This window comes from Sminthopsis crassicaudata, chromosome 6, assembly GCF_048593235.1.
Source record: "Sminthopsis crassicaudata isolate SCR6 chromosome 6, ASM4859323v1, whole genome shotgun sequence".
Classification (NCBI taxonomy): Eukaryota; Metazoa; Chordata; class Mammalia; order Dasyuromorphia; family Dasyuridae; genus Sminthopsis; species Sminthopsis crassicaudata.
This window is the reverse complement of record NC_133622.1, coordinates 147,617,397-147,761,575: the sequence shown is the minus strand read 5'-3', so window position 1 is coordinate 147,761,575 and position 144,179 is coordinate 147,617,397. Positions and strand designations below refer to the sequence as shown.

General features: G+C 36.0%; 3 protein-coding genes across 3 annotated transcripts in view; 2 read left to right on the top strand and 1 right to left on the bottom strand.

Annotated features, from left to right (window-relative positions):
* C6H4orf54 (chromosome 6 C4orf54 homolog) overlaps positions 1-17,366 on the top strand; it is a 24,260-nt gene extending 6,894 nt beyond the window's left edge. The window contains exon 2 of the mRNA XM_074272648.1: positions 12,002-17,366. The gene's annotated coding sequence lies outside the window, so the exon portion shown is untranslated. The remainder of the gene's footprint in view (positions 1-12,001) is intronic.
* A 20,212-nt stretch (positions 17,367-37,578) lies between these two features.
* Positions 37,579-116,445, bottom strand: MTTP (microsomal triglyceride transfer protein). The gene is made up of 20 exons (XM_074275084.1): positions 115,917-116,445; positions 112,990-113,109; positions 102,457-102,685; positions 91,666-91,853; positions 87,867-88,010; positions 80,700-80,807; positions 75,606-75,722; positions 75,108-75,247; positions 73,366-73,516; positions 70,152-70,309; positions 65,672-65,840; positions 64,478-64,585; positions 62,348-62,560; positions 57,706-57,917; positions 56,082-56,179; positions 55,810-55,931; positions 53,865-54,092; positions 47,695-47,819; positions 42,164-42,334; positions 37,579-39,367 (listed from the first exon to the last, which is right to left on the bottom strand). Exons 3-20 carry the CDS (start codon positions 102,515-102,517, stop codon positions 39,196-39,198), a joined length of 2,685 nt encoding a protein of 894 aa, XP_074131185.1. The 5' UTR covers positions 102,518-102,685; positions 112,990-113,109; positions 115,917-116,445; the 3' UTR covers positions 37,579-39,195.
* Positions 116,194-139,580, top strand: TRMT10A (tRNA methyltransferase 10A). Its single transcript, XM_074275085.1, has 8 exons — positions 116,194-116,331; positions 125,977-126,183; positions 127,499-127,661; positions 129,693-129,764; positions 132,823-132,897; positions 136,461-136,610; positions 138,232-138,337; positions 138,898-139,580. The coding sequence occupies exons 2-8, from the start codon at positions 125,993-125,995 to the stop codon at positions 139,149-139,151; spliced, it is 1,011 nt and encodes a 336-aa protein (XP_074131186.1). The 5' UTR covers positions 116,194-116,331; positions 125,977-125,992; the 3' UTR covers positions 139,152-139,580.
* The last annotated feature ends 4,599 nt before the right edge of the window (positions 139,581-144,179 follow it).

Here is a 144,179-nt window from a genome sequence, read left to right as displayed (position 1 = left end):
AGACATATCCCATGAGTTTGCTAGCAAACAATGCTTCTTGTTCAGCCTCTCAATTAGGAGACCATCCAGGACTCTGTAGGGAGCAAAGGGAGCATTACACACAAATTATTCTTTTCTTTGAATCTAGGACATCTTTACCCAAACCTCATTTTAAAGGGAGAGGGGAGAAAGTGTGTGCAATGTGGAGGGGATTGGGGAAAAGGGGAAAAGAGGAAAAGCTGTCTTTGCCTTGTGGACATTTGGGAGAAAATATAATTCTCTTCCCTCCCTCCCTATATGTACAAGAGTACATACATCATCTATAAAATAGGACACTTTCATTGATTCAGATCTGAAGGTTTTTCTCACTCCTGGTGACCAAGAAAGGAGGTGGGCATTGCTAAAATGAAAATTAGAGTCACCAAAACTTGAGTTTACATCCTGATTCTATCATTAGCAGGCAAATCACTTGAAACCTCTGGACCTGAATATTCCTCTTTTCTAAATAAAATGGAGGTTGTTGGAGCAGCTAGTTGGTGCAGTAAATAGAACATCAGCCATGAAGTCAGGAGAAGCGAGAGTTCAAATCTGGCCTCAGACACTTAACACTTACTAGCTGTGTGATCCTGGGCAAGTCACTTAACCCCAATTGCCTCAGCAAAAAATTAATGAATTAATGAATAAATAAATAAAATGGAGATTTAGATTGGATGTTCTCTGAGATTCTCTCTCATTCTATGATTCTCTGATCCTAAGAGGATCATATTTAGGGTTTAGAGTTATGAGTCTATAGTTGAATACTAGCTCAGGTATTTAAATTTTTAAAATAAAAATATATTAATATCTTTTTTTCTATATCACCTTTTTCCCCTCAAATATATTCCCAACCCCTTTCACCTGCCTTGTGGCTGACACTAATAAGTGCATGACCTTGGACAAACACCTAGACTATGGAATTTTTTTCTGAAGATCTATCTACCAGGAACTTCATAGAAGAATTGGGAGGAAACCTTAAAACCTTAAAGAGCTATATTGATTTTATTTTATTTGTATTTATTATAGAGAAAGGTAGTGATAGAGATGTCATTATCTCTGTAGAATGTAAACTCTTTGGATTTCCCATATTTTAATAGCATCTCTGTCACTGCCTAGAGGGGTAATCCCAGGGGCAGGTTCTGGAAGCTCTCAGCTGCACTTTTCTTATAATGTTGTGAGGACCAAATGAGATAATTAATATATACTGTGTTATTAAGTTTAATAATTAATATATATAACACATAATATATTCTATATCACATATCACATGTAATTTACTATACTCTATTATATTATTATAATCACATTAATATATCATCTATTATGACATATATTAATATCATCTTTTTGTAATGATTAATATCATAATATACTAATATATTATACAGTATATTTAATTATTTTATATTAATAATAATAATTTTATTTTATATTTCCATTAATGTAAAATTTGATAGGCTAGATTAAGATATCAGATAGAATGTATAAAGTTTTATAAATATTGAAAAATGTTTTCAAATCTATATAAAGTTATTATCATTATTATTAATTTATTTTTATACCTAGGGTCTAATAGAATGCCTGACACACAGCACACCTTGAACAAATGTTTTTTGATTGATACATGTGAGTTCTTACCTCCTGTAAATTGAGGAAAAGGGAAAGGTACCAAAGAATAAGAATGTTTCTCTATTCAGTGTGAGAAATCCCCTGGATTAGTAATCAGAAGATTTGTGAATTAGAGACCATGTATTGTATAGTAGACATATGATAAGTTTCTTATTGGTAAAATAAGGACATTACTACCTATCCAAACCACCTTTGGTTTTTTTTTGTTTGTTTGTTTTTTTGTGAGAAGAAAATGAGATGATGGCCATTAGTCAATCAATTAGCATTTATAAAGTACCTACTAAAGCACAGGTTAATTCCTAGTGATACACAGACAAAAGTGAAATATCAATTTAGTAATTCTATGGAGGATGAATTGGTGTAGGGAGAGACTAAGACAACAAATGAGAGGCTATTACAGTGGTGCATAGAGCTGGATGAGGGTCCAATCCTAATTCTGAGTACTTGGTTTGGAATTTAGGAGCTTAAGGCTTTGTTTGGGATCTTAGAAGCCATCAGGTACAAGTTCTTCATTTTATAGAAAACTGAGACACAGAAATTTAATTGACAAATCCAGAATCACATAACTTGGCCCTGCATCCACATCTCTTTGTTTCCAATTCTAGTTATCTTTTAATACACTATATTGCCTCTTTCCTGAGATCTTAGAATGTGCCCAAGTTACAGAGAACTTAAGGGATGCCTCAAGATTGCTCAGTTATTAAGTGAACTCTGATCTTTCAGACTTTGAGGCAGGCTCTCTATATAGTCTACCTTGTTGGCTTTCAGGTATTTAATATTTATGATAAATAAAGAGAGGAGCTTTGGTTTGAGGAAAGGGAGGCAAATAGGGAAGTTGACTTGTCCAGCTATTAAGTGTCTGAAGCCACCTTTGAACTCTAGTTCAAATGTTACATACAGGACTTGTTTGATGAGTAAAGAGATTATTACAAGTTAGGAGAAGAGCAGTCATTACTCAAGACATAGCCCTGCATCAGCAGGTCCAGTGCTCTATCCATTGAATCACTAGCAGCCTATATGTAAATGTAAATGTTCACCATTATTAAAATAATTATTTTCTTCTTTGGTTTCTATAGTTAGAAAGATGTAGTGATTTAGGGTATGATTAATACCAATTTGTTTGTTGTTCAGTCATTTCAGACCCTTTTTGGAGTCTTTTTAGTAAAGATACTGCCATTTCTTCTCTAGCTCATATTGCAAATGAAGAAACTGAGGCAAGCAGAGATCAAGTATCTTGCTTATTATACAGCTCTTAAGTATCTGAGGTCACATTTGAACTCTGGTTTTCCTGACTCCAGGCCTGGATCTCTGTCCACTGTGCCATCTAGTTGCCTGGCGAGCACTAGGAGCTTTAATGCATGCTTGTTGATTTGGAACTCAAAATCTTACAAAAATGAATGTTGAAAAGTCTCTTAAGTGAAAAAAATACTTGTTGACTTAACTTGAACATAGTACAAACATTGAGGAAAGATTATAATTTTTTTCAGGACTTGAGTGATATTCTTATTAGCAAAGATAGTGATGGTCATCAGCAAATGCCAAAGAACCCAATGCTACCCATTCTAACATTTGTTGGCTACAGCAAAAGCAAGTCACTTAACCTCTTTGAAAGTCCCCTTCTTCTCATGTAAAAAGAGAATAGTGATTATGGAGAAGAGAAAAGAGCATTTTTGATAAAAGCATTATACAAAAGGAAAAGAGCTATAGGCTCATAGCCTTTGCCTGACATATATTCTCTGATTTGATGTCTCTGAGATATGTTTTCAGCATCTGTGCTCTGCTTCTTACTGTGCTCTTATCTTCTCCCACTATGACTGACTGCTGCTAATTTGTAAAATCTGTTTACTCATCAAGCAAATCCTGTATGTAACATTGGTCTCTTGACAGGGAGGCACAGCTTAAATAAGGATTTTTTTTCTAGAAGTCTGTAAACTTGTTTAAAAAAATATAGATATTCTATAACACTTTAAGGTTTGCAAAGTACTTTACATATTTTTCACAACAATCCATGAGTTAGAAGTTATTATTACTTTCATTTTACAAATTTGGAAACTGAGGCAGATATAAATTAACTGATTTGCTCAGAATCGCATAGCTAGGAAGAATCTGAGGCCAGATTGGAACTCAGGTTTTCCTGATTCCAGGTCTAGTGCTCTATTTACTGGACCACCTAGCTGTCATAAGTTTGAGAAGGAGTCCATGTATAAAAGAACTTCTGGCCTAAAACTCTAAAGGGTGTGTTCCTGAAACAAGATTGCTTGACTCCTGAAGTAAGACGGCAACCTGTCAGGAGCCATTTTCATATTCCCTTCAGTTGTTTTCATGTATTCTTTTCTCTCAGTTTCAGCTACTTCTGTGCTTAATTGTCCTTATCTTCTATTATCCTGCCTCCCCTCTCACTCTCTTGTGCTTCCTCTCTTCCCTGGCAAATTTTCCTACATCATGATGTCAGCAGTAAAGAATTGGTATCAAGGTTGGGAAGAACTAATTCTAGTCCTTCCCCGGGCTGTTATGAGCTGTCACACAGCTGAGAAAATCATAGATCCAATAAAAGAAAGGAAAAAAAAACACCTTATTTTTTTCCTCCAATTGATTAATATTGTTTTGTGACCCTCTCTCTTGAGCAAGAGAGAGAGAGAGAGACAGATGGTCAGAGGATGCTTTAGTAACGTCTTCTCGGCAGCTGTGTGGAGGATAGATTGGAGAGAGAAGAGATGAGGCTATGTGATTCTGTAGCCCATGAGTTAGTCTGTAATTTGCATTCTCTCTTCTCTTCCCTTTCCTCTAAACTTATTACAATTTAGGAGCCAACCCCACTCCTCCATCATCCAACTATATCTCCACATCACCTTGCTCTGGGGCTGCCAAGCAATGTCCAAAACCTAGGGCCATGATATCATATAAAATCCTTCCAAGTAATTTTGCACTGGGAAGCTCACTTGTGGGCTATTGGCTGGACTTTTGTACATAAAATCATTAGTCAGTCATGGTGGATCTAATCTTCTTGAGGAGTAACCATACAAGAAATGCCTGAATGTTTAGATTAGACTCCTTAGAACCTTCCTTGAAGGGATTAATTTAAAATAATCTCTGTAATCCAACTACAGATGGAAGTTCCTAGGAGGAAGATTTTCATTCAGTATAAAGAAGTACTTTCTAGTAATTGGAGCTGATAATGATAAATAGAGGTCATGTAAAGTAGTGAGTTCCCTGTCATTGCAGGAGTTCAAGGAAAGGCTGGGAGATGCCATAGAGAAGATACCTTCAGGTAGGGATTCAGCTATTTACAGTTTGCCAATGAGCCTTTCTAGATCACCAGAGTCAATCTATCCCTAAAACAGAACTTCAGGGGAAGCACCAAGTTATGTGAACCCAACCTAACCCTGGGGTTGCCCTGGTGTGGAGTAAGACCTAAACCTAGCAGGAATAGTTACAGTGCCATTCTAGATGACCGATTTCCTCACTGTGGCTAGTTGGTTGAAGGCCAGAATATTCTGATACCTCTTGGGAACTTTCAAAATATCTTATAATCCAAAGCATGAACTGTCAGCTACACATGACAATTCTCCCCTCTACTTGGGTATAATTCTAAGCAAGGAGAGATAGGAAATGATTTTTTAAAACTAGATCTATGTATAAGAACCTCTCAGAGAGGAAATTCTTTCTAGCCAGTGCAAATTAACTCTGCAAATTTTTATCTTAGAGAATTGCCAAGATCCTTGAGAAGATAAATAACTTGTCTGGAGTCATACAACCCATATGTTTCAGCGGTAGGATTCCAAGGCCAATTCTCTGTGCATTACATCACCACACCTCTCAAACAGGAGGATATATATATATTAAATACTTCCATGTACTAGGCATTGCATGAGACATTAGAGATGAAAAAAAAAAAAAAGAAACAGTCTCTGCCCTCAAGGAGCTCATGTTCTACTAAAGGAAGGTGACACAGCATGTAGGAAATCTCCAAGAAGTGGGGGGGGGGGGGAAGAGAGGGAGTTTTTCCCATAGGAAGAGACGTGAGTTAAGGTTTGAATGAAGACAAGACTTCTGAAAAGCAGATATGAGGAAAAAAACATTCTGGATGAGTATTCTACATAAGCAATTAGTCTATACTAGGGTATTGATGTTATGAGTAGAGGGAAAAAAAGAGATGTCAGAGATGTTCTGTGAATGGAATAAAAAGATTTGACAAATGCCTAAATGTGGGAGGATGAGAGGAGGGAAGAGTTGAGAATATCTTAGAAGTAATAAACTTGGGTGACTGAGAGAATGAGTCCTTAGCAGAAATAACTCTAACTCTTTACCTGTAATAATGATCAATAATATAATAACAAGCATAACACTTGTTCCTATCTACTTCACAAGTTGCTTTGAGGAAAGCATGCTGTGAAAGGGCAGGTACTAGATTATTGTTACTATCATTGATTTTGATGTTCTTTTTAAATGAAGAAAAACATTCTATAAAAATAAAACTGGATAAGAATGACCAGGAAGGTATGTGAGGCAACTGGCATAGTGATAGAGAATTCTTGGATTTGGGAAGACCAGATTCCAGCTCAATTTTGGACATGTCCTGGCTATGCAACTCTGGGCAAGTCACATAAACTCAATACCCCGGGAATTCTCTAAGATTTTAAGAAGTGGTAGAGACAATGGTAATCTACAATAAGGGAATTGATTACTTATAACAGTGAAAGCAAGGATCCGTTGGCAAAACCAAAACCAAATTTAAAAATTGACTAGAAGTTGCAATAAGAAATATTAAGAATCTGAACTTGGAACTTCCAGAACAGATATTCTTAACAATATTTGTTATTAGTATTAATAAAAATATTCTTATGCTCTCTTCAATGGAAAGCAGAAAAATAACCAACACCTACAGTGACTTCCTGCTGGACAAAAGGAAGGGACAAGGAAGAAGAACTCTTTATGAATCTTAAAAAATTTACTTCCTTGGGAAAAATCCTTATTTCACTTAATTCTATTATATTTTGTCTACAATTTTCCTCTCGTTGCATTTTTACAACCATAGTTTTCGATAAGCGGAATACTAATTAATCTACCAATTTTCTTCCAAACTTGGAAGAGACCTTCATGTTATTTAATTCAACTTTCTCATTTTAAATGTAGCTTTATTGAGGCCCTCAGTTAAAGAAGTTAAGTGAGTCTGTAAGTCTAATGAGTCTGTGAAAATAGAAGTAGTTCATTACTGGTGAAGTCAGTCATTGATTCCAAGCTTCTGATATCCCAGGCAAATGGTTTTTTTCCACCACAATAAACTGGCTATTAATACAAAGATACAGTGAATTGAATGGCATATTGAATTTGGCATGAGTTGCCAAAGTATTTGATCCTTAAGATAAGAAAACTAAAAGGAGAAAAATTGGGAATAATGGGAATAATTTGGGTATTTTTTGTAATCTTCATCCATGTAACATCTTTCTTTTCTGTTCAGTTTATTTCAGCAAGTATTTATTAAGTTCTTACAAAGAAGCAGGCACTGAAGAGAAAGTATAAAGAATGAAACAGTCCTTGTTTTCCAGGAGTATACATTCTCATGGAGGAGATATGTACATATGAAAATAAATACAGTATAATTATAAAGTGAATAAATAGAAATATATACAAGTTAATCAGTTAGGGAGCACTAGTAATTAAGGGAGATCAGGGCAGGCTTCCTAAAAAAAGATGGTGCTTGAAATATATTTTAAAGGAAGACAGGAATTCTATGAGGCATCAGAGAAGGGAACGAATTTTAGGCATGTGGGATGAAAGTGTAAAATAAAACATTACATGAAAGAAGAAAGAGAAGGCTCATTTGGCCAAAATGCAAAGAAGAGATAGAGTTATGTTCAATGAAGCTAGAAAGACAATTTAAAGCTAAGTTGGGTGGGGTTTTAAGTGGTAGAGGAGTTTGTTCTAGAAGCAAAAGAAAGTCCTTGAAGTGAATTGAGTCCCAGGAGTTAATTAACCAGGGGAACAGGGAAGCAAGGGAGCAGGGGAGTGGCAAGGTCAGATCTGCACTTACAGAATTTCACTTTGGCAATGGAGATAAAAGGAGGGGGGTTACTTAGACTGGGTACCAATTAGAAAGATGTTATTATAATCTAAATGAAAGGTGAAGGGGGCCTGAAATGAGGGATATGAGTCAGAGAGGAGGTCACGTAGTGAAGGTATAAAAGGCAAGATTTGGCAACTAGTTAGATTTGTGGGATGAAGGAGAGTGAGCAGTCATGCAAAATGCCAAGGTTATGAGTCTGGAAGACTGCTGGGATAGTGATGCCTTAGACAGAAATAGAGAAGTTCAGAAGAGGGAAGAGTTTAAGGGGAAATAAATGAGTTCACTTTTTGAACTGGAAATGACTACAGGACTATTGAAATGACCAATAGGTCATTTCATGTGGGATGAAGCTCAGGGGAAATTATGGGGTTATATGGATCTGCATAGATAATGTTTAAGCCCATGGGAGAGAACATTGGGGAGCATTCAGTTAGTGAGATGAGAGTTGCTAGATGATTCAGTAAAGAAGACTGAGAAACTGCAGTCAGACAGGAAGACTAATAAGAAAGAGTAGTTTCATGAAAATCTAAAGGAGGGAGTAGTCAAATCCAGCAGCTGGATACAGAAGGATTAAGACTGAGAAAAGATCATCAGTGTTGGCAGTTGTGATAATTGAAAACTTTGGAGAAAGCAGTTGAGTGACAAGATTGGGAACCAGCAAAGAATTGAAGAGTGAGTGAGGAGAGAAAATGAAGGCAATGAATGTATGTCTCTTTTCCATGGAATTTGATTGAGAAAGGAAGTAGGTGTATGGGATAATAGTTCAAAATGATTGCAAAGTCTATTGAAGGATTTTCAAGGATTCGGAAATCTTGAGAATGTTTGAAGGAAGTTGGTAGGGAATGGTCGAACATCAGAAGGGAAGGGAGAATTAGGATTTGATCTGTTAGAGAAGACAGGAGAAGTGATCAAGTGCACATATAGAAGAGTCGGTTTTTAGAAGGGAAAAGGCCACCTCATTGTCAGAAACTCAGGGAAAGGAGGACAGAAAAGGAACCAAAAGATTTTGATATGGACAAAGAATGAGAATTTCCTTTCCCCCCCAAAAAAAAGAAAAATAATTTCTACATTCTTGGAAATAGTTGATGAAATGGTTGGACTGATTTTGGTAACAACAACAACAACAACAACAACAACAAAAAAAAAAAAAACCACACACACAGAAAAGGAGAAATGAAATAATTAGAAATGTGTTCATTTTCTGACACATACAACTTATGAGATAGATGCCATATAAAATTTGGAAAATGATCTGTTCCTTAAATGAAGCAATTTTTTGTTTTTAAAAAAGCCACACAAAATATGTATAGAAGAATTGCACATGTTTAAGAGATACTGGATTACTATATGTCTAAGGAAGGAAGTAGGGGAAAGGGAGGGAGAAAAATTTAGGCACAAGGTTTTGCAAAGGTGAATGCTGAGAACTATTTATTTTGAAAATACAAAGCTAAAAAAAAAGCCACACACACAAAACTGAATTTAAGGTACAGCGACAGCTCTCTGCAACACAGAATGGCTTCTCTGAATTTCACAGGAGTAAGGTCTGGAGTAATTTGAAATGCTATTATTACCCCACTCTAAATCAAAGAATTAAAATGCACAAAAATATAAACACAAACTATGAAGCTATAGACGTTTTCACAGTCAATTCACATGCACTTTTCTGTTCTTAAATAGCTGTTGTTCTAATAAAGAAAAAAAGTAGTGTCATGATCAGTATTGCCAAAGGGCTGCTATTACAGTATGATTTGAAGACCACTTGTATGTGAAATGGGATTATATCTACTAAGATAGCTAGCAGGCTTCTCTGTTTCTTCATAGTTTCATAAAAATACATATATATCACACACTGGGAATTGGAAGGAAGGGACTTTGAAGGCCATTCAATCTGACTCTCTCAATTTATGGTTAAGAAAACTGAGGCAAACAAGGTCACATAGCTTCTAAGTGCCTGAGATAGGGTTTGAATTTAGGTCTTCCTGCCTCCACATTCAGAGCTCTGTCTACCTCACCACCTAGATGCCTAGAATTGGCAGGTATAAGAGAACTCATTTGGTCCAATACTTAGCTGAAGCACCCTCTACTATATTCTAGACAAGTAAGAATGTAGCCCCAATTTAGAAGTAATGGAAAACTCCCTGGGGGGTGGGCAACACATTCCATTTTGAGAGAGATATAATTGTTAGGTCTTTATAGTAAGCTCAGTTTACATTTGGTCCCTTCAAATCAGAAAAAAAATTCCTTTTTTAGAAAAAGTACAGGTAGACATAGACACAGTTTATTTTTAGTTGCTAGAAATAGTTTCAAGTTATGCTTTGCCACATCCGTGCCTCTCTTGGAATGGACTCAGAAGCATTGCTCACTGTTACTAGTCTGTGCCTCATTTTGAGGCATTCAGAAATCCAGGTTTGTAAAAAAGCAAATGCTACTCAATGTAATTTATAAGAACACTACCTAGAGAGTTCTATTAAATATCTAACTCCACATTCATTCAATCTAGAAAAATTCAATTCAACTTTTCAGGGATATCACCTGGTGTGTAACTTTGAGCAACCAACTTTCTCTAGTTTCTTCATCTGTAAAATTGTGTGGGGAGGAAGTAGTGGATTAAATAATCTCTAAGGTCATTCTGGTTTTCCATGGCTGGAATGACCTCTTAGAATCCCTGTTTCACCCCCCCCCCCCAAAGCTCATCTCAAATGCTACCCCCTACAGAAAGTTTTTTTTTTAAATTTCTCCAATTACTCAGTATTTTACCTTACACATATTTTGCATTTACACATACAAGTGTCCCAAAAGTACTAGTGTTTAAAGTTTCAACTTTTCATATATTAATTGGCTATGTTAAAATTAATTGTATTATGTTAAAAATGAAGTAAGCCTCTAGTCTGAATAATAGGAGTAATAATTTTTAAATTTTAATGGCTTAAAATTATACTAAGAATTTTAGGATATTCTGAATATGTATATATCTTCCCTGACAGAATTTAAAGCTACTTGAATGGTGGACTATTTCAACTTTAGATTTCTATCCTTAGTACCTAGCATGATACCTGGAACACTATAGGCATTTAATAAATACTTCTGATCAACATTTTCTGATTCTGTGATGACAGAACAAAGTAAAATACCTCTATTATCTTTAGTATGTGGTTCTAATATGAATTATTTTAATCTATTAAAATGTTTTATTCTCACTGTTATCCTTCAATTATTTGTGTGATCATGGTAAGGATGAAGTATGCCTTTGGTCCTAAATAAATAAAAGATGATGATGATGATGATGATGATGATGATGATGATGATGATAATTAGCAATGGTATATAATTTAAATATTTACAAAATACCTTACAAATTTTATCTCATATTTCCTCACAACTACTCTAAGTGGTAGGTGCTACAATAATTCCTATTTTTACAGATAAGGAAATTGAGGCAGGCAAAGATTAAGTGATTTAGTAGAATTTATATAGCTAGTAAGTATGTAAGGCTAGATTTGAACTCACATCTTTATGACTCCAGGCTTAATGGAATATTGCAATAGTCCAGTATGGCCCATTAAATATATACATACACACCTGACAACCCAATGGAGGCTTAACTCCATTCCACTCTTAAATGTAAGATCTAACCTCACAAAACTTTGAATTGCTGTGATACTAAAAATTAGTTCATATTTATATAAATGTGAAATAAAATTTATATAAATTCATTATGGTTTGCATATTTCTTTCAAAAACTTGGTAAGGGAGTTTACATATATACATATATATTAGTTAAGTTACTGAGGCTTAGAGACATAGCTAGTAAGCATCCAAACAGGTGCTGGAAACCAAGCCTTCTGACTAAAACCATTGCTTTTTCCACCATACCATGTTTATTGACTTTGATTTGAACCTAAGATACACAATAGATACTTGATAAATGCTTGCTGATTGATTGAGAAGTTAGCCTTTGCTCAACATTTTACTGAACAGAACATGGATTCTTATATTGAACTGGAAGGAAGGCCATTTAGTCCACTCTCATTTCATACCGGAGCAAACTTTGGCCCAAAGTGACATAGGTAATGAATAGGTAGGACTTGAATCCATATCTTCTGAAACATTAACCTTTCTATTACTATTTGTCAAAGTAAATGGTTAAAATGTTGAACTTTACTACAATAACCATCAGACTCAACCTTTTAAGGAAGATTTTTTAAAAAAATCAATATTTAGAGGGTATTTTATAATTTTAAAGAAACAAGATATATTTTAAAATTAATGTTTTCTTTGGATATGTTTTTATAGGAACAAGGTGGAAGGAATCTCCTCATTTAATCTGGAAATCACCTTGCAGCAGCCCTGAGAATTCATCTGTAAAACCGCTTCTAACTTTTTTTCTTATTTTTTGCTCCATACAAACCAAGTGTGTAAGTTTCTTGTTTTCCAAGCAATACATTATTATAGTTTTACACAGCAAGTTGAAATAACACTATTTTTTTTCTCTGTAAAATTGCTTCTTTTTATATTGAATGCAGAATGTAAGCTTCATATTTGTCCCCAAGGTAAAAATCCTTGAATTGTTCACAGGGTTCAATTAAAACTTGTAAATGAAAGGTGCTAGTCCTCCTATGGGGCTTATGAAATAATTCGGCCAAAAAAAAAATTATACTTTTGGATCAGAGGAGCATTTTTATTGGTACTTGGAATTTTATGGGATTCTTGGGTGGAGTCAGAACACATCTGGATTTTAGATGGGATAAGGAAGTATTTTGGATAGCCCTACTAGAATGCATAGTTATTCTCCAGTCTTTGTTTCAAGAGTTATTTTTAAAGGATTTGGATAATCTCAAAAGTGATTATGAAAGGAAATAAGGGTTTTATTTTTCTCCTTTGTACTGTGCTATGTCACTTGAAAATGTTGAAAATATGACAGGTTGATCGTATTAGAAAGTCAATGAGTGAATTTGAAATTAAGTTTTTTGTCCCATGAGGGAGCATTTTTCTTTCAGAATGCAGGCTTTTGATACAAGTTTGTGATGTCTGGGTTGTTGTTGTTTTTTCCCCCTTCCCGTTTTCATGATTCCCTTTGATAGCTGCTTGCTTTTTTAGTACATTGAATAATAGAAAGTTTGGGGGAACAGAATAAGTTGTTACTTGGAATTCAGGTGAATCTGATTCACTGTGGCCAGTCTGCATGGTTGCAAAAATGCCAGAAGATTCTCTTCTTGGTATTTGCAAGACTGCTTTTCCAACAGCATTATTACACCTGCAGACTCTTTCCATTATGTCTGATTATGCCTTGGTTGTACAGACACTGACTTAGTCTAGTTATTATTTTGAGGAAGACTATCCTACAAATCTTGAACAGTCATAAAATGACAAGAGAATATGGATTGCTTGCCCTGAGATAGTATTAAATATTTTATTGAGAAAAACTGAATTTAAATGCTTCCTAATCTGATTTTTGAGATGCCAGAACAAATATTGCTATGTATTTCTCTTAAAGAATTTATTTTCCTTTTCTGGTTTGTTCAAAATTAGAGTAAAACAAACCAAAATAAAACCTGGTGATTTAAAATATTACCCTTGACTTGAAAATATGATCCAGCAATATTTTTTCCTTAAAACTGCTTCTTTTTTTGCCATAGGAAGTGAGGTTGTGTGGCTCATGGAGATTATAGTCACACCTCTTATCTATTAGATCTGCTAATCATTAATGAAAAGGATCCCACTATGTAAATGTGGGGGCTCTCTTGAGAGATCCTAATCTAGAAATAAGTGTGAGCATGGAAGGAATAGGAGCCAACCCTCCCTGGCTGAGAATCTGACTATCAGAGAAATAAGATTTAGAACGTGGTCATGGCATGCTCTCAAGAATCCTCTGGAAATAATGTTGTAATATGTTAGGGTCTAAATGCCACTGGATCTTTATTTGCCTTTTGCTTTTAAGTCCTGTCTGAAAGCATCATTTAATTCTGATGTGCTCTTACACAACTTATACCTCTTGCTGATGGCAGTGACTAACACTGAGGTCATAAGTAGTTTGCCCAAGGTTCCTCAGTGAGTCACTTTGCTATATCTGGACCCCTTCATCTCATGAAACATTAGTGGAGAAGCCGAACCTGGACTCCAATTGCTGGCAGCACTTACATGACTGTCCATGCTAAAGAATCAAAACTTGCCCAGTTCTTATTGTTTGCCAGAGATGGATGCTGACCTAACAGGAGAAAAACGGATAAGATCAGTGAAAAGCCACAAAGATAGCTTTGGAGAATGTAGTTACTGTGTTGAAGAGATTATAGGATCATAGATTTAATATAATAATGGATATCTAGTCCATCTCCTGCCTTTTACAGATAAAAAAATTGAGACTCACCTAGAATGACTTAATCACTCACATAGGGTCACACAGAAGGCAAGTGTCACAGGTAGAATTTTAACTTGGTCTGCCAAACCCTGAGCTCCATTCTCTATTTCCTGAGACCACAGAAGAACATAAAAGAATGTTCACACTAGATGGGGCCTGTGAAGTCTTATATAACCCAATTCAATCCACTGAAGTGGAAACTGAGCCCAAAGAGTTCATAAAGAGATTTTCTCAACATTGCTCAAGTTATTGGTAAAGAATCTTAACTCCAGGGGAACAGAGAGGTAGCCTTCAGTGCGATTAACAACCTCAGAAACTCTTCATGGCACATTTAAGCCTTGACTTCATATGTTGGGAAAGACCTGAATTCTGTAGAAAATGAGGATATAAGAAATATTGCTTCTTTGTTTTTATTCCAGACAGATATTAGGTGCTGGAGCTATTCCACTTTATTGAATTCTATAGGATATAGAATGAGATGGATAATAAGAGGCAAAGTTATAAATCTGCTGACTTCCAAAATTAATTTTACACTAGCTATTATCAATCCAATGCTCTGATTTGAATATAAATAAATGCCTTATACCAGAGTTGCAACTCAATTCTCTACCTCAAGTCAGAGGGTAGGAAAAAAAAGTTTTTTTTAAAAAATTTAATATAAACCTATTCTTGATGTTGTATTGCTTTGTCCTTTCTTGCAGTTGCATTAAATAGTAATGAAGAAGAAGCCCTATCCATTACTTGGAGTTTAATTGCAGCTGTCTTTCCTTCATGTTAAATAAAATAAGATTGCGTGAGATCTTCTGATACCAAACCCAGTTAATACTAGGTCATCCCTTAAGACATCCATCTACCATTGCATAAAATTTCTTTAATTCTCAGTCTTTTCAAAAGAATGGCAAAGTCTTTGTCTTTCTCTACCTCAATACTGAGTTAGAAGAGACTTTAGAGGTTACCTAATTCAGTTCTTTCCTGTTTTAGATGAGGAAACCAAGTCACAGAGAGACCACACAGGTATAAGATATAGATCTGGTATCAGAACCAGATCATTTGACTTGAAATCTATTTCCATTTAGTCTGTGTCTACAAGTAACTTGGAGTTTTCCATGTGTGTACCAGCCTATACTTTCTTTACTTTAATATGCTTTCTTTTCCTATTGATAAAATGGCCAGGCTTCAATCAGCCCCATATTAAGGGGTTCTAGATGGCCTAGCTCATTTGATGAGCTACTTCCAAAGGTGATTTTCTTCATATCACCAAAGTAGAATGAATTAGTAGAAGGCTTCATTAATTGCTGTGACCTAAACAAAAAATCACCCTCTTGTCATCTCTTTGGTGAGAAATGCATTCATCCTTAGCTAGATTGGTTTCTAGATAACAGTTTATCAAAGGAATTACTTGTACTTATTAATACTTGTTAGGATTTGTTGATAGAATGGAAGCTCCTTGAGAGCAAGGAACTATTTCATTTTTAAATTTGTTTCCTAAATCCCCTAACACAGTGCTTGGCATCCAATAATCATTTACCAAAATGATCGTTGATTAAGATTTTGAATGCTTTCTGCTGACCTACCCTTTGAGAACCAAGGGTCACCACCCCACCAAGAGGTACCCATTCTAGAGTAAGACTTTAGTCATGATCATTGTCAATGTAAAATTTTAATTCACCAGAATGTATTCCCTTTCCCCCAGGCACACACCTCAGGATGAAATATATTAGGACATTTGTGGGCATGATGGTGTAGATAGGGGAAAAGAACAAACTACACACTGATGTATTTATCCTAACTCAGATTTCCAAGTTAGCTTTCATGAAAAGTTCACTCCTCTATGACCAGAAATCGGCATTCTGGATTTCCTTTTTCTTACACTTAGATTTTGCTTTCTTTCACCAATGCCTTATAGAGCAAGGAATTTACTTTAGGTGTCTTCAGATTTAATAGCGATAAAAGGCCATTTTTGCTGAAAGTTTTTGGTACCAGAAATTATTTTTGGATTGTAGGAGAATACCGATATCTAAATAGCCTAATAGTGATCATGTCAGAAAGCAAATATGTTAGGATACTCGCATCTGCATTTGCAAATACCAATGGCATACTTTCTTCTATTTGGTGCTCAAGGAGGAGTTTCATATTACAGTTTACAAAATAGAGGTATGCACCAAACATGCTCAGGGTTTGCAGTTTGGCTAAATATACTTGAAAAACAAACAAACAAACCAAACCCCATTTGAGGTGCCCTGAATCTCAACAGCACTGCTGAGAAAAACAATATATATATATATGTATGTCATTTGTTGTTGTTTGTAAAACTTCCTATAAACATGAAGTGACTAAAACAAAATTACTTGATAACTTCATTTCTTAGGAGAAGTAGATCTCATAGTGTCCCAAATGTATGCTGAGTTGTTTCTGATATTAAGCAGACTTTAGACTAGTGGTACAAATATTTAATGACTATGAATCAGTGCCTTATATTTGAGTCTACTATGAAAGATTTGAGTAGTAGGGGTTCTTCCCACCCTTGATTGTGGGTTTAGGACAGGTTTTGAGACTGAACAATTTCATTTGTCTCAGGAATACCAACAGTCACAGGAAAAAAAAGGGGGGGGAGATAATACTACACCCATGGAAACTAAACTTATCAGACCTTGTGCCATTATGGGGCAACTCTTATATTACACCATGGCCAGGTTTTTTTTTTCCTATGTCTGATTTGGCAAGTGGATGGCCAAAATGTCCTGAGAATACCTTCAATGTTTATATCCATGCTATGATGGATGATTCATTCTCTATCCCCTCCTCTGAGGAGGTTGGTGCCAATATTTCTTTGGTTCTACTTGTGAACAATAAGGTTAAAACAGAATGTGAGTATTGGGAAGTTATATACAATGAGAGGAACATGTATGGTGTGACAAAAGGGACTAAGGCATTGATTATTGATCAGTGGCTTTCCTGGTGATGGGGGAAAATGAGGAAAATGGAAAGAATGGGAATATATAACCTGCTTTCAGCATAAACACGGTGGAGAACACTTTCCTCGCTGAAAGCTGGTGCTACAATAAAGCCTGGTCTGCAATAAACCTGGGACAAGAGGACTTCAGGTCCAGTCTGAGAATTGCACTAATGGTGTGTTGCACATGGAAGAAACTACTTTAGAAAGGATTGTGTGGGAATAGACTATTTACCTTTAATTACCAACATTTGAGATTGGTTGTGGTAGCATTTGTACTGTGTTGTTTTGTGAATGTTCTTAATGAATTTTAAAAAATGTATTTTTCAATAAAAGAAACTGCAAAGAAATGTATACTTGGTTTTTATTTAAACCCTCAATGTACATCTGTTGCAATTTCATTTCTTTACTTTGGAAAATAAATCTAAAGCTTTCATCCCTTGGAAGCATTGTTTATTAATAGTGCACTTGCTAATCTTTCCAAAGAATAGTTCTTAAAATAGCCAACATAGGAAAAACATATTGCTTTAAGATTTGCAAAGCACTGTATATATGTTATCGCATTTGATCCTTACAGCAGCTCTGTGAAGTAGGCACTATTATTAACCCTATTTTTCAAATGAGGAAACTGAGGTAGGCTGAGGTAAAATGACTTGCCTAGGGTAATATAGTTAGTAAAAGGCTGGGACCAAATTTCAACTAAGATCTTCTGACTCCAAGTCCAATGCTTTATTCATGGTACCATTTAGCTGTCTTTCATTCTTAATAACACTGGATTAAGTACTCACCCTGATCTAATACTATTAATTAATATAATGATGGTGATGATGATGACAATGATGTGGTTCAATAGAAAGTGAATTGGATTTAGAAGCAAAAGATCTGAGTTCAAATGCTCGTCCTGCTACTTGCTGACTTTGGGCAACAACTCCCTCCTAATCATATTTTCTTCATCTGAAAAAAGGGCTTATAGATAGCTTTCCAGCTCTAGATCTGGGATCTTGGCTCTCCCTGATGTTGTACTTGGTCGTTTAGAATGTACTTTTCATTTTTATTTTAATTAATTTTCTCATTATTAATTACTTAATTTTCTCAATCATCTTGTGAGGTATGTAACCAAAGAAGTATTATTCCCACTTTACAGATGAGGAAACTGAGATACATAATTAAAGTGAGTTATGCAAATTAAAGTGAAATATGCAAAATTAAAATGACTTGTGCAATAACATGATCAAAAATAATCTGACATGGAGCCTTTTCCATAAAAAGAGAGAGAGAGAGAGCTGCTGGTCAGGAAAAAAGAAAACTTATACTATAGTTAGAAGAGGTCAAGGCAATACATTTCACATACACAACTTCTATGACCAGTGGAGTAATGGATGGTTCTAAAGACATACAGACACACTCACCCTTCCTTTCTGTTAAGTGGCTCACAAGCTTTTTTCAGTTTTAGGCTGATTGAATTTATAATTGGAAGAGATCTCGAAATCTACCTAATGCAATGGTTTCACTTTACAGATGAGGAAATTGAGACACAGGGAGGACTGTGTAACTGTCCCAAGATCACTCAGGAAGTATGCAACAGAAACAAGATTTCAATCATGATCTTGTGACTTGAAACCCAGGGTGTTTTCCACCATGCCACTTTACTTCTGGAAAACTCATTTCAAGGGGTTATTCATTATGGGGAAGCTAAGTGGTGCAGGGGATAGAATGCCTGGCCTGGAGGCAGGAAGACCTGAGTTTAAGTGAGGTTTTAGGCTTCTTAGCCGTGTGACCCTGAGCAAGTCACTTAACTCTGTCTGCCTCCATTCCCTCATCTGTAAAATAAGCTGGGAAAAGAAATGGCAAAACACTCCAGAATCTGCCAAGAAAAACCCCAAATGGGGTCATGTAAAATCAGATGTAAATGAAATGACTGAACAAGAGATCTATATGTGAAAGACCATTTTCTTCACTTCTTTCTACATCTCTAACTTGCCTATCCACTTATAATAAATAACACCTTTTTGTGAAGCTTTGATAGGCAAACATCCCGAGGAAGGGATGACCCTTTAGCAGGGCTGAGCTTCCCTTGACTGATGTTGTTCTGTTCTGGCTGAAGTCATGCTACCCTTTTCCCCCTTTATGGGGGTCCACTGGTCTAAGGAAGTGGCAAAGAAGTCCTAGGCCAGAGAAACAATTAACCTTCCATAATATACAGGCTCATGTCCTCTCAGAGCCTGGAGTCTCTAAAGTCTTCCTTGTAGACTTAAAGAGCAAACCATCACTCATGGTTTTCTTTCTTCCTTCCTTCCATCTGTCCATCTTTCTTTCATCTTTTCATTTCTTTCCTTCCATCTTTTCTTCTTTCCTTACTTCATTCCAACTTTCCATCTTTTCATTTTTCCTTCTTTCCTTCCAAATTTCCATCTATCTTTTCATCTTTCTTTCCTTTCTTCCACTTTTCCTTCCATATTTCTGTCCATATTTCCCTTCATTTATTCCATCTTTCCTTTCTTCCTTCTTTCCACACACTCTTCTTTCTTCTCTTCCTTTCTCTCTTTTCTTCACTTCTTAGCTTTTAATTTCTCTTTCTCTCACCTTCCCTACCACACTTTCAAAGCATGAATTATATGCAAGATTCATGCTGATTCCTTTCCATGGTTCTTCTTCAGAGGACATGGCTTCAAGATCTTTCACTGTCAAGGTCATTTTCCTCTCTACTCTCAGCATTCCATTCAGATTACCCTATTTCTGCTTTTGAATCTGATATACATTATAAAATCACTTCCCTTCAACAGATGTCCATGGTCCAAGGTTACATATTATTTTCCATGAGTTACTTTTTCAAATTTTTGAATAAGCTTAGTGATAAAGTGGAAAGAACATCGGTTCTGGTGTCAGAGGATGTGGAATTGAATCCTGACTCTGACTCTTACTGTTTGTGGGAAATTGTGCGAATTAATCATTCTGGGACTTGGTTTTTCATCTTCCAAAATAAGAGATTTTGACTAGATGGTCTCTAAAGTCTTTTCCAGTTCTGGATCTATGATCCACAATCCAAAACTCAGAAATATCTCTATCTGATGTAAATTTCCCTAACCTCTTATTCTTCCATCTTTCTCTCTGCCCTAGTTTATAAATATTTTAATATGAACCTGTATTTGTAGGTCTTTTTGTATCTCAAATAATTTTTTTAAATTCAAGGGTGAATTGAATTTTTCAGGTTAATAAGTATTTTAAAATAATTTTAAAAGATTTAATGTTTAATTGTATGTGTACAGTTAATAAATACCATGTATATTGACAAAAAATTCAAGGGTGAGTATTTATTACCTTTAATATCAGAAATCTAAACCGAAAGTTAATTGACTGAGATACTATAATTGCTAAAAGGTATTTGCTCCAGAGCATCCAAAAGTGACTGATGGTCACTAGTAGAAACCAGGTACTATGACTGAAGACAGCTACTTCTACTTCAGCTTGTTTTTTTTTTTTTTAACTTAAAATAAATATTAAGCACCTGCTATGTGCCAGGCACTGTGCTGGGGATACAGGATACAGAAAGAGGCAAAAAACAGGTCCTGTCTTTAAGGAACTTATTATCTAATGAGGTAGATAAAATATAAACAGACATTGACAAAGCAAGCTATATATAGGAAAAATAGGAATATTAACAGAGGGAAGATATTGGAATTAAGAAGACTGGAGAAGGCTTTTTAAGAGGCAGAATTTTAATTGGGACTTCAAGGTAGCCAGAGAGATCAGTAGTTGGAATGGAGGAGAGAGAACATTCCAGGAGTGGGAGACAGTCACAAAGAATGTCCAGGGCTGAGAGATGGAGTGTTTTATTTGTGGAATAGCCAAAAGGCCACTGTCATTGGATGAAAGAGTACTTGTTGGGAAGTAAAAAGAGATTGGAAAAGTAGGAGGACATTAGATTATGAAGAGGTTTGAATATCAAAAAGAGAATTTTGTTTCTGCTCTTGGAGGTAATAGGGAGCCACAGGAATGTGTTAAGTAGGAGCCTGAGTCACCTGGAAGGGAACCTTCACTGCTTACTTAACATTTGAGGAAACCTACCCTGCATTTTCTCCATGAAGTCACTTTAGCCTCTTCAGGACCCACCTCAATTATGGCTTTGCTGTCAGGCAAATCTTACTCTCAAATAATCTGATTTCCTAAAGGCAACACACCCTAATATTAATGACATTTAAAAGTTTTAAATTGAGGGAGAATAGAAGGAGAGAATGGTAATAGCTATCAGCTGAGAATCTTGACATTGTTTTATAGTACTCCTAAATCATTGTCTCCTACTACCAGTCATGGAAAACCCCTTTACAATAATTATTTATTGTATTGTCAACTACAGCAGGTGCACAGTTCCCAAAGGGACTACATGCTAAACCTCAGCCAGAATGTCAGTCAGCCCTTGCAACTCTTTATTCATATCGCCCTCTTCATGGAAGTTCAGGAGCTTTCATGCAAAGTTATAATTAGGACTTGAAAACCACATAGGCAAAACTGAAAACAGAATTGCAGAAAGGAAAAATTATAATGCAGACTCTTTAAAGGTCCCATCTCCAAAGAAAAAAAGAGTATTATAGACTTAAAATAAAAAACAAAACAAACAAAAAAGCAGTTTTTTGTCTATAAATTGACTTGCCTATATGGATATTATATTCTAGAAATAACTGAGGTACAGAAAATTGGGATTATGGATTTCTGGTTTTGAGCTTTCTATTTCTGATTTTAAGGGTTGTTAGCTCAGTCTTAGACTGTCTTATTATGTATATCCTCCATATGTGAGCAAACAACATTAGTCTAAAGCAGTGGGAGAACTGTGAAACTTGAAGGGTGTTGGTGAATGCCTTTGAGGAACTGAGGGGGCAAAACTTACTCTGTAGAGATCAGTTCTATATGATTCATAGTCATCAACATTCAGTGAAATTCTTCTATATGTAGAACCTTGTGCTAGGCAGAAGGAGACAGGGAAAATGCATTTATCCATCAAGTCACTCTAGAAATTAAAAAAAAAATGCTCTGGATTTGGAATGAGAAGACCTGAGTTCAAATCCTACCTGAATTCAAATCCTGTCTCTGACTTCTAAATAACTTTGGCTTCCTTAGCATCTCTGGGTCTCAGTTTCCTCATTTGTAAAAATGGGGGTTGGATTATAATGACCTTTACTTTCCCTTCCAGTTCTCAGTCTATGATCTTATTAGTATCTGCTTTAGAAGATTTTATAATCTACTCAAACAGATATGAAAAATACCTAAGAGACCCCAGAAAATAAACATAAAGATGCAGATGTCTATTTTGGATAAGGGGTTCACCATTCTTCTGTCTAGCTTCGCCTGGGAGTCACCCTTATCTCTTTATTCTCACTCATCACATGATCAATGGTTTTGTTGATTCTATTTGACATCTCTCACCTACCTTTCCTTCTCTTTACCTACATGGGCTATCATTCTAGTGCAGAACTTCACCACTGCTATGGCCTACATAGGTCTCCCCATCTTAAGGATATTCCTGACAATATTTAATGACCTACTCCATTGGCTCTTTATTGTCTTTAGAGTAAAATCCACATCTGGCAATGGAATCCATTAAGCTCTGACTCTACTTATCCAGACTTACTATACATTGCTCTTGTTCACATACTCTATAATGCATTGAGACTGGCCTTCCTGTTGATTCCTTTATACATCTCCTATTGTTTTATTGGCTACTACTCATGCCAAAAGTAGTTCTTTAGCACCTCCACTTCTTATAAACTCAGCCCCCCAAAGCTCAGTTCAAGTCCCCATCTCTCACATGAAGCCTTTTCTGATAAACCCCAGATGCTAGTGTACCTCTTCTTTTTTCACCCTCTTTGCCTCAATGCCTTGTATTTATATTGTTTCTGTTCTGTTATGTGACTTATACAAAGTTCAAGAGACATAGTTTCTGGGTAATTAACCATTTTGTTCATCATGCAAGCAATAATTAATAAAAGGGGTCTGCTCAGACCTGGCTGAGTGGAACATATTGGGCCAGAATTCATTTAGATTAATTTTTTTTTGTAAAGGGGCAGATAGATGGCTCAGTGGATAACGAACTGGCACTGAAGTCAGGAAGATCTGAGTTAAAATTCAGCCTCAGACACTTAGTAGTTAGTAGCTATGTTACCCTGGGCAAGTCACTTAACTCCAATTGCCTCAGCCAAAAAAAAAAAAAAAAATGTAAGGTTCTCTAATTGAATGGGTTTTCCCACCCAGGATCAAAAGGCTTTTACCTTGAGGATTTAAGCAATTTCAACCATCTACAATATCCTTCAGTTCAATGTAATTCAATAATTGATTGTCATATAAATGAGAGAAATAATTTCTCAATAAATACTTCTATGTGAGCATTCCCTTTTTCCTGACACACATTAAGTTCTTTGAGGTCAAGAGATATTTAATTTTTGCTTTTGTCTTCTTAACATAGTGTTTGGTACATAGCAGGTCCTTAAACAGATAATTGCTGTTTGATGGACTGTGATGGAAATATAACTTGGGCCAGCTGAAACAATACTGTCTAATTTACCAACAAAATGCAGAGATGGAAAACTATTCATTTAGACAAAGTTTTAAGAGTATAAGCAGAAATTATAGGATAACACAGAGACCAGTTAAACCTCCCCTGATTTTTCAGCCACAGTCATATGTGGTAGGAACAAATTTCAAATTAAGCTTGTCAGGAAGAATGCAAGAGTTCTCGCTGGGTCATCTACAAACTGGCTCCTTTTTTAAGGGAAAAATACTTACCCAGCATCTGGTTCTAGAGACACCTTTTTTGGGCTGAGTGCTGTTCTGCAGCATCATGATAAAGTGGGAAGAACACTAGGATTTGTAGTCAGAAGACTGACTTTGAATTCCAGCCTTGACACTCAATTTCAGTAAGAGCTGACATTTGCACAGTAATCTATGCAATAAAATAAAGACAACGGACAAAGCAGTTTACATATTATCTCACTCAAAAGTCAGTGGAACCCTTGGTAATTCAACTAAAATCTCGCGTCTCAGTTTTGGCAATTATTAAAGCTATAATGATTTCAAGTGATTAATGTGAGGAAAATGCTTTCTACCAGCTCTTAGGGCATCCAGATAAAGGTGATGAGGTGCAAATGATGAGGCTAGTGGTAGTGAAGAGATGGGAGAATTGGGGTGAGGAATCCCCTCTGGTTGGTGCAGGTCCAATGCAAAAGAATTTGAAAACCCAAAAAGTCTGTATGGCATAAGGGAATTTTATTGTTTACTAAGAAGCCAGCTTGTTAAGAAGATAAGACTTCTTAGTGGGTAAGTCCTATCAAGGAAATAACAAGAGTTAACACTGAGAAGAGAATATCTTCACAGTGGGCAAGAGTCCTGGCAGGCAGCTTTGCCAAAAAGAGAGCTTCCTTGGCAAAGCAAATTCCCGTTTCGGACTTCTGCAGAGATTTGGGGTTCAGAATTGTCTTTTATTATCAGTCTGAGGTTTGGGGCTTCAATTGTTGTCAATGCCCCGGGCTTAGATCTCCAATTGAAAAGAGATCACTTATATTGGAGTTTAGAGCCACTCATTAGGAATATCAGGCCAAGATCTCCAACTGAATGAGGCCACTTAAGAGGGCATTGTCTGGGAGAGGTATGCTTTTCCCAGGGGAGAGCTTGAGGCCCCAATCACCCTTCTTTTATAGATTAAAGGGACACAGTTTGAGGGTTCACCCCCATCAAAGGTAGGACCTTCTTATTTCATTTTTGTTTTCCCTATAGCAGTGCATGCAGTAGTAATCAATGTTTGCTGGAAATAAATTGAATTGCCCTGACTGGGATCCACAGCTGTTACAAAAGGCAGCAACCTGACAATTCTTAGAAGTTTGATTCAGACATAACAAGTAACTTGCTGGGGGGAGAGAGGAGAAATACGTTGTTCCTGAATGAAGGAGCAAGTATTTATCAAGCGCTTATTATATATGGTGTGCTAAGATTCTGGAACAAAATATGTGGAGAAAGGTGAAAAACAGTTTTTGCCTTTCAGACAAGAATGCAATACTCCTACAAGAATGGGCCCAGGGGAAGGGAATTTTAGTCTGGGGATTCTCATAGAGGAGTGGAGTTGAAGGCCAGTAAATTATTTGCCTTCATGAGAAGTTTCTCCCAATAAAGGAAAACAGTTAAATAACAATGAAGTAAAACCAATATTTTACATCTTTGGCATCCCCAACCCCCTATTTTAAAAAAATGAACAAAAATTTATTTTCTCTTCTTCCCACTTTCTACCATTAAAAAAAAAAGAAAATTTTATAATATTTTAAGTCAAATAAAAAAAAATTTCTCAAAAGCCATATACAAAAATGTTTCATTTTATACTCTAAATATGTTCCATCTCTATAATGAATAGCATTTTTATTAATCAGTCCTATTAATAATATTGATATTACCAAAAAATGAACAATTTTGAGGACTTTTATATAGTAAGAATGAAATGAGTAAAACCAGGAGAATAATTCATATAATAATACACTATAAAAACAATTTTAACACTCATAACTTTTCCTGTAGCAATGGTAACATTGAGTTGATTACTATTCCCAGAGCAAGAGTGAAAATCTGGGGAAAGACTATAGGGCAGATGGAGTTTTAATCATGGCCTGTGCCCATTTAGATAATAGTATAGTAGGTGAATTTCCACTCAGTGGGCTTCACTCATCTATGAGGACTTTTGGCATTTAACTAAGAATTGAGTGGATTAATTCCTTCTGAATAGTGGTAGTGAGGGGCATAGTCTCTGGAGGTCCATATTAAAGTCTGAAGATCTGAGATTGAGGCCTAGCTTTAAAATTTACTAGTTATATGACCATGATTGGGAAATTTAACCTTTTTAAAACTAGGTTTTTACATATGAAAAAGGTATACCTTGCCTCACTCAGAGGAAAGTTGTAAACAGAGCCATAGCTGTACTTTTCTATACTTCTTAAAGGCCACAACAAATGCCCACAAAAATGATTACAGAAGGCATCTTTAGCTACAGAGTGAAAAGGTCAAGTCTCATGGCACTTCTTTGGGAGTTTGCCTTCTCCTCCAGTTCTGGCCCATGCTGGACTCAGAATCAGGAAGAGTCAGTCCAAATCTCACTTCGGAATCTATGCATGAAACCTTGGACATATATACCACTTGATGAGTTTGTGCCTCGGTTTCCTTATTTTTACAATACGACAGCTTCTAAGTTACCTCCCAATTTTAAATCTGTGATCCTATATGTTAATTATTCATGACTACTAAGGGCTAAGGTAAATTGTTTCTTTATATTTGGCATCTAGAATCTTGACTCTTGGAAATACTGGGTGGTGGAGCTGTCTCTCTTACAAAAATAGATGCTTTGAGGATAAGATCTGAAAGACTTCTTGAAGCAATGCTTCTAACCATGGGAATCATCAAATCAAGTATCTTTACTAGAGTGGGAAACTGAGACCCTTAAAAAGGGAAGAAACTTGTCCCAGTTCTCAGAAGATGGCAAATTAAAAGTTAATTGAAATTTATATGACTTGGAGTGCAATGGAGATCAAATTTCATACTCTTATAGAACTTAGAGATACTTTTTCTATCTCCCTCATTTTTTATAAGAGGAAACAAACAGAGGCAAAAATAAATAAAAGTCAGAGCAAGGACCAGACTAGGTCTCTTGATTTTTAATCTAGGCTATTGAAATCTGGCCTCCTCTGGAGACATTGGTCCTTACAGAGTGATGGGGGGAACCCTGAAACTGTCCTTTTACTTTGGGGGAGAAGCCATGAGTGAACTCTTGAAACTTTCCTTGAACTCTGAGAAACTCTCCTCTGGGAGAGGCCTGCCTCAGGGAATCAAAATAAAGTAGCTTCATTCTGTTGGTGGGACTAGCTATACTTTCTATTTGCTAGCTGCACACTTTATTGAGTTGAAAATTAGTCCAGTACCATTTCTACTTAGCTTGAATTTGTGATCTTATTCAACTGGAAATCTAAGCCTGAGAGCAGTAATCTCATTCAATTGATCTCTTATAAAAAAGGGCAATTTTAAACTCATAATTTGCAGAGGCCCAAAGCAAGATCATGTTTTGTCAAGGAACCTCTCTCTTGGCATAGCTGCCTATCAGGACTCCTGCCTATTGTAAAGACATTCTCTTCTCAATGTTAACACCTCTGTTTATCTCTCTGCCAGGATTTCTCTGCTAGGACCTTTATCTCTCTGCCAGGCACTGATTTCTCAGTGCCAATAAAACTTTTCAGGTTTGTGAATTCTTTCACGTTGAACCTGTGCCGACCAGAAGGAGATTCTCACACCTCACCTCTCTGCATTGCCACTAACTGCATCATTTGGTTCCCTAACTTCCTCAAGAGCAGTAGTTCCTTGTCTTATAACTCAGCATAGGCAACTGAACACCATGGCCCCAAGCCCAGACCCTTCCCTCCCCTAAGCATTAGTAAAAAAGTCAGAGAAGTAAGGGAGGGCAAAATTTAGAAGGCAATAAAGTCATCCAGGATGGGAAATGTATGCGAATATAATGGAATACTATTGTGCTGTAAGAAATGATGAAGGAAATATTTCCAGAGGATCTTGGGAAAATTTAATGAACTGATAATGAACTGGTACAGAGTGAAGAAAGTAGAACCAGGAGAATAATTTATATAATAACAACAATATTGTAAGGACAATAAACTTTGAAAAATCTAAGGAATCCTGATCAACACAATAATCAAGATTCGAGGGGACTCATGAAAAACCAGGCCACTCACCTCTCAAAAGAGGAATGGTGGACTCATAATGCAGATTGAGACATATTTTTTTTTTAGATGTAGCCCATGTAGATATTTGGTTTTTGTCTATACATATTTTTATCAAGAGAGTTTATATTTCTTGCTTTCTCAATGGGATAAGAGGAAAAGAAGAAAAATCTTTGTTTGAAAATGAAATAAAATTTAATTATAAACAACAACCACAACAAAAAAGCCAAAGTTTCAGCCATGGAAGAAATCGTGCCTCTAGTTCACACTGAATCTTGTTGCTTCCCAAGACTTAAAATAACATAAATCCCTGGATCCTGAGTGACTTTATCCTGCTGGAGAGGTAGCCAATTCAAGAGTCACTTATTTAGAGAGCACTTGTGGAAAATGGGAAAACTTTGTTAATTTTTCTCTTCATTTTTCACCACCAGCTAAGAATAACCAGATGCAAAATAACAATTGTTGAATAATAATAACATTGTTTGCAAAGTGTTTTCCCCACAGCAAGCACCCTATTTTGAGTAAAGATGTTTAAGGAGCACAATTTAGTCTTTCTTGAAGCACCTCATTAGGGAGTTTTTCTATACAACAAACCAAAATGTACCTCTTTGCTCCTTTTCTGCTCTTTGGGGGCTAGCGGAACAAATCAATCCTCTTCCATTTTACAGTCTTTCAAGAGTTTTGAGACAGCTATGACATATCTGAAGTGTTCTTTTCTATAGTCCAAACATCCCCATTTCTTGATGACGAAACCTTAATAGAGACAACTATGAATGTGTAATATGCGTTATCTGATAGGGATGCTGAGTCTGCTGGTTTTACATAAATGCTTTTCTTTGTTATATGAGTATTTAATGGAGAGAGGGACCAGGATGGAAGGATGGAGAAATGACTGTGGTGGGGGAAAAAGTCATTAACAAAATTAAAAAAAAAAACAAAAACAAAAACATCCCTAGTTCTTTCAATGAATCCTTATACGGCATGCTGAAAGCTCTTCCCCATCCTTTCTCTCTCCTCTGGACATCCTCCAGTTTATTATTGTACTTCCTAAAATGTCATGCCCAGAGATGAATATAGTATACCAAATGTGGTTTGACCTGAATAGTGGGACTATCACTTCTTCAGTCCTGGACTTCTGCCTCTCTTTTAATACAGTTAAAGATCAAATTAGCTTTTTTTTGGCTGCCCTATTGTACTGTCAATTCATACTAAGATTGCAGTCTACTAAACTCCCTGACTTTTTTTTTTCCATACAACTGTTGTCTAACCTTGTCTTTTCTATCTTATACTTCTGAAGTTGATTTTTTTAAGCCAAATACAAGTGTCTCATTAAAATTTCTTCTTAAGCAATTAAGCTTAATGTTCTAGTCTATGAGAGACTTCTTGGATCCTGACTCTGTGATCCAAAGTGGTAGCTCTCCTTTCCAGTTTGGTGTCCTCTGCCAATATGATAAGCATTCCATATATTCATGATATCTACGCATTCATCCAAGCTATTGATAAAATATTAAACTGCACAGAATCAAGCACAGATCCACAGAGTTGTCCACTGCGGATCATTTTCTATAAAGACACTGTCACTGTCAATAAACCCTTTGCTTGTCAATCAACCAGTTTTGAATTCATCTAACTATGCAGTCACCTAACTATAAAGTTTAATCCACATCTTTCCTATTTTTCCATAAAGATATGAGAGATTTTGTCAAATGCTTGGTTTAAAATAGGTAAGATAAAACTATATTATTCCTCTGATCTGCTAATCTATGAAGGTTTAGGGAAATTATATGGTTTCATATTCAAGTTCACAGTTAATAGATGTCAGTGTTGGATTTAAACTTTGTCTCTAAGTCTAGTGCTTTTTCCTTCATAATACATATCTTGTGAACACTTTCAGGGCAGAGGAATATATCAGAAGTTATCTTTAGAGGTGAATAGGAGGCAACTGGGAGCTTTTAGCACAATTGTATTCCCTTAATTTCCAGTGAGAATGGAAATGGAAAAGGGAACCACATATGCATACCTAAGAATGGTACCTAGGATAAGAGACTTGTATTTGTCCAGTTAAAAGAAATCCCAGGGATATTTAGCAAAATTCCTTCATTTTATACATAATAAATCTGTATCCCCGAGAAAGAAGTGATTTGCCTAAAACACATAGGCAGTAAATGGTGTACAAAAGCCTCTTTGTGGGATTAGTCACCAGAGGTTATTGAGATCTTTCAACTGTGGTTCTAGTTGGCATCTTTCGACTGTGGTTCTAGTTGGCATTGACCTCCCTATTCCTTTACCTCCCTTCAGGACAGTCCTTAAACCATCCTATATGGTGGCAGACCTGTTGAATTATTGTGCCTCTGTTTTCTCTCCAAAAAAAGTAAAAGAAAGCTCTGGGAATTATACCATAAGTCCTTAAATATTTGCATGGATTTCATGTGGAAGAAATTTCTGTTAGATGGAGAAGATGGTAGTTGGAATAATGATTGTTAGTTGCCAAGACGAACATCTAGATTTGATGTTAAGGGTGAAAATTCAACTTCCTATCATTGAGAGTTATCCAGGAGTATAAAAGGCTGCCTTCAGAAAAGAATGGGCTCCTTCTCACTGGAGCTTTCCTGGAGCTCTCCTAGCAAGGAAAAGATGACCTTTTACTCTCTGTTGTTGATCTCTAATCTTGCATCTCCAAATCCCTTTCAGACATCACAAACTTGATGTCCAATAGACATCTTAAACTCAATATACTCATAATGGAATTCATTATCTTTCTCCCTTAAGTCCTCCCTGCCTCCTGTGTTCCCTATTAAGGGCAACACCATCTTCCCAGTCCCTGAGTTTTGCAATCTAGAAGTATCTTGGACTCCTCTCATACTCCTCACTCTCACATCCAATCTCTTGACAAAACCTGTTGATTTTGCCTTTAAAAAAAATTTGCCTTTTCAATATCTCTCTAAGATATTGTCTTCTTTCCTTTGGTATTGCCACCACTCTAGTTTAGGCCCTCATCTTCTCATCCCTAAATTACTGCTAGAGTTTCCTATTAGGTCTGTCTGCCTCAAGTCTCTCTTCATTCCACTCTATCCTCCATTCAGCCCACAAAGTGATTTTTCTAAAATATAGGTCTGATCATATAAACTTCAGTGGCTCCTTGTTGTTTCAGGATCAAATACAAAATGTTTTGTTTGTTATTCAAGGCCTTTCATAACCTAACCTCATCCTCTTTTCTACTCTTCTTATAACTTACTACCCACTAGGTACTCTTCAATACAGTGATACTGGCCTCTAAGCTATTCGACAAACAAGACATTTCATCTCTTGTCTCCAGGCATTTTCTCTGTCTGTTCCTCCATGATTGGAACATTTCCTTCTCCTTTCTGACTATTGACTTTGGCTTCTCAACCAAAATTCCATCTACCAGAAGTTTCCCTTAACTCATCTTAATTCCAGTGCTTTCCTTCTCTTGATTATTTACTATTTATCCAGTACAGTGTTTATTTGTACATATTTTGTTGGCTGGTTGTCCCTCCCAATTAGACAGTAAGCTCCTTGAGGGCAAGGGCCCTATTTTTGCCTCTTTTTGTATCCCCAGTGCTTAGTGCAATACTTAGTCTATAGTAAGCATTTAAAACATGTTGATTGACTTGTTGTTATTGTTGCCATTGTTTTTCTGCATTCTCAGAAGACCATCACAGGGGCTATATCTTGATTTGCATGTGAATTGAATTTAAGTGAAGTGAAGTTGGGCAAAGCAGTCAGCCTCACTCTCTCCTCCAGAGTCATAAAAGTCCAGAGACAAGACAAAAGTCAAGAAGATTGTTGATGGCTTAAGGTGACCTTAGCCTTTCTAACTTAAGGCCTTTCTCAAGTCTGCTGAATATGATGTAGAAGAGATTCTTATTCAGGTGGAGGTTGGTTTTGATGGTTGTTAAAGTATTAAACTATTGTGTAGAGAATCTGGGATTGCTCCTGGTTTATAACAACAACAATTAAAAAAAAAAAAAAACCAATCTTACTAAAAGAATCTCCAATATAATTTCCTAGTTTTAGAAAGTGTTATGGTGTCTTGAACAGGACAAAAGCACAAACTGCATTCACACCAGCCAGAATTGCTATTAAAAAATCCAAAGAACTCTGAGGTAGTTGTATTAAATTTTGACTTTGCCAAGAGTTGGAAACAAAGAGGGACCACCAACAATTTTGTTGTTTTTAAAATAAAGTTGCTTTTGCAAAAATGGAAATAAAATTTAGAAAAGCCATTCTTTTTGATAGAAAAAACCCCACAAACCTTGTAAATGGACTAGTGGTAGTTTCTACAAAGAGGAAAAGCCAAGAAGAGTAAGCTACCTGTTGACGTTCTAGAGATCAGCACCTCTTATTTACAGCAGAACATTGGCATTTGAAATGATGTTGAAATATTGATGTGATATCAAAGTACACCTTAGGGTTTTTTTTCATTTCTAATGTTTATCTGCAGCATCTTATATCAGCAAAAGATCCCTATTTTACAGAAGACTGCTAAAGAATATGAAGATTCTACCTGCTGTCAATCCCATCTCAACCATGCCTTCATCTCTGCAATTCTGTAACTAATAATGAACATCATTGTTGCTGTTTATCTGAACTCCTAAGTTGTTATGGGCCAGAACTCTGAAATAAGGATTCTTACAAGGGTGTTGAGTTAGTAGAATTAATGAGACAATGGTTATCTAGTTTAGCATGGTGATTAATAGTTCTCTAAATTCAGTATGATTGATTTAATCTTCCAACAAATAATGGTTTCCTAGTGATATAATGATTGGTTTATACTCAGTGTAGAGCATATAAACTGGGAGCCTCAGACAGATTCATTCAGAACTGGAGGAGACAAGCGGACTGGAGGCTGAAGCATAAGCCCTTAGATTCATTCATCCCATCTTCCAGCACCTTGATGGCAGGCTCTCCTCTTTCATTTTCTCCACTGAAACCAAGTCCTCCCTGAAGGCCATGAGAAAGCTAGCTGAGCACCAGGCAGAAGGACATAATAAAGAAATTTAGATTTTAACACCTGGCTATTCTTGTGGTGATTACTCTGTTGAAAGGAAGACTGCTTCAAGACCTCCAGAAAACCAAACTAAGAACATTACCCTATCTACATTTTTAACCCTCATCTCTCTTACTGCCCTCAGACTCCTTTCTCCAATTGCATAAAAGAAATCTCCATTTGGGTTTTCCACACCATATCAAGGTCTCTGTGTCCTAAACTACTTACTCTTCTTTTCTCCTATTTCTTTCTGTTCCCTTACTCTCTGTGCCTCCTTCTGAGTTCATTGTTTTTGCCTATCCCAGAAATTCCCCAGCTGGAACAGTGAATTAATATCCACTTAAAACTCCTTGAACTCTGATCCAATTTGCAATTATCAAATCTTTGAGAAACTTTTTTTTGGTGTTTTTGGTGGTTGCAAAATCAATGGAGAACAGCAAATGAAGGTACAACAGTGTCCAATCCAGTTCCAAGGTTTAAGAAGTTGGGCAATGCTTAACTGATGCATATTATCCTATTAGTAATTGTGGTTATTTGAGAATGAAAATTTTTAAAGTAATTTTAAAAACTGTATGTGAATTTTTCAAATTATCATTAAATTGTTAGGTCACCATAACAACTCATTAAACAGAATTATTAGGTATTTTACTGAGACACTAATTCCATGAAATAAGAAATTTTGGGAACCTCTGATAGAGCAATCCCCCATGTTTCTGCCTAGAGCTTACCATGTTGAAACCTTGTCATTATTACTGACTTCCCTTTTGTATTTAATTGATTCCCAAGTATATTTAGTTCCCTTTCTACAACATCTCTCAAATCCATACTTTCCTTTTGGTTCCCATTGCTATCACTGTAATAATTGCAAATGCAATTTTAAAACCTTCATCACTACCCATCTGGACTATTCCAATGGCATCTTAATAGACCTGCATTTCTCTTCCCTCTGAATCCTTCTTCACACTATTTCCAGAATAACCTTTCTTATTTACAGTTCTTATTATATCTGCATTTTCAGGGATTCCCTGTTGCTTACTGAGCATGAAGAATTCTATATGTTTAAGCCTTATTCTACAAAAGTAGTAGCAAGTGTCTAAAGTCAGTGGCTTATAATCATAACGTTGGATAAGAAAATAACTTTGTAACAAAAAAAAATTTTGATACAGCAAGTCCCCAACTTATAAATAGGCTTTCTCCAAACGTTAATTTTAAACTCTGTTGCCTGAAACTTGCAACATATTTTCCAATAAAAATAATCTTAAAAATGCTGTTGGGTTTTCAAAGCAGCTTACAAAAGTTACCTAATTTTTAATGCCCTAGTAATATGAAATCTAACCACTATGTATAAAATAAATTTTCTGAGATAATGCTTTCTGATATCCAGTTTGTAGGAAAATAACTTTCTTTTATGTCCTGCCCATCATGGAGGAAGTAGCTTCCATTCATGTCAACTTCATCTTTTTCTTCAACTGTAGAGATGAGAATGGGTATAGTTATAGGTTAAAGGGCTAGAAACAGGAATTGAGAGACCTTAAGTTTCTGGGGCCTGAGACAGGGTTTCTACCAGGAAAGGGAGTAACTATAGATTCTGATAATAAGAAGTAGGATTTGGATAGTAATAAGGATAATATTAAGTAGGATTTGGAGAAGTGTGGACCAAGCCTTCATGCTGCTGTAAATCTCTTGGGAAATAGTAGCTAAATCGGGGATTACTTGTAAAACACACTCCTAAAATGATTGGAAAGTAGTAAATTACTCTCACTTGTAGGTTAAAGGAAGAATTGATTAAGAAGTAGGTTATGAGAAGGGAGAAAGATGGAAGAGGTATCAGTATGCAGTGGGAGAGAGAATATTGAATGTAGAAACTTATATTACCATGCTATCTTGTCATTTACTATATTTTTGGAAAGTCACTTAAGTCTCTCTAGGTCTCAGTTTTATCATTTGTGAAATAAAGGGGTTGGCCTCTCTGGTGTCTTCCAGATGTATGGAATATATATAATCTAAGCTCACGAAATACAACTTTAGGTGGTAATTTCTCTTCATATGATTTCATTAAGATAAGGAAATGGAATTATATAACCATGAAGATACTCTTTATTACTTCTTATAACCTTGCTCATTAAAGGATTCCCTTAATATTTAATATTGGAGTTTCCAGAAGTGAAAATGATGGTTTTCTTCTTTTCCTTCCTCCTCTTTTCTTTTTTTCTTCTTCCTTCCTTATTCATTTTTTTTTTCTTTCCTTAAACTATAATTTCATTGGTAGAAAGAGCTACTACTAAAGAAACTTACTAGATACTTAACTATTCTTAGGGAGTTGTCTTAAGGGCACTAAAAGATCAAGAGACTGTCTGGGATCCCACTACTAGTATGTGTCAGAGATGAAATTTGAACCCAGCTCTTCCTGATTTCAGATGAACTATCTATGTCTCCACTGTGATAGTAATATGTGGTTCCAATCATTTATTGTTTAGAAATCAAGATATAAGATAAAGATTCAATTTTGCTGATATCCAAGATATAATCACTCATACTGAAAATTCTAACAACTGAGCTGATTTGAGCTAGCGATAGAATACCCTTAGGTAGTTGTAAATAACTCAAAGCAACTTTACATAAAATTGACTGAAATGAATTGGCCCTGATGCCAATCCAATAGTTAAAGCTGACAGGACTGTGGATCATTGCTACCTTTGTTCTTGCATGGGATATCTCTGAGATCTTGGTAAAACCATTTCATTTCTCTTTGCTCCATGTTTTTCTATTAAAACAAGAAAGACTCACACTGGACTCTGGCAATCTTGTTTCCTTGAACATTTTATAAATAAATGCTAAGTATCATTTGTTGATCCAAATTCTCCCAAGGAGTAATTTAATCCTTCCACCATACCCCCACCCTTAATGCTAGATCAGCACTTTCTCTAGACAGCTCCCTGGATAGCCTGCAGGAAGATTCCAGAATACTGCAACTGCTATTTTGAATCAAATTCTTATTATTCCCATTTTAAAAATATAGAAACCTATGTTTCTGCCTTCTCTTTCTTCCAAAGAACAAAGCTTTCTTACTACACTGAGTCCTCTGATTTCTAATTTTAGGTGAGGGATAATTGCTCTCCTTACTTCCCTGCCCTATCCCACCTCCAACACATGGACACACACACACCACACATACAACACACACACACACCCATCCCATCACCACCATTACTACCAATTCCTTTTTCTTCATTTTTAAAACCACATTTCTTGTTTTTAATTATTTCAGCAGTGGATTTGGCACAGGGGTCATGGGCTGTAGTGTCAAAGGACTTGCACTCAGCTTCTGTTTAATCCAGGATCTCATTTATCTAGATAAAAAGTGCTCTGTGGTTTGGATTCTATTGGTCCTAAGATTTTTATAGACTGCAGAATATTCAAATAGTGCTTACATTTAATCTTTAAGTAAAAACAAAAGATATAAAGTAATAAAATCCAAGAGGGTTTTCATATATATATAAAGTCACATCTCATTCTAAGTATGTATAATTTGATCAGTAAGTATTTATTAAATGCCTGTTGTATTAAATGCATGTATGTATTGAAAGTACACTAGAATAGTCACTCTCCCTTTATTTTGTTTCCCTCTCCTTCCCCATTGCACAGAGAGACTTTTGTTTGTGAGGCTAATGGGATGGAGAGATGAGGCAGCAGGACAAGGATGTCAAGATAAGATCAAGGAGTTTAGAGCCTGAGAAAGGGGATGGAATGTACCTCTTGGCCTCCAGGAATTTAACCTGGAAGACTCAATAGAAAAGAGGGTGGGGCAGAGAGTTTTTGTCCAAATAAGCTCTGCCCTTGTCTACATCCCCTTTACGGTTGGGTGGGATGAGCCAGCTGTTATAAAGAACAATGAAAGTCACCTCACAGCAAAAGTTAACTGGCCTTACTAAATAACCGTTAAACACTATCTGGGAACTATGTTATGTTGGCTATACTCCTTTGCCTTCTTGTAAGACATGTGGAAAGAAGGCTTAAATAGACAGGATTGTGCTTTCTTTGAGATGGCCTTTATTTTATCTGGACCTTTCCTGGCTCTGATGAGACTGAAGGTACACAAGTGCACAGTAAAAAGATCTTTTCCCCATGCTTCTTATTGCCTTGTGAAGGGTTCCTAAGCAGAGTTAACTAATTTAGAATCTTGGTCCTGTATGACCTCAGATAAATTACTTATCTGAGCCTCAGTTTCCTCATCTGTAAAATGAATTTGGTGACTTTTGAGAGCACTTCCACCTCCAATTTGATTACTCTATGAAGCATTGCATATAGTTAAGCAAGTTTGTCTGTACCTCTGGAGAGGTGATTCCATTGTTCCAAGATTATCTAAGATGGACAACACTCAATGAAAGTGAGCAGGTTCAGAGAAGATATGGGTTTTACAGCAGAACTCAGTTCTGACTGGGTAAATCCACAAGAACCACACTGTTTTAGACTGATAAACTGGACTAGCTGCTGAGCCAGAGAAGGAGTTAAGGAATAGGTCATTTTATTTTTGAGAAACATAAAGACCTTTGCAGAATTTACATTTCAGGATGAGAGTGGTACTCTCAGAAATTGATGAATAAGATCGGCTTATAAAGTCCGGGAGTCACCTGATAGCTAAATGCTCATCCACTAATACAGAATCCCATTGGCTGTCAAGAATGCTTCTTGTTAACATTTTTGAAATCCCAAATGATACTAGTGCTGGGACTGTGCTTTTCTATCACTGAATACATGGGGAGTTTATTACAATTACAAATTTAAAAGAAAGAAAGAGACCAGTTAATGTTTCCTTTTTATTCTTATAGACAGATAATTCATTTTCTAGTCCCATTGTCCAGAAATCCAGCTTCTTCAGTTTTTTATGTCTGTAGTTCATATATGTATAATAAAGTGAATTCTCTGACCACTTTTGGAAGTCTGCACCTTGTGGCAGCAAACTGCTGTCAATTTAATTAGATTCAACAAACATTTAATAAACACCTACTATATGTAAGGCACTCTGCTGGGATACTGGAAACCTAAAGACAAAACTGAAAAAAAAATAGGCCCTGCTTTTAAATTGTTTACATACTATTGGGGGATACAAATAAACATATATAAGCAAAGACAAGATAATCTGAGGAAGGAGACAGCACTAAATTAGGAAATGCTTCTTATGGGAGGAGGCACATGAGGTGAGCCTGGAAGGAAGTTAAAAGTCCTTAGAAGATGAGGCAAAGGCCAGGAGGGAGTGCATTCCAGGCATGGGAAGAAGGGGGACCATGCAAAAGTATAGGGTAGAAGATGGGATCCTGAGTTGAGAAAATAAGCCATTTTGGCTGGAAAATGGTGCATACAGTAATAGAGTGTTTGGAAAGTTCCACACTGAGTTTGGACTGCCAGACTTAGATGGTAAAAGGCATTATGTGTCAAACTAAATTATCTGCTTTTTATTCTAGAGAGTCATTAAAGATCTGAGAGGTAAGTAGCGTTACATGATCCTGATTAGACCCAAGTCTCAGTAAAATTATTGTGATAGTTCATAGAGGATCAATTGGAGAAGGGAAAGACTAGAAACTGGGAGTCCAATTGGGGGCTGTTGAAAGACAGGCAAGTGGCAATAAGGGTCTTTTAAACCAATGTGGTTTCTCTGTGAGTGGAGAGAAGCAGATAGATGCAAGATGTTGTGGACAAAATCAAGTGAAGCAATGAAATCAAAAGGACTAATGTAAAAAGATTTCCTTTTAAGAGGACAGTGTAAACTGTCCATTGTTGTATGAAAAGAATAAAGGATAACAACCAAAGGGGCTCCTTTGAGAAATAATCATCCATTGTCTACTGAGACATAAAACTTCATCATTTAGCTCTTTATGCCTACTACCCATAATGTTTTAAATAAAAAATAAACTTAAGAACCAAACAGATAAATATTAATTAGTAAAATAGGCCACAAAAAATCTTATAAAAACAGCAGCCTGTTCCTTCTTGATTGGATAATTTAGTTGCTTAAAAAAAAGTTGTGAATTTAATATGTCTTTAAGAAAAGGCTTTGTGTTATCTTAATTGAAAATTGCTTGAAAAACTGACTCCTTGTAAGTGCATTTACAAATAGCACATTTGCTTGTGGCAAAGTTCTTCTTATGGCAGGCGAAGAGCAAATGAGTATTAGGAAAAGGTCTAGAAAACCAGAAAGATGTGGAAAATATCACCCTTTTGTGGTTCTTTGATCTAAAATAACATTGAGGGGCCACCAGAACTGACTGACTCAGTTATTTTTCTCCCATTTCTTTTTACAAAAATCTTAAATACACGTAAACATGTAAACATTGTGCTCTTTGTGAACAGGTACTGGGCCATGCCACCCCGTGCCTCCCACAAAGACATACAGATTCAAGTGAAATCTATCAGGCATCAGATTCAAAACCAGCCATTTGAAGAGTTCTCGGTCTGAGGAGCAAAGACCACCTTGCACATGTCAGAGTTCTCTTGATGAAGAGGGAATTCAGATCCTGGGAACAGCTTTTCTTTTCCTTTTCTGTAAACATAGCCTTTGCCCGTAGAGAGTCTTTCATACTTAGTCACGTATCGCCTGTAAAATTCACATTAAAGTTACATGCCAACATGCAAATAGATGCTCATTCTCCATCCCCACCATATATTGATATAGGTTGTAGAGCCCAGATCTAACGTTTCAACCCCAAAGTGATTTGAGATAAAGTATCTTTTTTCTTCATTGTATTGGATCTTGAAGTGGGGTGGTTTTGAAGAGGAGAGTTGAGTTTGAATCCTACTTAGATACTTACTAGCTGGTTTGATCCTAGCAAGTCATGAAACTTCTACCTCAGTTCCTTCATCAGTAAAATGGAGATTAATAGTATGCATCTTCCCAAGGTTGTTGTATCAAATAAGATAATATATGTAAAGAACTTTGCAAACTTGAAACTGCTATACATATATATAAGTATGTATGTAATATATGCAAGTGTGCACATTTGTACAAATATCTATACATATATATACATATATATATGTATATGTATATGTATGTATATGTGTATATATATATATATATATATATATATATATATATATGTATATGTATATGTATGTATATGTGTATATATATATATATATATATAGAGAGAGAGAGAGAGAGAGAGAGAGAGAGAGAGAGAGAGAGAGAGACAGTCCTCCTACACTACTACATACATATATACACAGGTATAACTATTATACATATGTAAGAAACTCCTATTACTAATGCAGATTGGCAGGGCATAAACCTAGGTCCTGTTGTCTACCCACTATGCCATGATGTTGTCTCTCAGAATATCAATATATGAAATAAATCATCAAGAAAGGACTGGTTTTTCCCTTTCCTTCCTCGGCAATATATGCAGACACACACTGTCTCCAAGTATTGGAATGTCTCAAAGCTTTGAGGTCTCTCATATTTCTTCACCCTCATTCTTTGAGCTCCTCATCTTTAGCTAGGTGTCCTACTGTCTCAAGAATACTATTCTGAGCTCTAGGGCTCTAGTTTTTGGAAATTCTTGGGCAGAATTCTGAACCAGCTTGCTTGACTGGATTGACCACCATCATCTAGCTATTTTTTTGCTTTTTTAACATACTTAAAAGAAATTCACACCAAAACAAAGTGCCCAGTGACGATGTTTTACTTACAATGTCTCTTTTTACCATGTAAAAATTAAATATAGTTAAATCCATGTTTATAATTGCCCTGACCCTGATATCTGCCCAACTCATTTTCCTTATCTAGATGACTCAGGAGAACCTCTATAACTGCTGAAGAATATCCATTAAACTTAAACATAAAAGGTTTGGCTTACTTGGAGTTTAAAATAAAAGAGAGACTGGTCCCAGTCTCAAGAGCAGTAGAACTACTACATTCAGTATTCCCAAGAAGCACAATAGCAAGGCAGCCTGAGCCAGCAGATACAAAACTGACCTTGACATTGGCAAACTTGGATTGGAATCTCACCTCTATCATATTCTGGCTGTGTGACCCTGTCACTGACACTCTCTGGTCCTCATTTTCCTTATCAGCATAATAAGAAAGCTGGGCTAGCTGACCTTTCAGGTACATTCTAGTTGTAGATTGAAAATCCTTGGATATAATGTCTACTTTCTCAGAGCTCCCAAGCATTTCTCTAATACTGTAAAGTTTTTCTCTACATGCTCTTTACCTTACGGGGAATTTCCTTACTGGAGATAATTATTCCAGTGAAGCCACAAGTCTAGTCCAAAAGTCCAGAATCAAAGATTGGGTTACAAAGCAGAAGAGAAGGAAGAAGCCTATAGACCCTATCAATTTAAAGAGCCCAGCTTCTAGAAAACTAGAACATGAAGAAGGACCGGACCTTTGAATTCCCTGATAGAGGGAACTCCTACCCTGGCTGGGGAAACTCCCCAGGTAGCTCCTTCCCCTTTCTGCCTCCAATAATCTGGGAGCAGTACCCAGAGCACTAGTGTCCAACTCCCATAGAAATAGGGGATGGCACTGAACCTGCATCCCCTCGGGCCAAATATTGACTTAGTGAACCACATATTAACATTATCTGTGTTCTATTTTATTCATTCATTGATTCATTTATTTTTGCTGAACATTTCCCAATCACCTTCAATCTGATTCAGAGGCCAAATGTGCATATTTGATACCTTTGGCTTAGAGCTCTGAAAAATTAAGTAGTTTACCCAGGGTTTTTCCTTAGAAAATTAGGAATGCTTTTCTCCTCTCCGCCAAAATTCATAACTTGACTTAAAATATAACCCACAGGTGCATGTCTTAGCTATGAGGCATATCACAGTAAAGAATGAACAATTCTATTTTTTGAGGATGGGAAACCCGACTTTGATTTCCTTATTAAGATCTTTAGGAGTTAACAAGGATATTCCCCATCTACAAAACTAATTACTGGAATCAGTTAATCAGTTAAGTCCAAGGCTTTACCTTCAACCACAGAACTAACCAATGCCTTCCTCTCTTCCAAGGCAATTCATGTTCCTTAGAGGAGTTGTGAGATACTTTGTGTAGACCCCATTGACCTTTAGTTCTAAAACCAAGAGTTCAAAACACTGAAATTTCTTGTGTACATTTCAGTGTGATGTACTGAATAGAAAACGGGTCTCTTACTCAGGAAGACCCAAAGTCAAGTCCTACCTCTGACCCATTGTACTGAGTGTGTGACTCTGGACAAAAATCACTTAGTCTCTCTTTCCTCTAAACCACTCATTAAGAATGTAAGTTGCCAAGCTGAAGCTGATGAAATATACTTTGTTTGACAGAGTTTTTGTGCAATGTCCCTTACGCTAGTGAATTCACAGCTATGGAACCAAGGAAATGAAAATCTCTCTTGCTTCTTACCTGAAGGGTGCCTCCTGTTTATCCATTTGCATGCAGACTAAGAAGGGATACTGAGAAAACTGTACTGTGGATATAAACTCCAGTCCTGCTTCAGTTTCAAAACTGGCTTCTTGGCCAGCCTTAACAAAGGTAGAATCCACTGTGATGTCCCCGGTCACTACTACAGCCACCCTAAAGATTAAGAAAACAGGACATAACACTCAGCAGCAAAGCTCATTGTTGTTCTCCAGTTGTATTTGATACTTCATGACTCCATTCAAGCCCTTCATGACTCCATTCAAGGACTTATGATCATTATTTCCATGACACTGTCAATTTATCTCATTCTCTTGCCATCCCTTTCTCATTTTGCCTTCAATCACAAGCAATTATAAATTCTTCTGAACTTGAAGAATTCAGCCTTTAATGATCAGAAGGGAAGGATGTTGGTGAAGGCTGGTGTTTTAGAGAGATGTGATTAAAATGTATCATGATAACCACAACCAGGACTCATGGAAAATGGGAAAGGGAGCTTTTAAATAAACTTGGGGTTTCTCTTTCCCTACCACTGACAGGGTTTTAATTCTAAGCCATTTAAAAATGGGCCAAATCCCAGCTGTAGGAATTTCAGGGAAAGGGAACTAATTGCTGAGTATGGGAAAACTAGAGTATATGTGGAAGGCTATCTATCTATCTATCTATCTATCTATCTATCTATCTATCTATCTATCTATCTATCTATCTATCTTATTCTTACCAGACTCAAGAATTATTATTGACCAGACCTGTGATTTCAAGATAATGTAAGTGTTTCTAGAGTAGGATTAGTATCATTCTTTTTCTTTGTATCTCAGCCTAGCACAGTAAGTGCTTAATAAATTCTTGATGATTTACTAATTTCATAGATTTAGGTAATTCTCAATGAGCAACCACACCCTACCAATGTAGCTTAGCAATTTTAGCATCTTAATGTTAGAGTTGCTTGGAACATTGAGAGGTTGAGGGACTTGGGCAAGGATTACAAAACTAGCATGTTTCAGAGACAGGGCATAGAATATCTGATAGAATATAAGCTCCTTGAGGGCAGGTATTATTTTCATTTTTTGTTTTTGTGTCCCCAGTGCTTAGCTTTCCACATAATAGCTACTTAATACATATTTGTGGTTTGAGTTCTGATTCTGAGGAGAGCTCTTCATTCATGATGAGGGGTTCATTTATTGAACTTGTGAAAAGGACAGACATTTCTGTAGGAGTACTAATAAAAGGAGTTCCCTGATCAGTTGAGAATTTACACGAGACTTTGTATCTTCCTGTGATATATATGGAAAGTCTCTTGGTGTGTCCTAAAACAGTATTTGCTGATGTCTTCCCTGAGGAAAGATTTTTACAAGAAGAATTGGTTTGCTCATACTTTTATGGGACAGGCTGTTCTTGGTGCTAATCTATCAATGGGAGCCCACAAATCTTTTTAGCTGTTCTGGCTTTTTGCCTTTAAGTAAAGCTAGGATTAGACCAAGGTCATGGTAAGGTAAGCTTTTTTTAGCCATCACCTCCGCTAATAAAAGTGTGTAGTTAGAGTCAATATAAAATTGCTTCTTGGGAACAGTTACTTGGATCTGCTTTTTTTTTTTTTTTTAAATTATGAATAACAATTGATATTTGAATAAATATAAAATATCATTTATTTTTCAACTTTCTAAAGTAGGGACAGAATGGACTGTTTTAAAGAAAATGTATAAGTCTGGTAAGTTATATTGCTGTGGTCAAATATTCTGTTGTCTTTTATTATATTTCAATTATTACTTCTAAAATAAAGAGATTTAGGGGAAACTGAGGAGACTTCAGGCAATGTCTTGCCTCTTTTCCACCATCTTGGCTCGACTTCATCCTAAAGCAAAGAGCTTTGGAAAGCTCTATATAGAAAATCTTTCCAAAAAAAAGATGTCTTGCTGTGCCCTCTGGTGGCCTGTTTCTTTCTCGTATCTCATTTCTAGTAATTTTTGGAGAAAAATTGGAGGTGTAGTGACCCCTTTTGGCAATACAATCACAGTATTTCTTTTAAAGGTAAATATTTTGCTTTGGGAAAACTATCAAATCCTAGGCTCACTATCTAAAATAGATATAATTTTAGATTCTACTATCTCTATCCACATCATGCCTTTCATATATTTAAAAGTCAGAGGAGAGGAAAAAAAAATGAATGCGCTCTTTCTAGGCATTTTTGGCAAAAATTACTTGTTGGAAACTTTGTAGGTAGAATTGATAGTTTAGGTACAAGTTAGATTAGATGACTTCTACGGTCCATGTAACTATGAGTCTTCCATTCAGAAAACTAATATGGAAAACAATCATACTGATGATCTTATATACATGCATATATACGTGTATACACACACACACACACACACACACACACACACACACACACACACACACATGTTTTAAATCCAGAATAAAGTTCTCTTATTGGAATCCAATCAAATTTATCTTCTTAAAAAAAACAAAGGTAAAAGAATTGGGATGCTTTTACCTGGAAAGAAGAAGGTTGATAAGATGTCAAAGTCATCTTTAAAACTATGAAAGTACATATCAAGAAATGAAATTAAAAGTTACCTATTTCCAACAAGTATTTATAGAAGACTAATAATACGTAATATAAATGATATATTTAGCTGTGTAAGGAATTTCCTGACAGTGAGTTGGTAAAAACTGATTGATTTTGTAAAGGAGGTTGACCTCCATTCTGTCAGTCAATGGTCTAACCAAAATGGCCTAAACTACAGCTCCTCAAAAATGACCACATCTCTTTCCCCTTCATCTTTGTACAAACTATCCCTCAGACTTGTGATGCAAATCCTTTTTTACCTCATCACTTAGAATTTCTGGTTCTATAAAAATCCAGTTCAAGCAAGACCTTTTAAGGGAGGCCTTTCTAGATCTTTCTTGTCCCTAACTGCCTTTTATATTTGTTTTTGTATAAATTGCATATCTCCTTAAATGCATACATCTCCCCTAATAGAATGTAAGCTACTTGAGGGCAGGGATTATCTCATGTTAGTTTTTCCTGATGCTAAATAAGTATTTATTAATTGATTTATTGTATAACATGCTTTAAAACTAGAATACATTGGGGCAGCTAGGTGGCACAGTGGATAGAGCACCAGCTCTGAAGTCAGGATGACCTGAGTTCAAATTTGACTTCACACACTTAATACTTCCTAACTGTGTGACCCTGGGCAAGTCACTTATTCCCAATTGCCTCAGCAAAAAAACAAAAAACAAAAAAACAAAACAAAAAACTGGAATATATTTTCAGCTGATTGAGATAAATTATATTATCACGAATAAGGGCAGGAATATGGACAACATGATTTTTCCTAGTCACAGATAGCTGTGATATTAAAATTTATAATTAAAAAACACAGTTGGTAGAATCAAGATGGAGGAGTATAGGCAGCAACTCAGCTAAGCTCTACCAACATTACCCCTCCAAACAACTTTAAAATAACTCTTCAAATCAAATTTTGGAACAGCAGAGTTAACAAGAAGTCAGAATGAAATGTTTTTCTAGCCTAAGACAATTTAGGAGGTTTGCAGAAAAGATCTGTGACCTGAGAATAGGTGCCACTACATGCTGCAGCACTCTGTGACCACTAATAAATAGTCAAAAGATATAAAAAGGCAGTTTTTGGAAGAAGAAATCAAAGCTACCAAAAATCACAAGAAAAAATGCTCTAAATTACTGATTAGAAAAATGCAAATTAAAATAACTCTAAGGTACCACCTCACATCTATCAGAAATGACAAAAGTTGAAGAGTAAGAAAAAAAGTAGATATATAGTAAATTACCAATGGAGTTCTGAACTGATCCAAACATTCTGGAGAACAATTTGGAATTATGTCCAAGAAGCATAAAAGACTGCTCATACCCTTTGACTTAGCAATACTACTACTAAGTCTGTAACTCAAAAGATAAGAAAAGGAAAAATACCTCTATGTACAACAATGTGGATAGCAGCTCTTTTTGTAGTCACAAAGAATGAAAAATTGAGAGGATGCCCATCAATTGGGGAATGGCTAAGCATGTTGTGGCATATGACTGTGAGGAAGTACTACTGTGCTATAAGAAATGGTGAGGGGTATGGTTTCAGAAAGAAAAAACAAAACAAAACTATGGCAAGATCTAAATGACCTGATGCAAAATGAAGTGAGAAAGATTGAGAAAACATTGAGCACAGTAACAGCAATGTTTTAAGGATGATTAAATATAAAAGATTGAGTTATTCTGATCCAAGGAAATTCCAAAGGACTCATGATTAAAAAAAAAAAAAAATTGCTGTCTATCTCCAGAGAGAAGACTGATAAGCTGAGTGCAGACTGAAGTATAATTTTCTCGCTTTCTTATTTTTTTGGCAATATGAAATAGGTTTTATGTTATTTCACATGTATTATTGATATAATTGGCTTGCCTTTTAGTGGGTTGGGGAGGGTTTGGAAAAAGTCAGAAAATTTGTAGCTCAATATTTAAAAAGAAAAAATGTTAAAAAATAAATAAATGATAAATTTATTTTAAAAAAGAAAATGTAGGGAGGCAAGAGTTAGACTGTTTAGTGCAAGAAATTGCAAAGATGCCAGTGTTATTGAATTACAAAGTATGTGGGAAAAGTTGTAAGGACTGAAAAGGCAGAAAAGTGCTAGATTATGAAGGATTTTAAATTAAAAAAAGAAAGGAAATTTTACATTTAATCCTAGAAATGATAATAAATCATTGAATTTATTGAAAGGAGAGGTGGCATTGACATGGCTAAGTCTGTTTATTGAACATCTTTACTGAACATATTGAAGATCAATATGATAGCTGAGTGGAGAATGGATTGTAAAAAGAAGAAATTTATAGCAGGAAAACCAATTAAAAGACTATTACAATAGATCAGGTACAAGATAAGAAAGGCCTTCACTAGTGTGAAGGCAGTAGCAGAGGAGAAGAAGAAAGTGCCCATGGAAGATATTCTGAAAGATAAACACTTAGGTTTTAAACCTTGGTAATTAAGATAATGCCCTCCACAATAACAGGGAAAGGATTAAAGAGGAAGATAAATTTAGATTTAAACGAGTTCAACATCAATTGGAAAAAAGAGTTTAGAGATTAAGAGGGGTGTAAGAGTAAGAAGCAAATTGAATATAATCAGCACAGAGATGATAACTGAATTCATGGGAGTCGATAAGATCACCAAGTAAAATAAGGGGAAAAGTGGGAGAAAAAAGAAAATATAGGTCAGAGTTTTAAGGAACACCCACACTTACTGGGTGTGCCTGATGAAGATTCAGCAGAGGAGACTTTGAAGGGACAAATAGGAAGTAGTAGTTCTTATTTGTTAAAAGTTTATTTAATCTTTTGAGTTTAAATGTTGACTTTCTTAAGCTGGGAAAAGTGATAAAAGTATTGATCAATTACATTTTTTAAAAAGCATATCTATGTGTACTTAAAATCCTGAGAAGTTAATATTTACTTTCTATGGTTTTCTGATCACAGTATATGTTAGCACACTTACCGATTTTTCACTCTAGTTTTAGACTCACGGTACCACAAGCTGAACTCCATTGCACCTGAAATATCAATAGCCAGACCTCCCTGGAACTCCACATTGGCTTCCAGCCCAGATTGCAATTGAATTACCTACAAGCAGAGAAGAAGCCACATGTTAAATAACATAGGTTCCTTCCAAAGGCATATTCCTATTACCCTCTCTCTTCTCCCTTCCCCAACTCTAATGATCTGGTTCAGAATGGAAAATTGCAGTTGGATTTTCTAGTGCATAGAAAAAGGTCATACTTTTCCCTAAGGGGTAACTTTGGCCATGTTAAAGTACATACTTTCTTAAGGAATGGATCACTTTTAATTTGAATGATCTAAATAATGGTTTTTTTAATATAATATCCAACACCTCTTCTTGGACTTCTCATTAGCTGACTCATTGCATGTATTTAATGCAATTAAATGCACTGTATTAAAATCGTCAATTCTTAGAAGGAGAAAATGTACAAAAGTCAAGAAGAGCCTATCTCTCCTTGATACAAGATGTATTGGGTAGCCTGGGAGCAAACAGATGATTCAGCTGGCCTCTTAAGGACTTCATCCTCATTCATGTACTATGTAAGCTGTGAACACCTTTGTCCTAGTGTTGTCAAGGTGGCATTCAAGTTCCCATAACTTATGATCAAATTAGGAAAGGACCAGCAGGATGTTTTAAAATAAAGCCACAATAGTTTGCTGTTTGATATTTGGCATGGCAGCAAGGCAGCAGCAAAGAGTAACTGTAACTGGCCTCACAAGTATTTTCCAGATCAATGTTGGCCTTGTCTGAGCTGGGCAGCACAGTGAGATGCTCAACCCTTTAGCCAAAGTGGTGATGGTATTTGTCTCTGATTCTTGACATCTTCGGCAAGTGCAGGTCAGGGGGTGGCTGGACCCATGTGATGTGAGGTCAGTTTTAGAAAGGACAATAGCCCTGGAACTGAGCAAGACCACCCTCTGAATAAAGATAGTCATCATCACTGCTACTAACAAGATAAACATCTTCTTTATATAACTGACCTACTCAGCCAAAATCAATTATTTTTTCATCCATTTCAAACTAAAATCACCTCCCTCCCCCTGAAAACCCCATATATTTTATTCTCTAACTAAGGAAAAGATAGATACCAATCTAAAAGAACTCCCAACATTTGAGGCAGGAAATCTTAAACAAAGGAGATAGAAAACTAATCACCAAGAAACTCAAAAAGTATAACTGAAGCTTGTACCTAATTTTAGTTTCAAAGATAACCTCAGATTAAAGTCCCAGCTTCTCAGGGCACTCATTCACCTGTACCTCATTAAGCATTTGAAAGCAGAAGTGAAAATCCCTCTATCTATGTGTAGTTTACACTATTATGATGGTTGAAGCCTACAGAATTATAATTAATATAAAGAAAAACGAATGAGATTAGCCAGAGAAAATTGCAAATAATATATTCTCTCAGTAACTCTTTCTAATTAGAGATTGTCCATAGCTCAATAGCATTCATTTTTTTTCCCTTCATTTCTCAAGGTCAAGCTGCCTGGATTGGAGAATAAGTTGATTTTTACTTTACTGCCAGGGGTCTAACACCCCAGACTATATTTATAGGATCAAAGATCTAGAGCTAGAAGAGACCTTGGAAGCCATCTAGATCAATCCCTTTATTTTATAAAGGAGGAAACTAAATCTTTGGCAGATTAAATGATTTTCCTGAGGGAACACACTTTCTCTTTCCTCCATGTTACCCATCTAGCCATTTACCAGGACACCAAGCCTAGACAGCTGTGGGCATTTAGCCATTTGCCCTAACGTGAACTCTCTCCTCTCCTAGTTCTTGCTTAGGGAATAATATTTAATTTGGCAATAACATTGCTAATGACAGGGCACAATCATCTACTACCCTGTAAGCCCATTTATAATCTTCTAACTGCCCTGGACCAAAGCATCTGTCCTTGGCTTCTCCTCCCTAATATACATTTTATCTCACTATTAAGATTTTTTAGAACAAATTCTATATCTTTATTCTATTTGTAATCTTTTTTTTTTGGCAAAGTATCTGACACATAATAGGAGCCTAAAAGCTTATTGACTTACCAAATTTAAAATTCATCATCTTGGGTATAACAAAGATACTTATTTTAAAATTAATTAATTTTAAACTTAAAAACAAAAATAGAAAAAGAAATAAAACATTGCTATGTACACAGGAGGACAAAAGAGAAGATTCATTGTGTTCAGAGCTGTCTTTTTTTTTTTTTTTTTTTTTTTTTTTTTTTGCTTCTTTATAGGTTTTCTTTTGTTCCTTGAGGTGCATGTTTTACTTTATTCTTTTTCCCTCTTCTTCCCCTTTCTACTCCAAGAAAGATACAATAAAGCATGGAGATACACACACATACATCTATAATCCTAAAATAGTATTTGAAGAATAGTAAGTAATAAATGCATGTATCATGGTGCTCACATTGGGTAAATACTAGATTTTGGAAGAGTCTCCAAGACTGAAGAAAGCTCTTCCTCTGACATACCTGGCATAGACATAGTGTTTTAAATTTTACAGAGCTTTTTTATATCACTTATGTCATTTAAGCCACATAACAACCCTGTGAGGAAGGTACTAGTAGGTATTGATATTCTCATTTTACAAAGGAGGAAATTAAGAATGAGAGAGTTTAGTATCTTTCCTATGGTCGAACAGTGTCAGAGATGAGATTTGATGCCAGATCTTTATGACTTCATGACTAGCACTCTATTGACTATAGCTGTACTCTCTCTATAAGCTCCTGTATAATTTCCAGGAAAAAAAAAAGTCTTGTTTAATTGTGGCTTTTGATGAATATTTTACGTTTGTATGAAATATAATGGATCCTTGAAGAAAAAGCCTCCTATGTACCAGGCATTGTGCTAACTGCTGGAAAAACTGCTCTTCTAGATCTAAATACTGACTTGGATCTCTGTAGGAGGGCTGCAGAAGACTATTTTCTTGATGAAAGAGACTAAGATGTATTGTATTATAGTACAGAGTAATTTCCCTTTATTTTCTGAATTGCAAGAAAGTTCTTTCATATACACAGCAGCAGCATTTATATAGTGCTTTAAGATTTGCAAAGCATTTTATAGTATTTCATCTGAACCTTAAATCCTGAGAGGTAGCTACAGTTATCCTTCCCATTTTACAGATGAGGAAATGGGGGCAGGCAGAGGTGAAATGACTTGTTCACATAGCTAGCTAGTAAGTATCTGAGGCTGGATTTGAACTCAAATTCAAAGTTGGATCTTCCCAACTCTAAAGCCAACATTTTATCCACTGTGCCACCTAACATATAGAAGTGCCTGGGATTTGGGTTTTATAAGGTGCTGTGAAGGAAACATCAAAATATTATTGTATTTGAGGCAATGCCTCAAACTTATTGGATGCCCCAAACCTTTTTGTGAAACTATATGTGATACAGAGGACTAGAGAATATTTTTGTTTCACAAATTTCCCTTTGTTAGATTTAGTACCAGAAGACTTTGTTCACTTTTTGACTCAGCTCACTTAACTGCATGTGATCTTGGATGATCTTGAATAAGTCTCCTAGCCTGCCTGAGCATTGGTTTCCTCAAATCTAAAAGGGGGATAATAAGGGTCCCATTTATCAATTTCATGTGGTTATTTTGAGGAGCCAGTAAAGGAACATGTATATGGGCCCATGATATATATCACAAATGTCAGCAATTTTGCCACAGAAACAAACTTCTCTTGGGCACACTTCACTACTGCACTTTGGGCAGCTCACTGCCCTGCTGACATTTGGGCTCTTTCCTGGCTAAGGAAAAGCTACCCACTAAGCTAATTTTCCTAGGCAGATGGCTTACTTGTCTGAGTAGCAATACTAGCACAGGAGGGCAAGCACAGAGTAATCCCATCTACCTTGCTTGGTACAGCAGGGCATTTGCTGCCAAACTTTCCTTCAATGTCAGCACTTAACCTAAAGTGATATGTACCCCTGCTCCTGGGAGCCACAAGTTGAACCATTGCTAGTGTGTTCTTCAAAGTCAACGGGCCCTCAATCGACCTGCTTGCCTGACAGTCACTGGAGTCCTGCCAAAGGAGTCAGTTTGCCTTGGGGAGAGTCTGCTTACCATGCTCTGGGTTTAACGAAAGGGCAGTATGCCCATTCTTCCTCCTGCCTGATTTACACACTGGATTATGGCCAGGATGTGCCTGGTTTTTATTTGGATTCAGCTTATCTGTCCCCGCTGATTGACCTCCATGGACAGAAAATGTACTAGGTAGGATGGATTGGTTTGAGGTTCATTTTCTCCTTTTCCTCTAACTCTATTCATGCTAGTGCCTTTCTTCTGTTTTTCTCTCTGATTTATCCTGCATATATCTTGCTTGTTCATAGTTGTCTTCAAGTGTTCTCCTCCATTAGTATGTGATGTCCTGGAGAGAGGGCATGTTTTTTTGTCTCTCTTTGTGTGCTCAGCATTTAGTAGAGTGCCTAGTGCATAGTATGTGCTTAATAAATGTTTGTTGATTGAATTACAACATGAGAAATGCCTCAATACATTTTAGATTGTTTTTTTAAAGAGACTTCTGTCATCAATACAACATTCTCACAGACTGGATTGCAGTGTGAAATTCTGATAAAATGAAAGACTTAATCCTGGAGGAGCTATAGAAAAACAATCTCTTCAGCTTTTCTAGCTTCCAAATACTATGATTCTATATGACTTATAGCTTTTATCTAAAAAACTAAATGATAACAAAACAAAGGAAGATGAAAGACTCATGTTGCTAAAATTAGCTCTATACCTTGCACTTAACAGTTGAGGAAAGGAAAATTCAGAGACTGGACTGAACCAAGATCATAAAGAGAGACAGAGGAATGGGGGGAAAGGAACAAACACTTATTAAGTAAGCTCCTATTATGTGCCAGGCATTATGCTAAATGCTTTACAAATATTATCACATTGAGCCTCATCACAATTCCAGGCACTATTACTATCTGAGAACAGAACTTTGAATTTATTTTTTTAAGTTATCAACACAAACAAACAAAAAGGTCCAACCAACAAAAAGAATAAAGCTTAGAATTCTTAAATATGCAATTCAATAACTTTCTATAAATGCATCCTGGTGTGTATGAGAGCCAACTCTTGCTAAATCATAAAAGCCAGTTGTTAAATTTTCAGTGTAAGTACTTATACCTCGGAAATTGTCAACCTTACAAATCAGGACTTTTTTGTTGATTGTCTAGACTTACTAAAGTGATAGAAAAAAATTGTTGGTAATGTTAAAGAGTAAATTATGTACTTCTCCCCTACCCCGCCTCCCCAGTCCAAGTCAGTTGTTAAGCATTTACCAGCACTTTCCTCTCCATATTTATGATATATTATCATGAGGGTGGTTCTTGGAATTGTCTTACTAAGAGAGTCATAAAACTGGACTGATACACTTCAAAAAAGCTTTTGGCAAAAGGTTTAAACAAAAAAGATTTTCTGAAACCCTTCTTTAACCTTTCTTAATCATTTGAATATTCATTCTCCAATCATTTTGGGCTTGACTATGAGAATAGTTTATTTGGCTTATGGATAAAATACTGCTATCAAACTGTGAGCTAAGTAGGGATGTTTATAAGTGCTTTATGCGGAAGATAAAGATCAAGTGAATAATAAAAGGAAGACCATTCTTCACAAGTGTTAGAATAGGGAGCCATTTGAAATTTTACTAATGAGAGTAAGTTTAATTTAAATTCTTCATGAAATGTGATCTTAGAGTTAATTTTAGGACCACTGATCTAGAGCTAGACTAAATCATTGAGATTATCTAGTCTAATCCCAAATATACACATGAGGAATCTGATGCCCATAGAGGTTAAGTGGCAAGATTTGAATCCAGGTTCTGATGTTATAGTTAGTGATTATTCCGCTATATCAGCAAAGCTACTAGCCTAACAAAAATAAAGATTAGCAGCAGCAGTAGAAATAGGCATGAATTTTGATGTCACCTCAACCAGATATCTGTCTTTAGGCCAGACTTTGCTCTAAACAATCCTGCCTAGCAAAGCTCAGGGGACTGGGCAGTACCATGTCTGCTTCAAGACATCAAAACTGATTTCCTCCATATTTCCATTGTCCCATCAGTAGCAATGCTCAATGAAGATCTCATCCATTACCTGCGAATAATCTGTCAGAAGGATAAGTCCTTTCACCACACTAACAGGATCACCGGATGCTGACAGCACTTTGGCCATTAAGTCACTATATCCATTGAAAAAAGTAACAGGTCTGAGCTGAACATCAAACAGGATGGCAGACATGCCGGCAAAGGAATCAAGGTTTTCCTCACCCTCATCAGGGGTGGCTGCAATTAAAGCTTCTAATCCTTGAGCTTCAATAACCACCTAGAAAGAGAAAAATTGACATTAAATCCATGGCCAGGTAGTCCAGGAAGGACACAGCTTCATGAATAAGTGACATGGGCCATGGCACTTAGCAGCTGGATAGCTTAAGTGGCCACATGAAAGGCAAGTTTCTAGAACAGAGGATCTTAGCTTTGTTTAGGACTTCTTTGTCATCCTGGAAATTTTTGCACAATCTGCTTAAATAATTGAAGGAAATATTAAATTTCAATTAGAGATTAGTAAAAATAAATACTTTTTTTTTGTTATTTAGTTTCATAGACCCCTTGAAATCTATTCTGGGATCTGTAGACTATAGGTTAAGAACACCTAATTTAAAGGAATTTGGTATATAAGATAGATTCCCTTTTCTCCACAAAGAACTTTAGGGAAGGACAAATAAAAGTACTGGGCAGGATGAGAAAGTGCTTTAATTTACATTGTAGGGGATAATATTTCCTTTACTGAGACCACAGAATCAATGGAGTTTTGAAGTATAACTAACATAGGATCATAGATCTAGATCTGGCAGGGATTTTAGAGACTTCAGTACAATGCTCAGTTTGCAGGTGAAGAAACTGAAGCTCAGAAAGGTAAAGGAATTTGGCAAGGTTCACCTGCCTTGCACTTAAAGTCACAGTGAATATGCTGAATTCATAGCTATGATGCTTACATGGTAATATTTTCCCTTAGAAGATGAGCATCTAATTAAAATGCATTAAATCTAGAAAGCAGTGCTCAGTTTTATGAGTTAGCTTGCTTGAGTTGTGAGGGGACTCCAGTTGGGTCCCTTAAGTGTTGCAAGGATCCTGAAGAAAATTCGCCTGGAAGCCTTAAACCTAACTTGTGTGTCCAGAACAGAAGGTCCCATAGTGGGAGAGGGAGACCCAGTGAGGGAGGGGGGTGAGGAATAGGATACTCAGTTGATCTACACCCTGTGAGAAGTGTTTCACATATCCTGGAAGCTCTCTCTGGATTTTTCCTCTGAGTGAAGAAACCTCATTGCCTTTTCTCTTTTCTTTTTATTGCCTTATAGAAGGCCTTTGCAAGTCCTGAGACATGGAAAGCATTTTGTAAAATGCCATCAACTTGATAAAACTATCACTTTGTATTTGGGAATAAGTGTACTTTCTCAGTCCAGCAGCTATAATAGACCTGCATCCTTGTGGAAAAATTCTAATTTCAGGCTTCTTTGTGAATGATCCCACATGGACTCTGTGAAAATCATTCTGATTTACAGAGACCAATAAACCATGCATGTATATATATATATATGTATGTATGTATATATATCTCTGTGTGTGTATATATAAAGAATACAGCTAACTTTTTAGACTTGTAATATTAAATTAGTCAGTCTAGGATAGTCTAGCAGTTCTTAGTAATATAACATTGGTAGAGAAACATCCAAATAATTATTGCTGGGGAATTATATTAGTAGATCAAGTCAAACTTTTATAAGAAAGATAAGTGACAAAGGGTATAAATTGTATTTTGTGACAATGAGAGTCTGATCATGAACTGATTCATAGGTTCATTTTTTTAAAAAAGTCAAACACATATCTAGTACATTTTCTGATATTGTCAAAAGTCTCTTGCAGAAAGTTTTACCACTGCTTAAATTATTACTATCTTTAGCCTTTATAAAGCCTACCTTCAGTAAATTTTGACCTCAGTCCAACTTTTTTTTTGTTTATTCTTCACATGGAATAATACTTACCTGACTAGCATGAAGATGAGTATCCTCCAAGTACTGAAAGATGTTCAGGTTACTTCTCCTTAAAATACCAGAGCCAGAGTAGAGAATATCAAGGCTGTAAGTGGATGCTGAATGAGAAGAACCTAATGGCAACAAAAATCTAGATTAAATTAGTAATAATGCCTCACAAATATACCAAAGCAAATATATAAGCTGGTGGGGGGGGGGAATGAGAGAGAAGAGGGAAGGAGATATGTGAGAAAAGAACAAAAGCTATTTGTGCAGTTACATACGGTCCACATAGCCAGTGTAGGCAGAAGAGGAACCACTCTTGGAGAAACGATCATAATTGTGTGTAATCATTTCCTTTAGGACTCGACGAACCATTTTGCTGCAATAGACAAAAAGAGAACATTTGCATTTTAATGGTAACAAAACGACTTTTTTCCAAGTTAAATTTGTCTGCGATTAGAGTACATATAGTGGTGAGAGGAAAAGAAAGATTAAATTTTCCTAATATTATTCTAAATTTAAAGAAGAGCCTGGAGAGAAGGATATATTAGAGCTCATCTTTTCTATTCCTTTGACATTTGGAAATTAACAATGCAAAAGTGAGAATTGTGAGAGTGTATTCAATAGAAATGGAGCCTGCTTGAAGTCCATTTGGTGGGTACATCCCCTTAATAGGATAAGCTTGTATGAGGAAAATGAGTATAGGATTATTGATTCCTTTGTATGGAAGATATGCCAAAGCAGACATGGTTTTGGATATTGGAGGGGAAAACTGAGTAACCTTTGAAGTCTGGAGGAGATGAGTTCAAATCCTCATTTGAGAATTTAGTACATTGCTATTGGTGTGATCGTGGGCGTTATTCAACAACCATTGACCTCATATTTTCTCATCTACAAAATGACAGTGTTGGTAGTAGGTTCTGGCCAAGACTAAATCTATGACCCATAGACCTCTACAGTTTTTTTTTTAACTTCTTTTAGGAGATCACTAGTAAATGGAATTGTGAAATAGAAGTATAGATTTTTTTTTCAAGCCTTATGTTTAGCTTGCATCCCAGGCTAGAGATGTCCCAAGGGATATGTTCTGAAGACATTCTTTCTTTTGAGGTTGACAAAGTACTTTATATATGTTATCTTCTAAGATCTTCCTATCTCCAGATCAAGTTTTACACCATCCAGCTTCCTAGGAATCCAAGAGTTGAAAGAGCAGGGTTGGGGGGGAGGGGAAAGGTGAGGAGACAGAAACCATCTAGTCCAAACTAGTCCTTTCCATTAACTTCTCATTAATTGGTTGAACTATCTCTGTTTGAAGAGATTCAGTATGGGAAAACCCACAGTTCTGAATTCTGAGAAAATTTTTCTTTATATTAAATTAAACTCTACTTCTCTTGTCATTTTTACCCACTGCTTCTCATGAAATCTTTAAGTGCCTACTATGCATAGACTATGTCGTTTGACATTGGGCATAGTTTAATGACTATTTAACCAATCCTACCCAATTCTTGTTAATTTATGCATAATCTTTTTCTCTAGAAGAAGAAATTGAAGCTCAGAGAGGTTCCTCTGTAAGTTAGGGACAGAGCCAAGATCCTTGTGACATAGCCTTACTTTGTATTTTTAAAAATTTTATACAAGCTATAAAGATAGGAAGTGTGTTATAGTGGATAGAGAACTGACCTTGGAGCCAGTGTGTGTGTTTGTGTGTGTGAAGCTGCTGACCTTGGAGCCTGTTTGTGTGTGTGTGTGTGTGTGTGTGTGTGTGTGTGTGTGTGTGTGTGTGTGTGTTTGAGGAGCTGCTTCTGCTCCAGCCAGCTATAGACCATCTTCAGCAGAACCTCAACCTCGTCTTTATTTCTGGGCAATAGGACACTGCTAACATCGGACAGGCTAAAGGGATACTCTTACCTTGCAGGCAACTGAAAGCGGAGAATGTCCTGGAACATAGAGAGCATATATTTGTTCATTTCTTTTGGAAGCTCTCCAATAGAAAGCAGAAGGTTTTTGACTTCTATGTAAGATGGGTTATTCTTCAGGATAATGGCGGCTGCAGTGGTGCGCACTGTCTTTTCATGGACCTTCCGATTCTGGTGGTAAATCCTATTCATGACGATCTTCACCTGGGCATAGGAAGTTTCATTTTAGTCAGGGCAGATCTGGCTCTTTGGCATTCAGCTTCCATGCAAGGGTAGAGGGCAGCACTGTTTACCTAGCATAATTCTCAGTGATGCTTTTCTGCCTTCCTTCCTTACCTTTTATCCTTCTCACCTTAAGTCAGCATAGAAAATCCATTGTGAATGAATGCAGCATTCGCTGGTCACATATGGTAGTTTGTTTTTTTTCCTTTTTTCAGAAAGGCAACTAAGTGGGGTAATGGATAAAATCTGCCTCAGATATTTACTAGCTATGTTTGCTCTGGACAAATTACTTCTAAGTTTCAATTTTCTTACTTGTAAAATGGGGATAATAATAGGGTTAATGTGAGGATTAAATGAGATAGGACTGTTTTATAAACCTTAAGGACTATATAAATGCCAACTATTATTATTAGTCAACAAGCATTTGAGATGTCTAGGTGCCATTTTGGGTGACCTAGAAATCACTTAACTTTGAAAAGATATGGTAAACTGACGATCTTCGTGTGTAAAATGGGGCTGTTAATGGCACCTACATTAAATGAGAAAATATCTATAAAGTACTTCATAACTTGCTTTGTCTTAACACTGTGCAAGGCATTTGAAATATTTTTTTTTTCTTTTTCTGTGCCTGGCTCCCTCATTCCTTAGATTGAATTGTCAGAGACTTTGCTGCTCCTGGAATCTGCTTTAGACATCAAAATCACTGAGGTTGGTAGGGGAGCAGGGCAAAATCTGGGGCTCAAGGTACATGATAAAACAGTAGCATCACACTTATCACATTTTGTAACCTCCACTATTTGATTAAACAATAACTGAAAGCCCAAAAAGAAGTGAGAAGGGCTTCTTAGAAAGCACAAGGGATATCTCAAAGTCTGTCCTTTATATAACTTTATAAAAGTAGCTAATAAGTGATACAAATAAGAGAAAAAGTAAATGACAAAAATACTTAGCAAAAATTATTTGCCTTGATGGAAAGGAAAAAGAGGTCTTTTGCAGCAAGTATTGTCATTTTATATAAATTACTATAAGGCCAAAATGTACCTGTTAACTCACCTTGCTCTGCATTTCAAGTATCCTTTTAATCTGTTCCTACAACATTGATAACTGCAGAATAAAAGCAGGCTCCAGGCCTCTCCCATAAAAGAGAGCCTACTTATAGGCCTCTTACTTACAGCCTCTAGGCTTTTGTACAAGAACCAGGGACCTACCTCTGCCTCCCTCCCCCCAACATTATAGGGGAAGAAAAAACAAACCAATATTGGACTCGGGCCCCAGTCAAATGACTAAAGAATAAACCAGCCACAACTTAATTCTCTATAATTAATGGGGTCATAGACACAAGCTTTTCTCTTTTCTGACACTTATTACTAGGCCATCTACCCCCAGAGAAGCTGGCCTTCTGCCCAGGATCAGGATTCTTATTCTTGCTAAGCCTACTTTCTTTCACCTTTTGCTCAGGAAATAATTAAATCACATCTGATTTGAGGTCCAGGACATAGCCACTGATGCTAATGGTGTGATCAAAGTGGTGAATTGTTAAATTGTTTGACAACTGGCTCTTCATCATTTTCTTAAATTTAGATAATCAACTAAAAACAAACAAACAAATAAATAAAGCCCTGACTTACAGTGCTTGATAGTTTTAGAAGTGTAATGATTCACACTGAAAATTTCACAATCAGTAATGGTTTGAGCTGGCTCCAGTACACGCCTGGTCCTTTGAAGGGTAAATTCTATCATTCACTCAAAACTCCTAGGATTCAGGAAGCTATTTAGGTCTTCCTCTGCTACTATTCTTAGTTCCCATATAACCATCCATGTCAGTCTCACTTCTTCTATATCATTATCCTTCCTCTCCAAATGTAATAGGTGCCTTTTGGAATCTTTTCTGTTAACAAACTACTCTTCATATACTCTTCAAACATACTCTTGATGAAACCTCTTCTTCTCATGCTCCATCTATAGTCTTGAAACCTCAAAAGCTTGGTCCTCCCTTGCAGAGATGAACTGCTGTCCACCTTCTTCACTACCTAATGTACTTTTTCTCATCCCCCTCCCTACCAGGCCAGGAGCAGGAATGGATATATTTCTTGATCCTCATGGCAACTTCTCCCATTCTCTTTTCCATCCTCTCCCATACTCTTTTCACTCCAGTGAGATAGATCATCTTATCCAGATCCTATGAGGAATTATACACTGATCCCACATCAATATTCCTCTTTTCAATCCCTGCCCACTTTGATATACCCTCCAAAGACCTTTTTTCCCAGTTTCTCAATTTGAATTACTTCTACAGTTTGCATCTTTATGCCACTTTATGCCAGTCAAACACAAGGATCCATAATGCACAGTTCCTGAAAATTTATCCAATTTAACTTTCTATCTTTTCATCTCTCCCTATCCCTCTTCATCTGGCATATAATAAATGCTTAATAAATACTAGTTGACTCCAGCAGTTCTCTACTCTTCACTTCTTTCCTGAGGCCTATTTTGTTACTTTCCCTACTCTGGCCTTAGTTTCCTTCAAAATCATGACTCTTTAATTAAATAGTCCAAACCCATCTTCTATTCTTAATCACTTGTCCTCTTATTCTATCAAGTTCATTCCTGTCAAAAAGCCAATCCTAGATTTTTCCACCACTACCAGGAGAGAAAGACATACTACTTTCTGGATTGAGATCACCAAAAGGTTCTGTTCTTTAATTTTAGTTGGGCCCTCACTGCTACAAATCAATTTTTTTACTCTTCCTTGATTGACTATCACATTCACCACAGCACTGACAAATCTTCTCTTACTCTCCTCATTATCTTCACCATCTCCCTTTTTTCTCTACTCTAACAGATAACCTCAGCATATTAATTACTGAAAACATAGACACCATCCATCTCACAATCCCTCAACCTCCCCACTTACACTTCAAATCATTTCAATATTATTCTCCATTATCTCAGAGAATGAAGTGGCCCTTCTCTTTGTTAAGATCAACTCCTAGACCTAGACTTTCCATGATCCCAGTTATTGCTGTCTCTATGGGATTCTAAGAAATGTGCAGAGATAAATTCTACACTTGGGGGATTCATGAAGAAAAAGGTCAATTTGCCAAGAATACAGAAATTGTGTGGTCCAGATTTTGATGGGCTTCAAATAATAAAGTTATTTGCATTTTATCTTAGAAACCCTAAAGTTCCCTGAGGAGGAGAGTGATACTTCAAGACTCAAGGACCTATGTGTTATATGGACGGGAGAGGGGAGAAGTTGAATACAAGAAGACCAATCAGGATGCTGTTACAAAAACCCAGGGAAAAGGTGATGAGAATGCAGCTCCATGAGTAGAGAAATGGATAAAAATGGATACAAAAACCAAGAATACTTGGAGAATGAGAGGGTATGGAGGAAGAGAGTCAATCTTTGCTTTCTTCAAGACTCAGCTCAACTACCACATTCTACAAGAGAGGGTAGTTAGTACTCCTCCCCACTCCATGATTTTGTATTTATTTTTCATATATTTGGTTATTTATGTGTGTACATTTTGTATTCCAAGTAGAATGAAAATTCCCTAAGAACAGGGACTATTTTGTTTTTGTCTTTATATTTCCAGTGCTTAGTGCAGTGCCAAGCACATAATGAGGCACTAATCAAATGCTTGTTAAATTGATTCAAATTAATCATCCCTTTTAAAAAAAAAAGTACATTTAATTTTTTTTTCAAATGTCCAGGCTATACTTTATGCTACTGGCTGTGTGTGAAGTAGGTCCGGGACACTGGAAGCTGTGAATCACTGGAAAGCATATTCCTTTAAAGCTCTGACTTCCATACTTAAGATCACATGGCATGGTATGATGTGGTACAAAGGTACCTATGTTGGTGGTGGGACAATGAGGCAAAATTCACTTAAATTCAATCTACAAGCATTTATAAAACACTTACTATATACCAGGCAATATGTTAGGTATTTGTGATTCAAAGGCAAAAATGAAACAGTTCTTAGTTCTTAAGAAGGTAACAATCTACCCAGAGAAACAATATGTACAGATATGAATGTATATAAAATAAATGCACACTGTAGCCGGTGATATCAAGAAAGGCCCAATGTACGAGGTGGCATCTGAGTCCAGCTTTGAAAAAAGGGTTAGGGTTAAAAAGGGAGGGCCTGACAGGAATGGGGCATAAGGCAATGCAAAGACCTGGAGATAAGAAATGTGAAGAAGAGAGGAGAATTTGGCTGGACTACAGTGTATAGAGGGAAATAATAGGAACTAAGTCTGATGAGTTGAACTAGAGCCAAGTTGTAAAGGGCTTTAAATGACAGAGCATTTGGTGTTTGATTCTAAAAGTAATGGGAAGCCATTGGATTTTATTGGTTAACTATAGCTTTTGGAATTTGGAGGAGCCATCCAGTATATGTTCTTACCTCATTAGTGATGAAAGAACTATCATATCTCTGAAGAGCTGTTGCAGCCAGGTGACTGATGGGACCATCATCTGACTCCACATATTTCAGCAGCAATGGGATCCCTTCAGGAAGAAGAGCATTCTTCAGAGCTAACAAATACATCTTAATGTCTTCCTTTTTGTCTGTTTTTTCAAGACCTCCCAGGATCAGTTTCTTGGCTTCAACCACAGCCTAAAGAGAACAAGGACACTATTTCAGAAATGTGTACAATGGGTAAGAGACACAAGGGCTATATAAGTTTTCTTTTTCCCTTGCCTAGATTCCCAAAAAAGCTTATGTCCCACTTCATTTTCAATCACTTACTTCTTTGATGATATTCTTTATGACACTTCACTTGAATAGATGAACCAGGATATTTCTCCCAGATATGCCAGTAACTAGTAAATTAAACTTAAGTTAAGCTGACTGTCTTAAAACAAAATTTAAGGCATTTTTAGAAGGAAGGAATATGATTGGTAATAGTTTTACTAATGTTTTTGTCATATTCTGAATGTGCAAAGTTGTATTTTTCATGCTCAATGGTCTCAAAAGTTAGTAAAATGTAAATTCCTTGAAGGCTGGGAATTAAAAAAAATACATGATTTTACACATAGTACCTGGTTTTCCTTATAACATAGTTGAATGTTTAGCAAATTTTTTATTGAATGAAAAACTAAATTGTCAAAGTATCTAAGTGGTCAATTACACAATATTTTAATGATATCATCAATAAATCAACAAGCATTTATTAAGCACCTACTGTGTGCCATGTATTGCGTTAAGTGCTGAGAATGCAAATATAAAAAAATGAAACAAAACCTGCTCACAGGTCTTCCAATTTATCATCAATCAGTGCATACAGAATGCCTCTAAAACTAATTAGTGTTTTGGAAGTTCAACCTAGCTTCAAGTGTGGTTAGTACAAATATCATGCATATCAGTTTTATGTAGTTTTTAGGAAAAAATTCAATTTTATTTTATTTTCAGGTTTGCATTCTTTACCTCTCACCCTCTCAATCCCAGCATATTGATAAAACAAGAAAAACAAATATGTATAGTTATCAGCTTCATAATAATAATAAAAGCTAATATATATTGCTTACTATAAAATGTGCCAGGCACTGTTCTAACTGCTTTACAATTATTATTAACTTTACAGTAACCTTTAAGTCTATAATTACTGCCATTTTGTAGTTGAGGAAACGAGGGAGAATTAAATAACTTTCCCAAGGTCACCCAGATAATAAATGTCTGAGGCTGGACTTGAACTCTTTCTTGAAGTCTTTCTACTTTTCCAGGAACTCTGTATACTGCCTTTCCTAGCGCCATCATTCCTAAGAAAGCAAACAAGTTTAAACTAAAGGAACTAAACTCTAAATTACAAGGAAGCCAAAATATCTGTCACTCAATAACGTCTTTCAGATAGATGGGAATTAGACTTCTGATATCATTGGCATAAGGTCCTCAGAACTTCTCTTCCAGTGCAAGTAGAGAATGCCTCTTTAAGGGTCTTCTCTACAGCATAGAATCTCTGAGTACTGCCAACAAAAACTCAAACATCTCATAAGTGACCTGACTCTTTTAAAGTGAAATGAAAATTAGCCTCTTTCCTTTTGTGGAATCAGTGGGGAGGTGATATGGAGATAAGCCTATCAGACATACTCAAGAATGTCATTTAGTTTTGCTTAGATGTTTTCTTTTATTACAAAGGAGAGGCTCATTTAATAGACATATGCATGTAGGAGTAGAATTCACTGAATTCAGAAATGATTATGATTTAAAAACAAGAGAAATCAGCAAAACTTTAATTTTTAAATGTGGAGCTGGCAGATTTTCTAAACAAATGGAATGACTTTTATCATATGAAATCAAAAACAGATTAAAGAAGTATACAACTCCTAAATAATTAGAAATAACTAGATAAAAACTTTCCATTATGGGGTAACTTCTCTTTTCAGGTATTCTCATGACATCTTGTCTATATCCAAGAGCAAAACTGTACTTAAGGCCCTATAATGCTAGGCATGTAAGAAATCACTCAAAATAAACCAAAAATAGCTGGATGACTGACAGTTTGTAAAAGAAATCAGCAAAATGATTGTCACTTACTGGGGCTTTGCAGGCTTCATTCTGACACAATTTTCTGATAAGTGCACCAGTCACAATAATGACTGTTTCTCTGATGTCATTACTTCCAATGGGGCTCTTGAATGTCTTCTGTTAGTCAAATAGAAATAGGTGTTATTGATACATTTAATTTTTCTGCAATATATAGATAGAGAAACATATATTCTACTGTACAAGTAAAATGGTTTTATCCTGCAAAAGTATTCAAGTTTCATGCTTTAGGACCCCAACACATTTTCCAGAGCCATTTGGAAGTCACTGATGATAGATAATTCTTGAATTACTTCAGAAGGTAGAAATAACTGAGATCAAGTTAGAAAGAAACATTGGTTAAAGTATAACAATACCAGATGATGCATATTGTCCTCCCTATGATGACCCATCAAATTGAGCTTCTTCCTGATCCATCACTTCCCTGAACGTGATCTAGACCTGGATAATGGGTGACAAAACTGCCAATAGATACCCACCTGTTTCTGTTTCCAGTGTTGGTTCAGAGATCTCTTTATGTTCTGATGTATTCAGCCTTAATATTCAGTGTTACCCTCCTTATGGTCCCTAGGTATTAGAATGCTGCTTACCACTACTTCTTGTGCCTCCATGCTCTATGCATCTGGTCAACTTGTATCCACAGATCTGTCTATCTTCCTAAACTGTCCTGAGGTGAAAAAATAACTTACTATGATTTTTTTCCTTTGGCTTTCCTCATAAGAATTCAGTCTGCTGTGTTTTTATAGATTGGTATACAGAAGGTATGTTGGATGAGTTGGGTAAAAAATGTTAACTATTAGTCCACCATCCTGACTCCATCTCCACCTCCAGAAGTAGACTCCAAACCCAGGTCTTCTCACTTCAACTCTTACAGCAAATCTTTAAGATATAATCTCTAAAAAAATTGCAGAGAAGGTGCCAACCTGAACTCACAGAGGAAGGTTCAACACCCAAAAAAATATCACAATCCCAAAATCACAGATCCACTCCCTAACTTATGAAATAGTCCAGGAAGTTTTAATGAGAAGTTATAAGTTATAGAAAATAAACAATCACATCACATTCTTTCAATAATTAGGGTCTAATTTCACCCTTCAATATTCTGTTCATTGCATTAAGAGAACTGCTTTCCTTCCCCTCCCCTTCCCCTACTCTCACAGATTCACACTGTCCTTTTGTACCTACAAGCAAAGCTTTTAGGAGTTCTTCGCTGGGATGAGAGGCAAAACCACAGGCATAAAGAAATCTCTCTTGGAGAATGACATCGCTTTCACTTTTGAAATTCAAAAACTCCAGAATGGCGTCCAAAGAATCCGAGGTCTGAGCAGATGTTACAGCATCCACCAGTTGAGGTCTGTAGGAGAAAACCAGTCAATGTATTTGCATCCCCCGTAATAGCACAGTAACTGCCTGTCATTGTAGTAGCTGAAAGACAAATGCTTGCCAAATAAATTAAAGATAATTAAATAATAAATAATAATCTTTACTGTGAGTAAGAAAGGTGTTTAAAAAGGTGCTTAAAAGCTCAACTACACATAGACTTTGAATTTCTAATCTTTCCAAGGAAATAAAAAATACCGTGAGAAAACAGCACCTAATTTTCATTCTTTCTTACCAATACTATTACAAGTATTTTTAATATAAAATTTTAGTCATAGTCTTTATTCTATTGTTTATTTGCTTTGTGGAATAGTCAGCAAATTATTTAATTGCAAGACATTTCTTCTTTTGGGACTCTCCTTCCTTTCCTCCTTATTCTGAATAATGCATCTTCAGAAGAATGCAAACTAATATTCTTATTAACTGAAGCTAAATATAATTGGAAAAGTAAATCCATTGGAAAAGAAAAATCATGAATGAATTCCAGTGCTAGAGAAATGTAGTAAGACCAAGATGAAATAATTAGGGAAAGAAGAGGCAAATAAGTCTTTTAATTACAATCTCCTTCAATCTCAGTTTCCTCATTTATAAAATGGAGATCATAATAGCATCTACCTAACAGGGTTGATATAAAGATCAAAAGAGATAATATAAAGTACATTGTAAATCTTAAAGTACATTAAAATTTAAGCTATTTTATTAAGAGAGAAATATATATAAAGCACTATAGAAATGTTAATCATCATTATCATTATTAAGGATTATCTACAGGCCTATATTCCACTGTTACCAATGCATGGAATGCTGACAACTGAAATCTGACACTCTTGGCCTTGCTCATTGCCTTTTCAAATAACCAAATGTCTATGCCTCAAATGCCTACATATTTTGCTGGGGTCTTTACATGTGGAAATAGAAACATGAAGAAAAAGATCATAAGATTCAGAGGAAATTAGTATTCACTTTAAAATTATCTATTTTATGAAAGCCATTACATTATATGTGTTTATTACAGCTCTCACCATAGAGTGTGACATATATTAGGCTCTTAAATGCTTTGTTCACTTGATCCCAGTTTGTTGAGGATTTAGGATATGGGGATATCACTCAGAATGGGTTGTATAACCTAGGCACAAAAAACTTCTCTATTGATGTAGTCCTGAGGAATATCTCAGTAAATAGATAGATGTACTTAATACTAATTACTTTATCAAGAAACAGTCATATAATGTGTGTTACAGGTATGGGCACATATATATATATTTTTTTTTAATAATGCCAGACATATACATGACACTTCAATTTAATCTGCATTATTACAATTTTCTCCAGCATTTTCTTAAGTCTAAACAATCAACAAAATAAATTAGGCATTGTTGTTTGTCAGTTTTCAAAACTGAACAATAGGCCCTGTTGGACCAAGTAACTCCAGCCCACTAGTATCTGGGCAGAGCCAAAGTTAGCCCCAAGACTACTTGAAGCCTTTTTCTTAGCAGTCACACAGAAATTTTATAATCATACTCTAGACCATATGAAAAACTGCTCAAGGCCTACCATCTATAATGCATAGCTGAATTAATACAAACATACGCAAATGCTTAGTTAAATTTGGAGAATGGTCCAACAATCCTATGAGGTAGGTATGACAAATTGCATTGCCATCATTGCTCAGAGGGTCAAATGAGGACCAAAGAGGGTAAGGAACTTTAAGGTCACACAGCTAGTTATACATAGGGACAGGATTCAAATTTAGATCTGGTGAGTGGGAAGGGAGCTTAAATTCCTAAAAGATGTGGCTTCTTTTTCTTTATTATGAAGATATCTCATCTTATTGTATTTGAAAGTTCTATTCAAAGAGTCTTCAATTTACAATTTCAGATATTTAATTTATCTCATATTCTAATTCATGTCCATATATATTTCCTTTAGCATATCAAAAGGAAAACAGACTCAAGGTAGTATATAATCATTTTAAAAAGCAGGCTTTCCCTCCAAAGAATAGGTTCATCCATAATGAAGTGAAAGTATTTTAAAGATTTCTTAGGAAATTCAATGAGTCACTGATTCTACCTATGTAATGTGAGGGGGAAAAAACTGAATGAGGAGATATAGAACCTGAGGCCCAATGCCAGCTCTCCTATTTACTAAATACCAGCTCTGTGAGACTCTGGGTAAGCACAAAGAAGACAGAAGCTTTGTCTTCCTCATCTGTAAAGTTGGGGAGTTAGATCTGATGACTTTCTAGGTGCCTTCTAGTTGTAGATCTATAATTCTATGAAAACAACTGGTTCATATTTTCTATTGTGCTAAGGGCCAAAACTAATAGCATTCACAGACTGACGAGATTTTGAGTAATAAATAGTCTAGTGATTTGGGTTGAATGAATAGCTACAGGTTGTATCTATATACTAATGAATTTGAAAAGTCAGATTCAATACAAGATAGGGACTGGAAATGTGATGTAAGTGACATGATGAACTAGCAGATGAGAAACGGGAAAGAAGTATTTATTAAGCACTTAATGTAAAATAAGCTAGAGAAGGAATGCTAAACTACTCCAGTATCTTGGCTGAGAAAACCTCAAATGCAGTTACAAGAGTAGGACACAGCTGAAATGACTGAATGATCAAAAATAAAAAGACACACCTCCCAAGTCCCAGGTACTATGCCAAGTGCTTCTATAAATATTACCTTGTTTAAACCTCATAAAACACTGGGAGGTAAATGCTACTATTATCACAATTTTAGAGTTGAGGAAACTGAGGTAGATTGAAATTAAGTGACTTGCTAAAGTCACAACTAGTGTCTGAGGCTTAATTTGACTCCACTAGCTGCCTTTCTACCTATGCAAGTTGGAACCTTCACTGCAAGTTATAATCTAAGTTGTCTTAAGGCAGTGAGAGTTTATACAGGTTAAAAAGCCAATATATGTCTTAGGTGGATCATGAGGTCTTCTGAGTTCAGAAATCAGCTTTCTGTCTACAAGACAAGTCACCATTCTTGAAGCTTACTATTCTTCAGAAATATTCAGATAATTTGGGAAATTTTTTGGTATGAATCATCAGGATGATTTACTGTTGTTTTTTTTTACTTCACCTTGAATGTATAGAGAGTCTTTGTGAGAAAAAATATATATTAAAAGAGGCATTTGTATAGGCTGTCCTATTTGGACATGTCCTGTTTGGAATGTATTTTCTTCTCCCCTCTGCCTTTGAGAATCCCTTACTTTCTTCAAAGCTCATTCTTCAATTCTGCTGCAGACCCTCCAGAGTTCACTACCAATCTCTATTATTTATTTTTTGCTGAGGCAATTGGGGTTAAGTGACTTGCCCAGTATCATTAGTAAGTGTCTTGAGACCAGATTTGAACTCAGGTTCTCCTGACTTCAGGGCTGGTGCTCTATCCACTGTGCCACCTAGTTGCCCCCAATACTATTCTTACTATTCTTGTCACCCTGAAACATCCCTGCAATCCTTATGCCCCTCTTCCCAAAAGAGGGATTCTTTCAAGACTCTCAATTTTAAAGAAGGGCTCAATCATTCCTCTCCTAACTCTGTTTCTGACCCGCAAGCTTTTTTTTTTTTTTTTTAAACCATGGCATCTTGAGGGAACTCCTGACTTCCCAATTCCCCCCCCCCCAAATTTTTTTAAATGTTTTGTTTGCACTAGAGTTAAAGTTCCTTGAGGACAGAGACTGTTTCATTTCTGTCTTTGTATCAACAATACCTGCTGGAACATTGTATGTACTTACTAAATTTTTGTTGATCTTTTCATTTATTGAATTAAATTACAATTCTCAACTGAAGTCACCTTTTTCCCCCACCAGGATTGAAGCCTTTTAAAATCTAAATAAAGTTTATTCAATATTCAAAAATATTATATCAATAGCATCAGAAGAAGCATATACACAGCTTTCTCCTGGCTATCAATCAACATTTATTAAGCACCTATTATGTGTTAGTCACTGAGCTATGCCTTTTGCTTGTTTCCCAAGCACAAGGACAAGATCAATTTTTGTTCTTAAATATTCCAACATGTTTCTTATCAAGATTTCATTTCTATTAAGCACAGTAACTGTGAAATCCTTTTCTGGTCAAGTGACTCATAAGGTTGTGACAAAAGTACCCCCCCACACAATGTCAAGAAAACAGACAATTCTATTAGCTTTGCTCTCAAATCCATTCTCTGTTTAACGACCATCCAAGTAAAGAGCTTTTTTTTTTTTTTTTTTGCCCCAGTTTCATTTTTGACCTTAGAAAAGCATATGATGGCTCCAGAGACTTACAGGATTTCTTTTTTTTCCTTTTTGAGAATCTGAAGAATCTCTTCTTTTTTAGCTGCCCTGAGGTGATGGATGAGGTCTAAGAAGCTTCTGGCGGATTCAGCTTTGCCCAAGTTGTCAGGTTGCAATTGGTTTTTCTTGGTTTGCCAGAACTCAGAGAGCTGAAAAACATGACTACCAGTTCATATCCAGTGTGATGCTTTCAATGTGATGCCTTATTCTCAGAATCATTTACAAAGAGCTAATTATTTTTCCTTAGAACAAATCCTATTTTGTAAGTTTCAAGTAACATAAGCCAATGTGTTAGCAAAATCTCTACACACTACAACACACTTTTGTTATTGCCTTCAGTTATGGGGACCATATATATTGGGTTGTGTTATGTCCTTATTAGATCACAGATATAACCATGCTTAATGTATTTCTCAACCTAAAAGACCTAAAATAGTAGTCACTCACTTATAGGTCACCTTGTTATTATTTTATAGAGTTTTAAACTGAGGTCAAAGCTGAGTTGGAAAAAAAAGGGTAGATTTTACATTCATTCCTAGAATATTTGAGAAGTAAAAAAAAATATATTTTTTTTGTTTTTTCCTCAATTAACTTGTTTCTACAAGTGTCTGTAGTCACTTTACTAGTGACCTCATGTTTTTAAAGCATGGAGTAGAGGGTAGAGAAGTATATGTGTTCTATAGCTATAAATTCTCCTTTTTCACTTTTGATTTGGCAAAACTATTTGCCAATTCTCTCTCTTTTTTAAAAAAAATAAGATTACCTAATGTTTTGTCCATTTCACTAATTAAAAAAAAAAAAAACAACTAGTTCCTAGTTTTTTACTCATCAATTCAATAGATTTTGTTTTCTTTTTGATTTTCAAAAGTGCTATTTTTTTCTGTTTGCCTAATTTGCCAATATTTTCTTAAAAGATATAAATTTTCTCCTAAAATGTAGCTTTGGCTATAACCCTAATGTTTTTAAAATTGTCTCTTTGTTGTCATTTTCTTTGATGAAATTACATTTTTTTGGTATTTGTTTGTAAAGGTAGGATCATAGCTTGTATAAACCACAAACTGGGCTATCAAACCACAAACAAGTGCTAAAATGTCTTTAGTTACACAAGAATCACAGATAGTTGGGTCAAGGAAACTTGGACCTGCCCTAGGGATTGTCTACAAATTAGCAAACAGTTGAGAAAGGAGAGGATTCCAGAAACTGGAATATGTGTGTAGAGTCTTAGTTGAGACTCTTCACAAGATAAGTCTGCCTGATGGAAAAGGAAAAGTTTTGTCCAAATTGCCTCTCTCTTCCCCACTTTAGTTTAGAGGAGGACTTGTCAGATTACTCATCTTCCCATTAGTATTTTCACATAATATGCCCAGGAAAGTAGCTGAGCTTCTAATCCAAGTCCTAAATGGCATCTATGAACTGTATTCATCGCCAAGAGCCATGGTCAGGCTGGACTCCTGGCTCTCCAAGGGGCCCAGCAAAATGAACACACACCCACCTAAGGGGGAAATTATTGAGAACCTCATGAAAGGGAGAAAAACACATCCAGCAAGGCATCATTTTTTAGTATGTGCAATCCAAGCCTGAGCCCACTTTCCCCTGAATTTTGCATGTAGTGGAGGGAAAATTTGTCACAAATGTTGGGTACCAACTGATCTCATGATACAATCTTAAAAATAACTCTTTCTCCAAACTATTTATTAAATGAACATTCAATTTGTAATCTGGGGGGGGGGAGTACTCCAAAGAGAGCTTAGAACAATATCATAAAATTATCCCTGACCTCTCAGGGCTACTCTTAGAACCAAAATATGGTGAGCCAAGTTATTTGTGAGTTAGATAAGATGTATGAACTACCTGTACTTTAAGATTAAATTATTTAGCCTCTAAGTTTGAATCTGTCTTCAAATGAATTGATTGCAATTAATCAAGGCATCTCAAACTCTATGTGTCTAAAATAGAACTCATATTTTGGCCAAAATGCATTCCTCCTCCAAGCTTCCTTCTTTTGGCCTGGGTATCATCCATGAGTGTTCCTTCTTCCTAACATCCTAACATCCAATTAGCTGATGAGTCACATTCATTCTTCACAGCATCTTTCCCATCTATCCTCTTCTTTCACATTTCTGTCAGAATCTTCACCTTATATTTACATGATTATAATTCTCTCCTAGTTGGTCTCAAGAACTACTGAACTGTTATTTCTGAAATATACATATGATCATGTCACCTCTCAGCAATATTCAATGTCAACCTTCCCACCCTTATTATTTCTAGGAAAAACTACAACCCCTCAGCCTGATATTTAAAGACTCCCATAATCAGATTCTCATTTGCTTTTTGAATCTTATTTCATATGAGTACCCTTCATATATTTCCCATTAAAGTCAAACTGGCCTACTGGCTGTTCCTATCTATTCTATCTTCCACCTTTGGGACTTTGCATATCTGGAATACATTCCATCCTCATCTACCTGACTTTCTTCAAAGAACTGATCTGTTACTTAAAAAAAAGCAGACTATCGCTACCTTTTCCATGAGATATTTCCTGATTCTCTCAGTTTTAAGCACTTTCTTTTTCCTGAAATTATTATGCATATATTTTATATCTCTAGTGGACAAAATTTTCATAACCAGGAAAATCTAAATTCAAGTTTCACCTTTGAAACATACTGGCTGTGTGGCCTTGTTACTCAGCCTGTCACTATTCTAGGCAATTCCCTAAGAGACAGATTCTTAATTTGGGGGGTGTAGTAGACCTCTTTGGGGGTGTAGCAGTCTGATAAAACTTAAGGACTCCTCAGAATGATGTTTTTAAATGCATAAAATAAAATGTCCAGGATTACAAAGAAAACCAATTATACAAGCATAAATATATAATTTTCTTCCCATCCAAGTTAACAGATCAGTTCCATAAATCCTGGGTTAAGAATCTCTTCTTTAAGACTAAACTTCAGAGAAGGCAGTTCATAGTGAAAGTTTCCCCAACCAGCAATACTCTGCAGTACTAAAATGACAGGTTCAGTCTCTGGTCCTAGATCATATTCTGTGTGCACATTGTACATACTCTGTCCCCCCAGGTGAATGTAAGTTCACAGTACAATGTGAAGCATTCAGCATATGCTTAATAAATGTTTATGGAATTGAACAGAAGCCAAGTGAGTGGTTGTCATTCCACTCCATAGCAGCAGGAAGAGCCATGAGAACTTACAGAAGGACACCGCTTGCATTCCTTCTGGAAGAGTTGTCCAATCAAGGGCATAGATGCGTATTTGGAATCCACAGCCTTAACCACAGCATCGACCTTTTTTCCAGGCATCAATCCTGGGCCTGCTGCTGTTGTCTTTAGCTCCAGTTTCTGCCTGTAAAACAACCAAGGAAAAAAGATCTCATGATCAGCATTCACATCCAAGCAAATAGGAAGAGAATGTCAAATAATGCAAGGGAATAGTTCAACATTCAATGGCTGAGATTTCTCATTTCTTAACTAAACTCTAAAAATGATCTGCTATCTTTTATGAGCTAGTAGCATGGGAACTGCTACTGAACCCAATCTAAAAATCAAAATAACATATAAATATAGGCTCAAGATATTGTAATAAAATAGACCAGAGAGTATATCTGAAATGTTCCCTTTATAAATAATTTCTTCTCTTTCTTCCTTTATAATTATAGCTGTGATTTTACAGAAATAGGAAATTCTCAGGGGAGTTTTTTTTTTTTTATCCAATCAGAGAAGCATTTGCTCTGCCAAGAGGGGAGAAACCCATCACTATAAAATTAAAGGATGTGTCCAAGAAGGACCCAAGCACCTGCTGATTCCAAGGCCAGTTCTTAACCAAGCCAGGCTTCTTCTAGAGTCCTTTCCTTTTTTAAGTATAATTCACTCTTTCACAATCAAATAACAGAAACATATAAGGTTCTTATTTGTTTATTTTAGTTTTATTTTGTTTTAGCTTTTATATTTTAAAAAAGTTGTGCCAATCAGAGAAATGAACTGAAGAGAACAATATATTGTTAGGATTACTAGGTGAGAACTCAGGTTGTCTGGACAGTGACAAGGTGAGAATTCAGGTTGTCTGGACAATTACAAGGTGAGAACTCAGGTTGACTTGATAGAAGGAGCAAGCTCATTGGCTTAAGTGGTTCTTCCCAGAAGCCCTTGCATTATCCCACGCCCATTCTCTGGGAGGATAAAAGACACAATATTGGGCCTGGAGAGCAGATCGGCATGGAGAAGGACAAGAGCTGGAGGAGATTCAAGGAGAGGACTCTGCACTACTTCTGGCTTGACGGGGCTCTCTGCAGGAAGGGAAGTCACTTCTAAGGACAAGAGTTAACAGCAACTGCCTGGAGACAACTGTTCGTTACAGGAAGAAGAATCTGTCTGAGAGATTTGAGTAGACACAGCAGATCTCTTCCCAGAGAGTGATCCGGCAGCTTCTAGAGACGACAGCTCGTTAAATTTCGTTAAATCGACTCAAAGAGCCGGAGAAGGAATAGTTCAGCATAAGTGTAGCGTGCTGTTGTCTCCAGAAGCTGCCGGATCGCTCTCTGGGAAGAGATCTGCTGTGTCTACTCAAATCTTTCAGACAGATTCTTCTTCCTGTAGTGAACCGTTGTCTCCAGGCAGTTGCTGTTAACTCTTGTCCTTAGAAGTGACTTCCCTTCCTGCAGAGAGCCCCGTCAAGCCTGATGCAATGCAGAGTCTTTTTCTTGAATCCTGGCTCTGAATCTCCTCCAGCTCTTGTCCTTCTCCATGCTGATCTGCTCTCCAGGCCCAATATTGTGTCTTTTATCCTCCCAGAGAATGGGCGTGGGATAATGCAAGGGCTTCTGGGAAGAACCACTTAAGCCAATGAGCTTGCTCCTTCTATCAAGACAACCTGAGTTCTCACCTAGTAATCCTAACATCATATTTGTTTTAATTAAAATTTCAAATATTTATCTTACCGAGATATTATTTTGCCCGTAGCCATTCTTTGGAAATTGAGAGCAAAACCATAGCTCTCTTCTGCCAGAACTGCTGTGACAAAACTGTCTTCTATTTTATAACTGGTTAGAGATACTGCTTTGGAACTGATCCCTAAAACCTGTGGCAGGGGAACAGAAGGAAAAACAAGAAAAAAAGCACTTTATAAGAACAACAAGAAGATTCAGTTATTTATTTCTGGATCAAGTTAAGAAAACAAAGTAACCATCCCTTTAGTTTGTATGGTAGGCATATCTACAATGGAGTCTCTATTTGACCAAAGACTCAAAATATACTTGTTTGTTCTCTATCTTCTCTTTTCATACTTATTATGCCAAATCAATATCAAATGAGATGATATTTGTAAAGTGTTTAGCACATGCCTGACATATAGGAGATGATTAATAAATGCTTGCTCCTTTTCCATTTCCCAAAGAACAACTTTTTAGAAACTCTGAAATATGAAGGCTTGTTCATACCTTGTTTTGAGTGGTAAATCCAGGCCTTTCAATTTTGCAGGTATCCAGGGCCTTAATTTTGGTTACTTTATCTTGATGGGCTTGATAAGTCACTTTACAATTTCCAGAAATGTCCACCTAAATTTTTTTAAAAAGAGGAAACATAATTTGGAATGAACTCATTTATTACATGATTCTAAGAGAAAAGCCTTGAGAAAGGTCACCCTTACTTACTACTAGGCAATTATAATTTTTTATAGGTCACCTGGAATGGGAGGAGAAAGTGGAAGTACATTTCTTCTAACATATCATTATTTTTCCTGTGACTTTCAGCTGAATCTTACCATAACCCCATAAGCAACTCAGGAACCACAAAATGCATTTCCTTGATATTCTTTGATACCTGCCAATAATGAGACTTAGGAAAATAGGCTCGCTATGGGTGAAACTTTGCCTTGATGTCACCTTCTGATAGCTCAGATTGTTGGAAAAGAGGCCCAAAGGGCTCTATTGTTAGATTTTAATGATCGTCCTCCAATTTGTTGTTGTTATTATTTGAATCTTGATTTGTATCTAGAGTCTATCTTAATTTAGTTGAGTTATCTTGGCTGGGCCTCTACCCTTGGCTATAATCATAATAGCTTCATAATAGCTTTCTTTGTCTGAATATATTTCTCCCCTATATAATGGATCTATCTGAAATGTGGTCAGTATGATGGCTAGACAAAGTTCTAGTACTTCCAGTTACTAACTTTTGGAAATCCACTGGACCTTCTGGCTTTGTTTTCTCATCTGCAACATGAACCTGGAATGCTGAATCTGGAGCTCCAACCCTGGCTTTCTCATCTGTTCTCGGTGTGACTTTAGACAAGCCACATCATATCTCTACATCTCAGTTTCCTCAGCTGTCAAATTAGAAGGATTGCATTCAATGAGCTTTGAAGTTTCATCCAGTTCTAGAGCTTCACTTGGCTCCAGGGCATCTAATCAACTGAACTTCTTGCCTCTTCTCTCTTCTAGTGCTTGTAACAGACATTTGTATTTCTATCAAAATTAAATTATACTACCCAAACAATTCCACTTTACAATGTACTTCTTTCCCCTGTGTTTTACCAGGATAAAGCAGTCCTAATCAAGGGTCTGTCTGTGTAACTGCTTTCACTGAATGACTTTAAGTTACAACAGGGATGCTGTTGTGTCAAAAGAAATGAATTAAGGAATAATTTCAGAGAAATCTTAGAAAATATGTATGGACCAATATATAGTAAAGGAGCAGAACCAGGAGAACAATGTATACAATATCAATAGCATTGTAAAGACAAACAATTTCAAAAACCTTTTGAAGGTGTCTGTGACAGCAGCAATAGCAGATTTGGGAGCTCTTAGTCCAGAGATGGTAAGGGGATCAAAGAATGGATCAGAAAGAGATTACAGAGGAATCTTGCTGGCCTTGAGTTGAACTAGTACTAATTGGCAACTTTCTTACTCACAGACAATCTCAGTCACAATTCCAAGGTACAGAGGAGCACAAGGGAGTAGGGGCCCTGGACACAGTTCTAAGGCAGAAAGGAGCACTAGCATTGGTGGTTGCAGGAGATTAGGAACTTTTCCTGATTAAAGACCAGAGCACAAACCTGGAGGCCAGTGACATCTCTTTCCAGAGCACATTACTTTGGAAGCACTGAAAACCTGAAGATCCCCAGAACTAGTTCTAAAAACAGCAGCGTGAAAAAGCCTGAAGTTTAGAACAGTACCTTCCTACTACCCAGCCCCCAAATGAGTAGAACCCAATTTTAACATTAATTTCAAAGTCAAGAAATAGGCTGGAGAAATGGAAATAAAAAAGAATTGAACAATAAAAAATACTGTGGTGGTAGGGAAGACCAAAAAACAAATTCAGAAGGAGACAAAAATATAAAAATAGCTATAAGCAAAGCCTCAAAGAAAAAAAAGCTAATTGGACAGAAGTCCTACAATAATTCTTAGGAAAGTTAAAGAAAGATAAGAATGGTAGAGGCAAAAATAGGAAAATAAAATGATGCAAAAAAATATGAAACAAGAACTAACATCTTGGTTTTTAAAAAAAGAAGCACAAAAATACTCAAGAAAATATCATCTTAAAAAGCCAAATGAAAAAAGAAGTACAAAAGCTCACTGAAAATAATTCCTTAAAAATTAGAATTGGTCAACTGTGCATACCCTTTGACCCATTGTTACTACTGGGCTTATATCCCAAAGAGATTTTAAAGAAGGGAAAGGGACCTGTGTGTACAAGAATGTTTGTTGCAGCCCTCTTTGTAGTGGCCAGAAACTAGAAACTGAGTGGATGCCCATCAATTGGAGAATGGCTGAATAAATTTTGGTATACGAATATTGTGGAATATTATTGTTCTGTAAGACATGACCAGCAGGATGATTTCAGAAAGGCCTGGAGAGACTTACATGAACTGATGCTGAGTGAAATGAGCAGGACCAGGATATCATTATATACTTCAACAACAATACTATATGACAATCAATTCTGATGGATGTGGCCATCTTCAACAATGAGATGAACCAAATCAGTTCCAATAGAGCAGTAATGAACTGAACCAGCTACACCCAGAGAAAGAACTCTGGGAGATGATTATGAACCACTACATAAAATCCCCAGTCCCTCTATTTTTTTCTGCCTGCCTTTTTTATTTCCTTCACAGGCTAATTGTACACTGTTTCAAAGTCTGATTCTTTTTGTACAGCAAAATAACTGTTTGGACATGTATACATATATTGTATTTAACTTACACTTTAATATATTTAACATGTATTGGTCAACCTGCCATCTGGGGGAAGGGGTGGAGGGAAGGAGGGGAAAAGTTGGAACAAAAGGTTTTGCAATTGTCAATGTTGAAAAATTACCCATGCATATATCTTGTAAATAAAAAGCTATAACAAAAAAATTAGAATTGGTCTACGGAGCAGCTAGATAATGCAGTGGATAGAGTACCATCCCTGAAGTCAAGAGGACCTGAGTTCAAAGCTGGCCTCAGACTCCTACTAGCTGCCTGACCTTAGGCATTTAACCCCAAATGCCTCAGAAAAAAAAATTAGTATTGGTCAAGTAGAAATTAATGACTCCATGATATATCAAATAATAAAACAAGATCAAAAGAATGAAAAAAATGTGAAATACTACACTGTAAAACTAACTGACCTAGAAAGCAGATTAAGGAGAAATGTAAGAATTATTTGACTCTCCAAAAGCCATGATGAAAAAAAAAAAAGAACATAGACATCATATGACAAGAAATTATCAAGGAAAACTGCCTGTTATCTTTGGACCAGAAATAAAAATCAAAGGACATTAGTGGTCATCTCCTGGAAGAGATTTAAAGATGAAAACTTCCAGGAACAATATAGTCAAATTCCAGAGCTCCCAAGTCAAGCAAAAAAATATTGGAAGGATCCAGGAAGAAACAATTCAAATATTTCAGTCATAGTCAGAATCATATAAAATTTAGCAGCTTCTAAAAGACTTGAGGAGGAATAGGATAAAAAAAGAGAGGATAGACAAAAGAAAATAAATAGTTTAATAACATAATTGTGTTGTAAATGAAATGAGTTCACCCATGAAACCAAAGTAGGTAGCAAAACAGATTAGAAACTAGAATGCAAAAATATGTTGTTTAGAAGAGACACACTTGAAACAGAAAGATACACAGAGTTAAAATAAGGGACTGGAGCAGAATTGATTGTGCTTCAGCTGAAGTAAAAAAGAGCAAATGCAGAATTATGATCTCTGACAAAGCAAAAGCAAAAACAAACATAAAAGGGATAATCAGGAAAACTACATTTTACTAAAAGACGTAGACAATGAAATAATATAAAAAATTTGTAACAAATATCTCTGATTAAGACTTCATTTCTCAAATATATAAGGAACTGAATGAAGTTTATAAAATTAAGAGTCATTACCAATTGATAAATGGTCAAAAATATAAACAGGCAGTTTTCAGAAGAAGAAATCAAAGCTACCTATAATTATGTGAAAAAATGCTCTCAATCTCTAATGATTAGAGAAATGCAAATTAAAACAACTCTGAGGTACCACCTCACACTTATCAGAAATAACAAATGCTAGAGGGGATGAAGGAAAATAAGTACACTAACAAATAGTGGCACAGTAGTAAAATTGTTCCATTATTCCAGAGAACAATTTGCAACTATACCTAAAGGCTATAAAACTGTGTATGTCCTTTGATCCTGTAATACTATTATAGGTCTGTACTACAATTAATTCAAAGAAAAAAGAAAAAATATTTATAGCAGCTCTTTTTTATGATATAATCATCAGTTGAACAGCAGCTAGGCGAGACATGGCATAGGATTGTGACAGAGTACCATTGTACTATAAGAAATGACAAGGAAGATGCTTTCAGAGAATTGTGGGAAGACCTATATGAACTGATGTAAAGCAAAGTGACCAGAAACAGAAAGTCACTGTATCCAATAACAGCAATTTTGTAACGATGATCGACAGTGAAACACTTAGCTCCTTTGAAAGGATTCATGATGAAAAATACTAGCCTCCTCTGAGTGCAAACTGAAATATAATTTTTGACTTTATTTTTCTTCCCTTTTTGTGATATGACTAATATAGAAGTATGTTTTGCATGATTTCATGTGTACAATTGATATTATATTGTTTGCCTATTTAATAACTGTGGGAGGTGTGAGAGGGGGAAATAAAATTTGAAACTAAATATTAAAAATAAATAAACAATAACTATAGAAATAAAAGACTTTGAAATTCTGATCAGTGAAATGATCAACCACAATTGTAGAGGACTGATGATGAAACATGCTATCTACCTCTCAACAGAAAGATGATGGATTTAAGATGTAGAATAAGACATACATTTTTAGATATAGTCAATAGGAGAATCTGTTTACCTTAAAATTAAATACACATTTAAGTTTAAGAGTTTTGAGATTTTTTTCCTTGATGGATTTACATGGTAGGGAGCTTACTTATTGAAAAAAAATTATAACCTAGGGCATCAGTTTTGTTTTTTTTTTCTTAATTACTGAATGAAAAGTTATAGCTGTTTCATGATAATCCTCTATAGTTCAAACCTCGTTGGTGGTTCCAGAGGTTAACTGCATCTGAAACAGGCTGGCCAGTCCTCTCTTGAGATTTTGTACACCCACTGGTTCACTTGGATATGAGTAGTAGTTTGTAACCTAAGGTAATAGAAATAATACAAAAGAAAGATAAGCATTATCAATTAGACATCATTAAATCAATGGCAAAGAGAATCAGATTCTTCCCCTTAATATCTGTTATTCTAGTACCAAGCCTTTAAATTTTTTGAAAAACTTCGCTTAAAGGGGAAATGTTGAAAGCTAAGTACTTTTCTAGAGAAAGAACAAGTACTACTGCAGGCTATTTTCCTTTTTTGCTATAAACCCTAGACATATTTAAAGTGACTATCTAGAAGATCAATTTTTGAGACTTAGTGATTGACCCCAATCTATTCAAAATATAATATTATCCCATTGTTCTAAATGAAGAAGTTTTAAGGAAGCTTAAAACCCCTGAGTCAATCTGTCAAGAAGTAATGCCACAGGCCCCTTTCCCAGTGACAGAGCATTTGAATATTAACTGATCACCAATCACCAATCACACTAGAATGCTTCCTTCTCACTACTTCCCATGAGCAAGAATCAGTTTCAGGTCCAGGCTCCCTTCTTACAATTCCTAGACATGGTTAATCCTGATAAAAACCGTATAAAAATCTAGAATTTTGTTGGTAGTGGTGCTTCATTCCTTTGAGGGCCTCAGCAAGTGTGCCCAATTCCACTTAGAGCAGCAGCAGATCTGTTTCATCCTCACTGACTGTCCTTTATCATAAGTTTGACTTCCAATAAAGCCAATTTACTAGACTGTCATGCTGTGAGTTCTAACGTGCATACTAGGTATAAACACATGCACAGTTAGGGAAAAGGATGGAGCAAGACACACATATGCATTAATAAATATCACCTAATTTAATTTGATAGTATTCATATAGAGGTACATCCTTTCTCATCATTTTTTGCCTAATATAAACTGTGGCTTCAGAAAGTGAAGGAAAAAATTGAACAATTATCCAAAGAATTGAAAATTCACACAATTAGCAGAAGAAATTTATAATTTTGCTTGAGCACATAGGATCTTTTCTCCTTCCCATTCCTCAGATTACCTCAAGGTTCTACTTCTCTTTGTCTAAGAGGATCTAAGCTTATTACCAAATTTACTAATAAAATGAACATGGTAATCTTTCTTAGTCTCTGCGGTGGTTGAACCCATGCATGTCAGGCTAGTGTTTATTCCAGTTAAAAGGAAATTGAAACAATGATCTCAGTGTCTGAAAACGCCAAGCATCATATTCTCAAACAAATCACTGGCAAACAGTCAGCATCAAATATAAGTTTTCTCATGAGTTATATCATAAACCAGGTCTTTTCCATTTTTCAACAGCATGATCAGCATGCATTCCAATCTTCCAAATCAGAGGTAGGTTAGGATAATTTCCAGGAATAAAGTGAATCTAAGGTCTACTACCACTGCACCTGTGTTAAGAAATAGACCATGATTGATTTCTCATATGATAGGGTGCAGATTATATGAGATCACTGGTTTGGCCTATTTTCTAGATGTTTCAAAGGACAAGTATTAGGATCTGGTAGGAAAAAATCCCAGAGTATTATTATTTTATAGCACAACCTTCCAACCAGTAAAAAAACATGCCTTATATTTTTATGTAGATAACCTTACATTAATTATAACCTGAATCTCTGATTCATTCTTAGGATAACAAATGTTTGCTGATTTTAAGGCAGATTGTCCATATATTTTGATGGCTCTTAGTGCTAAGATAGCGAACATATAAACAAGGTGGCCATAGACCTTATTTCTTGTTACATGGTGTACAAACTATTATTATTATCCTCAGAGGAAGATATTTTTCCTCTGAGGCAATTGGGGTTAAGTGACTTGCCCAGGGTCACACAGCTAAGAAGTGTTAAGGGTCTGAGACCAAATTTGAACTCGGGTCCTCCTGAATTCAGGGCTGGTGCTGCACTACCTAGCTGCCCCTCAGAGCCAAGATTTTTTAGATTTGTATGCTTAGATCTTAAGTCAAATCTTAAACTTTCAGGGTCATTTTGGCATTATTAGGGAGGAGTCAAGAATCATACTAATTTTGACTTGAATCCATCTCTAGTAAAAACTTGTTCTATACATAAGGTTTCTCAAAAGTTTCTAAGAGTTAAACTTTTGAAACACTTTACCTATATGCCTACACATACACATACATTTGCATGTGTAAGTACACCTATATAACACATAAATATGTATATTCTTTTCAATGCCTCTCCATAAAAAATGTATTATATAGAATGTAAAGACTTATTTTTGTCTTTGTATTCCCAGTGCCTTGCACAATGTCTGGCATACAACAGGTGCTTAATAAGTGCTTATTGATAGATGCTCTTCTTTTATGCTCATGATAGATTCTAGATTTGATTTTTATCTAGGTGATTTCAGAAGACATTTAATGGTGACTTTTCTCTCAAACTAGATAATGATGGAGAGGCTGCTTGCTCATTGGCTCAAGTCAGAAGAGCCAGACTTAAATCCCAATCCTGATCCTTACTGGGCAGAGATTGGGGGTCCTCTTCAACTCTCTAAGCATCAGTTTCTTCATCAACAAAATAATGGGCCAGACAGGAAGGTCTTTAGGGGTATTTTCAGCTCTAAATCAAGAGTCTTATGTTTGAGATGAAATCTTAAGGGAGAATTTGTTTCTTTTCATTCTTCATACCAGCTTCTATTATTCAAGTGAAACTGGCAAAGTGTGGAAGCTCAGCTGATACTTGAATTTTGCTTCTCTATGGCAGAATTATGGGACTTAAGATTTTAGAAAACATTTGTTAAACTTTCACACTTTGCAGATGAGAAAATTGAGGCCTAGAGACATTAAGGGCTTGCTAGGGGCTAAGGATTAGAGTTGGGATTTAACCCCCCCCCCTTTTCCTAATTCAAAGTCAGTGTTCTTTCTAATCGCTGGTGGATAAGCACACAGTTCTATCTCAGCAGCTGTCAGTCAGCAGCTTGCATTACTGTAGTAGAATGAAGGTCACAATTTCACAACAAGGAGATGAATATGTTCGATCATACTCTGGTCATGGAGGATGACTTCATTCCATTTTGAAATGGGTGCTGGCCATGTAAAAGCCTAGAATGGTCACCTGAAAATATTCCCCTAAAGTCTAAAGATCTAAAGACCATCAGGGGCACATTGTTACTGGCTGCAATCAGGGGGAGAGGGAGAAAGTATCCACAGATGGGAAGAAGGACTGAGAGGAAGCTTTCAGGCTATAATCTGATAGGAAATAAATACTTCATTGAACTCAGTGGGAATTGTTTAAAGGCTTTCCCCAGAACCAACATGCCTCTACTCAGATTCTCTAAGCTTATCTTTCAGGAGTACAAAAATCAAGTCTGCATCTTCAAAAACTCCTACTAGCTAAGAAAAAAATCCTCAAAATAATAATAATAGGTAGGGACCTAGCAAACATGAATCAGTTCTCCCATCCATTAGAATGGGGGAGGGAGGTGATGCTGAAGTGAAGGAGGAGGGGGAAGGGGAATGAGGAAGCTTTTTAAGTAAGAGGCAAAAATGGGGCAGGAAACAGAAAAACTGAAGTCCTAGGGTATCTTCATAGTTACATGATAATTCATCATGACATAATAAGTAGAGATCTGGGCTCAAATCTGGGTTTATGCCCTACTTCTGATAATACACTGGTTCTGCCATGCTGGATAAGTCACTAACATCCCTCAGTGTGTTCTACCAATGGTGTCCCAACTTAAACAGAAGTGTATCCTTGCAGGCTGCACATTGTCTCATGAAGCCACAAATTAAGATTATCTGTATTATATTACATTTATATTCCTTTTGTTAAACATTTCCCAATACAAATTAATCTGATTGAACAAGTAAACAGGTTGAGAGTTTGACACCTCTGCTAGACAACTCTCTATAAGAGGAGAGATGACAAACAGCACTGACAGAGGGAGTATCCTCACCTGGAATTCCCTATCCTTGTGAAATCTCAGCTACTACTTTATTTCCTCCCTCCACCTCCATTGCCCTTCCTCAAAATCTCTTCTGTATGTAGCTAACATAACATTAGCATAATATAGATAGATAGATAGATAGATAGATAGATAGATAGATAGATAGATATAACTATCTCTATCTATATATAGATAGATAGAGATAGAGATAGAGATATACATGTATTTAGATAAGCTCCCGAGGTGCTCTATTACCTCCAGCATCAAAAGAAAAGACTGTGTATGATTTTTAAAGCCCTTTCTAGTCTCCTCATACCTTCCTGCCCTCCATGTATCCTCATAATCCAGTGACATGGATCTTTTGCTGATTCTCACATGATTCTCACATCTCTGAAATACACTCCCTTTTCATCTCTGCCTTTTGGTTTCTCAGTTAAATTCACACCTTTTGACAAAAGCCTTCTCAATCCTTCTTATTTCTGGTGTTTTCCCTCTAAGATTATTTCTCATTTACCCTGCCTCTAGATTATTTGTAAAAAATTGTTTGCAGGATGTCTTGTCCATTAGACTTGGAACTCCATGAGAGCAAGGTCTGTCTTTGGCCTTTCTTTGTAACCACAGCACGACTTAATGAGTGATTGTTGATTTGATTTGACCCTGACACTTTAGGGGTCCACTGCAGGTACCCAGATTATGCTGAGAGTTTTTAAAAAACATACAACATATGTTGCAGCAAGAGACTGAATTTTCATTAAAACAAAATGAACTAGGCAACTCTGACTTCAATGGTAGGTGATAAAAATGAGATAGCCAGTTTCCAGAGTGGATTGGCTTGAGATGAAAAATTGGTTATTATTCAATCTATGGATCAGAAGCTCAATCTGTTCTGGAAGCCCAGTCCTGTGATGATGAACATCAAAGCCTGATGAGCCGGGACTGAGTTAAGAAGCAGCCACAAGGAATTGTAAACCCTTTTTTTTTTTGTTTGTTTGCCTCTGAGGAGCTGGGACTTAGTGATTTTTCCTAAGGTACACTGTCATATTCATACTTAAATGAGATGTCCAAGCAAGAATTCTTGAGAACGCTGACATGACTAAAACATAGCTTCAACATCTCATTTCCCCTGTAATTATTGCATTATATACCTAGAAGATACTATTATGTACTTTAACCTGGGGAAGAAACTCTCATGAAAGAGTCTGAGTTGCTGAAATAATGATGTGGCAAGCACATTGCAGCCTTTGAACTGTATGGGCCGATCTATTTTTGTGATAACAAAGACTTTGCTCTGAGGTGACACTTGGGAGTCATTAAGATTATAAAGCCAATTAATATTATATTGGTACACGTGTCTTGTTAGGTTGTAGGAAGCAAAGAAAAAAAAAAGCAGACAGTTTCATGTCATCAAGGATATAGCTGTTGAGTAACCAGATCTTTGAGGAGAATAAGAAAGGAGGATATACAACTCCACCAAAGAGCATGGATTTTCCCAACAGCCTTTGCAGGTCCAAATGTTCTTCGTAGTCTATAGCCTTTTGTTATAGGATAAACTTTAGCTACCCCAGAGTTTGTATAAACCTCTATTTCTAATCTTAATTATGTGAGATAATTCTTCCTTCCATGCTGTTGAGGTTTTAAAAGCTAAGCTCCATTGTTTCTATCTCATCCTTTTTTTTGTTTTTTTCTTTTTCTTTTACTGTTTAGGGATAGTTCTTCTTTTTTTGAAACAGAACTATGATTTCACTGACAGTCTCTATGTGGAAATTTTCTCCTATCAATACAGATCAGTACCTCCTACCGATGGCTGTGAAAAGCCTTCTAGGGCATTGAAGGGTGGAGTCATATGCTCACAATCACAAAGCCAGTATGGACGAGATGGAAGACTTGAACCCAGGCCTTTATCATTTGAATCCAGTCCTCTAAGACTCAATTTCTATCCTCCATGCCATGTGGAATAACACATTTTAATATAAGGATTATATAAAGCTCAGGTTCTTTTAAAATTTTTTCTTCAGTTCAATTCCATAATCATCATATCTTCTTTGATTTGCTTTCTTTGGATATTCTAATATTATCACATAAACCATAGTTTAAAAATATTGATTGCTATATTTTCTAGACTCCACTGTAATAGTCTTAGAATATAACTAGTGGATGCTTACAAATAAGTTTATTAACTAATTTCTGAATGAATTAATTTATTATCATTACTAAAAACATCACTTTATAGTTTTATAAAACTCTGTATCTTATTGCATTTAATCTTCACAGTAACTCTGTGAAGTGTTATTATCCCCATTTTACAGATGAAGAAACTGAAGTTGGGAATGATTAAGTTACTTGTCCACAGTTGCAAGTAAGTTCTTGTGTGAAGATTTGATCTCTAAACGCAGCACTCTATCCACATTGCCACCTAACTTCTAATACTATAGTAGTACATACTGTTCTTTTTTTGTGAAAAAAGTACGAGACTTGAAATTAGAAGAGTCTTGTGTTAAAAACCCACTTCTAACACTTACCAGCTGTGTCACCATAGGTAAATTATATAACTTTTTAGAGCCTCAGTTTCCTCAACTATAAAATGGGGTATACTTCAGGTATACTTTGCACACCTGAAAATGTTATATACATATCAACTATCATTATCATTATTTTAAGCTTGGAATACTTTCAAATTTAGATGTAATTTATGAATTTTCTTAATTTTTAAAATAAAATTTATCAATATTCTACCCTTTGAAAGTCTTATTGTTTATGTTTGTTTGGGATTATTTAATTCTATCATTATTCTGTTCATTTCTCTAAACTTTAGTGATCACCACATTCTACCATCTTTAATTATTTAATTATATAATAGCTTTCCCTAATGCTTATCTGTCATGGGGGAATAACACCTCTTTCTATAGTCACATACATTTCTTTATAAATAATAGCAATCATAAATGAATAAAAAACAAAAAGAAATTTAGCATCTGATTAATTGCATTATTTTAGTTGATTTAGTTGATTTACTTGTCTAGGATTCTTCATGTCTTCACAGAAGTCCTAAACTATCTATTTGTGGACAACCTTTTCATTTCTTTTGACCTCACAAGGTCCTCTCTCTATAACAGAGAAGCAATGGTGAAAATGGAAAAAAAAAAAAAGATTTTTATACTTTAAAAATGGCTTCTTACCTTTCCTCGAGTCAAATGGAGAAGCACTGGTGTCTGCAAAGCTGCCAAATTATCTTTTCCTATGATTTGAGAGATTTTTTTTCCCTTGAAGATGTTCTTTTCTCCTTCCCTTTGATTTGCATTTTCAACATTAACATCTTTTATCTGTAATCAAGTGAAAAATACATTAGGAAAATATCCTGTATCTATCCCCAAAGATGGGGATATGGAAAGTGAGATGGAAAAAGTTATTACAAGGTAAACAGGAATAAAAGTAAACTATTTGGATTCTTATTAACCCTCATCCCCTAAGATATGGCTTCATCAAAAGGCTATATAAGGTTTAAGAAGATGGTTAAAACAATAACCTGATATCAAATATCTATTTGACTGGTGGCAGATTTTTTTTAAGATGCAAGCGACTTGAGTTGAATTTGTCTCTTTTCTCTTTTCAATTTCCTGATTAATTCAGATAGATTCCCACATCTAACTTCCCCAAACCCTCTTGATTCTAATTTGTACATAATTCAGAAAACTATAATATCATATGGAATCAGAATTTTCAAGTTGGAAAGGACTCTCTAGTCCCTTGAAGGGACATCTAGTTCTGCTTATATGTGAAAAAGAGTTTTCTCTATACTGTACACCACTAAGTGCTCTACTGTAGCCTTTGCTTAAAGCCATCCAATGGAGGATAGAAGTGACTATCTTACAATGAAGCCCATTCCTATTTTTATGTGGTCTTAATTGTTAGAATCACATCAAGACTAAATAATTTTTCCCCTTCTATTCATTGCTCCTTTTTCTGCTTGCTAGAACTAAAGAGAACAAATCTAGTCTCTCTTCCATAGTATCATTCAAATACTTGGAGTTAATTATCATGTTTCCCTAAGGTTGTTTTTTTTTTTTTTAATATACTTTATGCAAATTATTCCAGTCTTTCTCTGGAAATGCAGCCCATTGAATGACATATCACACTATTGGCTTCTACTGAGTCTGCAATCCACTCAAACGCTTAGATCTTTGTCAGATGAATTGTTATCTAGCCATGCTTTAACATTTCTGAAGTTGAGTTTTTTAATTTGCATAAGATTGTACAATGATTCCCATTATATTTAATGTTACCTAATTTGTTCAAGTGTTCTTTCTTGTCCAGATCTCTTAGAACTCTGACAGTAATTCAGTGTGTTATTAATTATTCCTCTCAGCTTTATGTCATATACAGAATTAATAAGAATTCCATTTATGTCTTTATTCAAATCACCAATCAAAATGCTTGAAAACACCAGTTATGTTATATCTGAAAGCACACTGACTGGAGGATTCTTCTAAGTTGACATCAGACCATTAATAATTACTTTTGAATATTCAGAATTACATTCTGAATCCTTACAATTGTATTATTATCTAATCTGTATTTTTACATTCTTTCCACAAGAGTAACACAAATGCAAATTCCTTTGCCTGGCATTTAAGACTCTTCTCAATATGGCATCTTCTAGACTCATCTCCTGTGTGCACTTGAGGTTCAAGCCAAACTTGATTAAGCAGTACACTTCTATACACTCTTGATCTTTTGCCCTCTCTCAGTCTTTGTTCATGTTGATCCCTATGTTTTGAATATTCCCTCTTTAAAGCCCATCTCAGAGTAATCTTCTCCGTGGAGCATAATCTAATCTCCTGAGTCAGTAAAATCATTTCCTCTTAGAATGCATGTTATTAGACCATGCATTAATTTGTAGTTCTCTAGAGTAGTCTACATGTAATATTAGGCAGAATAATTTTCTACCTGTGTCTCATCTCTATATTAGACTGTAAACTCCAAAAAGACAGAGACTGTATATCATTTAAACTCTGCATTTCTTGACCAACAGGAGGAATACAGAGAGGCTTGGAGAGACTTACATAAATTGAAAACTGTTAGCATTTTTTTTGTTTTTTGTTTTTCTTCCCAGATTATTTTTACCTTCTGAATACAATTCTTCCTTTGCAACAACAACAAAATTCGGTTCTGCACATATATATTGTACCTAGGATATACTATAAGATATTTAATATGTATGGGAATGCCTGCCATCTAGGGGAAGGGGTGGAGGGAAGAAGGGGAAAAACTCGGAACAGAAGGGAGTACAAGGGATAATGTAAAAAAAAATTACCTATGCATATGTACTGTCAAAAAAAAAAGTGATAAAAATAAAAAAAATTAAAAAAAAGAAAGTGAATGGGATTAAAAACAAAAACAAATAAACAAAAAAAAACACACCTCTGCATTTCTTTCAGTGACTAACAACATAATATGCAACTTATCAGTGCTAAATAAATGTTTATTGAATGAATGAGTGAATGAACAAATAAGCATGATTTTTTTCTATAGTATATGAAAATAGCCCAATGAGAAACAACTCAAAAAATAGGAAAGACTATTGAGTTTTTAACTTGGCTAGAAAGACCATATATCTGAGAGTAAACCCCATTTTTAAATACTTTAATATTCCACGGATTCAGTTGCATTGGATCATATAATTTTCCATGTAATATTACACGTCTCTCTCTCTATATATAACGAAAAGTTTGCCTCTTACAAAGGTATTCTTTCATAACAGCAAAGCTATTCCCATCAAGGATTTAGTAGCCTCTGCTATATTTAGGAAACAGGAAACAAAAGTTCTAGAAAATGACTCATAAAGCCTTAGATTTTTAAAGTTGAAAAGTACGTTAGCAATCATGGCCAAAGCCTTTCTACAACATGCTAGACAGCTGATAATACAGCACTGGTTCAAATACTTCTTGCTTTGTGGAACCCTGTTTATTCCATTGTTGGACAGCTCCAATTACTAGAAAGTGAATGGGATTAAAATAAAAACAAAAACAAACAAACAAAAAACCTCTGCATTTCTTTCAGTGACTAACAACATAATATGCAACTTATCAGTGCTGAATAAATGTTTATTGAATGAATGAGTGAATGAACAAATAAGCATGATTTTTTCTATAGTGTATGAGAATAGCCCAATGAGAAACAACTCAAAAAATAGGAAAGACTATTGAGTTTTTAACTTGGCTAGAAAGACCATATATCTGAGAGTAAACCTCATTTTTAAATACTTTAATATTCCACAGATTCAGTTACATTGGATCATATAATTTTCCATGTAATATTACACATCTCTCTCTATATATATATAACAAAAAGTTTGCCTCTTACAAAGGTATTCTTTCATAACAGCAAAGCTATTCCCATCAAGAATTTAGTAGCCTCTGCTAAATTTAGGAAACAGGAAACAAAAGTTCTAGAAAATGACTCATAAAGCCTTAGATTTTTAAAGTTGAAAAGTACGTTAGCAATCATGGCCAAAGCCTTTCTACAACATGCTAGACAGTTGATAATACAGCACTGGTTCAAATACTTCTTGCTTTGTGGAACCCGGTTTGTTCCATTGTTGGACAGCTCCAATTACTAAAACGTTCTTTCTTATTTTTGAGAGAATATCTGTTTCCTTTTAACTTCTATACTTCTCTTGTCCAAACTAAATATCTCCAGAGCTCCTAAATCTTTTCGTTATGGCATGCCTTCATTTACCCGGTCACTCTCCCTTGCACATCTTCTAGTTTGTTAGTGTTTTCTTTAAAGTGTGGTACCCAGAAGTACATACCTTTCAGGTAGTGCAGAATATGGTTGCCCAAGTTCTATGGCAGATAAAACCTATAGATACCTTTTAGTGACTGGTATAAAAACATGGAAGCTCACTGTGGATGGCTGCCTATCTCCCGGATCTCCCCCGACATGCAGATTTTCTGCCAAAGAAGAAAAAATACTCACCGTGACTTTGATCAGCTGATCATCATCCCCATCTGGATTCCTCCATACTAGTACAACATCCACATTGGAAGAAAGTTTGTAGCCTGCGCCATCCTGGAGTGATTCTCCAACCTGGTTAACAATCACTTCAGTGGAGTATGTGAGTTTATACAGCCTGTCATTGTTCAGGGAGAGTCCAGTAGTGTGTCCTGGATGAGGAGCATGAATTAAGATGTAAAAAAGTATTTTTAATTTTTAAAGATACATTTCCTATAGAAGGCTGCTGATCCAACTTTCCCATTCTCTAAATTTATTTTGGTTTGCAAATTTTTCTTATTTTATAATACTATTTCTTCTGTCTACATTCTATCTTTAAGCAACTAGATGTTTAATGCAATTGACTTGGAATTAGGAAGACCTGAGTTCAGGGATGAAGTGTTTAAGAACCAGTTTTATGCTGAGGTAAGGTATGTGTATGGGAGAAGTACACAGGACACATTCTTAAATTTAATCTTCATTATTAATTTCTTTTTCCCATCACTCTCTTAAATCTAGACAATTAACAAAATAATAAAGCAAGCCTTTAGTTGTAATCTTTGTCAATTTCCTAACTCTAAGTGCTCACACTGAAAATTTAACAATCACTCTTGGGGGCTCTAGGAGCTGGCTCCAGTATGCTAGTTCTAGTTTATAATCACTTGAATTCAAAACCTGCTTTAGATACTTACTTGACTGTCTAATCCTAGGAAAGTCATTTAACCTCTTTCAGTCTCAATTTTCTCCCTTATAAAAGGAGGATAACAATATCCCTTACTCCCCACGGTTGCTGTGAGGATCCAATAAGATAATATTTATAAAGTGCTTAACACAATTCCTGTCATGTAGTAGGTGTTTAATCAATACTTATTCCCTTCCTTTCCCGTATCCTCCCTAATGCATGATTCCTGGAAGGGATGCAGAGATTTCACCTAAGTACCAAAGGGCTCCAAAATACTCAAAAGATGAAAATTGCCTGAGGTCAAGTGATTTTTCCCATGGTCACATAGGGATGAGACTTGAACAGTGAGACTACCCAAGGTCTTCCTGAATATGCTATCCACTGAAGCACCTTGCTTTGCTTCAAATACATAAAGAAAAATAATTTAATAAATGGTACCTACCAAAATCATTTTTAGTGAATCATTAAAAATTGCTTGTAATAAGCAGAGAATTTTTTGTGGAAGAGACTTAATAAAAAACATTTTGTGTTTAAAAATATATTTGTTGAGCAAATCTTTCTAATACATTAACTTAATTTCTAGAAAGATTAATTTCATTGAGACTTGTCTTTGAAGAATCACTAGCAGACTCTAAATAAGTGAGGTTTCCTGTAGTATCTTATCACAAAATTAAAGAAGCAGCTTTGTGTAGTGACAGGATCTTGAGATTTAGAGAAATTTAAGCTGGGTTTGAACTCCTTTGCCCTCTACCACCTCTGGGTTCTTGGGGCTTGGGTTCTCATTCTTCTCCTCTGTAAAAGGAGGAGGCTGGCCTGGAAGTTCCCTCAGGTCAGTTCCAGCACTAAAGTTATGAAGAATTAGTACCTGGGCAAAGTAAATGAATATTATGTTTTATCTAAAAGCTTCATAGAGTTTAGGACTTAAAGCAGTAGGAGCAATAGTTCCTCCCACTCGCTTTAAAAAAGAATTAGAAATAATTTACTTAAAAAACAAATACTTATCAATTAAGTTATGACTAAAAAAAAAAAAAAAACCTGGTGAGTGAAATGGAACATTACTACACTGTAATAAACAATGATTAAGAGGAACTGGAGGAATGTGGAGAGAATGAATAAATTGAAGAACAAAGCAAGCAGAACCAGGAGAAGTTCTGCAACCATATACAATGGTTACAATAATGTAAATATAAAACCCAAAACCAAAACCCAAATGAAAACCTAAATCAAACATTATATAATTATAATGACCAAGTTTTGATTCAAAAAAGAGATAAAAAAAATTATTTTCCTCTTTTTTGCATAGATGGGGGACAATGGATGTGGAACTTAGAATATACTATCAATTAGCCCACGGTTGGATAGTTTTGCTAAAGTGTTAGGGTTTTTTCTTTCTTTCTTTCTTTCTTTTTTTTGGGGGGGGGGGTATATAAAGTGACTCTATGACTAGAGGAAAAGGGAGGAAATTTATATAGAGATAATAGTTATAGAAAAACAAAGATATTAATTAAACTGATCTTTAAAATACTGTGCCACTAGTTGTGTGAAATCAGGAAAATTGTTTTGTCTATCTATGTCCCTGTTTCTTTATATGTCAAATGAAGGAGTTGTAACTAGATAGACAATCTAGCTTATCATTAAGGTTCCTTTTATCTCTAAAGTTCTAGGATTTCAGAGACCAAAAAAAAAGAGTCTCAGTATACCTTTACAATCAAGGTAGGATTAAGGCTAAGCAATTAGGGAGCCATTTAGGACATGCCACCAAGGGACACAATAGAGAACATTTTCAATAGGTTTTTTTTTTTTAAATGCATGTATGATTAATGCCAGAAAACTCTGATCTTCATGGAGGTGAGGGGTATTTTTTTAATGATAAAATGCTATAAGAAAAACAAACACTCCTATAAACAATAACATACTTCAGCACAATTTTAAGATTAAAAGTGGGGGGATAAATTTTCAAAGTGAGGGGTGGAAGAGAAATAATATTCAAACCTTGGGAAATGACTTGCCTCAGTTTTCTCACACATATTTTTATTTTCTCTGTTTTTCACATTTCTTTTTTGTAATTTTTTTTGGCAAGGCAAGGGTTAAGTGACTTGCACAACATCATATAGCCAGTAACTTTCCAAGTATCTGAGGCCACATCTGAACTCAGATCTTTCTGGCTCCAGGGATGATACTCTATACACTGCCCCACCTAAATGCCCTTCAACATATGTTTTTCTTTTCATCTTGCTTTTTAAAATATTTTTATTTAAAGATCTGTGATTATATTTGGGTCAGGGATTCCTAGGAAACTTCTATTAATACAAATCAGCAACTGCTCTGCAATTTATAGTCTTAAAGAATTGTCTGGGGGCCATGGAAAGGGCATGATTTACTCAGTCACATTGACAATAGCTTATTTATCCACTAAATTAGGCTGCATTATTAGTCCCTTACCTTAAAAATAGTGTGTGTCTGTCTGTCTGTCTGTCTCTCTCTCTCTCTCTCTCTCACACACACACACACACACACACAGAATCACTTGCCTTTAAAGCAAAAATGAAGAAAATAAAGAAACCTTAAATGGAACCTTAAATTTGTCTTTTTTAAAGAGTAATTAAATGAAGACAACTATCCAGTTGTGTTAAGCAAGAAGCAAGAGTCAGCTGATTCAGGAAGATGAGGATCTGGAATCCAAATCCTTTTAGAGCCAATCTCTTAAGTTTTCTGGGATCATCACTGCCTCTGTAAAATGAGGGAACTGGATTGGATGACCTCCAAGGTGTCTTCCTACTTTAAATCAATGATCCCCTTATTTCTGATCCTTACCCCTATTTCTTTATGCTAAAATTTTGAGTTCAAGTTAAATTAATATTTTAGAAATCAGATCATAATTTGATGGCCCTCTTAATCTTTTATTCTAGAAGTGATTTTTAAACAACACTTTTGCTTTCTATACCCTTTTGGTGCCTTGATCAGGCACACCCCAAGTGGTCAAAATGCATTAACTAAAATGAAGAATGTCTGATGCTAGGCTTACAAACATAGTTTCTAGTTTGCTATGGAGATAGTCTATAGACAAGCAACTCTTAAACTCTTCCTTTGCAGAAGACTTTGCAGAGGATTATTTCTTGTGTCATAAATGTAAATGATACCTATTCCATGCCCTCTTATCATTGATTTATTATTTATCTTAGGGTCTTAGGTGATTTGGGGGGCAAGGGTTACTAAGCCCTTCCCCATCTGCCATGTGTCTATAAGATAGGTCAAACTCAAAGTGAAAAACAAAGCAAATAAAGTTAGGGAGATGGTTTCATAATAAGTGGAGGTGAACAATATCTCCCCTTTCTCTCTTTGCCCTTAATACAAGCTTAATGCTGGGAGAACTGGTGTGAAGGGAAGAACAGGCAGTAATGCTACAGCTCTGTTTACCATGTGGCTAGCAGGGACTCAGTGGCCACCACCTGACCCTAAGATTCCACTGTGAGTCATTAGGAACAATGGACAGGAGAGCAGAGATGCAAACTTCCAACCACAATGAATCAGCATCACAAGTGGGATCTTGAAATGGAGGCAAATTCTAGAGTAGGAGATGCAAGAAACTCAATGGCTAGGGAAGGATAGCTTTCCCTCGCCATATTTCTTTTGGTATGATTTCCTAATTCTGAGAGGAGTGACAAACATATAATTCCTTTCCCTCAATTTTCCATAACCTTAGAAAGCTGGACTAGGAATACTAGAAAGAAATTATAGATTCAGAAGATGACTATATATAATTTTCCTTTTATCTTTGATATGTATAATACAGAGTATGGAATATTAGTCTTCTATATTCTCTAAATTTGAGAAAAAAGGAAGAAAAATTCTAGATGTCTGATGTGTGAGTAGCAAGCCTGAACTTTTTCTATACAATCAGTTCAAACTACTTTACAATAATTCAGAAACTGTAATCCTTCTGACACACACAAGCAAACCTCTGGTCTTTTTCTAGGAAGTGTCACATTTGTTGTACATCTTGGTGCATATAGGAGCTATGAGTGGAGGAGGATTAGTTTGCAACTACTCATCCCTATCCTCTTCTGTGGCTGTAGCCTATTAGCCTCAGAGACTTGGAATTGTGGCCCAAATAGGCCACCCTCTCACCTCTAGCCATCTACTTTATGGTCAGACCCAGTAGATCACGGGGATCTGCCAGTGCATCAGCCCAAAGCCACAAATTGTGCTACTATTTATTGTAATATCTATGCTTTTCTTAACTATTTAACACCTACAAAACTACATCACCATTTTTATTTGGGTCCTATCTTTTTTTTTTTTTTTTTTTTTTTTTTAAATGCATCATTGAAAAGTTTTTGAGTACTGTGGGCCTAATTTCTTCCCCCCATACAAACCATGGTTATTACTGTATGGTTTTAATAATATGGTGATTTTAGGAAAATATGTTTTGTTAATAACAGATATGATTGCATTTAAACAATTGTATGACTACATGTTATATCATACTCTGTGTTAAGTTTGGAAAGTGGGGTTTTCCTTTTAAAAATTTGCTCAGCTATGGATAAAGTGGTGGCAGGAGAGGAATTCTTATGCATGTCAGAAAGATTTTTTAAGAAAACCTCTGAAACTGTTGAATGGAATGCACCTATAATTCTTGCTTCTATGGGAGGTCAAGGCCAATGGATTGTTTGAATCTGGGAGTTCTGAGCTGCAGTAGGACTAATGTAGGACAATATGGTCAACATTAGGAGCAGAGAGACACCAGACCATCTAAGGAAAGACAAACAGGTCTCTGTCAAAAATACAATAGGTCAAAACTCCCATGCTGAACATCAATGGGATCAGGCTTGGGAGTAATCAGTTGCTGCACTGAGTAGCTAGCCTGAGTAGATAGGGAGACCTAGTTTTAAAAAACAAAAGGAAACAAAAACTAATGGGCTGACTACAAGTATAGCCACACTTGATTAATAGAGACATCCTGATTTCTTCTAGGCTTAAAGAAGAAGGCACACAAGTCAATGTGAGCAATGTGAACAACCACAGCATACTGCTAGATAGGACATCTATCAAGAGCACACATAGACTGTACTTCATTAACATATATTAAGTGCCTGATATGCATAGGGTAATCTTATATAGGCAATGTTTTATTATAAAATTTAATTATAATTTCATATTTATAAATTTATATATAAAATATAACATAATAATATATAAATTTATATATTTATAATTTATTAAGCATGATGGATAATGGGGATAGAAGCTAATAATTCTAACAAAAGCATTCCTTTATTTATAGGCCAAGTTCAAAATGATCTGATAATAAGACCATTAGGAAACACTTTTTAGGGGGCATGTCCTCTTTGTCTCTCTCACCTAAAAGCTAGGTACTTTATCCAGAATCTGCCAAAGTAAAAGAGAACAATAGTGCTGGACTTTTGACCTATCATTAATTCTCCTATTTCCTTAAGTCTTTGCCCCTTAAAACTTTATTTAGAGGTTTGTCATTATGGAAATTATTTCATCAGTAATTTAGAGAAAGATCAGGGGAATTGATAGGAGGTCCTGAATTCAATTCCTTCCTAAGATACATGTTGGCAATGTCACCTTGGACAACTCACTTTATCAATGTTGCAGACAATTTTCAAAGACTAGAATTGTGGAACAATTGTTGATCTGCATTGGGAAAAGGAGATTCCCCACCAAAAGTTCCCTGAACCTTGTGAAATCATAGGCACTGACTCCAGTTTCTCTTTTCATAAAAACAGAAATGGACCTTCATTCAGCCCACACAATCATTGTTTCTAAAAATAAAAATTTAATTCAAAAATAAATAATATTTCCAAATGCTGCCAAAACATGTTCATTTGGTTTTCAAAATTTAGCTTTGTTCTGAAATTTTTCCTTTTAGGCATCAAAATAACATGAAAACATTACAACTTAATAGACTAGCTTCTGACCATCACAATTTGCATGAAGCTGCTTGGAAAGGATAAAGAAAATGAGAAGTACTTGTTTAGGAGGAAATATTAGGCTATATTTGGTTATAAAAAAACTATAGAAAAAATCACCCTTAGTATTGTCTAATGATGGTTCAAAATATTCTAATTCTATTATAACTACTGTTTTTAACTTTTCTATTACTAATCAAAATAAAATAAAAATAATAATAACTTTTGACCATTCCATGGGCATGAACCAGGCATTAAATAAATACAATAAGAGAATATATTTTTTCCAAAAATTTCTTTTGCATACATTTGAAATTTCCAGTGACTTGAAAAAGTCTTATGTGTGTATACACATGCCTATATGCATATATGTATACTCATATGGGAATACACATGCATATATACATAATACATATACACAGAAAAAAATATATATATATATATTTATGGAAAATAGATGTCTAAGTGTGTTATTACTGCTCTCCTGTAATATTTTTTTAACCTTTCAGTATTTATTTGGTTATATTATTTCTACTTTTATCCAGCTAGATATGGAGGATCTTCCATTACTTGACATATGATTAGCTTTATATGCAGCAGAACTGTGTTCCCTATTATAGATAAATCATTTTATAGGATCACAGATTTAAAGCTGAAAGGCATCTCAAAAGCCACCTAATTCAACCCCCTCCCTTAACAGAAGAGGTAGCCACCTGATTAGCTTAAAGTAATAAAGGATCAGACATCTGAAAACAAGTAGAGTGATTCCAAGTTCAGAGCTTTCCATAATAAAAAAAAAACAAATTTAAGTGCAAATCCAGACATTTTTAACTTGATCCACAGAATTTAATTAGAATCATTATAATCTCCTTAGTTTTAGGGACCTTCTTAGGAAATGGCTTTAAAACAAATTCCCTTCTTGTTTAGTCAAGCTTAAATGAATAGAATAATAGTTAATTGGCTTAAACAAGAAGATAAGATAGAGGTAAGTCACAGCTGAGATCTGAAGAGAAGAACAAAATAATTAAAAAGTGGCTAGAATTCTGGAGAGTTTTTCTTGTTTGTTTGTTTTTGTTTTTGTTTTTTTAAAGACAGAAATCAGTGGGAAAATACCGGAGGAGAGTGTAAATAAAGGGTAGAGGAAATTAGGGACAACTAAGATCAAGAAAGAGAAGAGGTGAAAAGTTTTTAAAACAATAAAGAGTAAAGAAACAAAAACACTACATCTAGAGGTGATAAGATATATGGATTTTTTTTAACCTACGTCAGAAGTTATCAAAATTCATGGTAGTGAAAAGAAAAAAAATTAGCAATCAGAATATAAAGTGGTGTATGCTGAAGTCCCCTTAAGATTATGCTACTTTAAATAATTTATTATATATATTAACACATTACACAATATATTATTTATATAAGCTTAGACTAATAATGTAAAAATTAATTAAATTAATTAAAAAGAAAAAGTGACATCAAAATCTAAGGGTAAGGAGGATGATTTTGGAGAGGAGAAAGAACACACAAAAAGAACACACTTTATGGGCAGGGAACAGAACTAGAGACTAAACATACTTTTTTTTTTTTTTTTTTTTTTTTTTTAAAGGAAGAAAGTACTGTAAAAACTAAAAGAGAAAGGAAGGGAAAAGGTAAAGATCTGTGTCAGCACTTGCCAATAACTAAGAAAGAATCCTATATGACTTAAAGCCAATAAAACAAACCAACAAGCATTTATTAACTATCCACTAGGTGCCAAGGAAGGAATCAAGTTTCAAAATGGGCAAGAAGGTGAAGCAAATAAAAGAAAGCTAAATAAAAATGTAAGAAAATTACAAAAAAACAAGTGAGACTCCAAAGAAAAGATAAGATACTAGCACCCCACCCCTTTGCAAGAGGTGAAAGGTCCTTAGGTGTGGTACACTGCATATATTTTCAGACTTTTTCAATGTAGTGACCAATTTTGACCAAAGTCTCTTCTGGGAGAATAGAAATTGTGGTTATGGTATGATAAAAAATATTAATAAATTTTAAAAAGCAAATGTGATCCAACTCAGGAGTGCTAAAATGGAAAGGCCTTTAGAGCCAAAATTAGGACTGACATCAGAATAGCATGTGGCCTGATTTTGGAATGGATATTATTAACAAGTTTAAATAAGAAGAGATTGACAATTTAAAGCCTTTGATTCCTTTACCCTTGGAATATATCCTTGATTTATCCCAACCTCCCCTCCCACCCCCCAGTCCTTAATTCTTCTATCCTAAACCCTACCAGCATCTCCTGTCCTAAAGAAACCATCCCTATCTTCTATTCTATTACTGCCCCCAAAAGTGAAGCCTTAATGGATAATTTCTCTAAATTTCAATAGTTTAATCCAAAGGGCCAATACTTTGAGATATTGATTTGAAGTCAAAAGTTGAGCACAGACTGGTTTACAGTGTGGACTATTAACAAATAGGTGTCAGGCATTAAAAGGGTCATGCTAATTCTATAATTAAATCAAGATACTGTATAATACAGAAGGTTGCAGTGTCTGGTAGGGACAGCTGTTAAGTCCTGTGCTCTTTATTAATATATTTGGCATGTACTATATATGCATCTCAAACCATTAGCAATCCCAAACATCATACTTCCTATTTTGTGATATTAGATATTTAGTACTGATGAAAAACATATTAAAAAGTGCTTTATTAGATGCTTCTAGAAATTTTCAGATCAAATGAAAAAAGTGATAATTCAAAACAAACTCCTCTAGTATTTCTCAAAGAATCATATAATTGAGCTTAATGTTAAAACACAGATCACTAAATGCTTCCCAAACTGCCAGACTTAGCCACATGGACCTTTTGTGGAACTTCAGTTGAATATTTGAAGTGTTGCCCAAATATGAACTGATGCCTTAGATTGGGTTCTTACACTGAGGCCTAAATGACTTGTCCAAGATCCCAAAAATTGTAAATGGACAGACCTAGAATTTGAGCCTGGACTGCTAATTCCAAATCCAGTATTCTTTACACTATCTCAGAACTGGAGAAAAATTTATTATTAAACACAAATTTAGGGTGGTGAGTTTAAATTAATCAGGTATATCAATTTTAAGCCATCATCTTTTGCTCAAGCAACCAAGATATCGTAATTGCATTTATAAACTACTTTTTACTATGAAGACCTAAAATTTTAAATTTTTTAATTTTAAAAGCCATGAATATATTAAATATAATTCCTACTGAGGGAAAAGCCATCAGGAATAAGTTGCCTACTTATTATTACCTAACAGTAAACCTTTCAAGTTACTTGGCCTCTTTTAAATATTTAAGGATGACTAGCCAAGATAGCATTTGCTTCAAAACTGAACTAGAATCATTTGTCATACTAAGATATTTATGACACATTGCTCTACTGAGACTTGTACCTACCAATTAAAAGTGTCTTTTACTCTTAATTAAATCACATATATCTCTACCAATTAATTTTATCTTAAAACTGTGAATTATCCATTTGCTTTTCCCCCCCAAAATGGCAAATTTCCCACTTAATAATATAATAGTAATTCTTGTAAATTGCTGCGAGTGTTATAGTTTTAATAAATGACAACAAAATTTAATAGATTCTTAATAGTTCCAATTCATGCTTCCCTGGCCAAAGCTAAGAAAACGGCTCTGGGGGTTATTATTAGAAGTTAGGGAAAGGGGCCCCCAAGGCCCATTCAAACTGTGGTCTAATTTTTCCTGAAGGCAAAGTGCTACTAAGCTTTGCATTGCTAAGCAACTCCAGAGGAAATCCTGGCTCTGGACCTTTTTTTACAAGTCAAATGAGGGAGAGAAACCTTGTATGAATGAACAGCTAGAGCTCCCAGAAACAAAGAGCAGTCTTTTTTTTTTTTTTTTTTTTTTTTTTTTTTTTTTAAGGAATGTATGAATGGGTGATTCAAGCAAAAAAAAAAAAAAAAGCAGTTTAGTTTGGCAGACTAAAACCTTCAAGAAAGCCCAGTTTTGTTCAATGAACGTCAGATTCCAAGTGTGTGTTCCATCCCCTCCTCCCCCCCACTTCTATCTAGATATTTAGTACTGGAAAAAGGCTTTATGCAAGACTTTTAAAAACTAAAATATGCCATTTTTATCTCCCAATGATTTAGTTTTTGGAAATCAATGACAGCACGAACTTACCTTTAACTGACGCAGAGTATGAGGAAATGAAGCAAAGGAAAAGAACAGCAAGAAGAATCATCGTTGATTCTGGTCGTGTCCACAGCAGTGCATGGAGTTCGGGGCAGGCCTGCCTGCACCTACCAGGGAGCTGCTCTGATTGCAGCCAAGCAGGGGAAAAACCTCAGCACCTGTGACAATCAGGTTTATCTTCAGGCAAAGGGCAGATTCCAAATTCCATCTTCAGGGCCTAAGTTCAATAAAATGCTCTCTGTTAATCATTAAGCACTGGGGGGTTGCAAATTTTACCCCCTTATTATAGTTTCACTTCTTTCTCCTTTCATTTTGGGGACACACTAAAGCAAGTCCTTCACTTTTTTGGACTTTCAGACTCCTTTGAAACCATGGATGCCTATTTGAATCATGTGTTTAAGTGAATAAAATAAAAATATTACAAAGTCAATAAGTGAGTCAACAAGCATTTATTAAGCACTTACTACATGTCAAGCACCTACTAAGCACTAGGAATACAAAGAAACAAAGACTATCCTTAGTTTCAAGGAGCTTACATCCTAATGGAGACAACCTGTAAAAGTCTGAATTCTACATAAAAAAAAAAAAAAAAAAAATATATATATATATATATATATATATATATATATATATATATATGTATATATATATATACACACACACACTCACACACACACATATATATGCTTATATATGTACACACACATATCTGCACAAGTGAATATGTAGATCTATATATATATATATAATATGTGTGTAATATAAATATGCATACGCATACACATAAATATGATAAATTGGAAATAATAAACCAAAAGAAGGGAAGATACTGGCATTAAGGGAGATCAGAAAAAGTTTCTTGTAAAAAGGAGAGATTTTAGCTGAGCTTTGGAGGAAGACAAGAGGCATAAATGAAGAGAGAGAAAGAGTTCCAGGTTTGGGGATCAGCTCCTGAAAATTCTCACAAACCTGTTATGCTGAAATTAAGTAATCAAATGTACATATGGATATATAGATACATATATGTAAACAGATATGTTTAAAAGGTTACAGATGCCAAGTTAACAATCTCAGAGAGAAAATGGTGCCAATCAAGAAGAAACGGGAAACTGAATGGGTGCCCATTAATTGGAGAATGGTTGAATAAATTGTGGTTTATGAATGTTATGGAATATTATTGTTCTGTAAGAAACGACCAGCAGGATGATTTCAGAAAGGCCTGGAGAGACTTACATGAACTGATGTTAAGTGAAGTGAGAGAAACCAGGAGATCATTATACACAGCAACAAGAAGACTATATAATGATCAATTTTGATAGACATGGCCCTCTTCAACAATGAGATGATTCAGACCAGTTCCAATGGTCTTGTGATAAAGAGAACCATCTACACCGAGAGAGAGGACTGTAGGAACTGAGTGTGGTTCACAACAAAACATTCTTACTCTTTTTGTTGTGTGCTTGCATTTTATTTTGCTTCTCTTTTCTTTTTTTGCAGTATAACTGTATAAATATGTATGCATATATTGGATTTAACATATATTTCTACCAAATTTAACATATATTGGACTACTTGACTTTTAGGGGAAGGTATGGGGAGAGGGGAGGAAAATTGGAACAAAAGGTTTTGCAAGGGCTAATGTTGAAGAACTGTCTACACGTTTTGAAAAATAAAAAAACTTTAATAAAAAAAAAGAAAATGGTGCCAATATAGTGAAAGAAAGAGCAGTTCAAAAAGCAGCCAAGGTGAGCTTTAATTTGAAGCATTGTAGTAAAGGCTCTACACAAATTGAGGTTGGCCAGGAAATCTTGGCATATTAAGAATTTTAAATGAATCCACAAACCAGACATTCGGGGGAATTACAGAGTTAAAGCTGGAAACAATTGTAAAGGCCATTTAGTCCAAGCTCCTTATTTTACAGATATGAAACTGAGGCACAGAGAGATACAGTGACTTTCGCAGAGTCACAAAATGTCTGAAGATCTGGCTCTGGTCTTTCTGACTTCTTGTCTATTGCTCTATCCATGATGCCTGGTAGGAAGGAGGAAGAGAAAGAAGGGAAAAAAAGAGGAGGAAAAGGGGAGAAGAGGGAAAAGAGAGAAGCAGAGAAGACTAAGATAGGATAGAAAGGGGAAAGAAGAAAGGAAATAGAGGGAGAAATAAAGGGAAAGATAATTCTTCACTTTGAGATATTGTCTATAACTTGAGCTCCATAATTTTTGGAGCAGTCCCAAAATGTGTGGGGGAAAAAAAAAACAACAATTATACACCCACACACCCACATATACATACTTACCCCTTTATCATGGCATTCACCTGGTGCCAAACATTAACTAAAAGGATTCTGGTACCCCCTGAATTCTCTTTCTGGAAATCAGTATATAGGAAAATGCCAACATCACCATTTGTCCTTAAGGAAGAGATAAATCATCTATGTAACATGACTAGGCCTCTCAGGAATCTCCAGCATGACTTTTTACCATCCTAAGCTAGATGCTAGTATCTGTCTTGATAAGTCCCTGGATGAGGCAAAATTTTGCATTTTCCTCTCCCTCTTCCTCCTACTTCCCCACTAAATGACCTGCCATTAATCTCTATTCTACCCACCATTCAGTACTCAATTTGGATGCCAACTCCCCTTGAAGATTTCTTAATCTCTAGGGCACCATTCCAATTAAAAGTGAAGTCTCTCTGTAATGAAATTACATGACCTTTAAATTCTTATGATCGTTAAATTCTGTCCTAATGATTTAAAATTTTTTGTGTCCTTGCCTTCCTCTTAATATTCCCATTGGAGTTTCACTTATCTTTGTAACTCTCTCAGAATCTTATACATAGCAAGTACTCAATAAATAATTATTAGATAAATGAATGAATGGAGAGAGAGCTGACATCAACACAGAGACCTAACCCAAAGCATAATACTTGGACCCTGACCTACTCCATCACAGGTGACTCTGAGACTAAAGTTAAAAGATCCAAAAAAAGACTATTAAAATGTTTTGGTTTAAGTTTCTTATAAGCAAGACAATTTGTGTATAGGACTCCTCAGGAAAAGACTACTCCAGAGTTTACTAAATTTAAAGATAAAGGAGAAAAATTTTTTTAGATCTTATATATACATATATGTGCATAAATATACATCTACATATATACATACATACACACATATATATAAAGCCAGATTTATTTATTTTGCTCAATAGTATTTTATTTTGCCAATTACATGTAAAGACAGTTTTCAACATTCATTTTTGTAAGATTTTGAATTCCAAATTTTTTCCCTCTCCCTCTCTTATCTCCCCTACTTCCCAAGACAAGAAATCTTATATAATACAATCACATTTAAAGACAGATCTTCATTGCTTAGTTTCATCTCTTTTTCCAAAATCTCAGACACCATCTGGAGCTCTGACCAGAGATGCCCAGAATAATGTGGACAAGGGGTGGCACAGAATGATATTATAGAATAAGAATGTGAACATAAATACCTTCACATTTATCATATAAAAGACTACAAGATGACAACTATCTGTCTTTAACTCTCTTATTAATACTGGAAAATTTGCTCTCAAGTTTTATATACAAATTGTAGAAGTAGATGCCAAATACAAACAAACCATTGCTGGTCTGATTGCTATAAAATATCCCAAGGTCAATGAGATTAAGCAAAAAGGACAAACTTTCAAAAATAATGTTCTTACTGAAATCCCATGAAAATTCCTCCACCTTTCAAGAAACAGCATGGCATAGGGGATAGAGAGCTAACCTTGAAGCAAGGAAGACCTGAATTAAAGTGCAATCTTGGACTTGTGGTGGCTGCATGACACTGAGCAAGTCATTTAAAATCTAATGCTATGCACAATTCTTTAACAAAGAATTGCAGAGAAAGTCTAGACTGTTATTGATAGAGGGATTTTCCTCATTTGGGAATTCCTTTTACCAATGAAATCACAGATTTGGCTCCTATTCCCCAAATGACCATGGCCTATTGTTAAATTTGGTCACATTTTAAAGATAGTTATTTTATATTTTTGAATTATATAACACTAAGATAGCTAAAAGAAATTCTAGAGGCATAGGATTTTATAAACTTGTTTTACTTGTTGAAAAACCTAGAATCCTTCATTGATTATCTCAATAGCACTATTCTTTAATGTACTTCATGGTTAAACTATGTGGTATATAATACGTGTCCCTCTGGTTAAAGTACTCTCACTTGTCATGCATTTTCCAGAGTCCAACAAATAAAGGGCACCCTTATTGCCTAATAAAACTAATGATGTGTCTTTTGAACATTTGCTCTCCAATAAAAGATTTCTATTAGTCATTCCACTGAATAGAGAGGTATTTCAAAATATATACAAGAATCTTTCCAATACCTATTTTTGATGACAATATATGTGGTCACATATTCTGGTTTGGTAAAGAGTTGGATAAGATGGCTTTTCAAGTCCACAGGAAAAGCCCAATGATAAAATAATAATAAAAAATTGAGAACTTCCAAAAAGTTATCAAGCTGTGCATACCTTTTGACCCAGCAGTAATTCTACTGGGCTTATATCCCAAAGAGATCTTAAAGGAGGGAAAGGGACCCACATGTGCAAAAATGTTTGTAGCAGCCCTTTTTGTAGAGGCTAGAAACTGGAAACTGGGTGGATGCCCATCAATTGGAGAATGACTGAATAAATTGTGGTATATGAATGTTACAGAATATTATTGTCTTGTAAGAAACGACCAACAGGATGATTTCAGATTGGAGCAGAATCAGGAGATCATTATACACAGCAACAAGTCAATACGATGATCAATTCTGATGGACATAGCTCTCTTCAACAATAAGATGATTCAAACCATTTCCAATTGTTTAGTGATGAAGAAAGCCATATGTACCCAGAAAGAGGCCTGTGGGAACTGAGTGTGGACCACAACATAGCATTTTCACATGCTTTCTGTTGATGTTTGCTTGCATTTTGTTTTCCTTTTCAGGTTTTTTTTTTTTCTAGATCTGATTTTTCTTATGCAGCAAGGTATAAATGTGTATACATATATTGGATTTAACAGATTATTTTTAACATATTTAACATGTACTGGACTATCTGCCATTTAGGGGAGAGGATGGGGGAAAGGAGGGAAAACATTGAAATATAAAGTTTTGCAAGGGTCAATGTTGAAAAATTACCCATGCATAAGTTTTGTAAATAAAAAGCTTTAATAAAAAAAAAAATTAAAAAATTGGGAGCCTCCCCAAACAGAGAGCATAGTACTCTGTGATCTCAGATGCCATTAATTAAACTGGTTTAAATATCTAAGTGAGCCTTCTTGACTAATAAGTCCCCTTTAGGATTCCTATAAATGCTTGCATAAATTCCACACCAAAATTTAATATAAATGTTCTTTATCTTATGAAATCATAGAGACAAATCTTAGTATGGGAGTTTTCCGCCTTCTTCCCCAGTAAAAAATTGACATTTATAAAGTTTTCACTTGCTTAGCAATATTCCTGTTATAAAGAATTATTACCAATATGGTTTATATAACAAAGGACCATTCCATCAGTGAAGTCAAGATCAGTCAAAGGCAAAATAATCTCAAAATAGAAATTAAGGAGCAGGGGACCAGAGACACCTTTTTGTCTGCCAGTGAATTAAAATGCTAGGAAATACAGAGTGAGAAATGAGAACCAAATTCAGCTTGCCAGAAGGGATGATTAATTTTAAAAAATGAACAATTAAACATATGCTGCTGCTCTACTGATAGACACAAAATTGGATAACCTCAAGTAAGCACATAGACATGGATAATATACATTTAGGGAAACTGAACTGGCATATATTTGAGAAAGGAATAGTGGAAGGCAGTCATGTCTTACCCAGCTGGCTCCAGTGTATATCCTTTAGAGTTATTACTGAAGTAGTACCAAGGATCCATGCAAGTATGAGATATTTATTTCTATTTGAAGTCAAGCAGTGTTTCCTCTACTGAGCAGCTTTTGAAGATGGGAGGAGCTGATCATACCCCCCCTTAGGGTGATAGAATACTGAGGAGGAGCTTGGCAGAGTTCAATATTTCCAAAATGAAAGTCAATTTTTTTTCCAGTACCAAAGAAGCAATATTTATTTCAAATTAAATTCACTTCCCTACTTATTGTCCTTTTCAGGAGCTCAATGTTCTCAGAAGACATCTTCTTCTAATCCAATCTAAAAAATCTTATACAATGCCATTATACCTGGGGATATAGGAATCTCCCCAAATTCACTGTTCCATGCAAGTATGTTAATTGTCTAGATGAGCATGAATCAATCTTCCCTTCATAGTGAATTTTCTTTTAAAAGTTGTCTACAGATTAGTCCTAACACCCCCTTGTTTAATTCCTGGAAATCTCTTATCCTTACCATTCTACTGAAAATGTTCTCTTAAAAGGTCAATAATGAGCTTCTAAAAGCCAAATCCAAAGACATGTTTTCCAATTTGCATTCTTCTTAACTTCTCTGTAGCTCCCTCAGGTACTCTGGGAATCAGTGACATTGGCCTTCTTGAGTTCCTTGAACAAAAAATTTCATCTAACCCTGGGCATTTTCATTGGCTCTCTCCTGAACCTTGAATTCTCTTTCTCCTGATCTCTGGCTTTCTTGGCTTCCTTGAAATATCTGCTAAAATCCTGCCTTCTACAAGAAACCATTCCCAATGCTCCCTAATGATAGCATTTTCCCTCCAACTTATTTTGTATATATCTTGCTTGTATATGGCTATTTACATGATATGATGCCCCTGCCTTTAGATTGTGAGCTTTTTGAGAATAAGGAGAATCTATTGCCTTTCTTTGTATACCCAGTGCTCAGTCCTGTGTAGAGTACATAATAGGCATCTAATAAATAATTGATACTCTTTTCTCCTGTTTTGGCTTTTGAAAAACCCTACTCTTCTGGTTCAACTCCTGCCTCTATAATTGTTCCTTCTCACAGAATGTTAGAGCAGCAAGATCACTTGGAGATCTACCCAAGCCTCTCATTTTACAGAGAGGAAAAGTTTCAGAAAAGTGAAGTAATTTCTCCAAGATCATCCTTGGAAGAACTGCGACAAAACTCTAAATCCTGGGTTCTGAATCTAAGGTCTACAGAGTGGTCTTTAGTTAGATTTCAGTAGGCTTGTGAGGCTAGATGGGAAAATTACATATATATTTTAATATAATTGGTTTCCTTTGTAAGCTTGTGTTTTGTCTTTGTTTTTTGAGTTAAATGACTTGCTCAGAGTCATACAGTAAGTAATTATCTGAAGCTGGATTTGAATTCAGTTTCTCCTAATTCTCCTGATTTTCAGTGCTCTATCCACTGTCCCATTTAGCTGCCTGTCTAATTATGTTTTATATGCATTTTAAAACATTATTCTGAGAAGGGGTCTATGGCCTTCACTAGATTGCCAGAGGGATTCGTGGCATAGGAAGATTCAGAACTGCTATGTGTATCTTCATTCTTAATACCCCTTAAGCTAAGTGTTCACTATTGCTTTGCCTTCAGCCTAATTCTCTTCTTTTTACACTTACTTCCTCCCTTAATGAACTCATCTGGTCCCATGGATTCAACCATCACCTCAAGTAGATAATCACATTTTAATGTCCAGCTCTGATCCCTTTTCAATGCTTCAGACCCACATCTTCAAACATCTATGGGCCATTTCCATCTAGATATACCACTGGTACTTTAAACTCAATCAGTGCTAGAGTAGAGAAGTGTCTGATCTTAGAATCAGAAGACTTGAATTTGAATCTTAACTCTGTTACTTATTTGTGTGACTTCAAGTCACTTCCCATCCCCTCATTTTCTTCATCTGCAAAATGAATCAACAAAATGATCTTTAAAATTCTTTTAAGACTCTAAATTCTATGAGCTTATGTCTAAAACCCAGTTCATTATAATTATGAAAAACTGTTCCTTTTGGTTTCATTGCTTGTTGGCAGTACCATCACTCACCTTATTTTCATATCTGAAGCCTTATGTTATCTCTGACTTTTTTCTCACCTCTCATTAAAAAAAAAAAAAAAAAAAAAAAGTTCCCCAAACCAGTTTGTTTTTCATCAATTCTTCCAATCTCATCACCTCTATCTTTAAGTCTAGGCCCTTAAGGACACCTATCTGGAATCATTATTCTAACATTCTAACTCACCTACTGGTGCATTTGTCTGCCCCATGTATATCAAAGTTTCTTAAATTGTGGAATATGAGGTCATGTAACTGAATGTCATGGTCATGAAATTATGATTTATTATAAGTAAATGTTTGATTTGTATGTTTTATAATATCTATATATCTGGAGTCGCATAAAAATTTCTTGGATGAAAAGGGGTCATGAGTCGAAAAAGCTCTGGCTTACATCACATCTACACAAACTCTGTCAGTAATTACCCAATACCCACCAAGGAAAGCTCAGACTCCTTTTATTCTTTTATTATTATTATTATTTTCACTTACTCTGCTCTAGTCCAGAGGTTCAAAACTTTTTCTATGTATTGTACAAAGAGGGCAATTTGCCAAGACTATGAATCCCTTCTCAAAATGTTTTTAAAAGCATAAAGTATATAGGATTACAAAAGGAAGCCAATTTTACTGAAACAGTTATCAAAATGTTAAAAAAGGAAATGGCTAAACAAATTGTAGTATATGGTTGTAATGGAGTACTATGGTCCTATAAGAAATGATGAGCCTAATGGATCTTAGAAAAACATGGATAGTGAAAAGCGAAATGAGCAGAATCAGGAGAACATTGTATTTAATAACAGCAATATTGTTTTAAGAATGACTTTGAATGAATGTCATTTTGATTATTATAAGTGCTCAAAAATGCTACCTGCCTCCAGAGAAAGATCAGATAAATAGAAGTATATGTAGAATAATTTTACATATATTATATACACAAACCTATTTGTGTCTAAAGATGGCTATCTCTGGAGGGAAGAAGGGAAAAATATATACATGACAATTTTGTTGTATATTTAAAAGAAATAGCCAGCTTTGCAGTAATATGTTTAATCATTTTTTTTATTATACTATGTTATGAAAGTTCTCATTTTACTCCATAAATTAAAAATAAAAAAAAAAATTTTAAAGAGCAAATTTACAGACCGAATCTTAAGAAGCCCTGTTCTAGTTAAACTTGAATACTAACTATTATCTATACACAGTCTATCTACCCTGTCCTATTTCTACCCTTTTTTTCCCCACACTATTCGCTATGTTTTGAATTACCTCTCTCTTTTTCCCTCCCCTAACATGCCCCACTGAATTCCTACCCAGCCTTTAAAAGCTAAAATGCTATCTCCTTCTATAATAAACTCATATTCTACCTCATTTCAAATTAATATCTTTGAAGTTGGTAAATAACTTTTTTTTCCAAAAGAATTATTAAACATTTACTATATACTAGTTACCATGTAAGTGCTGGCAAAGGACTGGCAAGGCAATGGAGGCATTTTCTGCCCTCGAGGAACTTAACACTCTAACAGGAGACCAGAAGGCCTTTAAGGGCAGTAATGGACAAAGGAGTCTTATAGAATGGTAATTGGAGACATAGGACAATTGACTGATCTGTACTTGGTAGGGATGATAGGTGCTGATTTGCTATCTATGATCCAACCTCCTAGAGCTGCTGTGATTATCAAATTTATTTAATGTATATAAAGCACTTTGTGACAATATATAAATGCAAGTTATGGAAAAAGTATGAAGAAAAAACTTAAAATCTTGACAAGAACAATCTTCTTAGAATTAGTGCTGGAAAGGATAGGGGCATGGGATGAGGCAGAAATGTAAGTAGCAAGGCACAGAGAGGGTCAGGAAGTGACAGTGGTGGTCCTGCAACTAGGCAAGATGTGGTAAAACACTCATAAATCAAAGTCCAGGGTCACAGAGGTGAGGTCTTAAGTTTCTGACAGAATGGGAGGCTAGAATGCCGGTGGAGGCAGCCAGGAAGAAGGCACCTACTAAACTCACCGGCATGGTCTTTTTCTCATGGTCTTTCTCATCCAAGGGAATGAGATTCCCTTTTATGTTGAAGGGTGTCTTTCAGACTACTATGCTATAATTTTATAAAGGGCTAGTGAAATATCTAAAGATGGTTGACTCACTCTAAAGTACATTTTTCCTTCGGTTCTTATCACTAGAGATTGGCAGGAGGAAGGAGTTTTGCTAGATTAGAAGATTAATGAACTTTAGCCCATTAAAAGAGTTAACTTTGGACAGGAATATATCACAACCCCAGAAATAGATCAAGAAAACCAGGTGTATGATACCAAACTGAAATAAGGGAAGCAGAGAAAAATCTGGAATGTGGAATCAAAATTTATCTATTATGATGTTCTAAAGAAGCTGAATATCATTTTAAATTTAAATTTATAATATGCAAGTATATCCCACTTTTTGTAACAGGTATTCCTCAAAAGGTTTATAATGCATCTTTTGTTAAATAAAAAATCCTATTTTCAATACTGTGAAAGAATTTTGTGTTTAAAGTCAGCCAGGTACTCACAATGGTTTTTTGAGGATAGACATCGTGACTGTCATTAAGATGGGCAACTTCAGGAAGAAAGTTAGGACAATGACTCCTTCACTTACAGCAAACTTCATCTTCTTGGTCCTGTCAGGCTACCTAGTAGAGAAAAAAATCAACTAGTGAGCTTCTGTGCTGTGTCAGTAAGGAGAGAGTCCCAGTAACAGAGAGATTGGAATCCATAAGGTCTCCAGTATTAAATTCTTGCTTTGTCAAAATGCAACTACTATATTAACAAGCACTTTGTCAAAGAGCAGTTGCAAATTATTAATAACCATATGAAAAAATTCTCTGTATTACTGAGAAGAAAAATACAAATTAAAACAATCCTGATCTTTTTACCTTATAACCAGCAAACTGGCAAAGATTACCAAAAATGGAAAGGGTGTTAGAGGAGTTGTGGAAAAGTGTAGCTTTGAATTTGTCCAATTTTTTAGAATTCTCCCTCAAAAAATCACTGAGGTCTCTTCCCATTCTAGGTCTATGATGCTATGATCCAATCTCCTAGAGTTGTTGTGACAATCAAATTTATTTAATATGACAATATATGAAGTTATGAAAAAAGGACAAAGAAAAAACCTAAAATATTGACAATAGGAAGAAATGAATTAATCAATTAGTACCGCTAGACACTGTACTAGGACTGGAGAGAAATAAAAAGGATGAATGATTTTTGGAAAGAAATTCTCAGTTCTTCATAAAACAGATCCCGCATAGGCCACTATCAGTTTTAGGCTACTACAATTCCTGATTGAATTCTGTGACCTAGATGTGAAGGGTTGCTTATCTGATTACCAATCTGGGCTGAGCATTCTCTATGCTGATCAAGGAGGCAGTTGGAGGAAGCAGCCTACTAAGTGACCAGAAGTAAATTCAAGGCTTCTATTTCAACCTACCAGTTAATTGATAACATGCAAGATTATTTCAACTCCTTTCTTCCTTTCCTAATTCAGTAAAGTGTTTAATAAAATTTACTCCAAATTAAACACAAAGTCTAAATTCAGAAGACCATGCTATTTATTCGTTGTGGTGTAGTTATAAAGGTTGTTAGAATTGAAGACAATAATATAATCAGTAATTCCTGAAATCTTGCACAATTGACTAGGGAAAACAAACTCCACCAATAATAAAAAGATAAGCTATATTAACCATAAGAGGAAGTAGTAGAAAAATTGCTTAGAAATGATAACCTTAGGGGCAGCTAGGCGATTTAGTACATAGAGCACCAGCCCTTAAATCAGGAGGAACTGAATTCAAATCTGGCCTCTAACACTTAACTAGATGCTGGGCAAGTCACTTAACCCCAATTGCCTCAGAAAAAAAAAAGAGATGATAACCTTTTCAGAACAGGGTGTCCCAAAAGTCTTAGCATAAAGAGAGACAATAATTATAAAGCATATTTGCAAACCTTAAAACTTCTATATGTACTAGATAACAATAATTACTTTTAAGTAGCACTTTTGTCTGTCTCCTTCATGAATGCTAAAAAAAATCTCTAGTTTTTTTTTTTTTTTAAGATACCATTCAAATGTTCTATTTCTGCTAGTACCTCCTCTACAGAAATTACTTGGTATCTACATTGTCCATATTTTACATTTAATTTTCATAGTACATGTCGTTTTTCTCCAATGGAAAATAATCTTCTTGAGAGTAGGAACACTTGTAGTTTTTGTCATTGTATTCCTAGCATCTATCTCGGAATCTGGGATATAATAGGACCTAATGAATGCTTAGAGGGCTTCAATAAATGTGGCTGAGTAAACATACATTCATGAGTGCCCAGAACTATAATGCAGGCCATCAACACAGCGATGAGGGCAGTGGTGCTGAGATTTGAACCCGGGTCTTCCAGGGGAAGGAATTTTATGTGTGTACTACACTTGTACTTGGATTAAAATTCTGGCTCTGCTTTCTGTACACATGACATTCCGCCTCATTTTTACCCTCTTTGGTCCTCAACTTCCTAGTCTGTAAAATGAGGACGTTTGACCTAATGACCTCCCAGGATTCTTCCAGTTATAAATCTGCTCCTAATTTTAAATCCATTGTACCTTCTATTACAGTGTGCACGAGTGGTGACCTAAAGTCAGCGGAGCTGAATTTGAATCTTCTTAACTCAGTTTTAGTAATCCATAGAGCATGGAGCATGTTTTAATGGGTAGACACTCCAACTTAAGTGTATGGGATGGGATTATTTAATATAGCAGCATGAATTTGTGCCAGAACTACTTTATTGAATCTGAAGATAAGTGCATTGCCAGTGGATACATTGACCAGTGGCATAGATGACTTTTCTCAAGTTGGTGTTTTTGAATTTTAAGCATGTGAATTCAATAAATATCTGTGTATGTTATGCTGGGGACACCTTGCTGGCTTCAAAGGCCCACCTCTGATATATAGTGTTAATGACTTTAAAAACATCCTATTTTCGGGACAGCTAGGTGGCGCAGTGGCTAGAGCACCAGCCCTCAGTCAGAAGGATCCGAGTTCACATCTGCCCTCAGACACTTCACACTTCCTGGCTATGTTACTCTGGGGGCAAGTCACTTAACCCTAATTACCTCAGGAAAAAAAAAAAAAAAAGTCCCACCTTCTGGAACAGCCTTTTCCCTCTACCCACCTTGTTCTGAATTTCCTCATCTGGGAATTCCTTGTACCAACTTCTAATTATTTTTGTTAATTTATTCATAATTAATTTTGCTAATTATTTTTGTTAATCACTTGTTTTTATTTTAATAAAATGCTAGCTAAGAAAATTATGTGCTGATACTTGATGTGGTTTTATGAAGAGCTTCGGCAGGACAATTTTTTGTTAAAAACATGACAATGATATCTCAAGGTGCTTCATTTTTGAAATGGGCGCACTTTAAAACTGAAATTACTAAGGAAATCGATGGTGTATTTACCTTTTATTGTTGCCCCTTGAAAAGCAGAGTAGAGAAATAGAGGTTTTGGAGTCAGTAGCGTTGGGTTCAAATACGATCTATGAAAGCCAACAACTGGCCAAAAGCATCCACCTACTCTGGGGCAACAATCCTAATTGAATTGAGACACGCCCTCTCACATGGTTCATTTTCCGCATGCGCGCAAAGAAGTTCCGTGGAGCCCTCCGGAGGAATAGAATTGGCGCAGGGTGACGACGTCACATCACGACCCCGAGCAGCCTCCTACGGCTTTCTACGTCAAGCCGCCGCCGTGGCCTCCGAGGCTTCTGCCTCTGGGAGTTGAAGTCCCTTCAGAAAGCGAAGCGTAGGAAAAACAAGACTCATCACAAAACGATCTGTGGATCAGAAACGGTTGGCTGGCTGCCACCTCTGTCAGGTAAGGTGGCTCGAAGCCAGAATTGGGGAAAGGATGAGTGCCCTCCGCTTGGCTAGAATCTACTACTCTTGGCACTTGCTACAGGCCCAAGACTTCCGGGAGACGGGCGGCGCGCCGCGTAGGGCGGGACCGGAAGTGGGGGTGTGGCTTTGGAAAGCGCGTGATTCCTTTCGCCTAACATACCCCACGGCCCCACCCCCTGCGTAGGGCGGGAGATGGGGGAGGGGGTTTTTGAGCGCGTTCTTTTAATCTGGCTCTGTCCCCCCCACGTAAAATACTTCGCGTTTCCGCCCCGCTGTTTAGAGCCAGTCCACTCTCTCTACGTAACGAGCCTTGCAGCTCCACACTCTGCGTAAGACTTCGAGTTCTCCAATAGGAGGTGGCTTTAGAGGGCGCGGGCTTCCTTCTCTGATTCAGCTTTTGCACGTAATATGCCCAGGACTCCACCTTACACTTGAGCGGACCAGAGCGCCCAGCAGTGACTAGTAGCTTTTCAGAAGGCCTGTGCTTCCCTCGGGGCCCCCCCCCCCACTCGTTTGTGTCACGTGCTCTCTGGCCTGCGCTCTGCTTTTCCCCACTGCAGTCTAACTTCCCACTTCTGACTGAAGCAATGGAAGTTATCTAGTCCCCCATTTTATCGGTCAGAATACTGATGCCCATGGGAGGAGAGTGGCGGGGTGCCCGTGGAATCCTACCCTTAAGGCCGTCTAGTCATTTTACAGCTTAGGAAGCCCAGAGATTTGCCTAAAATTATCCAGATTGTAAGGATCCATCTTAGGCCTGAAATGTCCCTCCTCTCTTCCCCTCCCTGCACTGACTACTTCCTTCAAGCCCAACTACGATCCTATCTATTGCAGGGAACCTTTTTCAACTCCTTTTAATTATAATACGTTTCCTCTTCTAATTATTTCCTGCTTGCCTTGAGTGGTCACCATTTAAGCGGGAGAGATCCCTAGGAGCAAAGCAAAAGTTTATTGTTCTTCGGAGAAGTGGGGTTCCCTCCCTACCAGCAAGCAAACAATGGAAAGGAGGAGGCCCATTTTGGGACAGGTTTTACACTTTAAATAGTCCCTAATGGAATCACCCCTCCCACCACTGACCCTCATCCTCATTGGCTGAGGGTCTTACATTCTAAACGTGGGAAATTCCCAAGAAATTGAACTTGGCCAATAAGTTGATCAACATAGTTGATTGAGATGGGAGGAAATGATGTCATGGGAGGACAGCAGGAAGGACACATAGGTATGCCCTTGGGTCAATGCTCAAGGACCTTCAGGCCCACTCCAACTCTGAAGTAGATGAAGCCTTACGCGATTTTCACAGTTGTCTTGAGAGATCTCACCTCATCTCGTTCAGTCCCCCCCCTTATTTGTACACTGAGTTTGATGAAGTAAACTCACCTGAGTGAACTCTAAAATTATGTAAAATCACAAAAACCACATCCCCTTTGATCTGCCTAGACTCCAAATGTTTTCATATTTTTTCAGAGTAATATAAAGAAAACCATTCAAGGGAAAATCAAACTCCTGTTGATCTTTCAGGAAGTCACAGTCTCAAGAAAGATTTCACATTCAATTGAGAATTATCAAACTTCCTTATAAAATAGGTCTTTGCAGATTTCTCTTCATTGAGAAAACTATGCCCACTAAGAGACTGCCTCTTTGTGTTTGATAATAAAACCTCCTATTTTTGTCACTGCCTCTGGAGTTAGGGAGTTCTTTGACTTCCCAACCTGTACCTGCTTCTCTGAGCAGACCTCATCAAGATCTCTTCAAATTTTTGTAACATAATTGTACATTTCCTATCTAATTCCTTATCCCCTTCTGTCTTCTTGGGTCTTCTTGGAACACTGGCTCCCATCCTTTTAATACCATCAATCTAACAGACCCTTCAGCTTTCCCTTCTTCATTCTGGATAATGATTTTGGACTATTCTAGTTATCAATCAGGTCTAGTGCCTCAGCTGTCTGATTGTGATAATCTCTACAACTGCTTGAAGTCTCATTATCCTGTTCGCCATATATATTGGGGTTCTATATCCCCAACTTCCATCTTGAGCCCAGGTGGCCGGCCCATACTCTTTAACTATTCTTTCTGGAGGCCAGGCGTCACCCCCAACCATTCACATTTCCAGTCTGAGTAATGGAGGTATCTAAACTCTGTTTCCCTCTTCCCAAATCATCATACATCTGAATCCCTAAATATTTTGTCTGTTCAGGAAGAAAGAAAAAAATTTGGCCTTATTAATCCAATATAACAGATCTGCCTCCAGTTAAGAAGTAGGTGAGTATACTGTGAGGTTAAGGTGAAATTCCTAGGGGAAAATATATTAGCTCCCAAATAGGAGAAGGGGCCCAAAGTAATTTTTAAAAGTAATAAGAAGAGTGATACATAAATAATTACAATGCACTGGATTCAGAATCTGTGTTCCCATGCAGTGGAGGCCCCCTCCTCAAATGTAATTTGAGGTCTCCCTTATCTTCAACTGTTCACTCTGATAAAGGTGGCTCCACAGGTCCTTTTGTTCTGATATAGTGTGTCCAGCCTCGTTCCTGGGTTGCAATGTCTGAGGTCAGTCTTACCTGGTAGGGTCAATCCCACCATGAAGTAACTTCTCATCCCTCCAGGATTAGCTCAAAACCCAATCTCCAACCTGAATTCTATGGACAGGGAAACCTAGAGTAGGAGTTTGAGATATTAATCCTTTTTGTAGTAGTTTTTGTAAAAGTTGTACCAGTGATTTAACATATCTCTTATGAAATAAATTCTTTGTCCCTAAAATAGGATCTCAGTTTCCCATATAAACCTGGAAAGGATGACTGTACGATAATTCACAAGATGAAAGCCCAATATTTCTACGTGGCTTAGTTCTGATTCAGACCAGAGCAAGAGGAAGGTATTTAGTCCCACGTAGTTGGGCCTCTAAAGATAATTTAGTCAGTTGCCATTTTATTTCTTGATTCATCCTTTCTACTTTCCCAGAAGAGGGAGGATGCCAAGGGGTATGGAGATCCCAAGTGATTTCTAAGGCCCTAATCAGATTCTGCAATACTTATCTCTTTTTCCTTCTGGGTAAAACTGGGAGAGGGCAAACTAGGGGGAAATATAGGTATCAAGGCCATTATATGAGAAATCTCCTGGTCTCCAGCTCCCTTGGCCTCCTCATCTGCTAATCTATTTCCCCTTGCCTCAAAATAATTTCCCTTCTGATGTCCCTTTACATGTATTACTGCTATTTTCCTAGGAACCAAAATGTTTTCCAGTACCTCTCTTTGACTAGTGTATGGTGGACCAGTTCTTTACCCTTTCTATTTACAAACCTTCTTTCCTCTCAAATTTTCCAAATACATGCACCACATCCCAAGCATATTTTGAATCAGTGTATATATTCCCATCTTGGTCCCTCAATAACTTCAACACTTGATTTAAGGCAGTTTGAGTTGACCAGTGGGCAGGTAGACTGCCCTTGGTAACAGTGGAAGTTTTATCTCCATCCACAATAGCAAATCCATTTTTCCTTTTCCCATCTACCATCCTAAAGAGCCATCTGTAAACCAATTTATTCCCCCAGGTATTGGCAATTCTTGTAAATGTTTGAAAATCAATTAACTCTTAAGCTACAATGTTCCTCTCCAGGGGATGGTTCTGTTCCAGGGGACAAAAAGGAATCAGGATTAAGATTAAAGGAAAGCCACTGGTCTTTTCTGCCTCCCTCTTATTTGAGCATGAACTTCTAGAGCCACCCCTTCCTCAACATTGACAAACTAGTGGAAAGGTTTTTTCAAGGTGGGGAGAGCCAATACAGGTGGTGAAATTAACAAATGCCTTAAGTCCTCAAACTTCTGATTACTCTGATCACTCTCAAGATCCCACATGATAGAATTTGAACTTTCCTCCAGTAGATGCTTATACAAGGTTTTAGTGATAGCAGCATAAGAATCTATCCATCTTACTATAAATATCTTACTAACCCCAGAAATTTGTATAGCTCTTTCTTTCTCTTAGGTTTGGGTATATTCCCTCAATTCTGGCAGGGTCCAATCTCTTGCTGCCTTCACTAATCAAATGCCCTAAATATTTCACCTCCCTCTCCATAAACTGCAATTTCTTTTTTGATTCTGCAAACCCTAATCCTCCCAGGAAATTTAATACATCAATGGTACAACTATTAGTGTGTTTCCTTGTATCTCCTACTACTAGTAAATCATCTACATACTGTTAACACCCAAGTTCCCGTTACTGGTTGGAAATCTCCCATGAAGTTTTCAAAGATTTGACCAAATTCAGGGACTCAGTATAATCTTAGGGCAAGAGGCACCACCTCATTTGCTGTTTCCTCCCAGTCTCTGGATCTTCCTATTGGAAAGCAAACAGGTTTCTACCTCTCTCCTCTAAAGGGCAGCTCCACAAAGCTTCCTTCAGATCCAACACACTGAACCACTCTGCAGAACTAGGAATCTGGCCCAGAATGTTATACGGGTCTGGAACCACACAGTAGAAAGCTAATACGATTTTGTTAATCTCCATTACATCCTGAACTGAACTGTATTCCCCATCTTCCTTCTTCATGGGAAGTATGGGTGTGTTGAAAGGTGAAATATGGGGTTTTATTAGTCCATTTCTCAAAAAACCTTGTATCAGAAGCTGTAAACCTCTTCTTCCTTTTAGTGAAACTGGGTATTGTTTGACTTTTAACACCTCTATCACTTTCAATGTGATTTTTATCAGGACTATGTCTGCTGTGCCTGGATTGTCAGGTTCCTCTCAAACCTCAGTTTATCCTAGTCTGCTCTTTCATTCATTAGTGCCATTCTATTGGGATATATGCTGAGTCCATGTGGAATCAACACAATTTCTAGTTTAGCTATTAAATGTCTCCCCAGGAAGTTTATTCCTGCTTCTAAGATATACAAGAAAATTTTATTCTTTAACCCCAGAAATCACCAGGATCTCCTTAGATAGTTTAACCCCCTCAGGCAAATAGGTCACTGAAAATCTTAATGCCCCAGTGTCTACTAAGAGCACAAGAGTCTTTTGGTAAAGTCTCACCCTTAAATTTACTAAAGGTTCCTGGTGGGAGTCTTTCAAGATCCTCTGACCCCCTAATCTTCATCAAGCTTAACAAGGGAACATATCTACTGTTCCATCCTCTGCTGGGGGCAGTCTTTTTGTATATGCCCTACTTTTTCTTTTTTCTTTTTTTTTTTCCTGAGGCTGGGGTGTGACTTGCCCAGAATCACACAGCTAGGAAGTGTTAAGTGTCTGAGACCAGATTTGAACTCAGGTCCTCCTGAATTCAAGGCTGGTGCTCTATCCACTGCGCCACCTAGCTGCCCCTATGCCCTACTTTTTGACATCCCCAACATCTCAAAGGCTTTCTACTGTCAGGAACAGCAATCCTTCTGTTCCTTCCTGAATATCTGTCTCCTTTCCTTGGGGCTTTGTCCTATTGGCTTTTCTGCATTCTTTGCAATTTCCTATACTGTCTGGACTAAGATTTTGGCTTTGTGCTTTTGTTTCCCATCATTCTTCTTAACTAACATACACCTTGTTGGCCTCCAATAGATTGGAAAGACTCTTTATTATTACATCCTTCTACTTTCTGTAACTTTCTATTGGTATCTGGCCATGCTTTGGTCACAAAGTGCAATTTCAAGGTATCTTCTACTCCTGGGTCATCAGGGTCAAACCTAGAGTACTTCCTTATGCTAAGTTTTAGTCTATTCACATAGGAATGGTGACTGTCCCTTGAATCACCCCAAAGGCCTTTTTCATGTTCTGTGCCTTTGGCACTGCATTTATTTGGCACAGTATTTATCAGTTCTCTAAGATCCTTCATAACTTCCCTGATATATGCATTATTGTGATCCCAATTCAGGGTATTTCTGGTCAGTTGGGACTACTGTCACTGAAGGCTGTCATGTGTCGTATAGGTGCTCTTCTAATTAGTCCCCTCTCCTCTTGTGAGAAGAGAGAATTCAAAATATACATAAGTTCTCCCCAAGTAAAAAGATTAGGACCCAGGAATTGATCAAATTGTTCTGCTAGCCCCGGTGGGATCTTTCTGTTAAGGGCCTCATTTCCCTCTTAAAGGTCCTGACTTCTGTGGCACTCTCAGGGCTGATTGAATTAAGTCCTCTCCTTCCCTTTCAGGTGTGGCTTCCTGAGGTGGGGCTAAGTATGGAAGAGGGAGAGATAACAATGCCTTCCACTGTTGTGTCTTTAAAGTCTCCTCCTTTATGCCCTTTTCACTTTGATTCTTACTCAACATTACCCGGACTTGAGAACCATAGTCTGGCACATAAGGTCTCCTCTGGATTAACAGATTCTTTATTATTAACATACAAATTTGGTTTTTGGCACATCCAGTCTTCAAGGGAACCATACTTAGGCCAAATGGTGCCTCCAGCAATATCATTGTTACTCCAGACAAAAAGCAATACCTTATCATCTTTTTCTTGCTTTTTCCTTTATATTTTGGCAGTTTGTTCTAACTACTTATTTCCCAAAGGACTATCTACCAGTATTTTCTAACTTTTTTTTTTTTTTTTCATTTTTCTCCACAAGGGAGAATTGGGATGGAATCTAAATTCTAAAATGCCCAAACACATCAATTGTCACCAATTGACCTTAGTCATCCAAGAAGGCCTATCCTATCCTGCCCAGAGCACCCTTCCAGAGTCTGAAACTTGACTCAAGAGGCTCATGGGGGCTTAGCTCTAGGTTGCTGCCCAGCACATTGCTTGATTGATCTGTCCTCACACCGAGTAGGTCAGAATTTTTACCATGGAGTTTTTCGCATTTGCTTTGCTCTGAGTTTCTCCACTTTGGGGCCAGTTTACCTTGGGGAGCCAGGAGAAGCCCCTGGATGCTGGTGGGCTGCCTAAATCAGGGCAGGGCGCCATCCCTAGTTTGCCTATTCACCAAGTCACATGATCCCAGACAAGCCCCCAAAACTGTGTGGCTCAAATTGGTGAGTGGTCACCATTTAATAAAAAAAGCTGGAGAGATCTCTAGGAGCAAAGCAAAAGTTTATTGTACATTTTTTCAAGAAGTGGGTGTCCCTCCCATTGAGCAAGCAATTGAAAGGAGGAAGCACCTTTTGGGACAGGTTTTACACTTAAAATAATCCCTAATGCAAAACCCCTCCCACCACTTGTTGTGGGCCAAAACTCTGTACTTGAAACAAGGATTCTTACAAGGTCAGTGCAATTGATAAGACGATGGTTATTTAGATTAACATGGTGATTAATAGTTCTCTAGTTTAGTACATGTACTTGGCACTTAATATAGTTCTGCAAGATTGACACCTATTCTACAAGATTCACACCTCTGACCAAGCTAGGTTGAGCCCCAAGCAAGAAGACAATAAAGGATTTGGACTTTAACCACTGGCTGTTCTCTTGGTGATTATTCAACTGAAAGGAAGGCTGCTCAAAACAACCAGAACATTACAACCATTGACCATCCTCCTCATTGGCTGAGGGTCTAAATTTGGGAACTACCCAAGAAATTGAACTTGGCTAGTAAGTACACAGTTGCCCGTATTTGACTGAAGTAGGGAGAAAATGATGTCATGGGAGGATAGCAGGAAGGGTATGTCCTTGGGTCAATGATCAAGGACTTTCAGGCCTACTCCAACTCTGAAGTAGATGAAGTCTTTCTTGATTTTCACAATGTCTTGAGCGATCTCACCTCATCTTGTTCACTTGTATATGGCTTTTTGGTACATACTTATTTGCTTGTTTCCTTTGTTAGAAGGTGAATTCCCTGGCTCTTTTTTGACAGTTGCTGTAATATAATCAGCACTTCATAAATGTTAACTAATTATGCTAGTTCCTTATGTTCCTAAGAGGTCCTATTGTTATGTTTGGGCTAGCTTTCTGGAGGACCTTGGGATCAGCCTGAGTGCTTGGTCTTAATGGAGAAGTGATGAAGGCAGGACAGACATCACCAGGCTGGTCAAAGATGGAATGTCTCATTTCCAGTCCTCTCAGCCCTTAAATACCCTATTACAATTACATCATTATAGCATATTGAATATGTGTAAACTAGAGAATCATCATCTCATTAATTCCACTGAGTTAATACCTTATAAGTATCCTTGTTTCAAGTATACTTTTCCAGAGTTCAGGCTCTCTACAACCTATGGTGCTTCAAGTCCGTCCCTTGGAGCAGATTCTGCTTTCCCTTAGTCAGATTTAGGTAATGCTTAGAGATGCTCAATCCCCCTTTCCCGTCTCCCATCTCCCCCCAAAAGCTGATTATTAGCCATAGCAACCCATGAAATAAAAATATAAGATTATTCATTTATGTGCAACTTTCTTTTGCTTCTACAGTGATGGCAGCAGAGTGGCAGAAAAAAGGTCTAAGTATCATACGGTTTTAGAGGCTTTGCCTCATACTTAACCTGACAAATTGGAGCCATTTGCTTCCTTTTCTCTCCTATATCACTCAGTCAAGGCTTTTCCAATATCTCCTCTTTTGTGCCTGTCCAATCTGAAGAGGTGATCTTTTTCCTTGCCAGGGAAACACTACTTTACTTCCCTTCTCCCTCCCCACTCTCTCACTTATCTTTATCAGTCTTTGGTTATTGGCTGCTTCCCTATTGCCTACAAATATCGCCTTCATTCCTAAAAAATGCCCCCCCCCTTTTTTTTTCCCCCGCTTCAACCATCTATGCTAGCTATTAATTTTTTTTCTTCTATTTTTGGCTAAAGTCTGAGAAAGTCATTTATACTAGTACTTTTACTTTCTATCATCTAAAGCTCTTCAAAACTTTTTTAAAATCTGGCTTCTGATCTTATCATTTAGCTGAACTTTTTCTTCTAAAGTTAACAAAAAAATTTTAAATGACTATTTTAATGGCCTTTTCTTATTCAGCTAGATGGAACTGTGAGTTGAGTGCTGAAGTTGTGAGTTCAGGGAAGATATGAGTTCAAATCCTATCTCAGATACTTACTAGCTCTGTGATCTTGCCTTGAGCTTATCATTTAACCTCTTTCAGCCTGTTTCATCTATAAAATTGGAGCAATAATGGAGCACCTACTTCACAGGGTCATTCTGAGGACAAAATGAGATTTTTATATATATATAGTGCATTGTAAACTCTAAAGTACTATCTAACATTGTTGATTACTCACTTCTCTACACATATTCTCTTCACTTTCCTTGTGAAACTTTTCTCTCCTGGTTCTCTTCCTTCCTGTCTGACCATTCTTCAATCTCCTTTGCTGGATCTTCATTTAGGACATGGCTGCTAACTGATTGGTGATAGGAATGGGAAGGACTTTCTTCTCCCCAGATACATTCTTGGTGATTCCATTAACTCTTGTTGATTCAATAGGCATCTCTGTGCAGATAATCTCTAGTTCTCTATCATCCTTTATCTGTCCTGAACTTCAAATTCCAACAGGACATCTCAAACCAAATATTCTGTAAACATCAGAATACCTTATAAAAACTTTGAATTTATATAATAAATTGGAAACACCATGAGAAGTTAAAGTCTTGTCTAAACTTTTTATCTTTCTTAAGCATAGAAATGTTTGATGAATTAAACAGATTCTTGCAAGAAAGTAACATTTTTGACTTGCGTGTCTGTGAATCCTCAGCATTGATAAAAGATTGCCTCTCAATTATACAGACACCAAATAATAAATATGTCAACTGATGTGCTCCCAACACCTCCTGAGTCAGATTGTGTGAAAACAAAACTGGACTCCAGTAAGAATCAAACTGAACAACTGAAGCCAAGTTTTGACAAAGGAGAAGCTCCCAAGCATATGTCCAAACGACAGATGAAGAAACTAATGAGGCAAAAACAATGGGAAGACCAAAGAGAACTCCGCAAGTATGATTTTCAAAATTGGTATATTATTTTACTTTTAGGAGTATTCCCCTAAGATTTGAATATTTCAGCATATGTGACCTGCTGTTGTAAACTCCTGGGAAAATGAAGACTAAAATTAAGTTGAATATGGTAGCCTTGCATGTTGCAATTTTAATGTGCTGTCCTGCACTGATTCACTTCGAGGAAAGGGATAGTTTTGCAGAGTCATCCATTTTCTGTTATCTACCTCGAAATAAGCAGCTATGTGATATAGTGGATGGAGTACTGGATCTGAACTTAAATTTTGTTCAAATCTTGTCTCAGAAGCTTATTAGCTTATTATTGTAATCCTGGGCAAAATGAGGATAATTATTGTTCCTATCTCTTAGGGTTGTTGTGAGGATTAAATAATGTAAATCATTATAATAAATACTGTACATTAAAATGAATTAATATAAATAATGTAAATACATGTAAAATATATGCACTATTACTGTGCCACCTAGTAGTAGTAATAATGTCCTTTTATTAAATGACTGGTGGGGTTAGACTATATTCTGTTTGCATAAAGTTTTAAAAAAAAGTTTAATTTCCTCACACATAGATTACACTTTTGACACAGGCCTTGTTTAGAATCTTTGCAAGTTTAGCTAGAATCATGTTTTGAAACTGGTAGTACACAGTACTGAAATCTCTATTCAGTTTGGTAGAGGTTAGGGAATCAATCAGATGGCTTGGTTGTAGTTAGGTGAAAAAACAGTTTGAAAATCAGCCTTTCTCCTTCATTTCTAAATCAGTGTTTTTCAAGCAAATTCAGCCATAAAACCTTTTAAATACAGCATTAGAATTTGTAAATTCTGGCTTATTCATCTCAGAGTTTGGAATGCTTCTGAGGGAATAGGAAACTGTGGAGTTTGGGCAGCAGACCAAAAGAAGTAGAACTTATTATATATGGCCCCATTGTAGTTACATGTAGTTATTTTTGACCTGAAATGTATGTGATTTTATCTTTGATATTTTGGATGGAATATATTAGCATAAAAATTTCTTCTGTAACCTCTGTACACATTGCTCTGCTCCATATCATTGCAACACAGCTTGAGATATCTGTAAGGGGATAAAGAAGAGTATTTAATGCAGTACAGCTGCTGAGCTAATAGTGTTAAGAATAAACAAAATTTGGGGGCAGATGGTATTTGAGTAGAAATATTTAGATTTCTTTCATCAACTCATATTCTTGTCAGCAAAAACTCTTTCAAATATTAGCTTACTTTTTAATTTTCCTTTTTGTTTAAGTATATGACAAAAGAAATCACTTTTCATTAACCAATTCTAGGCAAAAGCGAAAGGAAAGACGCCAGAGAAGAAAATTGGAACGCCAGTCTCACCTGGAATCAAACTCAGATGGCCATGACAGGAAACGTTTTCGAAGTGAAGCTGTTCCCAGTCCACTCCGTCTTATTGTTGACTGCAGTTTTGACAATTTGATGGTCTCAAAGGTATCATTTTCAAATGCCAAATTTTTTCATAGATATTTGGAATTGAGTTACTTTTAGGATGGAGCTTTATATAATAAATTGCATTGTTTTTTCATGCCTATAAAATGAATCTAAATAGATTGTGTAACTACTAATAAAAGGTTGCTAATGTGTATTAATGGAAAGAGTTTCCATAACAGGAGTTCCTTCCCTAAAGATCTGGACTCCATTCCTCAATTAAAAAAAAAATATATATATATATATATAATTTCAATTTGACAACTAAAAAAAAAAACTATTCTTCATAGATTTTTTTTTTTTGTAAATGGTCCATAATCTCTAAATAGAAAATGATGATATATGTTTCCCTTCTTAATGCATCTTGAAAAGATGGCCCAATAAACTTAATTATTTAAACCACATTAATAGAGATCATATTTTAATTATTGAACAAAATTAATTAACTTTTATTAAGGACCAGTGGTGAGTCAAGCATTGGGCTAAGTGCTAGGGATACAGAAAAGATGAAAAGATAGTCTCTGTTCTTAAAGACAATTTGCAAACAAGGCTATGTACAAATAGGTTAAAAATCTGATAACTTGGAAGTAATCAGTATAGAGATGGTAGTGGAATTAAGAAGGATTGGGAAAAGCTTTCTGTAGGTGAGATTTTAATTGAAGGTAGCCAGAGATACCAGGAGGTAGAAATGAAAAGGGAGAGATTACAGCCAGAGAAAATGCTGAAGTCAGGAGTTGAAGGGTCTTCTTTGTAGAGCACCCAAGAGGTCAGGATCACTAGATTTCAGGCTATGTAGGGGAGTGTAAATTATAAGAATTTCTTTCTCAAAGAATGTAGCCATAAAAGGGAGGAGAAGCATGGGATACTAATTAGAGGAGATGGATAATGAGATTTTTTTGAAGATGATTAACACATGGACATGTTTGTAGTCATGGGAGAGATTGAAGATAAGTGAGGATAATAAAGATAGCAGTTTGCTAGAGGAGATAGTTGGGAAAGAGATTAAGGGTTCCTGTAAAGACATGTGCCTTGTCAAGGAGAAAGATCATCTCATTGTGTGAAACAAGGATGAAGATGGATATAATCCAAATATGAGACGAGGTTCTCAGGTGGGAAAGAGGGAGATAAGGAAGCCATGGGGGATTTGAGAAAGGATGAATAAATTTGGAAAAAATTGATGTGAATTAATGAGGTGTAAAAATTACCTTGCTGAAATTGAGATAAATAAGAAATCCATTTATCCAGATAACACAGTTCTGTGATTTTCATTAGCTTTCTTCAGCCACTTGCGAGTAGGAGCAAAGGCAGAGGAAGTAATAATAGGGCATAGGTTTGGCAGGGCAAGATTGACAATAAAATAAGCATTCAAGAGAAAAGGATTGCATAGTTCCTTTAAAGACCTACTGAGGGGTCCCAATTGGAGAAGAGTTAATGCAATGTTCAAAACCTGAAAAAAAACTGAGGAATTAAGGTGTTGGAAATCGTAGTTTGGAAGAAATAGATTTGGAGTTGCAGGGAAATTGGAGAGGTGAAATGACAAGAAATTAAGATTGATTGAGAGAACTTCAGAATTCGTGGATCTGGCAGTAGAACATTTGTAGGTGGGGAAAGATCAAGAGTATGAACATTTCTGTTTGTAGTAGAATGGAGGAGAAAGTTGGAGGAGAAAGTTATAGGAAATGAGCAAATTGTGGACCAGGGAGGTTAGTATGTTCAAGAAGGAATTGGAAATGTAAAAATAAAGGAGCATGTGATACTTAAAGGAAAGGCAGAAATTTTGGGGAAAAGTCAGTGGCTAATTTTTCTTGAACAAAGACAAAAACAAAGTAACAAGACTTTATAGAATAGCATAATTTGTCTAGTGATTACATAGTTAATATTCCAGAGCACTTATATGATAATCATTTGGATGTGGGGCTATTCCAACTCTTTGTTTTGATGATAGACTTTTCTATTGCCCTTAAGCAAGAGGATTACTACATTAGCAATTGATTTTGGGAACTTTTTTCTGAAAATAAAATATTTTGTTTATAGGATATTAAGAAGCTTCATAAACAGATTCAGAGGTGTTATGCAGAAAACCGCCGAGCATCACATCCTGTGCAGGTAAGTACCAGTAATTTAAAACAAACCATTTCTAATCTTATGAAAAAATGCTCTGAATCATTCTTGATTAGATAAATGATAATTAAGACAACTCTGAAGAAATGCAAATTAAGACAACAACCTCTCAAATTGCCTAAGATGACAAAAAAAGGTAAAAAAGAATATTGGAGGGATTGTGAGAGAAAGATTGGAACACTAATGCATTGTTGGTGAAGTTGTGAACTGAACACTTTGGAACTATGCTCAAAGTATTATAAAACTGTGTATACCCTTTGATCCAGAAGTGTAACTTCTGGGCCTATATCCCAAAGAGATCATAAAAGAGGGGAAAAATGCACAAACATTTTTGTAACAGCTCTTTTTGTAGTAGCAAGGAATTGGGAATTAATTGGATGTCCATTAATTGGGGAATGGGCTGAATAAGTTATAGTACACGAATGTAATAGTATATTATTGTTCTATAAGAAATAAATATGGAGGCTTCTGGTAAAATGGTGGAGTAGGTTGGTAAATTTCAAGTTCTCCAGATTTTCCCCACAAATAGAACAAATTTGTTCCTCGGGGCAAATATGGACTGTAAAAATTTATCTGTCAGATCTATGGATGGATAAGGGAAGAGTTTATGACCCATGAAGATAGGATTATGGGAAGTAAAATGAAAGTAATTTTGGTTGCATAAAATTATAAAATTTTTGTACAAATAAAACCAAATGCAGCAAAAATTAAAAGAAAAAGAGAAAAAATTTGCAGCAAATCTCTCTGATAAAGGACTCATCTCAAATATGTAAGGAATTGAGCCAAATTTATTAAAATAAGAACTATTCCCCAATTGATAAATGGTCAGAGTATATGAAGAGGCATTTTTTTCAGAAGAAATCAAAGCTCACACATAATAAAAACGACAAATCCCGGAGGAGATGAGGGAAAATAAGTACACTAATAAACTGATAGGTATCCTCTCAATTTCTCATTCCTTGCCACCACAGAAAGAACTTAATATTGAGGGTTTTAGCCCTTTGGACATGTTCCAAATAATTTTTTAGAATTATGGACCATTTCACAAACTATCAACAGTTTTTTACTGCAAACTATGTGCATAGTGGCATATGATTATGATGGAGAACTATTGTACAATAAGAAATGATCAGGCAGATGGTTTCAGAAAAACATAAGAAAGACATAAATGAACTGATCCAAGGTGAAATGAGTAGAATCAGGAGAGAATTTTTTTTTAATTTTAAAGATAATTTTTTTCTTAAAAAAAAAAGAGTCCCACACTGGAAATTAGAAGGCCTTGGTCCTACATCTACTTTTCTCATTGTTTCATACTTGTTAAATTTTCTGGGATTTAGTTTCTTAATTTTTTTGTTTGTTAAGGTTTTTTTGTTTGTTCTAAAGCAGAGATAAGAGAGGAATTGAATTATATTATTGTTACTTTTTTTTTTTTGTAGGTTTTGAGTGTACAAGGTATTTTTGTTAAATAAAAAAGAGGTAGCCTTTCTTTTGTACATCCATACACTTCTTCCAGTCCCTCATTGGACCTGATTTCCTTAAATTCTTTTAGAGCTTTGATGAAGAGCTGGAAGTGACAGAATCTGGAATTTCTGGAATTTCAGGGTCTTCATAGTTCTTGAGCTTTTGAGTTTATTAGTATTGCAATAATGATAACAGGGAAGTAGAGGCGGACAAGAATTAAGAATTTTTAACCTTCGGTCTTGACTGCTATTTTATACCTTTTCTTATTTTTCTATAATTCCCTGCTAGTAAATTGCAAATCCTATAATGGCAAGAACTGTATCTCATTTATCTTTGCTTCTCCCTTAATACTTGGCAGAATATGTTGAATGTAGCTGACATTTGAAAGTGGCTTTTTTCACTTTTCTTATCCTTCCAAAGTATAGACTGCTAGTTTTCTATGAATTTGGGAGAAGAGGAGATAGCCATTATCTTCTTGAGTGTGTGATGGGTAAAATCTGAAATGACTGAGGAAACAAAAATTTTAGCTTCCAAGAATACTACTTTTTTTATTAAGCAGTGAGTGCCAATTGCATAACAGTTCAGGACCAGATCTCCTCATCTTGGCACTGGATCCCAAATACAGGGGGAGACAGTCATTTATGTATTGTTTTAAAAATTAACAGGATAGAAAACCAGGATACAAAATTAGGTCATTTGATTTTAATTGGAAGAAAGATTAGATACTTTCCAAGTTGGGAGGGGGAAAGCAAACATGTGCATTTCCCTGAAATCAGAAAAAGAGGTTTCCTAGTCCCATAAGTATTTGTATTTGATCAAAGGAACAAGGAAATACTAAGTGATTATTCAGTAAGGGGCAGTTTTCAGATAAACCATGAGCTTGCAATGTATAATTGTGAGAAAATTCCTTGCATCAGTCTTTGGATCTAATGTAGTTTCTAGTCAGAGTAATCTTAGCTCTGATTTAAGGGTCTCTAAACAGCAGGTAGAAATGATCCAGCTTCCTAGCCATGCAGGCTTAGTTTAAAAATATGCAATAATGTTTTCTCACAATTCCCATAATTGAATGAAATTGTTTCTTCATAAGACAGAAATTGGACTAGGCTTAGAATTTGAATAGAAAGGAAACTAAGCTAGCTCCAGAATTGAATCACAAGATGGAGTCAATATGGTTCATTTAATTCTCATAATTCCCTGGAGTGGGAATATGCATAGGAAATAGTAGCCATCTATTAGTATTGGCAAAAAAAATAGTGAGGAAGCATAATTCAGATTTTTTTTTTTCTCCTTGGATAAAGATTTTTTTTTTTTTTTTTTTTTAATTGCTGAGGCAATTGGGGTTAAGTAACTTGCCCAGGGTCACAAAGTAGGAAGTGTTAAGTGTCTGAGGTCACATTTGAACTCAGTTCCTCCTGACTGCAGGGCTGGTGCTTTATCCACTTTACCACCTAGTTGCCTTTCCCTTTGTATTGTTGATGGAGAAATAAGTATTTGTTAGAAAACTATATATGGAATTTAAATATTCACTGTTCTTTTTCTTTTTTTCCAACTTCTTGTCTCTCATTCCACAATCTCCATCCAGTATTATTTGACCAGTCATGGAGGTCAGCTGAAAAAGATCATGGATGAAAATGACAAAGGATGGGTCAACTGGAAGGTAATTCATTCAGGGTCTTGCTTCAAATGTGAGAGTGTTTTAATTTCTACATTTTATTGCCTTAATTGTTGTGTGTGTGTGTGTGTATATATATATATATATATATATATATAGTACTAGAGCTTAGCTAGATAAAGAGATGAACATTCTTTGGCAACAACATAGTGAGCAGCAAAGGATTGCAGAACCAAAGATTTAGAGCTGGAAAGGATATTAGATGTAGTGTGAGCCACTCATTTATAGATGAGGAAATTGAGATCTAGAAAGTTAAGGAATTTGTCCAATGATTCGTAGGTTTTTAATGGCAGAGAAGGCATTAAACTTCAAATCCAGTATTTTTTTTCTTACCCACCACTTTGCCTTTCTAGAACAAAATGAGTAAGAGAATCAAATCTAAAGTACCAGATATTTAGTAGGTGCTTATAGGTACTAAAGACACAAAGACTAAAATGAAATAAGTCCTGTCAAGAACTATATTTAATCAAAGAGATTACATTCCATGGGAATAGGCAGAAGACAAGAAATATCAAAGCAAGAGGCTAGGTATAATACACAAAAAGTATAATGTCAGGAGGCCGCTAGATGGCGGTATCCTTAATCTTTTGGATGGAGTCCTTCATTGGAAGCTAGAAACCTTGGTTTTCAACCTATCCCTGGCACTGATTTGCTGTGTAATTCTGAGTTAAGTATTTGATTTTTCTTTAATTTGTAAATTACCTTACTTTAAAATGTTGTTTTGAATTCACTAGGTAATAAATGTGAGAGTTATATTTTCATGCAGAAGATACTCTGAATCTATAATATATTTTGCAAATTTAATTTTTGAGGAAAAATGCTTTTCAAAACTGAATGACATAAGAGCTAAAGTGACTTATCTAATGTAACAAAAATAAGTGGCAAAGCCAGATTTTGATTCTAAACCTTAATTCCCAATGAGAAAACTCTTCTACTGTATTTGTCAAATGAATCATTTGCCTACTTTGATTCTGTCCCTTGTCTCCAGTTTTTAATTCTCACTTGTGAAATTTCTCCATCTTCCCCCCCCCCCGAGGCTGGGGTTAAGTGACTTGCCCAGGGTCAGACAGCTAGGAAGTGTTAAGTGTCTGAGACCAGATTTGAACTCGGGTCCTCCTGAATTCAGGGCTGGTGCTCTATCCACTGCGCCACTCTCCATCTTTTAAAAACATTAATTATGCCCCCAGGTACCTGGCTTCATTCTGATTAATATACAAAGCACATTTAATAGATAAACTATCTTTTTATTAGTTTAAACTAGAAGTCATGTAAAACTAATGTAGATCACAATGGAACAAATACATGTGAAAAGTAAAAGCAAGTACAAAAAGTAAGTACATAACCAAAGAAAGTAGAACTTTGTGTAATGTTAGACTGCTTGGGGCCATATTCAAGGAATATTCATACTTCATTCATCAGAACATTCATCGGAAGATTCATTTTTAGAATATGTCAATCTGTGACACAGTTCTGACGAGACCAAGTTTAAGGCTTTCATATTATTTACATTATTATATGCAGTTAGTGGGACAAGTGAAGGAAAGTAATGATTTATGAGTTAGTCACTGGGAGGAACTATCTGAGCAGCTAGAGAGAGGGAGCTTGAGAAGCTGAGAGTTGAATATTGTTCTAGGACAGATCTGAAAGAAGGTTCTCAAGAAGCTTTCATTTTATCAGATTAAGGAAAAATTGAATAAATTTATCTGGAAGGAGCAAAGAAGCCAACCTTAGTACCAGGCCAAATTAAATTATTTGAGCAAATAAAGGCTTTTAATTATAATGATAGGCAGCAACAAGGCAATGAGTGAGACCAGCTGAGGCATCTGTTGAAGATCCTTTTTCAGAGGCAGAAGAGCTTGTTAAATTGGTAGAAGTCCTGTCAGATCTTTACAGAAGGCATGTGGCATATTCACATTAGTGGAAAGCATTCCTTATATGCCATCTCCTTTGTAGCAATAGTTTTCTAACCTCTATATGAGGATCTTCAATGATGAGTAGCTGACTTCAATGAAGAAAGCTGTAATGTGGAAAGGATAGCTGTACTAGCATCTACTCAAGTCATCATTTAGTGCCTCATTATAGTATGGTGCTGAAATTATTAAGGCTGTACTAGAGAGCATGAGCTCTAGCACGCCTTCACAGCCATCCCAAGGCACTTCCAATTTTTGACAACTTTCTTCAGTAGTACATTAAGTCAAATCTGCCTCTGCAGTGCTGTTTGGGGCCAGCAGAAAATGGAGAGTCATTAGAGCCCTCTCTACAAATTTGTTGACGTTGCCTATGGAACCTATGTTCTTACATAGTGCCTATGTACTTACCAAATTCATTGTGCCTTCTCTTGGCCAATTTATGCACCTTATGCATAATAATTACTTGAGCAATTTGTAAAACATTTTATGAAAATAAGATATTTTATACATATGCTGTTCTGTTCAATAGGAGTCCTCTTTTTAATTAATAAGTTGTGTGAGGAAGAGGTCACATTTAGACAAGAGGTGACAGCAGTTGGACCAAGGTTGATATTGTTAGAATTAAGAAGGAAAGGTGAAATCATAAAATGTTATATAGGAACAAGTGGCAGATTTTAAGAATTGACTATATACATACATATGAATGAACATTTGTGGCGAGAATGAGAGAATAAAAGAGAGTATAAAGCCAAAGATAAGACCTTTTTGGATCTTATTTTCCTCATGTGTAATTACAAATGTAATTATAAAAACAAAGCTGGAAAAATATTCTTATGAGATTAAATAACTTTTTGTTTTTATAATTTCTCTAGGATTGAGAGAACAAATCATACTAACTATAGGACATAAGTACAGACATTGAGGGCAGGTGCAGAATTGAGGTTAACTATAGAAAGAGATTGTACATTAATTCTGAGGAAGAAGAGAGCTGAGATGATCAGGAAAGGCTGGTTGATTCCAGTCCAGGATTCTCTTGCCTCAGAGGCCCTTACAAATGTATTAAGAAGCACTGATTATTCTCCATGGTACATTAGATTTAAAGTCTGTCCCCTCATTTTAAACATGTATGACTTTTACCATGATGAATTTGTCCAAATATTTTTGGATGATTCAGATTTTTTCCTGATAGCACCTTTTGGGAGATGACAAATTCTAAAAATTTTTAGTTAGGAAAAGAGGTAATGGAAGATGAGAGTGGAAAGACCCATTTCTACTATGAGTGCTAAATTAAAAGGCTTAGACTTTATACACTATCAATAATGGGGAGCAACTGGAATTTTTTGAGTGAGTGAAATGATGAAAGAATTAGATCCAAAAGTAGTTGTGACATAAGATGGTTTAAAGTAGGAAACATCTGATAAAGGAAGAATAGTCATCTATTGTATTCATTTAAGTAATTGGATTGAATATGACCTACGTTTTATTAAGCACTTTTCTCTTAATCTGATAAGAATTGTTTTACTTGTAAAGCCTGTGTTAAAAGTTTGGGGTAAAATAGAGAAGACAATATTCACTCCTGAGTTTGCTTTAGCTAAATAGCTTTTTGGTCAATTACTTCTCCTACTTTGTGTCTTCAAGGATATTCATATCAAACCAGAGCACTATAGTGAACTTATGAAGAAAGAGGACCTGATTTATCTTACATCAGATTCACCTAATATACTGAAGGAACTAGATGAGTCCAAGGCTTATGTGATTGGAGGACTGGTTGATCACAATCATCATAAGGTGATTATGCTCATTCGGCTGGGTGACCAAGGGCAGCACTTCCCCTCATAGGGCCCCAAGCAACCCTCAGACAGGGAAGTTGCAGAGCAATTGCCTGTCAATACTGTTTTCTTCAGTAGAAGTTCCCCTACCTATGAGATCACAGATCCAGTACCCACAAAATCTGCCTTTAGCATTTGGTAATGAAAGAGAAAAGATGGGTCTGGGTCACTGACTTTGGCAGTGTCCATTTCATCTTGGAGTCTTTGGTTTTGATGATATGATGTAGTGCATTTTCCTGCCTCCTTGCTTTGTCTTGGTCTACTTTTGCGTTCCATCAGAATGTCAACTTAGAGAGCTGCTTTTTTCTAGAGGGAATCATACAGTACTTTGCCAATGTACTAAAATTAATTTAACAAAAAAAGTATTTATTAAATGATCGATAAAAATTTGTATAGAAAGTGAAAGTAACTTATCTATCAATACAATATACCCCCCAAAATAAGAAAGTTATTACTCTGTAAATTTCTCAAGAAATGTATACGATGAGCTTCTTTCAAGCTTTCCTGTGCTATCTCCTTAAATATAAATTAATCTTTTACATTCTTTTGTGGCCATGTTTATTTCTGTTACATCTTTTTCAACTAAAAGATACCTTAATTCGTCTATTTATAGTATTCCTTATAATACACACTACAAAGTTAATTCTCAGTAATTTATATGCTGGTTATCCAGTATTATGTGGATAATTCAGAGACTTGGCTTCGATTTTTCCATCTGCTCTTTGTCTTTTTTGACCATTTTAATACTTTTCAGACTCCTGCCTCAAGGGTTTACAGGGAGCAGAGAAGAGTTGGAATTCCTATCAGTGAGTTTGGCTAGTAGCTTTGATAAAATTTTCTTGGGGAAGAAAACAAAAAAATGACAAATCTATTTTTTTTCGATACAGAGTGATTTGTATATTTCATTTTTTTCATGTTATTTTTTTGCCCCTTCTTGCTATATCCCAAAAGTCTTAGTGTCATGTTAAGCTTTAATAACTATACTATTATTCTAATAGCTATTAAAACTTAAATAGGTTAAAATCTCACTAAAACTTTTTTGGGATATCCTATATAAATGAAATATAGCTGTTACATCTTATGTTACATTCTATTATCTTACTGCTGTAAAAAAAAAAAAGATTAAAGTTCATTTTGTATTACAAATATGCATTTATCTCTATATCTTCTGCTAGGGAAAGTTAATGATGCTTCTGTAGAAATTCAGTATGTTAAACCGTATAATATTCCAGCAGTCCTGGTGAAGTTTTAAGCTTTAATACTAATTAATAACTAGGAGGATACAGAAGAAAAAAGAGATCTGATTTGTTTTTATAGACACAGGTCTGATCAGAGCTTGGGAGGCATATTACATTCTTAAAAAAAAAAAATGATTGTAGGAAGTAAAGGCATCTCAGTATTAGAAGTATCTTTCCCAACCAGAGTTTAAAAAAAAATGACAAATTTCCTCAGAACGCATTCTTTAGTCTGCTTATTTGTTTGCGTAGGGTTTGCTTAGGGTTTTTCCCTTGCCCCACAATATCACAGACCTTGCTTCAAAATAATATGTTTTAATACCAATTATAGTGTCCTTGTTACAGGGTATCACATACAGACAAGCATCGGAGCATGGAATTCATCATGCACAGCTTCCTCTTGGGGATTTTGTGAAAATGAATAGTCGAAAAGTTTTAGCTGTTAATCATGGTAAGTTCTGAAATATTTAGACAGAAAATATTCCATTATTGACAAACCTACATGAAAAGAGCATCACAGCTAAGTCTCTTTCAATCTGGGTTCTGATATCCTTGGCATGCATTACTTAGCTCTGAGGTACAGTTTATTACTTTGTCTTTCAAGAGAGGGCTCTCCAGGATATAAAGGCATCTGCCTGGAGTAAATGATTATTTGCTGCACAGGTGATTACCTCATTCATTTTTTGTGTATTATATTGGAAGAAACATAAACTACTACTTCCTGATGGTTTTTGCTTCACAGTAAATATAATTTGTTATGGCATATCAGAAGTATTATGGGAGCAAAAGGAGTAAGGGAAAAAAGAAAAGGAAATGGTTTCTATACTTTTGGAAAAACTGTTTGAATTCAATGAGAAGAAAGGGGAGGGTACTATGCTGCTTTCAGATCCTGATCCTGAGATTTAGAAGTCAGCATATTTTGACATAGAGGAAGAAATACATTTTTACAGAGTGTGGGAAGTATTATAGATTGCTCTGCTAAGAAATTTGGGTTATTTTTTTTCTTTACAGTTTTTGAGATCGTATTAGAGTACCTCGAGACGAGAGACTGGCAGGAAGCATTTTTTAGCATCCTTCCTCAGCGGAAAGGTGCTGTCCCTGCAGACAAAGTCTGTGAAAACTCTTCACATGGACATGCCAGCAACAGGGCTAAGGAGGAAGAGGAGAGCGACTCTAGTGCAGAGGAAAACACCGAAAATGTACTGGATCCAACGCAAAAAGGAGAGGGGCCAGACAGAGTGGACAGCACATACCCTAAGCAGTGATGTCTTCAGAATGAGAAGCAGAGGTGCCCCCAACTTCTGGCATGGGAAACAAAATATACATTCCTATTATGCTCTTTATTTAGTTATTAGTTATTTTAAATTGAATAGTCTTTTGAAGACTAATTGAACAATGACAATTTTTTCATTTCTCCTCAACTGTTTAGAAAATGAGTGCCTAAGAAATTAATACTTAATGGCTGAACATTATGCAAACAGAGCATACAGTAATAGATAGAACACTGGACCTGGAGTGAGGAAGACCTCGAGTTTGTATCTTGCTACAGACATTACCTGGAGGACCTTGGGCACATCAGTTTCTTTTAATGGCACATATCTCATCTCATAGGGCTATTGCGAGCATGAAACAAGATAATACAGTTGTGAAGAACTTTGCAAACTAAAGTGTTAAATAAATCTTACCTATTTCAATTACTATTATTCCTTCAGTCTTCCCATGTTTGCCTTTCTGTCTTTTCATATGAATATTTTATCTGTTGTCGGTAACTGTCTAAACCACTGTTTTTTCTAGGGTGGCAGGGAAGTGTTCAGGAAGCCTATGTAAATGCTCTGCTTGGTAATTGGGTTTAAATTAATCTTTTATATTACATGCTATTTAAAAAAAAGAAAAGTGAATTTTTATGTTTCTTTTTTTCCATCAAATCCTGATGTAATAGTTCTTGTCTACCCCTATTCCTCCCAGTCCTTTCTCAAATGGGGGGAAAAATGGTTCTAGGTATCAGTAGTTTCTATAACTAGGGACAATCAAATTCCAGGCTTCTCTCCTCCCTGATTTCCTGGTACTGATGCAGGTTCTCAAATTACACACTTTTTGTTCTTTTTTTAAAATCTACCCTCTATCTTTCAAATCATTTATAATCCCTCCCCCTTTCCCTTTACTTGGCTTAGCTCACTCCCATGGTTATCTCCTTTTCTCTGTACTATGCCAATCTTTTTAGTGTAATTTTAAAAAATTATTGTTTCCCCAGCCCAGCTAAGAGGGAAACTCATGAGATCCCTACTGTCTCAACCCCCCTATCTCAGTATATGAACAACTGTATGCTATTTCCTTCTTTGCCTCTCCTTCAGGAATTTTTCTTTTTTGACCTGTAACCTAGTTTGATGTTTTTCTTCCTCGTTTGACTCCAAGAGATGCTGGGGCCCTGAAGGATCATGAGAATTTTCTGCTTATGATCTTTGGAGGTTCATTTAAGTTTCCTTTGCTGGGTTTGCCTTTGAAAGACCCTGCACAGGACTTCCGGGGGCAGAGAGGACACATGTTTCTTTCTGACCTTCTCCTACAACCCTCAGGATTGTAAGAGTCCTACAGATCCTAAGGATCCTAAGATCCTTCTCCTACAACCCTCAGACTAATTAGCAAATCCAGCCTCTGAATTATCTCTGGACCGGCAGAACCCATAAATATTGGAAATGCAACAAATTATCAGCAGAAGATAATTTTGAAGATTACCAGAAAAGGTCTGTTTCAATTGGAAACGGGAGACAGGCAGCTAAGCACAACCAGCTGAGCACACACACCCATGCAGACAGCACAGAGTCCTGGGGTTATGTGGACTCCTCAGGGCAGTGAGGACTCCCTATGGCAAAGAATCTACAGGGAGGAATCTGTAACAGTGTTGGCCATTCTGTCCTGGTTGCAAGCCAGTACATCAACAAAGAAGTTAGAAAACATCCAACACAAATACAAAAGATAAATAGTTAATCAAAAAATGTCAGAATCTCACAGGACCTGAACTGACCACGCCCATCCAGCACTGGGAGTAAATCAACACTGATCCAGTGCAGCAACAGCCGCTTATAGAAAAAGCTGCTACTAGAAAAAGCTTGGAAAACCTCCCCTGCCCTAAAAGCAGATGTTAACATTTTTCTAAAAATGAGTAAAAAGTAAAGAAAACTCTTGACTATAGACTGCTTTTATGGTGAAATAGAAGAACAGTTTCAAACCCTGAGGATACTAAAGGCAGATTGTCTCCAGATGAAGCTCCAAAAGGTGATATAACCTAGTCTTCATCACACAAGGCTCTCCTAGAAGAAATTAAAAAGGATCTTAAAAGAAAACTAGAAGAAAAATGGAGAAAGCAAATGAAAACTTTGCAGGAGGGTTTGGAAAAAGCATATAATTCATTAAAAGATACATTTAATAAAATGGAAAAAAAGCAACTCCCAGAAAAACAGAACTTGTGAAACAGAAAAAGAAAAATAATTCTTTAAAAAACAGAATTTGTGAAATGGAAAAAAAAATTCCATAGAACAAAACAATTCATTTAAAAATCCAATTGGACAAATACAAAGTAAAAAAAAGTAAATGAAGAAAAAAATTCACTAAAATTCAGAACTGAACAAATGGAAATGAATGACTCAATGAGACAAGAATCAGTAAAGCAAAACCAAAAAAAAAAAAAAGAAAGAAAGAAAATGAAAATGGAAAAAAATATAAAATACCTAATAGGGAAAATAGCCAACCTGGAAAATAGGACTAGCAGACACAATGTAAATATTATTGGACTCCCTGAAATACATGATAAAAAAAAAGACCCTAGACACTATTTTTCAGGAAATCATCAAAGAGAACTGCCCAGATGTCATAGAATCAGAAGATGAAATAACCATTGAAAGAATTCATTGAACACCTCCTGAAAGAGACCCCAAAATTAAAACTCCAAGGAATATTGTGGCTAAATTTCAGAACTTTTGGACCAAGGAAAAATATTACAAGCAGCCAGAAAGAAACAATTCAAATATCGAGGAGCCACAATAAGGATGACTCAGGACTTAACACTTTAAAGACTTGAAGGACCTGGAATTTGATATTCGAAAGATGAAAGAATTTGGAATGCAGCCAAGAATAAATTACCCTGCTAAACTGAGCATTTTCTTTCAGGGGAAGATGGACATTCATTGAAACTGGTGAATTCCATTTATTTGTGATGAAAAGACCAGAGCGAAACAAAAAATTTGACCTCCAAATAGAACTCATGAGAAGTATAAAAAGGTAAAAAGAAACTTGAGAACTGTATTTCTGTTATGGGTATACCTAGAGAGTACATGTATACTTTAATTTTACTGTTATAAGAAAGAAACTAGGTGGAAAAGGGATTGTAACAGGAAAAAAAGGGGAAAGTGGAGGTAAAATGAGGGAAATTACATTTCAAAGAGGCAAAGAAAATCTATTATAATTGAGGGAAAGAAAATAGGGTGATGATATTGTGTGAATCTTAAATCTCATCAGATTTGGCTCAGAGAAAGAATATTAAATATATTTGGTTTCACCAAGAAACTTCTCTCATCCTGTAGAAAAGGGATGGGGACAGGAGGGGAAAGGGGAAAAGGGAAGGGTTAGTAGGGGAAAAGTATAAGAACAGGGGAAGGTCTCTAAAGGGGAAGGTCTCTAAAGGGGAAGGACTGCTTGATGCAAATACTGCTCATAAGTAAAATACTGAGGAGGAGGGAAAGGGGAAAAGGAAAGAGAAATTTGGGGTTAATAAGATCGCAGGAAATATAGAATTAGTAGTTTTAACTATAAATGTGAATGGGGGGAACTCTCCCATAGAGTGTAAGTGGGTAGCAGACTGGATTAAAAGCCAGAATACTACAATATGTTGTTTACAAGAAACACATTTAAAGCAGAGTGAGACACACAGAGTAAAGGCTGGAACAGAATCTGTTATGCTTCAGGTGAAGTAAAAAAAAGTAGGGGTAGTCATCCTGATCTCAGATCAAGCAAAAGCAAAAATTGACCTAGTTAAAAGAGAGAGGGAAGGAAACTATATCTTGCTAAAGGGTACCATAGATAATGAAGCAATATCAATATTAAACATATATGCACCAAGTAGTGTAGCATCTAAATTCCTAAAGGAGAAGTTAAGAAAGCTGCACGAAGAAATAGACAGCAAAACTATAATAGTGGGAGATCTCAACTTTGCTCTCTCAGAACTAAATAAATCAAACCACAAAATAAATAAGAAAGAAGTTAAAGAAGTAAATAGAATATTAGAAAAGTTAGGTATGATAGATCTTTGGAGAAAACTGAATGGAGACAGAAAGAAGTACACTTTCTTCTCAGCAGTTCATGGAATCTATAAAAAAAAAATTGACCATATATTAGGACATAAAGGCCTCAAAATTGAATGCAGAAAGGCAGAAATAATAATTGCATTTTTTTTCAGATCACTGTGCAATAAAAATTGCATTCAATGAAAGGCCAGGGGAAAATAGGCCAAAAAGTAATTGGAAACTAAATAATCTCATCCTAAAAAATGAATTGGAAGAGGATGGAGTCAAGATGGTGGAGAGGACATAGACTTCTTTCTGTGATCTACTACTACCCTCACATTAATTACAAAATCCAGCCTCTGAATTTTGACAGAATTCATGAATGTTGGGAGTGCTGCCAATTATCAGCAGAAGATAATTTTGAAGATCACAAAAGTTTTGATTGAGGCCAGGCACAAACACGGAAGGCCAGTACATGCTGAGGAGACCGAGGGTATGGTATGGTCTCTGTAGGGTTGAGAATCTATAGGGAGGAGAATCTACGGAGAGGACTCTACCACAGTGTTGACTACTTTGCCCTGGTTGCAAGCCAGTATTTCAACAGAGAAGTTATAAAACATCCAACACAAATGCAGAAGGTTAAGAGTACCCCAAAGTGCCAGAGTCTCATGGACTTGGCTACACCCACTTAACACCAGGAGTGACTCAGCACAATCCTAGCACAGCTGCTGTTGTTTCCTAGTCTGTACAGGAAGCTTGGAATCTCCTTGCCCAAAAAGCAGATCCCAATTTTTTTTTTTAAATGAGTAAAAAGGCAAAGCAAGTTCTAACTATAGACAGCTTCTATAGAGAAAGAGAACAGATTTCAAACCCTGAAAAGACTAAAAGCAGATTGTCTCCAGATGAAACTCCACAGGGGGATATAACCTACCCCCCACCACATGATGCTCTCCTAGAAGAAATTTAAAAGGATCTGAAAAGAGAGCTAAAAGAAAAATGGGATAAGGAAAGGAAAAC

Coding starts and splice junctions, on each gene's coding strand:
- MTTP (XM_074275084.1), bottom strand. CDS start 102,517: ATGATTCTTCTTGCTGTTCTTTTCCTTTGCTTCATTTCCTCATACTCT. Junction 80,808..87,866: donor TCCATTTGACTCGAGGAAAG/GTAAGAAGCCAT, acceptor CTATTACCTTAG/GTTACAAACTACTACTCATA. Junction 75,723..80,699: donor CCTCTGGAACCACCAACGAG/GTTTGAACTATA, acceptor AAAAAAATTTAG/GTGGACATTTCTGGAAATTG.
- TRMT10A (XM_074275085.1), top strand. CDS start 125,993: ATGTCAACTGATGTGCTCCCAACACCTCCTGAGTCAGATTGTGTGAAA. Junction 132,898..136,460: donor AAGGATGGGTCAACTGGAAG/GTAATTCATTCA, acceptor TGTGTCTTCAAG/GATATTCATATCAAACCAGA. Junction 138,338..138,897: donor AGTTTTAGCTGTTAATCATG/GTAAGTTCTGAA, acceptor TTTTCTTTACAG/TTTTTGAGATCGTATTAGAG.